Genomic DNA, 108,660 nt, shown 5'->3' with positions numbered 1-108,660 from the left:
TGTTCTGCTTTCCTGTGTTTATGACTTGATCGCGACTTCTTTTAAGGCAACGTGTTCAGCAGAGCCAGTCTGCCCTGGTTTCGGCTGGGAGACTCATGTTCGTGGGATTTTGGGCTGTGAGACTGGGCAAAAGGATCATGCCATGGTGTGGGGATAAAAATAATGAGGAGATAAATGTAGCATGTTATGGCTTTTGGTGTTCAGTATGCTTACCAAAGAAGGCTGCTTTGATGAAAAGACAGGTCACAAAAATACTGCTGTAAGAAAAAGTTACCTTTTTTTGGCAGGGCTTGCTCCTAAGGAAAGAGTGGATCTGGAAACCAAATGTTAGGAGGTCACAAAGTATTAAAACTCTGCAGAATTTAGAGAGGCTTGTGCTTCTAGATTCAAGAACAGTCTGTGACTGCTTTTTGAATAATATAATCACTGCTAGAGTCCCTCTGAAGTATAAATCTGAAAATTAATTAGTAAGATTTGGCACTCCTGTGAAAGCAATCCTGGCTTTAATAACAGCCAGCGACTCTCGCAGTGAGGGTGTTTTCTTCTCTTCCTATTCAGGCAGACCCAGATGGCCGTGCTTTCTGCATCACCTCCCTCTACAATTCAGTGCTTTGCACAAGTTTAGCTCAATTACGGGCATGCAACGGAAAGGCAACACAAGAGGAGCCCACAGAGCAAACATTTAAATGTTTTGCTGAATAATCTCAAACCATTACTTCACCCAGTGCTCTATGCCAGCCCTTGGAATGACAGGCTGGGAGTCATCATGAAATGCAGGTCTTCCATATGGCTGGCAAGGATCTAAGTGTTTCATTCCTGTTATGTCTGGATCCAAACAGTTCCTGGCGTGTGTTCATTAGAGGATATATTTTTCACTCAGTACATGAGATCTTCGTCATCTGTGAGAGCAGGTGCTTTATTCCAGCACCAAAGTGTTTAGTTCTTCTTCAAGTACTCTTTGTGCCCAGGCTTTGCTAAATGCTAAAAAGTAAGACCATTTCAGCCTTTTTCAGCTACCTGTTAAACAGAATTCCCAGTTAAGCCTCAGTAGCGGCAACTCCCATAAAAGGCTAGGCCATGCAACTTAGAACAGTAATAGAAAAGGTGTAACGTGCTGATCTGGCATTCAGTGGGTGTGCAAACCCAAAGGAATATTCTAAAGGCCAGGGGGCAGATGCTGAAAAGCAACAGAGGTAGAACATAAATCATACTGATACATCATTTACTGTGCAGCTTTTCCATTCACACATGCCTTTCCATTCTGGAGTTCATGCATTACCCACTTTCGTATGCCAGTGCCAAAACTCTGATATATCTTAATGCCCAAGCAGTAAAAGTTATGCTGATTTATCGCTACCTTTTAATTTTTCAGTTTCTTATCCAGCTATATCAACACTGAGTGTTATTATCTAGTGGTGCAGGGTTTGTGTATAAGATAGAAATCAACTGTTCATTATACAAGTGCAGTGTTTGTCACTCACATTGTCAAAAGGTAAATGTGATTTTATAATACCTTCTTACCTTCACCATCAGTTCTATGACAACCTGGAGCTTATTGCATACTAAAAGTAACCCAGAAAAACCTGAGTGGTTACATGTGCTGAAGCATTCAGGAATTCTGGACATATAATAAATGAAAATATGAGACTAATAAGTAGAATAGAAAACTACAGAGAAGAAACGGAATTCTTCAAGATACTCAGTATAATGTGCAACTTTTAAAATGTAATAAGGAATTCTATCAAATTTCTTTTCAAAGAAAGTCTGTGTTACTTGAGCAAGTAATACAGGTTTTAACGTTAAACAAAAGCTAAACATTAACTTACTGCAATGATGCTTAGACTTGCATCTTACACAGTTATTTGAAGCAGCTGCACCCACATACTCATTTAACTTGGATGCTGTTATAAGAGAATCCATGGGAAATCCTCAGGCTTCACACACTCTCCTCACCATCATATTATATGCAGGGAGCCTCTGGCTAATGTTAATAAGCGCAAGACTTCTAATGTCAACAATCACAAGACTTTTCTTTCTCACAACTTCCACTCTGCCTAGCATGGCTTCCTGGATTAGCGCTCTTATTCTTTGGATACGTTTAAGAGACATTCTGTGATCCTGGACAGGACCGCTATTTTAAAGTATTACAGCACCAGTAGGAATGTAATTCCTTAGTATTTGTCTTGGTTTGTAATTACCTCTAAAAAATGTATCTACACTATATACAACACGACAATGACTTAAAATAAGCCCACCTGCACTTCCTAGAATAAAGTCTACAAAAATTTAGAGGTTTCTCTTCATATTACCCAGCTATCAATTGTGGTTGCTCAAAGATCTGTCTGGGAGTCTGATTTTACACAGACTCTACTTCCTTAGGCCTGCCTTTGTGGAAGAGAATGAAGATCTGGGGATGCATCCAACCTTTAGACCTAAACTTTCCCTGATGTTCCCTTCAGAATGAGATTCTACTTCCTTCTCCTCCTGCAAATTCCTGTGAACTCTGACTTAATCAGTGTGTTAATTTTAATTTTATCATAATAAATTATTTCCTATCACATTCAAATTCTTACAAATGCTAATGCTTCCAGTGCATTAATAGGTGGAGCCATCTCTTACCCAGAAAGCAGACAAAGCCTGTTAACAATTTCCTCAAGACTTAATTTGTTATGAACAAATCATTAATATATTCAAGGAAACAGACTCTTCCAGCCTGCAGGTTTCATTTCTAAGGCTATATTCACATGGTCACTTTAATCTTGCATAAATCCACCCTGCTGCAGAAGCAGATGGAGTCACCTTCTTCTCTTACTCTTGCTGTTGGTGCCTACCTTCTCCCTTCAGTTAGCACAACCATTTCTGTTGTGTAAAGATCTAGATCAATGATCTGAAGTAAAAACTAATTTTAATTCTTTCTTCCTCTGAGTTAGGTTAGAGGCAGTCCAGTTCCTTTCATCAGTGGCTTGGATTTATGTCAAAGTGGCGTGGCTGTTTGTAACCACTGAAACTTTTATCTTACTTGAACATATCTATCTCAAAAATCATGTTTTAATACAGTCAGATAAATTACATAAATGCATGTGACTCATTTGTAGCTCTTGACTGAAATGAGACCCAACTATTATTAAACATTCAGAGATGCTGATTAATTTGAGGTGCAAGTCTTTGCTTTGAGACACACAACATCTACTGTTTTTTCTGGTATATTGTTTACAATTCAAAATGTACTAGAAAACATTACAGCTAATAAGTCTTAATAACATAACATGTTTAGAGTAAATAGATCTTCATAAATTCAGAATAGGAAACTTTATATATTACATTCCTTTATATATTAAAGGACTGAGGAAACTCCAGAAATACTCTGCTCAGAGGAAAAAATTTGAAGGTAGACATTACCTCATTAATGGTCAATTGTAAGCAAACACTAAACAGCAGTTTGCATTTCTGCTCTCATTGTTTCAAAGTCTACAAAGACAACACAGTTCAGATTCAATCAAGCAATAAAATTGTTTCCTCTGGAGGTATTTGTCCTTTCAAGTCTATTACCTCTAATAACTGCTGGAGTTTTAAAGTTCAAGAATTTTACTCAAGATTATTTGAGGTTATATGTTAAAATGCATGGTCAGAGTACATTTGTTAGCATTACTCTATTTCTGGTTTGGAAATAATTTCATCATTTTCAGACAACTTATTTTTGCATAATGATTTTTAAAATGTACGCAGCTTTCAGCATGGTTATTTTGCTTAATTATTGAGGCTGCTTCCTTCTTTGAATTAGTGGCTAAATAAAGTTATAATCTATTATGAACTTGAAGTAAAATACTTGTATGTTCTGTCTATCTTATGCTCATAGTGGTCATCTGTTAATAAACCCATTTTAATAATTGGAATGTTAGAGTCTTCATTCCTATTTGTGGACTTTCCTATAAAGATAAATAGTCTAGCTGGCATTTTCTTAATGCCCTACTGCCATTTCCCAAAACTTCTTACCCTGAATTAGCACTTCCGTCTTCCTCCTTACTTTATAAGGTAGCTCAGAGAGCTAGGAAACATCCAAGTTCTAGACCACACTCTTTCCAAAATGCTACTTAGGTTCTAAACACTGGATTCCAGTACTGAAATTAGTACATGATGACATAAGGTCAATGGTGAGAAGATGTCAGCAGAAATCAATTCAGAAAGGAGATGTTAATTTTTAACCTCTAAGGAAGTTTAGTATCAGAACAAATTACCTAGCAGGGTAGTACATTTTTCAACACGTGGTGTTCTTAATTAAGAGCTCTGACTTAAGTGCAATGAAGAAAACAGCTGCAATGGTTTAATACACTGCTACCCCCAGCTGCCCTGCCATCCCCTCTGCCGGAGGACATTTCCACAACAGAACTGTTTCAGTTCACAGTCCAGCATATTTGCTTTAATTGCCTGTGAAAATCAGTTCACACTAAAATGCTAGACTGTGAGCCTCAGCTAGTGAGGGACAGATATGCCCTGCCTTCTGCCGGCTATGGTACAGAAGGGAAAAATGGGCAGAAGAGCAACTACTGATAACAGACCTGCTATGTGAAACCCTTTCCTCTTGTCCTCTATTACTTACACCTACTCCCATGCTGTTCTCTCACTCCTGCCATACAACTGTTTTTCTAGCTGAATGGTGAACTGTTTGACAAATCCAAATTAAAAATAACCCAGAAAAATAAAAAAGCCACACCAGTTCTCTGGTTTGATTCCACATGCCACTGTGGACTGTCATATTCAGAAATACAGGAATAGCTTGGCATTTGGAAGAAGCAGCAGAAACAGGAACTGCTTAAAATGGGATAAGAAGAAAAGCTCTTCAAATCTGCCCTTCAACTGATGTCTTCTTAAAATACATACTCCAGCCCAGTGATTTGTTGGGCAGCGTGAATGAATCATTGTGTTATGTAGGAATTTGAACTGAACTAGTCATTCGTTCAGGCTTTAAATCATACATAAGTAAATCGGCTTCAGTTTGCAGGCTTTAATGAAGCTGAGAATTTGGCCCTGTATGCAAGAATTAGTACAATGTACGGGCATGCCTTACCAAACAGTCTTAGTGACACTGGCAAAAATTACTCAGAACGTAACACTTTGCCTTACTTCTTTTGCTATATTCATAACATCTGTATGTGAAATACAGAAATTTTGTGCTGAATTGTTAGGGGATTCTGACAGCACCCTGGAAAAGCACTAACAGTTAGCAGAAAATTTTAGGAAATAAATATTTCCTTTTAGGAAAAAAAAAATACATACATATATATACACTTGCAAGGATTATAAATTTGTTAAGTCTAGATTTTTTTGCTTGGTATTATTTTATTAAAGTTGGTAATTCTGAGGTAATTTGTAATACATGAACTTCCTTACAAAACTTCTCACCCTTTATGAAGGAAGCAGCAATTCGTTGCTTAAATTCCAAGCTGTTAACTAGCTATATGTACAGTTGATCAACCTAAGTATTCACCATTGTTTTTTCTAGATAAAACAGTTTTCACTTCCCTTTAAATAAACAACAAAACAAAGAGCCAGACAGTCAACTATATTCCTGGCAGAGAGTAGATGCCTTTTTTGATCCCTAGAGTAGGCAGTGTATTGATTGTATATTAATTAATTCCTGTAGCCTACTTTCTGTAAAGTTCTGTGGGATTGTTCATAGAAAACATCCCGGTAGGCAAAAGGTATTAATTGGATTATTTTAAATTTGTCAACATCTAAATTTCTACAGTACTTAGCAGCTATTCCTATTGTTAACATAATTACCAGAATAAAATAAAACCATTTTATACTTAGAATGTTTTCTTTTAGAAGCAAAAATGCTGTTGTAAAGGAAGTATGGAACTTCAATTCACATACCAGTTTTCTTACATCATTAAAAATACTCAAACAAAATAAATTCAGTAATCTAAAATGTATTCTTTGAGTTCTTTGCTATGTAGTAGTACACATTTCTGAAGAACAGATGTTTTTGACCTATCTATACAAAATAATAAATAAATGACAACAGAGTAACTACTAAGTTACAGCATTTCTAAAGGTGTTTTTTTTCTCTAATAGAACGCCAAAAGGCAAGCTGGAGCAGTAACAGTTTAAAATTCTTTAAGTAAATGAGCAAGCTTATGCTAATATAGTATACAGTATTACATATATCTATATGCTTCATTTAACTTTGGGGAGGTATCACTGCAGTCATAGACTGACTGTATCATATCAATATATTCTAAAAGTATCTTGTCAAATTAGGCTTATGCACAGTTCCTGCAAGGCTCCGCAAGCCTGGCTCTGCGCAGCACCGCAGTTCTCACTGACCAGTTCTGCCACATGCTTTTTTAGCAACACCAAAATTCACAACAGAAATAATTTTTCCCCTGTCCTCTCCCAGCTTATTTTATTTCTGCCACAGTCATCCCTGTTCCCACCCCCGACCCCCAATCTGGATAAAACTGGTTTGAGACAGTCTTATAACCTAGACCATCAATATTATTTTATTATTTTTAATCAGAGATTATTTTTTAGCCCAGTTTCTGTGATGGTATTTGCAGCACAGCTTTTGCCTTCATTAAGGATGTGTGGAGAGCACCTGAGGAGGTTGTGGTGGGAACTTCGTAAAGCAGCCCAACTGCTAAAGAGAATGCATTGTGGAATTGCAACTGAAGTAATTTTGTTATTTGAAGGTACAGTATCTGTAAGAACACAGGCCTCAAAGATGTATTTTAAGATTGCTCTGTATGAATCGACATCAGAAATCATGCTATTTGATTCCTTGCCTCAGGTTTAAAAGAAACAAAGGCTGCATTTTATACACAATTAATTCTATTAAAATAGCTATAATTTCTCTGAGTGTACAAAGAATAAACTATTGCAGTTAATTAAAGCATTTATTAGCTCAAAAGAAACACATTGAAAATATATCCTTTGTGATAAACCAAATATATTCAGTGCTGTTACGATGAACGTGCATGCCCTGAGTTCTCATTGTATGTAGGTTCAGAGCCCTCTCTCCAAACAGAGCATTCAAATGACAACAGCATCACACCCAGACAGAAGCTGTAGCAGATAAAGCATTTTTTTTGACCGAGCAGGTCATCAGATCCTTTCTAGATCTTTTATATTACAAAGTAGCTGCACAAGAGGAGATTTAATCCACAAACCTGCATTTTCAACCCACAAAACCAATCTAAGCTTGGGATTTGGGAGTATACCTGCAAAAAAAATTAGTAGTGGGTGAAGTAAACTGAACAGTTCTCTAATTATGTAGAGTCTTTGTTAGACTCTTACACCTCTAATAAGGGTTAACTGGTAGCTGGTCAATGCAGTCGTATTTGACAGAGGTAGTACGATTTCTCTAAAAATATTTCAGATGACTAGAGATAGTTATTTTCTATTTTGTCTAGATATGTATTAAATAACTTCTTATAGTTTAGGTCAGCTTTGATGTGAGATTTGCAGAGTTTTCAATCAACTTATTTTACGACTGCCTCTATATACACCAACAAACAGACTTACTGTGTGCTGACATACAAGCCGACCTCCTTTTACCTATGTTTTATCCCAGCTTCTTCTTCAGATCCTGCAACTAACTGTCCATATTAAAACCCTTCTGCACAGTATTGTTTGAACCTGGACTCATTTACACAACTGAGGAAATAGATTTATGTCTAGTTTTACTTCAAGTCAAACTCTAACCACAACTATTATTCCCTATCAGAAACTGAGTTACAATTTATTTTAAATAAAAATGAGAACAAAGTGGAAACCATACAACTTTTCCATCTCTTTTTTTTTTCCGTCCCTCTTCCCAGCCATCATGTCTAATTCAAAGTGCATTCTAAATGGAAGAAAACAACATATTCAGCCAGTGATTAATTCCTACAGTTTGCTGTTTCTGATTAAAAATGTTTTTAAATAAGACCTGGATTTACAGGTCTAGCAAGTAAGAATGCCCTTTTTGCCACAGGCTATCCACTGGTAATTAAATCACACCAGTAATCTGATACAACATTATATATTTACTAGCATGATAGCACTGTCACAGACATTTTACATCCTAAAACCTGCAGTAAATTAAAAAGTCCTTGGAGGCCATCACTACTTGGCCTCTTGGTCTGCTGAATTCCAGGCAGGGCAAAAGAAAATCAGTTCTACTTTTAGGAATCACCTGCATGCTAGCACAGTGTCTTGTTAATGCTTGCCTGCATTTTCTCCTGTGCTTGGAAAGTACAGCTCTAGAATCATTCCTACCTGAGAAATTTGAGAGAGTTGGTAAAGGTCCTGGGAGAGGCAAACTGGCAAAACACTGTTGTAATTTGAAGGAGTATTAAACTGTAGCAACCTGACTTCTTAATTAGATAATCCTCACACATACTTAGTACACTTCCCCTTTCGTGCCTTGTCTTCATAAGTTTGTCTTAGTTTTTTGGGGTGTTTTCATATAGGCAAGCCCCTTGAATGTGGTCTTTCTCATCCTGAAATTGTCTTCATATCTGCTTATGGCAGGTCTGGGTATTCCCCTTTGCATTCCTTATGGGCAGGAGGACGGACTTTGATTTGCTGTAACGGAGCACAGCAGAGCCACCAGGACCCCTGTACGGCCACCAGTGCTGCCTGGGTTCCGAAAGCATGTGGTCCTCAATTCCAGCCAGGCTGAAGGCATCACATAATGCTTTTTAGTTATCAGTGAATTCACAGGGCCAGCATGTTTACTTGTCAGTCCTGCTTGGCAAACTTCTGTTTTCCTGACCCAAGAAGCAGCTCATACGTTACATAAGCAGAAATTTGAGTTGTCGCTTTGTAAGCTGCCCATGACCATGGAACATGCATTTGGTCATCTGAAAGAGAGATGGCAGTCCATGGGATCAAACTGAAGGTCAGTTTATGTTTCCCTGTTGGCTTGTTGTAGACGTTTTGTTCTATAACTGAATGCAGATAAGCAACGCTGTATGAGAACAGAATCTGGGCTTTCAGGCTGAGATAACATGGCATCAGTGTGGAAAGATCAAAGTACATGTTGGACAAGAGCTAGTACATTTGGATTAGCCAAAACAATGATACTTAGGTTGCTCCTTTTACTTAAGCACATCAAAGTTAACTGTAGTAGTATCACTATTTCATAAGCAATGGAAAAATGAAGTTGATGGCTTGGCTAGTGCATTGGCCTGGGACCACTTACAATTCTTTCCACGCAGCTCTCTTGGACTGGCAGCAGCTACAGAGAGGGCTACTGCCTTACGTCCAGCCCCTGCACCTGAATTTACAAGACTGCAAACGGCTCTAAATGTTAGCAGGATCCTGTCATGCTGCACTGTCCCAAAGTATTTTGTCTCCATCATCATCAGATAAAGAGATGCTATTAGGAAAAATAAAAGAAAATAAGAGGAGCAAGGGACTTTCCATCTGAGTGGGACTTGGCAGGCCTGCTGAAAGCTTGTGAGAAGGCCCATACTGCATTCCAGGTGGTGGGAGAGCAGAAGGAATGCTGTACTAATTCTCCCTCTGGCTAGACTGATGTCCAGAACAGATTTTTCACTGCGGATGAAATGGCAATATTCTGCCATGTAACTGTGTCCTGAGGGGCTGTTAAACATTTTTTTAATTCAGTTTAGAGTTAAGGGGTAAGTCTGGCCTGTACTGCTACAAAATTTAACCACACAAGAGCTGGAAATTCTGCTCTAGCAGGCATTTTTACAGTCCACAAAGGAGCATAGATGCTGACAGACAAAACCTTGCCATAAAACTATGATCCACAGTCTTCATGAAGCTATGATACAACCCATCACGATGTAAAATATTTGAGACTGAAGTTAGTTTTGCAAATTTGCAGAACATAGCTAAAGTGTATGACTAAAATGCTTGCTTAGGCTTTAACTCTGAAATGCTGACTATGTGTTTTAGCTTTAGTCACAAGAGCTTCAGAAACTGTTTTCAGATCTGTGCTTGGAGAGTAGGGGAAGGAATGCATCACACCGGTGCATGACTGAATTCCCAGGGAGTTTGGGAACCGGAATCTCTTTCTGATCCAGGCAATTAACCAAAATTTCAAGTCTTGGCAGCTGTGTGTTTTCTGAAAGAAGGTGATTATATGACCATGGCAGCAGAATGACAGTGCACAGAGAGTAGTAAACCTCTCTTAAATTCCAACTCTGAGTAACGAGCTCATATTTTTATGCACTGGTCTCACAAGAAAAAGCCAGGAAGAAAGATTACTCAGGACTATGCTTGCATACCTTCACAAAATTTGCGCTAGCTAGAATAGTAATAAGCTGCAGTTCTCTCGCAGCTATTTTCTGGAGCTAAAATAATGCCACATATGCTCGTAAGTCTTCAGCACAGAAGAGACAGTATTACCAGTAAGAGCACAGTAACTCATACATAAGCACCCTCAGCAAGGCCAAACCTAGTCAAGCACTTATTTTTTTCTCCTTTGGTCCTCACTCACTGTCTTTTGGCACAAAAAAATGTTAGTGTAACTAAGATGCAAGACATAGTCTCTCACAACAACAGCCCTTCTCATTCTTTTGCTAGCATGCTCAAAGATGTTGTAAATAATGTAGAAACACTGTGTCTCAAGCTCTATTTCAGTCCTTGAGTATCTGATATTATTACAAGTTTCATTTTTTCCACTGTTACACATACGTGAACTGAGGGATTGCTTCTTGTTCAGCCACTTCCAGCAAACAGAGATTTCAGCCATCGTGGGGTATGAAATACGAACTACACATTAGGAATAACTAAGGTCTTCTCTTAGAATTATGTGAACATTTAATAGCTTATAAGTGCTTTGAATTGTGAACTATAGAGCACGTGAACTATCTATCCACCTACCAAAGACCACTCAGGCATACAAAATCCTGACTTATGTTTTACAAGTAATTTCAGAAAGGTTACACATCTGGAATAAATTTCTAAGTGAATCAAGTATTAAGGACTTCTTAAGCTGCAGCTTGACATTTTTTCAAGCATCTGAAATCTCTGTTACTAGATGCAGAGCTCATAGTTGGGTTTGTTAAGGCTTTGGTGTTTTGAGTAACAGTGTCAGGATTTAAAGAACAGATTGCTAAATGTTACTTTTTAGAAGGTAAACAACCTTCTAATGGTTTTCAAGTTTAAATGTGGCTTAGTTCAAAGGCTAATAAAGATTGCGATACAAACAGACCATATACTTACCCACACAGTAATTGCTGTTTAATGCATGTGTTGCAGAAGTGCTTTAGAAACTTACATTCAAAAACAGGACTGCAATACTCTCACAATATTCTATCTTCAAAAGTTATGAGCAGTAGGTTGATAAATATTAAGGAGATAAGAATGAAGAAATAATTGCTTAGAATTAGTGGGGCAAATATGTTGGTTTTCTATACATTTAATTTAACAGGAAAAAATAGTATTTGACTGGCTAAACTGGGTCAACCAATGATCGTGACAGTGAACACTGGAAATAAAGATATATTTACAGTTCAAGATAGCAAGCAAGAGCTGGACATTTGCAAGAAGATGATGGAGTACAGGGCAGGTTTTTTCAGGATTCCCTGATCCCTGAGAAGATAAAGAAGATGGGAAAGGCAATGGTGAAGACCAATATCAGGGTACTTTACAGCCAGTAATACTATTTTCCTCTGTATTGTTAATATATTATTATTGATATTGAGGATGAAAAATTATTAGCAGTCTTGTCTATCTGGAAAAATATTCAAAGATGTCTATTTTAAAATGTTTTCAGTGCTATTTTTATAACTTTGGTATAAAGATAGAATAATTACTGTGTTTTATGATAACAATTGTTAGCTAGTTGTAAGGCAATTAATATAAAATTCTTTATAATATTGCTTGCCTGCTTTTAGATTTTGAAATTGAGGATTGTTTTCTGAGGTGAGCCATAATAAATGCAGCATATGAGCATTGTCACACTATTTATTATGTTTATGTAAAAATAGATGTACCATACTTATCTTGATTTAAGATAGAAAGATCCCAGGTGAGCTTCCTCACTGTTCCCATGTTTTAACAATGCAGAGAAAATGGCCTGGGATCTAATTTTCGCTCCTTACTGAATTGTGGTCATGACAACCATCTGTACAAGGATAAGCTTTACAGTATTGTCTTGTTCAAGGGTATCATTTTGACATTATGTTCTGTGATACAATAAGGTAATGGAAAATAATACTGTGCAGCAGTTGGTGCTTTCATCTACATACACTGCTGACGTACACTTTTGGAGTTTGTACATTTTGGTTTCCTTGTTTAACATTTATGTGACCACTGTGGCCAGGAAAGTATATAAAAATAACACCAGCCTTTAAAAAAATATGTTAACATTTGAGAGAAGGGCCACCAGTTGAGGGAAATACCACTGTTTCTGACTCTTCAAATTTACCCATCTCTGCTGGGTACCAGTGAATTTACATTTTGGATATGAAATTTAATTTTTCTCTGCTGTGTGAGCAAGGGAAGATAAAATTTTTAAAAGCCAAGACACTGATTTTGCATGTCTTTATGGCAAGAGCTTGCCTACCAGTATGTGGACAAATATAAACAGAGGTGAAGACAGTGCCAGGTTGTTATTATTCAGGTCCTTCCTGAAATACAGCTATTTATGAGATGACATGGAATAAAGTTAAACATACCTATTATTAAGTAGAATCTGATAGATAATCAAAGACTATTTTTTTCCTGAAACTTCTACAGAAGAAAGCACTTACTGACATTGGACAGAAAGTAATTTAATTTGGCTTTGGACACTCTGTACCTCAAAGTACACACACAATATGTCTGGAATTGAAACACAACAGGAGAGATTGCTTAAACTGTTTGTTCAAATACTTTTGAGGTGTTAGTGGAAGACAAAAAAGAAAGTAAGGCAGGGAAGTTCATTCTAAAATCATACAGTCTTGCCATACGTTAACAGAAGAAATAACTGATTGTTTTACTACTAGCACTGAATAGAAAGCAAAGATTCTAGCTTGCTCCTAATCAGATTAATCATATGTGGTTCACAGTATAGTAATGGGAATTGTGGAGAATTTTTGAACTAGGTTTTTTACTATTGCTGTTGATTTCTTTGCCCTGCATATACCAGTAATTAACAAGGATCCTCCTGCTGCTGCAAATACTGGTTTTCTGATTTGAGTGTTTGAACTTGAAAATCGTTTGTAAAGGGTCATTTGCACATTTCCAGTAAGATCCCCAACTCTGTAATAATCTGGTCAGGTTGGGTAAAGGAACAATGAAGATGACTCTTCCAGTGCAAATTTCTGAAGTCCTGTGTGTCTACGTATACCTCAGCCATTTACTTGTAATACTTGTAAATACTCAGTGTTTACTCGGTCTAGCAGAGGGATCGGATGGGTAGGAGCAACACTGTCACTGCTCTAGAAAGGGGCTTCCTGTCACATGGAGATTCAGTGACCTGTTAAACTGATTAAAAAAGGATGTTACAGTATGAGCTACTAAATTAAGGTGGTGGGGAGTGAGGCGTGAGTGTAGGAAGCATATGGCTTGGAATTTTTCTAGCTATCAGTAATAGCTGGCCTTAAAGGATAGAGTTTTAAATCGTTTTATTTAGTGTTTGGCTATAAGCTTACATCGTGCTCCTTGGATATGACTCGAGAAAGATATTATGTGGAATCTAGGTTGTGGGAAAGTACTGATACAGTCTGCTGTTTGTAGTAATAAAGCTAACGGCAACAAGCTTTGAGGGGTACATTCTGGCCTAAATAGGGCAACCCCTGTAACAGAAAAATAATTTATCAAATCCCAATTCTTCTTATATAACATAGCAAATCCTAGTTTCTTTTTCTGCTGCCCTCAGATAATGCTATTCCAGCAGTAACTCATAGCTTTGTGACAAGTGGTGCTTTATAGATAGGACAAGGCCATGCAGCTCTGCAATTCTGCAGTGGGGTTATGCGAGCTGCTCTTGGGAACAATGTTGTAAGGACAAGGAGGGTAGAGCTAGCATGTGTCTTGCTGGTCAGGAGCTTGTACGTTGGGTTTGTGGGGTTTTTACGGTGCTGGTGGTGAAACAATTTACATTATAGGGGAGTGATTCTAATTTGACAAGTCTTAAGTTATTGCAAAGATACAGCAGGACAAGGCTGGTAAGAACCTCCAAGTCTGACATTAAAAAAATTTGTGAGGGAGCCAATTATTGATGTTTAATCATGTTTACTCAGTTGCTGAGTAGGAAGTTTGCTATTTAACTTAGCTACACACCGGTTCTCACACCACTGTTGTGAATAAAACCCAAAAACTTGTATGCACATATATCTCCTATTGAGTGCAATTGTTTTCTCCTGCTGGTGACCCCTTTGCCTTTAGCACTAGTGGTACCTGACTGCTGTTTGCAGTACGTGAAAACCCGCAAAGAGCGGATGGGGGTCTTTGCGTCGTGGAAGTCTGTTTTTAGCAGCAGGCCATCATGATTACTGAACAGTGTCTAGTCAGCGCATCCAGGGGAGAACTTTCCCCGAAAACTTGTATATAAAACAACTGCGCATAAGATATTTCAGTCATAAATACTGCTTTATTCGGATGTAACTAGGAGCTGGCCAGACTAAGCCATACTTGGGTGCTCTGCCCAGGCCTCCCTCCCTGTGCCCCCTCCTGGGATGGCAAACCCATCCAGTGTCTTACTTTCAGCAGCTTATCCTAGGAGGGAAGGCGGCTGTGAGAGCTGGGGCAGCATGAGCAGGACCGAGCCCAGAATGGGACATTCACCCTCCAGTCCGTTACGCTAGTTGGTGAGATCCGATCCCCTATTTGTATTCCCATCTGGCGCAAAGGCCTGAGCCGTGCTGCCCAGCTGCCCTTACGGAGCCAGGCCGAGCTCTGTAACCAGCGCCACCGCTGTACGGGGCAGCTGCATCCCGGGGACTACGGGGACTGGTCCAATACTACAGTCTAAGAAACCATCGGCAGAAGCAGGCTTGCTCTCTTCTCCGTGATGGAAAGCGAAAAGCCTATCTCACTTGGGTTTTGGCGGTAGCTGTACCAGCAGAACCCGGGGTTCAGCCCGCCTCCTAAAATGGCAGCAACCCCAGGCCTGCCGCCGCAGAGGGGCGCCCCGCCGCCCGCCCAGCCCGCACCCCGCGCCCTCGGCACCAGCTAAGCGACCGCAGCAGCTGCCGGTACCCGGGCCGGGCCGGCCGGGCTCCACTCCCACCTGCCCTGGATCATTCTAGATGCCATGGCCGCCCCTTCCCCGCGGGGAACCGCGCCGCGGCCCCGAGCCCGGGCTAGGGACCCCCGGAGCGGTGGGCGCGGCCGGCCGGGCGGCGCTTGCCGAGCCCGGGCCGCCTCCCCGCAGGTGCGGCGGGGAACAATAGGCAGCGGCTGGCGCGGCGGCGAGCACCCCTCAGCACTGCCGCAACGAGTCCCGGGCGGCGGGCAGGGATCTCTGCTTTGGCAAGCACGCCTAAAGTAGTCCCTCTTTGTTCACCAGCGGCAAAGGTTCGGATTCACCTGTGTCCTTCCGCCGCGGCGCTCGTCCTCCCCGCCCCCGGCCCAGGAGCTGCCTGTCGGCGCAGGCGGGGCCCGCCGGGGCGGGGCCGAGGCCCTTTGTGCTCCCAGAATGCACCAGCTTCTCCTCCGCGGGAAACAAAAATGGCGAGGGGCTACGGTGGAGCCGGGCTGTCTGTGAAGCGGGTCTGACCCCTCCCCCGCCGCCTTTCCGCCGTTGCGCCGCGGGGTCTGTGCCCGGGGGGTCCCGCCGCGCACCGAGGGCCCGGCCGCACCGGGGCGCCGCGGGGAGGCTCCCGTGCTCGCTGATTTCCCTGTATGAGGCGGTTGGCACCACTGGAGAGACCGAATGAGGTGAGGGGTGGGGGGGCGGGCCGCGGCGGGGGGGATGGAGGGAGGGGCGGCCGGGCCCCGCGCGGGGGTGGGTGGGGGGTGGGCGGGCGCGCCCCGCGGCTTGGGCCGCCGGTGCCGCATCCCGCTCCCCCCGCGGCGGCCGCGCCACCCGTCGGGGAGGGCGCGCGGGGGGCCCCGCTGTGGCGCGGGGGACCCCGGAGGCCTTCGGGGGCGGGCGAGGAAGCTCCCTCCGCGGCGGACGCCGGCGGGCGGTGCGGGGTCAGCGGTGCTGCGGGGTGACCACAACAAAGGGACGCAGGCTGCGGGCCCCGCGCGGGGCCGGGGCGGTGTGGCGCGGAAGGTACCGCGGGGCTCTGTTCTCCTTCCCGTGTAGGGGTATTGCCCGAGACGGCAGCGTTCACTCGGGTGCGGGAAGAGCCGCACAAAAGGGGGTGGTGGTGTTCGCTGGTAACTTTATTTTTCGTTTCTTTTTTTGTTCGCAACGCCTCGCCTCTTAGTCGTTGTGAAGCCAGACAGCTCGAATGTGCTTAAAGCTTACCTTTTTAGTCCGCTAAAACATGGGGAACTGTTGCTGGCTGAAAGGATGTGCGATAACGTGTTTTCTTTTCTATGGTGTTTAATTTCTGTAGGAAGAGTGGGTTGATACTTTTGTTAGTCAAAGAGAACAATATGGTATGGTGTTGGATGCTCCGGGCACGGATACTAGTGTTGAATTACTAGGGATTACCGTCCGTTCGCCAAGTATCTGGGCGCTATTTAAAGGAGAGGGCCTCCATAACTAAGTGAAAGGGCCTGCCAGTGTAGCATTATGCTTGTTTCTTGAATTTCTGATGGTTAGGCCCCGCTCGTGACTTCAGAAGGTCAAACATATAATAGATAATAGCATGATTTTCTCCTGAATTAGTGTAAGGGAAAGGGATCGATGTTTTATACCTAAACTGTCAAAAGCATGGGATAATAAGAGAACAGTTTCCCTGTTGTTTGTTCTTTTGGTCTGTAATCAGGTTGGTAAAAGTTAACAAGTTAATGTTTGTTGCTTTTTTGAGAGCTCAGATTACAATTAATTTGAAAGCAGGAAAGAGGAAAAAAAGCTTAGTTCCTATAGTATTAGAGTACAGGTTAATAGGTTCATTGCTGTTTGGTGGAAGGAGGATGAGGGTAGGCAAAAGTGAAAGAATGTGTGTAATGAAGTAGTGAGAGTGAAAAGGGTCTTTGCAAGGAGCTACATACAAGTGGGTGACATGTGGATCTGTACTGAGAATATAATGTAGTAATGTTTTCCACAGTTAACTCCTATTTTGTCAAACATAGGTGTGTGGCTTCTCAACAGCTTGTCTTTTCTGCTGGGGAGGAATTTTAAATCGGGTATAGATGCTTCTCAAAAGTTGGATTAATATGGCTAGTCACCAGTTGTTGAGGTATATATTTTTTTTAATAGGTGAAAGAGTGGTAGTTAGTATAAAGACTGGCCACCAATACAGTTATGTTTGTCCTTCCCTGCATCAGGAGATCAGGTACAGTTTATGAGGAGAGCAGCTGTAACAAGTAAGTTGCAGTTCATTTCCTGGTAGAGAGTGGACTTACATATTTAGATGTAGATAAATGTGAATGAATGTAGTACTAGAAGCATCTAGAATTGCTTTAAAGCATATTTTGTGCTCCTCATACTAGTTGAGGAGAAAGCTTGGAGGCAAGAAATGCATGTGACTAGAAGCCAATATGAATCTTCTCTTTGTGAGTTGGCAGGACTTTTTATGTGACTGACCTCTGACCTTGCTGCAGAGTTGGTTTCACCTTCTTTACAGGCCTTCCTTGCAGGAAATGGAGGGGAAGTGTGTCTTTGAGTAAAACACACTGGGAGAAAAATTATAAAACCACAGGTATTGCTGGAGGGTCCTTGGCCAGGGTAATACCTGTTAGTGAAAGCACTGAAACTAGTTGAATTTACCCTTTGAACAATCTAGATTTCAAGCTGATGGTCTCTTCCTAAAAGGTATAATCTCTATGGAGGAGTGAAATCAAGAGGTTTAATTTTCTTTGAGAGGAAGAGAGCTAATGATGAGAGCATTCCTGATGAGTCTGGAGGTATTTATCTGCTAAATATCTTGGAGGATAATAAAAATGTATTTATGATTGATTTATTTTTAATTTCTTTCAGTGGAGTGCTTATGAAGGTTGCTGTTCTTGTGGACTAAACTTAAAGAAGGAAATCTAAAGGGTTTTGATCACCTGAAATCCTTTTTTTCTTCCCCACAGTGCAAGTCAGCTTGTTGTCTGTTATCTCTTTCACTGCTTGGGTGCATGCTCATACTGCCTTAGGTATGTTGCCTTGGAATCCTGTATTTGGGTACTGTAGAAACTGAAAGGGCAGTTGCTGTGTTCAAGGAGATGCTAAGTATACAATTAAGGGGAAGTTCTGATCTGTGAAGGTGCGTTGTGACCTGATAGCATTGTTCTCTCCCTGATACCACCTTCAGCTGCTTCTCTTTGTGTACAAACACATTATCAAAACCAAACAAACAGCTGTTACAGGACTGCCCTACCCTATTTCTCTACATATGAAATATACAGGGAAATATGTTGTTCTGTAATGATATTTAAAACTAATAATTTCATTTTGCTTATCAAATAGAATTAAACCACTTAAAGTTATTTCTTGAGGGAGAGTGTGAGCAAGTAAAACCAGAATTGCAAATGATTGTAGTATTGCGGACATGAGAATGCATTTACTTTGGTGGCTACTCTTTTTTAATAGTATGAATCAACCTTATTAAGGAAAGTCATACTTCAAAGGGGCAAAAGATGGCTTAAGTTAGAAGGTACCTTGGGAATTCTCTAGCTGTGCTCAGTGTCTGAGGCCAGATGAGGTGGCTTTAGCAAGTCAGACCTTGAAAGCCTCCAGTGATGGGAGGCCATACGACCACCCTGGGCCCCTGTTCCACTGCTGAACTCTCCTTGTTGTGTGTGTGGGGGAAGCATTCCACCCACCTACACCCATCAGAATCTCTCCTATTTTAACATATGTGTGTTATCTCTTGTCCCTCCTGCCATGCACCACTTGAAGAGACTAATTGCATCTCACTAATCTTCTCATAGGAGCTGGAAGACTGCTGTTAGGCCTCCCTGCAGCCTTTTGTTCTACAGACTGAATAAGCCTGGTTCCCTCAGCCTCCTCTCACAGGGCAAGTGCTCCAGTCCCTGACTGTCTTGCTGGCCCCTCCACCAAAGCTGCGTAGTTTGATATCTTTCTGGCTCTGGGAGAACCAAAACACGGTTTTCTAGATGTTGTCTAAAATGTTCTGGGTAGATGGAAATAACCATTTCCCCTCAATCTTTTGGCCAAACTTTTCTAACGTGCAACAGATCCATAGGTCTAGCTGCTAATCATCTGAAAGGGCTACAGAGACTCTGTTCTTACTACCACTTCTTCTAATAGAAACAAGACTTATACTTTTTTCAGGTATTGTGATGGATATACTTTTGAAAGCATAGAGCTACTTAAACACGCCCCCCCCACACCCCCCCTACTGAAAAGATATGCGATTACTAGAGTTCTTTAAAGTGTCTAACCAGACTAAAGAATTTAGAGTAAAAATCATAGCCAAAATGCAAGGCACTTCAAAGGATATATAAAAAAAAAAACCAAAACCAAACCAACGCCACCCTATTGGGATAGTAATGTGTTGCATGAAAATCATGTATGATCATGATGGGTAGTATGGTTGACTGGGAAGAGCTGGGTAGAGTAAACAAGTTACAACTTCTCATCTTGCTGACAAGGAACAGCTTATATAGAGTGGTTGTCCTGAAGTCATTGATAGAACAAAGGTTTTCTGCCTTAAATGACCCTTTAACTTCTATCCATGATGGATTTGTTGAGCATTGCTTGCTTGAGTGTTCTGTGAATTGGCTTCCTATAACATGTTTAACTAAACATGTGAACCTGACACATGAAGGCCCATGGGACCAGACAGGCAGCTTTCAAGAGCACAAAGAGAACTGTGATGTTCTCATGGGGCTTTTCTTTAATGTCATAGGTTGTGGAGAGCAGGGGTAGTCTGAAACGGTCAGAGAATAGCAAATGTTACACCTGTCTTCAGAATGGGCCAGAAGCTCAGCCTAGGGAGCCACAGAGTGGTTAACTTCGCTTTGGTCCCTAGGGAAGTCATGGAGTAAGTCTTCCTGGAAGACCATTCTGGACACATGGAAAGGTGGTGATAAGGAACAGTCAGCATATATTTACCAAGGATAAGTCATGACCTGACCACAGTCTGTGTTAAAAATGGCAGGATTTGTGAAAGAGGAGGGGAGTGGACATGGGTTACCTCAACTTTGAGCAAGATAGCAGGGGGTGGCTGGCAGGAACATCACAAAATTCAGCAGACAAAAGTAAAGTCCTGCATCTAAAGGAAGAACTCCAGGCTAAGGTTGGCTGGGGGTCAGCTTTGCAAGATTGGCTGCCGGTCTGACAGACAGAAAGCAGAACACAAGCCAGCAGTGTGTCCTGTGAGCAAAGGCAAGTAGTATCTTTGGCTATATTAACACAAAGAGAACCAGAAGATTGAGGGGAAATGGTTATTTCCATCTACCCAGAACATTTTAGACAACATCTAGAAAACCGTGTTTTGGTTCTCCCAGAGCCAGAAAGATATCAAACTACGCAGCTTTGGTGGAGGGGCCAGCAAGACAGTCAGGGACTGGAGCACTTGCCCTGTGAGAGGAGGCTGAGGGAACCAGGCTTATTCAGTCTGTAGAACAAAAGGCTGCAGGGAGGCCTAACAGCAGTCTTCCAGCTCCTATGAGAAGATTAGTGAGATGCAATTAGTCTCTTCAAGTGGTGCATGGCAGGAGGGACAAGAGATAACACACATATGTTAAAATAGGAGAGATTCTGATGGGTGTAGGTGGGTGGAATGCTTCCCCCACACACACAACAAGGAGAGTTCAGCAGTGGAACAGGGGCCCAGGGTGGTCGTATGGCCTCCCATCACTGGAGGCTTTCAAGGTCTGACTTGCTAAAGCCACCTCATCTGGCCTCAGACACTGAGCACAGCTAGAGAATTCCCAAGGTACCTTCTGACCTGAATTATTGTTATCCTGAATAACTGTAGTAAAGGAATATAGTTTTGATAATGTATTTCTTAGCCCAAACCATTACTCGTTGCTTTTTTAGGCTGAGGGTTGTCTAGGTTAGAGTCTTATCCTTCTTCTGTACAGTTGGTGATGTAGTTTTGATTGTACCAGAATCCAAAATAGTGTAAATATAAGGAGGTTGAAGTATATCTTGTAGATGTTCTATGACACTGCACATTGGAAGTTCAGTATTCGGTTGGCTACATGAAGTATCATGAAACAATAGACTATAGTCTAGATTTGTACTATAACTGCTTGAAAGAAATTCATGGCAAGTTACTAATAGCCTGTTAATGTATAATTGGAACAGTGACCGTTGCAACAAAGTTGCCATTATGAATAGCAAAGTGAACTGTTTGGGTTTTGATTCAGACAGATTCTAAGCTTGGGGGTGGGTTGGAGCAGAGGAAATAGCCTGTTAAGTCTGCCTGTCTTCTTGGCTCAGCAGAATCTTTTTATTTGGTGGAGGGGGTATGGTTGACACAGTGACCAGATAATGTTTGGCATGAGATCTTATAAATGGCAGAGGAGCTGCAAGGAAGATGGGAAGAAACGTGGCAGGGATCCAGCATCTCTCCAGCTGCTACCAGAGGTACTAGGTCCCAGTCACAGGCTAGCAGCTGCTTGGAAGCATTGGTTGGTTATGTGTGGTGCTGGGTAAACCAGCTATGGTTGTGGCTCTCAAAACTAATTTCCCTTTTATGCTGCCTTCTGGCTGTGAGAGCTTGCTGCTTACCTGCCTTGAGTAGTCACCAGACCTTTCTGTGAGGTGCTTCAATTTGTTTAAAAAATTAGAGAATTAATAGATATTAAGGGAAGGAAAACTGAACAGAAAGCTTATGAGAAGTCAGTTGGCTGTTCCATAGCTAGTGGGAGGGGAGCAAGCTGCTGTATTGGAAAGCCATATGTGAAACTCCGCCCGCCCCCCCCCCCCCCCCATCCCTGTGAGATGTTAACTGTCCTGCTTTAGGGAGAGCAGAACAGACTGCTGGTATTTTACAACCCTTTTTTTCATAGTTCAGTTTTCCCTGAAGTTTAATAGAAGCATAGTTTGTAACTTTAGACACAATTGCGATTAATCACCAATTTCACACTTTCACTGCTTAAACTGATTATCTGTAGTTATCATAAGTTCTTTCACTACACCTTCCTCTCCTGTGCTCCTGTGTGATACCATATTTTCCAGTTTTGACAGAGATCCTAAACCTGTGTGAGTTGTCTTAGTAGGATACTCTGCTGGTCTGAATTCCCTTCTGCTAAATCTGCTGGGCTCTCTAAACTCTTGTTCCCTTCAGGGTGACTTGTATTTACTGTGAATAAATGATTATCTGTAGGTCCCACTTTTATGAGTTGTCTCAGCGGATTAAAATTTTCTCTTAATGTTCTTTGGGCATTTAGTGGTTAAATTTTGATATCTTTAACTTGGCTTCCAAAACCTGTCTGTACTCATAGGGTAGTTATAGTCTGTTACTGTTGCAGTATTTGTGAATCACACAGGTCGTCTGGAAGAAATTTACTGAAATTGCATGGATTGTTAATGAAACTGTCTATAGTCCAATCGTGCAGTCTGGCAGTGCCTGTTGAGGGAGTTGGTGTCCCAAGTTGCTTGTTTGCATTTGTTCTGCTGTGCTGACAAACCATTCTGTGAAACAAATCAGTGAACTGAGATGGCTGAAAAAGTAATGCTGTCAAGGGAGTTTTTCTTAACAGAAGTTGTTCCACAGCAGTGGTTAGAACTGAAGGAGTGCAGGAGTATGAATGACCTTAATCTGGCAGTGCTGCTGAGGAAAAAGGCACTTGGAAAGAATAGGGAGAGTGCTCAGTCATTTTATCCTCCAGCCTCTTCACATGTTTTTTCCCTGACTTTTCCACTTCTTCCTTCTGTAGCATTGCTATGGCAATACAGGAGTCAGAGAAACTAAATGAACATTGAAATTTTCGTATCTCTAATGAAGAAGTTAGAAAGTGTTACAAACAAGTCAAAAGTTAACAAAAATCTAATCTTGATTTTTTTGATAAATACAGTGCTATGCATAGTTAGTTGTCATGGTTCGCAACTCAGTCTGATTTAGGTAGCTTAGCTTCAGAGGGAGGTTGCCATTCGTGTTGACAGAGAATGACAGCTATTTCTGCTGCTGAAGCATATTAAAAACTAATTCATTAAGCAGATTAATGGAAGGTCTTCTGCCTGTCTTTCTTGGAAGGATCTATGGTTATGATCTAGACCTCAAGGTGAAAAAAATCAATGAGCACTTTCAGTACTTTGTGAGATCAGCTTCTCAAGAAATGGTGGAAGTACACTTCTATTTTGAAGTGTTACAACATGCAGACACATTTTACTTACTTCCCCCACAAACTTCTGAGAGATTCTATGGGTGTGCAAGTACTGGATGTGCATTTTAAGTGCTTGAGTAAGAATACAGCCACAACATATTCAGTGTTGGGCAAAGGCTGTAAAGTCAAGGTACATTGGACGTGCCATATGACATGCAGTGTAGGTTAGTTGTGCAAGTTAAATGAGATAAAGTAGATTTATATATCGGATAAGTTTTTCTGAAAACCAAAACATCTGCTGGATATTTTGCAATGAGAAGTTCTTGGAGAGAAGTTTTTAAAATGGTGGTGAAATAGTTACTTAAAGGTTACTTATTTTGTTGGTAACTAAATGGTACAGTAGGAAGGCACTATGGAGCTAACCTTAGGGAAGACTTGAAAGCAGGTTTCTGGAAAATGTAGAACCTTTAAACTTAACTTCAAAATTGGCAAGCAAGAAGTTAATCTCAGTTGGCATTTTAACTTCCAACAGAAATTTTATTTTAATGGTAGGTGTGACATTTTGTACTCCACTACAGCGGAGAGAGCTGTGGTATGACTGACAAGAACTATCAACGCTTCAGGCATGTAGTTTTTACCTTGTCTGCACTGAATTTCTTGTCATTTCCTGTGTGGTGCTTCCAGAAGGCACTTCAGAGATCCCTACTTTAAGTAACTTATGGCTTGCTAATTAAAGTAAACTTGTTGAAACAGTAGCTCTTCCCACTTCCATGGTTTTGATGGAGATAGTTTCCCTGAAGAGGAGTTTTTTTAGCCATGTGGAAAGCAACAATTAAGCTAGCGTGAGCCTACTATGGTAACTAACCCTATTTTCAGTCTGTTAGATAAACCATAAACTGCCACAGTAGGAGCTACTGCATGAGCTGTTTAGTCATCACTTCAGCTGTACTATCTCCCATAAAGAGAGTAATGTGGACAGTGGAGAAGTGTCTACTTCTCTGGCTCAGACGTTTACTGTGTCAAGATCCCAAGATCCGTGGATGTCTGAAGTTGCTATTGTGAATTTAGGCTGTTCTGTAAGTCAATGTATAGACTCATTTGACTGCTTTGTGCCAGAAAATGATGCACAACACATTTTTGTTGCAGTTTGAATGGAGCTATGGGACAAACTTCTGTACTCAAAAGAATGACATGTGCTTTTGAAGGCTTTTTAAAATATAAACCTAATAATTTTTTTTTATTTTTAAATGGAACTTGTAATAGATTATGTATAATAAATGAGTTGATTGTGTATTTTTGCTTATTCTGTGTAAGATCTTTCCCACCTTTTTTCAAGTACTGGAAAAGAATAGCAAATATTCCTGCCTTTTAGCTGCTTTCTCTAGTCTTTTTAAGTCAAACCAGATAAAAAGCTGGAAAGAAAATCTTTGAACCTCTAGAGGAGAGTAGTCCCATCAAAACACAAGACTGTATCAAGGTGCATTAGTGAATTTGCTGTAAGTGCTTTGAACTACACGCAGCAACTTATAGACTTGTTTGATTAGCTAAAATCAGGTTTGTGGATGTAATTTGAAGTATTTAAATAATACTTTGTAATGATGAGTCCTTTCCAAGAAAAGAATTATTGGCTGAGCCCAGATTATAGTTTCACAACCACTTCTACGGTGTTTTGATCAAGCCTTGCCTAGCCTTTGAACATAGCTTGCTTTGTGCTAAGTTGGACACGTGAGTAGTCAGAAAGATTTGTGGAACTGATGAAGAAAAAACCTTTTTTTTCCCATCTCTTGACCAGCTGACTTCAGACACGTTTTTCTGAGCCTGTTTGGTACTTAGGTGTGTAAATATCTGTAGAGGTACAAAGGAAAGAGTAGAATGTGGTTGCAACAAGTGTTAAAGGCTGGGGCCCTGCTTCAGGGGCTCTTGCAAAAATTTAAGCGACTGTACAAGATAAGGGGCAAAATCTTGCAGTGATGCACAAAGGATAGTAAGTTTAAATAATGAAATATTCTAAGGGTATGAGGTTATTCAGAATAATATAGAAAGTATAGCAGGACTTCAAGCTACGGAGTGACTGGATAATGAAGTGGCAAATGAAATCTGGTGCACACAGAAGTAATACACATTGGGAAGAGAAACAATGGTCTGGGAGGAGTTAAAATGAGAAATTGCAGTTTCTAATCATTCTTGGAAATTTCCAACTGAATGCCTGATTTTTTTTGGGGGGGGGGAGGGGTGAAGGCTACAAATGTTATTAGTTGGAAAGGAGCAAAGAATAAAAAATGGCTACCCTGTAACCATAAACTTAGTTTGAATGCTGTATGCATCCTGTCCCATTTATCAGAGGTTATAATTGGAACTGGGGAAAAGCAGTGGTAATTTTAGATGGCTTTCATGTGAGAAGCAGCAGAATTAGTAGGATTCTTTAACTGGTAAATATGGCTGAGTGGGTCTAAACACTGGTACTTGGACATGAAGGGAGAAAATGGAAAATGATGGTTTTGTTTTCAGATGCAATGATGAAGGGTGTCAAATGAAGTGACAAGGTGCCAGCTGTGAAACAAGCCCAAAGTGCTGCTTTACAGGTTCAACAAAACATGTAGGAAAACTTGCAGAAGATAACTCCATTAAGGGTTAAAAGAAATGAAAACATTACTGCTTGATCTTTGGATCCATAGCCTGTAAGAGACCCATAAAATATTTGGGAGAGGAGTGTTCTTCTAAGTGGGTGTGCTTTTTGGTTTGGTCCATGTTGTCCCTGTCCCCCCACCTCATTCCTTTGGTCTTCCGTAGTCGCCTGTCTGAATTTTGTATGTGGGTTCATGTGGGACTTTAAACTGGTGAACCAGTTATGCATAAGGATGCCAGAGTTATTAGGCTGGCTGGTTATGACTACTCTTACTGTTTAGACTTACACTGATTATAAGTATGCTTAAAATGGCTGGCTAATTTTAATTTGTCTAACCTTGGTTTAAACTGTTGGGTACAAAAATTTTTTTTGATTGCTTTCTAGAATATTAACTCTTGCTTTTTTGCATAGTTCTCATGTTTTAAGCCATTATAATTCCAGTTTTACTTTCATGTTGAATATAAATAATAAACTAGGGAGAAGGGATATCCTTCTCTTTGAAACCTGAGTGAAGTCTAATATCTGAATAGTAATTTTAATCAAACTATATTACTGGTTTTGTTGGTGCTTTGTGATTATTTCATATGTTTCTGGTGCTGGTAATGCACCTAAGCTATCTTAAGTGAGGTGAAACTTCGGTCTTTCCATTGACCCTATCCTATGTAACTTCCTGATCTCTCCTTGTGCTTGTCATAGTTCTATGTATGTTTAGTTTCTAAAGAGAAAATACATTTGGATATAGGAATAGTAACTTTTATAGTCTCAAATTTTGCCTTTAACTTAGAAAATTCTTCTTTGTGCATTATCTGGTTCTATCTTATTTTCTATATTTTATTTCTTTACTTGGAGTGTAGTACTTGGTAGTTAGTCTGACAAACAGCATATTCACACTTACATATACTTAGGCTATATATTATGGAATTGAATCGATAACCATTTTTTCCTCATACAAGTAACTAATTTTGAGTTTGTGTGAAGAAAGGTTGTATGATCTTTTAGTTTTTCTTTCTTGTTCTTTTCCGATCTGATTCTAACAAAGAAGAAAACTTAGTTTACGTTAGAACTTTAACATGTAGAAAGTCTTCTTGTGCTGGAAACCTCTATAGCTATGCTTGGTGGCAAAACATGATGCAGTGTTGGAGGTACCTGAGTTAATACAGACCTTGAGTTAGCATAGTGCTCAACCTGGGTTCTTTCTCCTGCCCCGCCGCCCCCCCCCCCCCCCCCTTTTTTTTTTTCTTTGAGTAGCTCACTGCTAAGTACAATGTTAATTGTCAAGTACTACTCTCCCCACTGAGGTAGACTTCATGCTTCTGATGACTTTATGAAGAGCCCTTGAGCCAGAAGGTCTGTGTCTTGCCATCCTCACTTAAATTACTTGATTTCCTAGAAGATTTTTCTTTATATAAATGCCTCTTTCAGATTTTGTAGAATGTTACAGTAGCAGAGGCACCACTATTAAAGGTGTGTAAAGTCTGAAAACATGACCAGGTTTTTAGTCACCTCAGGTTCTGGAGTTAGCTAAGTGAGTTTTAGCTGTGAATCCTATTACTTTTCAAAATACATGGTTTCTTACTTTAAACTAATTCTGACAACCTTTTCTGTTGCTTCCCTTCCTTTAGAGACTCTACAGCGGTGGGTAATTCACTGGTCCATAAGCGGTCTCCTTTACGTCGAAGCCATAAGACCTCAGCATCTCTGACCAAACTGTCGTTACGTGATGGACAGAAAGCCAAAAAACCACTGTGTAAATTTGAAGAAGGTCAGGATGTCCTAGCTAGATGGTCAGATGGCTTGTTTTATCTTGGAACTATCAAAAAGGTAAATGATTTTTTAACTTCACTGGAGTCTTAGAGTATCATATCTCAGTTATGATAACATTTCAGTATTATTGTCTCACTTAAATTAAGGACATTCTTCTGTTTGGTCCTTTACTCATGGCTTCCACTGTATTGTTTTTCAGATAAACAAACTGAAACAGAACTGCTTTATTATATTTGAAGATAGTTCCAAATCCTGGGTTCTCTGGAAGGACATACAAACAGGCAAGAACTTCAGTGAAGTAGTCATTGTTTGGTATTTTATTTGCTAAGATTACTATATCTGTTAAATTATTCTATTATAATGTATCCTGAAGAAGAGTGATATAGTTTAATGTGACCCAACATCATGAAGTGGGGGGGGGGGGGGGGCAGGGGGAAGCCAACAACCCCCCTCCATCCCCCAAAACCCATTATTTTCAAAAAAACCTCCTGAACGTTACAATCACTTTTTTGTTTTGTGTTGGGTTTTTTGTTTTGACATAACTATATGTGGCGAGGGGAGGTGTCTAAAAATACTCACAGTTGCGTGTATTTGGATGGGAATAGAGTATAATACTTTGTCTTAACAGAAAATTCCAAGTCCTAATTTATGCCAAGTTTGTCCTACTAGTTTCAGTTGAAACAACATGACGTGGAAAGAAACCAAAGACTGCAAAATCCTGGGTTTGAATGATGTTTTCACATTTAAAAGTAATACCATAACTGTTTCACATAAGAAACCATTACAGATTCTGGAGTATTCATGTAATAAAAAGAAACGTGCAGTTATAAAGTGAGGCACCTATTCTATATTAGCTTTGATATTTTTTTTTTTCAGATACTTGTGGAGTAGCTAGTATTTTGATAATCTAATGCTAATGAACCATGGATAACAATTTCTTCTGAAAATCAGTTACAATTTCCTCGTGTAAAGGCAATGGAAATCTGATTCGGCTCTCACTGATTCTTGATGTTTAAACTAAACACTTCATCTGTGAACAGGAGATGCTTTGTATTCATAACGGCAAAAAATCAGCTGCTTTATTTCTGAGAAACTCTTCTGCTGTTCTTCTTCTGTATAGTGCTAGTTCATGATATTAGATTAATTTTTCGTAACTACCAAACTTTAGTGCCTGTTAACATGTAGATTAAGAAACTCATATTTTAATCCAGGTTTTTATATTGATACAAAGTATAATTGGAGCAAGATGTAACTTTTGTTTCCAGTTTGCAAGCTAATAATTTTTTTCTTACCTCTGCCATTACTATTTGCTTTTATATGCTTGCAGATAGGTGTAAAAAGTAACAGTTTGTTTCCTAAGAGTGTTGGAGTTTAATACTAAGGCACCCTGGGCAGATCTGTCAAAAAGATACACATAACTTGGTGCATATGTTTGCATAAAAAGGAGCACAAACTACTATAAATACAAAACATCAGTTTTCCAGATAAGATTTGTTTATACATACTTTTTTGGCCTGCATTTAGATTCTTTATTCAGTTACTTTCACTGTTGATACTAAGGAACCATGGACTGCATGGTAAATAGGCAGTATATAGCTTATAAATATCTGATAGCCTAGATAGGTGGTATAAATATTTGTAACATACAGTTTGTACAAAATGTCTGAATTTTTGTTAGGAAATTAGGCTCTGTGACAACACGTTTCTACAATGCATGGATCTGTAACTGAAATCATGAAAAAAGCCATATGCATGGTAATTGTTCCAGCTGCAGATACAATCTGGAAAAAAAAATCACATTTTCGTCTTTGTCTAGGAGCCACTGAAAGTGGGGAAATGGTCTGTACAATATGTCAGGAAGAGTATTCAGAAGCACCGAATGAAATGGTTATATGTGATAAATGTGGGCAAGGTAACTAGATCTTTTTCTACTTACTGCATTTTAAAAGATGTTTTGATCTGTTTTATGAAGGAGGATATTTGCCTGGCTATGACTGACTGCTCAGCTGATCTTAAATTTTATAGTCCTTTTGGCTATTAACAAACAGCTCAATGAATAATGATAAGCCATGCTAAAGTGACTAACACCTGTTCTGTAAGTAAAGTTTATTTTTTCTACTAAGAAAATGTGAAAGACCATTTTGAACATTACCAATGTTTTTGATAAGATTTTTGGCACTTAACGATGGATAATGCCTTTTATAGTTGCATTAAAACTATATATAGCTAATTCTGTGTAAGCTTTTTTTGGCAATTTAATAACACTTCAATTGATCATTTTTTATACAGGTTATCATCAGCTGTGTCACACACCAAATATTGATTCCAGTGTGATTGATTCAGATGATAAATGGCTCTGTCGACAGTGCGTTTTTGCAACAACAACAAAGGTGTGTTTCTAGAAAAATATTTCTTCATGCATGCAATATGGGATGTATTTTTTTGAAGTTGAAAGTTGAAGTAGGATTTTTTTTCCAGTGACTTCTTCTTTGTTAACTTCGATCTGAATGGAAGTTTTATATTTTGGGAATCGATATTTATTCTAGAAAACAGATGACATTTGACGTTCAATTTATTTTTAAACAAATATTGCTAGTATTAAAACACAAATACAAGTGAAAGTGTTTTACTTGATTATAGACAAATTTTCATAACTTGCAAATTAAAGGATTTGAAGTTTCAGAAATATAGTACGGTTTTGTAAACTAATGTATTGGTTTTTTCCCAGAGGGGTGGTGCGCTTAAGAAAGGACCAAATGCCAAAGCACTGCAAGTCATGAAACAAACATTACCATATAATGCAACAGATCTTGAGTGGGATGCAGGTCATAAAACCAATGTTCAGCAGTGTTACTGCTATTGTGGAGGACCTGGAGAGTAAGTAAATAGACGAAAAGAACTTTTCTTCCTAATGCAGCTGAAAACATTGGCCCTGATCCTATAGACTTGTGAACATTTTAGTTTGTATCTATAGTGTGTATGTACTAAACTTGACGGAAAGTGGAATTTTGATTTACACATATTTTTTTAAATGTCTCATGGGAAATACATTATTAATGGCTTTCCTTCTGCTTTCAGATCTTCTGATATGTTTTAATTTTGTCATGTGACCATCACATAATGCCACAATCTATTCCACAACAAGCAAGAATATGGTGTTTTGCATTGCTGCTGTTAACGTGTTCAGATTGAATGGCGTTTTGTTATCTTCTTGCGAGCAGTTCTAGGCAGTGTTTTTCTGACACTAACTCAGCTCTGTCATTAGTCAAAAACACAAATATATCTAGAGATTAGTTTATTAAATGTTATTGGAATAGACAGCTGTCTGATTCTACCATAACATCATACCCTGGATTGCAGTTACTGGTAGGGGAAAATAGTTGTTTCCCTCTTATGACATTACAGAGTCCTCTGCTGGTTCTTTCTGGCAAGAAGGGGGCTTCTTAAGCAGGTAGAGATCAATACTCTGGCGTCTGCAGGCGATGAGTGAATGAATAAAATAGTATTGAAGATTTGAAGTCAATGGAAGTCAAGAGTCCCCCAAAGAATCAAAGCTTTTGAGTTTATACTCACAGGACAGAGCTCTGGTTAGAGAATTTTGCAGTCTTAGACAAATAACGCTTTCAATTTTGAATGGTTCCTTTTCTCAATGGAGAAGTTTAAAAAGGAAAAGAAAAAAGTAAACTATGAGGTTTATTTTGAGGATTCAAGTAGCTGAATCCTCAGAACAAATGTTTGACTTTGTGGCTGTGTCCTGCTTTAGAAAATAACAAGGGAGCTAATCTGATAGTGAGAAACAGCTTATATGGAGCTACTGATTTATTATAGTCAAGAATTAAAAGGATGTTGTAGGGGAAATTGATTTTTATTTTCTTTATTTAATAACTTAATTCATCCTTTTACTAGACATATCTTTTATTACTCTCTAGTCACTCTTCTTTGATAATGATTTATTATGGAACTAAGTGTTCCTGAAAATCCCCACAGATAACTGTTTTATAAACTGGGTAAATAGTTTTGGGTCAGAAGATCCCTTGCTATTTAATTTAAATGTAATGAAAACCATTTTCAGTCATTTTTTTAACACATCTTGTTTTTCTTTCTGTTGGTGAAGCTGGTATCTAAAGATGTTGCAGTGCTGCAAATGTAAGCAGTGGTTTCATGAGGCTTGCGTGCAGTGCCTCCAAAAGCCAATGCTTTTTGGTGACAGGTAAGAAGATTTAAGCTGTACTTCATGGTTGTCTTTATTTAAAATGTTGAGGAAATCTCTCATATAAGTTTTCATTAAGGCATCCATAATATAACAGTATTTTCCAAAAACGGGGTGAGTTTGCATGGAAGATTACATGAAATACAGTATGTGTTCAGGTGCCACGGAAATGCAGTTCTTCATCTCTGTTTAATGAAGAAGGGTGGGGTGGTGGGTGGTGCAGAGGTAACCAGAGGATAACTGAATTGAAACTGTTACTGACTTCACTTAGTGTGGAAGTCTGTTATACTACAGGTGCTGGCTACTAGGAAATTAGAAGCTTTAAAGCAGACCACTTTAGTTGGCCTGTAAGTTAGATAAAAGCTTTCAAGTTCGCACGCAACAGGCACCGTACTTCAAAGCAGGCTGTCGGTGTGTGCGCAGTAGCAGTTCCCTGTACTAATAACAGTATAGGGAACTGGAGAAAACTGAAAGGATGGTTACGCTGGGGGTAACTTTGTATGCCTCTGTTCATGTGTGATAAGTAGGCAAAGGGAAGTGGAAAAGAGCACTGCTCTGTGCTTTTATTTTAAGAGTAATTTGCAGCAGATGAGAGAGAAATCTGGACAAGGGAACCAAGGAGTATGTAATTTGTTACCTGTTATGCTTAGCTGTTGGTTGTGCTGGGATGCTTTTATGAAGGAAATGAGTTAGAACCCAGGAATGCATGGATCCTTTAAATCCATGCTTACACTGGTGCATTTGAGAGAATGGAGTGGGAACATGAAAGAGCATCTTAAGTGATAGAGTTACAGGTTGAGGGACTTTCTCAGGAAGTATGAAACAGTGGTACCAGGGTACAGCTGAGGAAGTAACTTGTATCTGGCCCAATAGGTACCAGCTCAGATTGTGGAAGTTGATAAAGGAAGGTGGAGGATGAATGGACTCTCAAATATCATGTGGCTGGTTTCTAGCCTGCTTAACTTCCTTTTTTTTTTTATTTTTTTTTCTGTAACTAAGGTGTTAAAAACATTAAGACAGTGTGTGTGTACAGACACCCACCACCTAGACACATGTACATATACATATGTGTATATTTTTAGGTTTTATACGTTCATTTGCTCAGTTTGCAGTTCTGGACCAGAATACCTCAAACGTTTACCCTTGAGATGGTAAGTATGAATTTGAAAAAAAAAAAGATGGCGAGTTGAATACATGCTCTGCTTTTCTTTTTGGTATATTGATTCTCCTAGAAAAAAAAGAAATGCACTTGCTGTCTTGAGTTGTTTCCTGAGTTCTTACAGCTTCTACAAACAGGGACAGCTTTTCCTTCAGAAATGATCCTTAAATATAGAGATACATTGCAGTAGCATGTCTTTGAGATTTATTCTGGGATTTTTCAGTAAAGTAGCAAGTAACTACCCACTTGTTGTATATGTGAAGATTGAGATACCTGAACAAAGTCTTTTTTGCCTGTATAGAGTCCTGCCATTGGGTAAGACAAATACTGTGAGTACCAGAGTACACATCTTGACAGATTTTATAGTATTTCCCTTGATGAGACTTAATGATTAGTTGTAGTTTGAAATCTTTGAATTAACCCACATCAGAAATTGTATCCAACTTAGTGGATATATGTGCTAAACTATACATGGTTATACGTGGAAATTACCTTGTTAAATGTTAATTCACCAAAATACTTGCATGAATTCAGAATTGATACATTGAAGTATGCATTTGGAGTTACTTAAATATTCCATAGTTTAGAATAATTTTGGAGTTGAAAAGAACATCCTGACAATGAGATAAGGCAGAAATGAAAATAAGAATCTAAGCAGAAGGAATCACAGGAGGCTTTGATAATGTTGTTTCCTGGATTGAGGGATTTAAATTGTGCTTTGTGTTCCTCTAACTGTATTGTGCTAATATCTTCTAAATTATTTCAAAGAAAAGCAACTGGAAGAAAAAAGACTTTTTAATCTTCCCCCCCCCCCCCCCCCCCCCCCAATATTTTTGAACTCTAGGGTAGATATAGCACATCTATGCCTTTACAACCTAAGTGTTATTCATAAGAAGAAATACTTTGATTCAGAGCTTGAACTCATGGCCTACATTAATGAAAACTGGGATAGATTGCATCCTGGTGAGGTAAGGAATTGGAATGCTCTTGTTTTTACTCACACTGCATATGTATATCCTGCAAGTTAACAGCCTATCAACTGTTTTATTCTGGATTTTAAATCCTTTATTATCTTAAAACCTGGTAATCTTAAATAACGAATAGATCACCTTTAATTTCCTTGGAAGAAGTAGAATGGTTCTTAAGTGGTGTGTGTTTTTCTGAGCTGTGAGATTTCTCAAGTGAACAATGTAACTATTGTTTTATTACTTGCATGGCACCTTTATTTTATACTCAGCTGTTTGTTCTGTTGTTTACATATATCTTCCTTAAATTTTATAATTGTGTCATACTACTTTGGTATTTTCATGTGCACAGACCAGAAAATCTAGATTTAGAACTGTAGAACAGTGTATTACATATGAAAACGTTTTCACAGTCTCCAAGGTGTAACACATAACAAATTATGGGACACATGCTGCTTCTTTCTTCCCTCTTCCAAACGTGGGGGTGGTGAGTTCATGTCCAGGTCTAAAGATTATTTTGATACTGTTCCAGTCTGATTCTGCTACTTGTCAAAATATCTTCTTTTCAATTTACTGCTGTACTAGTTATTTTCCCTGCTATTTGATTTACTGGGCAGTTATCTTGGCATTAAAGGAAACCCATTTCCCCAAGCAGATTGACTTCATATTTAACTAAGAGGAGCAGTGTAGATACTTGTTTCTACATGTAAAGGTGGATGCAGAATTTATATTTAAGTTCAAATTGGCATAGTGCTAGTAGAGTATGCATGGAAAAAAAAGGTAGAGTATGCATGAAAATTGTTTAGAGTTTTGAGTGTTTTAATACAGGTTATTTAATATAACTGGTTTGAAATACTTTTGTCATGAGTACATCCTACTTATATATGTCTTTTCAATGTATTCATACATCTGTAATGCATTCCTACTAGCAGCCACAATTTGAGAATCAAATGTCTGTTCTTGGTTGGTTTAAATTACTAACTGCTTTCCATAAATAATGCAAAATAGTTTAAAATACATGTTTAGTCTAAGAGTGTCAATAGTGTCTTAGAAAGACAAGCAAACACTTAAGCATTACTAAAAAAAACCCCAGTGTTAGGAAAAATGTCTGGTTTACTTAGGGATATATGGTATCTCTTAGCTAAGTCATAACAAGTCAATAATTCTGTCACATCAAGCCTCAGGTTTTAATTAAAATCTGCAGTGTAATTCTCACACCATCTTTTCAATAGAATGAAATATTCTGGCTGTCTTGATGTGCAGTTTAAAAAATAAATCACTGCTTTAATTTTGACTTTTGTTTCTTGTAGTATTGAGAGAAATAATGTTTATTTCATATAAATTTTTTTGATTTAACATAATTGCATGTCAAAATGGCCATCCAGAGCAGCTGTGATGAGGATGAGGGGAGTAGAGCTATCTAGCTACCATTGACCTGGAACACACATGCTATTTTGAAGAATTTGGAAGGCTACAGTTCTCATTTTGTGCTGCTCTTGCCCCATTCTGCTTTCTAGCCATCCATGCTCAATCTGTGGAAAAACACATAACTAAGGGGGAGGAAGGAGGGGGGAGATCCAAAATAAGGAAACTCACCTCTTTGGTACTTTCACTTAATATTTCTGCACCTTGAAGGAAACTATTATAAGTCTGAAGACTACGTTTTTGAAGCACTAGATTCTGAAGAAATCCAGAAAATCTGTGTTGAGGAAATCTTCAAGAACTTACTCTGAAAATATTCTAAATATTTCTCACTAAGTTGAGAAAAAATGTGTCGTAAAATTTGAGGCAAATGTGGTTTACTACTTTGGTTAATCTGGCTGCTTTATTAAATGCAACCTTGTCACAGGCAAAATTAACATCTACAATATAATGGTTTTAGGGGTTTTGTAATATTCTTAGACTGCCATGATGCTTCGGTTTCTTTCTCTAGCTGCTTGTAATTGAATAAGAGGAAAAGTGTTTAGGAGTAAACAGTGGAATTACCAGACCTACTAAGCCAGTAATTTAAAGCATGTTATTACTTAGAATGCTATAAATATATGGCAGTTTACTATAGTTCTGTGGCTGCAAGGCCTCTTGATAGCAACACATTGTACTGAATACGTATAGTTAAGATGTGTAAAAACAGCTGTCACTTTGGCTAAAATTGGTTGAATATCTCCATTAACTTTGGTAGTTAGGCTGACTGAATCTTGCCCAAAATTGTGTGAAAAGATTGATTTTTATGAGTGTATTTACTCATTTATTCGTCTGTTAGCACATGTAATCCTTCAAGCATATCTGTCTATTCTGTTTGGTCAGAACTGTATTATTTAGGAAGTATTCAAAGCTTTTTTTTTTTTTTGAGCTGCAAATGTTGTACCATCTGCTCTGTAGTACTCATAGTAATAGTGAAAACTATAAACTGTTGGTCACCTCTATAATTAAAGATATCCAATTGGCTGTGCAGTAGATAAATAAGTAAAACATTTTAGCATGGCAATTGGAAATATGGTAGCTTCACTGGAATTCAAAAATAGTTGCATCAATATAAAACAAATCAATTTTATTTTAAATTATGTTACATATATGTTGTGTCCACTTCTTTATTGTCCATCACCATATGTGTTCTGCTTTGTCTCTAATTCATAAGTATGCAGTTTTTCAGAGAGAAGAATCCATATTTTGGTAGCTTGATGGGGACTAACTGCTTCAGGCTTTGGTGCAAGAAGGGAGGTTACACTGGGTCTCAGTAAAAAGGGCATGAAAATGAATTCCCCGCCCCCAAGCACTTTTCTGGGCCTCTTGCATATTTTTGTTTTGGTATCATTAGCAGTACTGTTGGCAAACATGGGAATTAGGTCCTGTGGCAGGATTTTGATTAAAACGATCACAAATACAGTAACTAAGTTGTTGTGCCAATATATTTATATTCTGCTTGCCATCAATTTGGGAGTAAATAATGTCACAGAGAAATTCTTTTAAACAGTCTTGAGAGGGAAAGCTAGTATTAAGTTCTTTGAGTATATTAGAATTCTTTGTGAGATTTTTCTTTAACTTCTTACAAGTGAAATTCCAATTCTTTGATTTGAGGGCTTGATCCTGGCATGAATTCAGTGGATGCAAATCACAGAATATATGCAATAATGATTAATATCCTTTGGGGTTAGGCAATTTCCACAGCTAATACTTCATTAATGTACTTCATATACAAATTTGTAGTTACAGTGACTCAAAGTAACTAGAATATTTCTGTTACTAAAGAATTTGACAGGTTAAATGATTTCTTAATACTTCACAGCTGGCAGATACACCAAAATCTGAAAGATATGAGCATGTACTGGAGGCATTAAATGATTACAAGACCATGTAAGTTGTTGGTACTTTTTGCTTTAAATGTTGTTTGCCTATTTGATGTCATATAGGTTACAGTCTTCAGTCTCCTTTGCTCAGTTTATCTGATAATCACTTTGGCTGCAGATAACACTTGAATTTTAAATACTGTTTCAATTTTAAACAATAACATTGCATAACTATTTGAGTGGAACCTAAATCATGAGAAAAAATTTGTTTTAACTTCTGTGCTCTTCCACTTCCCCTTCTGTATTTGAGAGTGAGGATTGTGTTAAGGGAAAGAGGGGAATAAAATAGCATTAGAAAGAATATTCTAATTTGCATAGCTTTGTTTTGCATGTACACTGTTAATTTAAAAGTTGCTTTACCTGTGGTCAGAATTCTAACAATTAATTTAAAATTATCTAGGTTTATGTCTGGAAAAGAAATAAAGAAAAAGAAGCATTTGTTTGGCTTGAGAATTCGTGTTCCTCCTGTGCCACCAAATGCTGCTTTAAAGGCCGAGAAGGAACCAGAAGGAACTTCTCATGAGTTCAAGATTAAAGGCAGAAAATCATCTAAACCAATCCCTGATGTGAGGTAAAATAACCCAGTCATTCTAGCAATGTTATGGTAAATTTGGGCTACTTTTGGGTACATTGAAAAGGCCTTTTCATTACAGAATGTATTTCTTTAAGTGTAAAGGTGACTATTTGTGAGAACAAGCTCTTTGAACAAATTTAATTAGTTTTCTATTAGGATCCTTCTAAAAAAACCCAGACATACCCAAGATGAAATTTAGCAGTAAGAACAATAGAAAATATCTCAACTTTGCTGCCATTTGGGAAACAAAATCTGTCTTTCTGTAGCTCTGATACAGTAATCCAACTAGAATTCTAAATAGGAAATCTGATGTGAACTTGTGACTTGTATTAGTAAATGTGCCATCATATGAATAAACAACATTTAACACTTTTTATTCCTCTTCAGTATTACAGAATCAGTAATGTTGCTAGAAAGATCTTGTATCTGTTAATGTTACTGTAGAGGCAAAAATGTGTTGCTTTGTACCTGACCATTTTGACTTAACTGAGTAACCTAACCTAATTTAATGCAGTGTTTTAGGAGTAGAAATCTAATCATGTATTCATTGCCGAAGGAAAATATGTATTGAATGAAAAGTACCTTCAATAATACAGAACAAAATATAAATTTTCTTCTAGGGAGATAAGTAATGGTATAGAAAGAAAGGGGAAAAAAAAATCAGTAGGTCGTCCACCGGGTCCCTATACAAGAAAAATGATTCACAGAACTCCAGAGTCGTCTCCTCTGGTAAGGTTTTGGATATATTTTCTTTTTCCCTCTACTGGATTATCGTTTTTGAAGAAAAACATAATCAGTTAATCTGAATCATGATATTCCCCCATACACCCTCAAACAAAATTGATATAGCAATTAAAACTGAATTTGAAGTACTACTGTTTTTCTTTTTTTCCTTAGGATAATGAACCAGTTCCAGTGATAGAGAACCCAGCCTTGGAATTACCCTGCGCTGTTGGGTAAATTAAAAAAAAAAAATTTAAATAAATAAAAACCCCAACCAAAACCACGAATAACACTACCACCCCCTAAAATATTGTAATACAATGTAATTTATCTGTTTGCTTTTGAAATATCAGCTCAGCTTTCAATATAAGATTCTTTTCATTACATGGCAACCCTGTTATCTTGCATATCAGGAAATCTGATGGAACTGCACATTCATCCAATACCTCAGATGTGGAATCCACAGGTGCTGCCAGTATGAAAGAAACTACCTCATCTAGCATTTCCAGACATTATAGGTAATTATTCTATTACTTTATCTGCTAGAAAGTTTAATATTTGCAATATATTCATTTTAATAAAATATCCTGAAAGGGGGGAGAAGAAACGATTCAGCAATACTTCACCCTTAATAAACAGAACTTGCAGGGATCCTACAAGAGAAGTCTTGCCAGAGCATGATGTGTAATGTTTGAGGTCTGGTTTCTTAAAAGCTGAGGTTTTGTTTTACTTACAGTCAGTTCTGAACATTTTGGCTACTTCTGTGAAATCTAATCTAGGCAGTTCCAATGAAATTACAGTCTACAATGTTAGATTCATGAAGATAGGCACTTGGATGAGAGACTCAAACCAGCAACTCAACACTTAGAGAAAGGCAGACAATTTTTTAATCATCTATGGCCTAGTCATTGCCAGTCTTGTTTTGTTGCTTGGGTAGATATTTTTGTTGTGTGTGGTTTTTTTTTTTTGGTGGTTTGGTTTTGGTTTTGTTGACACTTTTGCAAAACAAAAGTGGAAGTTAAATTAGGAGGTTGACTTAAGTCATGAGGCAACCGTAGTAGATGTGAAGTGCAGGTAAGGTTATTGTGGAACTGGTGGGAGGAGAGAGAAGAATTGAGGCTACTGCAAAGGAATATGACATAGAGGTTGGGGTAATTCACTGGAATTTGAAGTAATGAGCAACTGAGACTCAGAGTAGAGCTGTAAATTGCATGGGGAAATGTAAAGGAACAGGACAAAAGAAAACTAGTCTTTATTGGTGCTGCTTACAACACACTGTGAGGGGTTTTGTGCTCGCTAATTACTGTTCTTTGTTGATGTAAAATATGTAGTTAAGTTACATTTACTGAAAAGAATTAAACTCCATAAACGCTTCCTGAGCTTAGTTTTTTAATAAAGGCAACAAAAGAGCTGATGCGTACCCTGAATTAGTTTTAGCAGCTTCTGGTTTTGTAGGTTTGTGTATTCATGTTAAAGAATACCAAGTATGCTGTGATTTTCTACAGTCAGTGGAGCATGAAAATTTTTTGGCACAGTCTTCATAAATAAATTATTAACTATAATTGACTTTTCTACAAACATTGTTACTTGAACTTTTCCCTCAAGTTCAGCGAACATAAATTTCTCTTTTATTGAGGTACGTGGATCCTCAATCTACTTATTTTGTCTCCTCTTTCTGGTTCATGCTGTCAGCTGCTTTCATGAGTCATTTTTGTGTGCATTACTGCTACAAATGGTCAGTCCTCAAAAACTCGTTTAAATTCCAAGACTTCTGAAAATGTTACTGAAGGACTGCAGTCACTGTTTTGTTTCTGCCCTTTATTCCATTTTTTTATGTTAAAAAGATGTGCTGTTTTCCTTGTTGTGTTACATAGGAGCCTGGAGCATCGAAGTTCATGTACCATTTAATGTAGGAGTCATCAAACATGTTTTAGTATGTGCAAATTAGATGCAGGTTTTTACATAAGGATTTGTATCTTGGACGCAAAATTGGATAATACTAGTTTATTCTTAGTGTCAGAAGTTTTCTTTTTTCATTACCAGACATAAATCTGTGCATTTTGGTTATACTTATTTTTCTGGCCACATGTAATAAATCTTTAGAAAGTGATGTGTACTATAGAAAGTTGTGATGTAGAATAATTTTGCAATATTTTCTTTCATATTTCAGATTAACATTGAGATAAATGCAACTTGGAGAAAAAATTGTGCATACATTCATTTTTTTATTTACAGTCTTAACTAATACAAAATGTCAAACTTTTATACTATAACTACTGTAATTGAGGCCTACCTGTGTCATAAAGGTGTATTTTTAATTTGCAAATTTAACTCATTTGATGCAGACTTCTGTGAAGACTGGTTTGGTTTTTTTAATTTGCTTAAGAATGGGATCAAGCTGTATCAAAATAGGACTCTAAAGACATCTAGGCATGTTATATAATTTAGCTAATCTTTGACATCATCTGATATTGGCATAATTTTCATTATGTAAATCTTTATTTTGCAAGTGCTGTATTTATAGTTGCCTCTGTTAGGCAACAGATGTTTTTATCAGTGATAAATAAAACAAAGAAGTTACGGTTGCATGGAAATAACTGATAATAAAGCATATGTTTTGAAAAAGTTCCTTGGAGTTAAAGCTGTTATGTTTGGTTTTCTTAATAGTTTATCTGATTCGAGAAAAAGGACTCGTACAGGAAGAACTTGGCCTGCTGCAATACCACATTTGAGAAGAAGAGGTCGCTTTCCGCGAAAAGCTCTCCAGACTCAAAATTCAGAAATTGTAAAAGATGATGAGAGCAAGGAAGATTACCAGTATGATGAACTCAATACAGAGATACTTAACAACTTAGCAGATCAGGAGTTACAGCTCAATCACCTGAAGAACTCAATTACTAGTTATTTTGGTGCAGCAGGTAGAATAGCTTGTGGGGAAAAATACCGTGTGTTGGCTCGTCGGGTGACACTTGATGGAAAGGTGCAGTATCTTGTGGAGTGGGAAGGAGCAACTGCATCCTGACTGTAGGACTGAACATTATGTTCACTGCACTGTCATCTGTAAGTACAGTTCATAATGCAGAGCCACAAGAGAAATGTGTCTTTAAATGTGTTTCTAAAAACAAAACAAAACCAGTTTAGCCTTAACATGTAACTGTTATCATTACAGCTCTTATGATAAAGACTTATCTTTTTAAAATCTGATCTGAAACTTAAATTTTTTAATCTGAACGTTGTTAGATTGTTTTAGGTTGGGATATTTTGGGTTACAATTACTTAAAAATGTGCATGGTGTTAAAAAAAAAGACATTTTCTAGAGAACATTCCATGAATACAGTTATTGTGATTTAGAGAAAATACTATGTAGATAGCACAAATCTTTGAAAAATTTTGGTTTGTTTTCTTACCCAAATGTTTGCAGAAATGTATTTCTATTTCAATACTTTCTAGATTTCATAAGTGCAGTGTATATAATGCCTACTGAAGACTGTAAAATACTAAAGTTTTCTTTCAAACAAAGTGTAAAAAAAAAAAAAAATATATTGAGCCTGTAAATTGCTCTGTGACCAGACTTCATTGTTGTCTTAATATATTCTTTGTGTGTGTGCGTGTGTGCGTGTGTGTATATACATATGTATATATGCACACACATACTTGTGCGTGTATATATATGTGTGATTGTGACCTATGCAATACAAATTATGGGATCAGGCAGCTTCTGAGATTACATCCCATAATTCTTTTTTCAGGAATAGTTGCCAGTATTTACACAGCAGCATTTCTTCTCAGGCTTATTGGGTGCTGTTGCTTCCTATGTACTAAGGAAAAGTGTCAAACAGTGCAGCATGTTCTGGCAATAGGTGGAGTCATTGATGTTCATATGCTGTAGGTAATATATTCCATTATTTCCCATGTGAATTAACTGTTAAAAAAAAATGCAGAATCTGAACATTCTGGAATTAACTCTACTAGTAATAACAATTGGAAAGTTATTGTGGCACTCTGTAAATTTTGTGTCCTAGTTATAAACTAAGCTGACAGGAGTCGCACAGGATTCCTACATATCTGTAGAAACAGTCATATTGATAAATGTAGTATGAACAAAGTGTATTATTGCACAGGGTCAACAAACAGTTTGTTGCCATTTGAAGTAACATTACTGATTTTATTACAACATTACCTCTTTTGTTTTTATAAAATGTACTGAGTTTTAAATTGGTAAGTTTATTTTACTTGTTCGTTTCTTTTTTTTTTTTAAAAAAGGTCAAAAAAGTCTCTTGCCAGTATTAGATGGTTTTACTTTGTCTGCTACTTTTTGAGGGGGTTTTAGCCAAAGAGTAAACAGAAGAATATTTTTACTTTGGTGGTTATTCCCTGTACTGCATAAGGTTAGTTTTTTTCATGCTTACAGTTTACCACCAAAATAAAATTATGTAATAGTTACAAATGACAGAGTGGTTTAAAGTGTACTGCCTGGGTTAGTACTTATTTATTCCATTACTTGATTATTTAACTTTTTCTGCTCATCTTGAACATCGTGAAAGGGTGATAAGTTTTTTTTTATTTTTTTTTTTTTTATGTCACCTTATAGCCAAAGGAAGCAGAGAAAGCGTTTTATCCTGTGCTTGGTTTAGGCTGGCTGGGTAATATTAGCTTTATAAAAATGCTAATTAAAAACTGCCACTTCTGTTTACCTTCACTAAAATGTGTGAGTGTTTTTCTCACACCCTCGGCTATTAATTTAATGTTGCCTTGCCTATAGCTGCAATATTTTGATAACACAGCAACTTCATGGTAATTTTTGAATGTTTATATCTTGGGATAATGCAAAATGTAAAGCCTTTGTAACCGTACTCACACCATCTGTATCTGTCTTTATTGTTTCACTTTATCCAAGTCCTTTAATTCTAACTGAACACCAGCAGTATTTTTCGTAAAGTTTCACTTAAAGATAAATATTGGAATGGAATGTACTTGGGGACTAGGGTGGGGTGGGAGAAAGTATTTGTCAATCTTAAGCTCTCCATAGACTTAACTATTGTGAATGTTGTTTCATTTTTTTTATGGTGGTTGACTTGACTCTGATGTTCAGTTTGTATTTTTGGAATTGCTTTTTTCTTAGAATTAAAAGACCAACATGAAATGTGTGTATTTTTTGAGAGAGAAGAATGAGTTTTGATTCTGTATTCTTGTGAAGTACATACTTGGTGGCATCTTCCCATCTGCTGTTTTTCAATCTCTAGCTTTCCTGTTACTGTCCTGGAGACACTTGCCCTGCACATAGACACTAGTGTTGGAGCTATGGTTGAGGGATGCTTTTGTTTGTTACAAGGTGTCATGTACTGGAAAATGCTGCAATAGTGCTGCTGAAGATACAGCTAGAGTAGTAATTAAAGCACACCTACAAATGCCTTTCTCTCATTCTATGTGAATTTCATTGTATGTAGTAATGGAGTATATAAAGGAAAAAGACAATGTTGCTGTATGTAATGATTTCATTTTGGTATGACTTGATCATTGTATGTATGCATGTGTGTAAATATATGTAATTCAACTTTGTGGTGGTCACTGATTTAGAACCATTTCTATGTGTATTAGAGCTAATATTTTTCCATTATATTTTATTTGTATTACAGTAGTATTGGTGTAGTTGAAGTTTCTCTTGAGGCCATTCTAAAAATGTAGGCATCACATGAACAAGACAGCAAAGAAATTGGCACATTACTGGTCAGAATTGTAAAATAATCATCATGGCAAACTACTTCTCAAATCATTGTTCTCAACAAAAACTTCCAGAGGAATTTTGAATAAAACCTATGCTTTTCTATGCATAACAGGTATTCTGAGTGAGATTACAAAGGAATTTTCAAAAATCTGTCAGTGCACTATGTGAAATGAAGGTCATTATTTTCATTTAAAATGAAGATGTAAATATATGAAAAAAGGCCTTGAAGGTGAAGATAGCTTGTCCTGGGGGTGGAGGGAAGGGAGTGGAGGGGACGTAAGTGGATAAACTTAAAAAGAAAAATTAAATAATCTGTCTCTTTAAAAACACCCTACTAAAGTGATATAGTGTTACATTTCAAAAGGAAATTGGTGAATGGAGATGGAACATGCCAAGGCTGGAGACAGAGCAATAATTGGAACACAGTGATGAGGATGAACTGGACAGAAGCATCAGTTCTGTGCACAGAGAGAAGACGACGAATCTTGCAAGAGCTATGCAGGTAATGTTTTCAGGCTTCAAATTGTGTCACTTCTAGTTCCCCCACATCTGACTGAGCCAAAGTAACACTGCAGTTAGGGGTGTGATGGCAGAAAACTATACTTTCTAGAAATGGAGAAAAGGGTTTGGAATGATGAGTTGTATCTGGTTGATGAACTTCAGCTGGTGGCTAAACACCCATGTGGAAGTGTTGGGTCTATTGAGATCCTGGGTTGGTCAGAAAAAAAGTAATGCATGAGGGGGAAAAAAAAGTTCCAAGTCGTTAACCTAAAGTTTGTACAAAAGGCTTTTTAAAATGTGGGTGTTGTGGGGGTGTGTGTGGTGTTTTTGTGGGTTTTTTTTGGTTTTTTTTTTTTTTTTTTGTAAATTGGATCATCTGTAGGTAAGGTATAAGGAAGAAAAAAGTGGGGAAAAAAAACTACTTTGGAGTCCCTAAAGAAAGTTGAAAGGGGATCCATTGTCTTCTAGTAAAGATAATGCAGGAAAATAAAAAGAAAAGCAAAAGACGAGTATGAATAGAAGCTGTGGGCAGTCTGAGAAAGAGCTTGGAATTAAGATGCTTTTGCTAGTTTTTCAGTTTTATCATTCAGTAACAAAGAAGCAGAAGATTGTATTTTGTCATGATGTGTTTCTGTTTTGCATTTTTGAATCCCTTAATGTTCCTCTGAGCTAGCTCATCTCTGCTATTTTTTAATCAGATGTTTTTCATATTCTAGCACTGAGGTCCGTATACCATAACATCAGCAGTTGTTCTGGTTTCATTGATACCAAAATACTTGTGCCTTGCAGATACTAGTTTTTCAAATACAGCTGTAGCTTGTTTGCTCATGTCCACTTCCTCCTAATCTGTTTGCTGATACTATTTCACCAGTGTGTATTTCTCTTTTATTTGTGCTAATTTATGTTTCCAGCTTCTGAATTTGACAGTGTTCTTTTCCTGTTATTAGCTATTTTGTGTTTGGCGTTGATTAGGAATCCAAAGCCCCAGGGAAGTCAGTCTTCTGTACAATGTCCAGTGTGGTAGCATTAACCTGCCATCTTCACATCTGCAGTCTTACTCTAATAAGCTTGTTCACTTCAAAACCTGCTTTATAGCAAGAAGCTAATTTTTAGTTATATCGTGCTCTAAATAAATTTGTTCTGTGAGCACCATTTCAAAGCACTTTGTTTGTGCTCTGCCATTCCCTAATGAATATTCACAAAACAGTTGCTGTTACTGCATTCACTCGTGTAATCATCCAACATGATAGTTACTGCTTTGCTATATATGTGTTTCTCGTATTAATGAACGTTACTAAGGTTTCCTACTGTGTTTTCCACCTGCTTGCTCTGACCTAGTGTTGGCAACTTCGCCAATTGGTTGCATGATAGCAGAGACTGGAAAGCTCTGGGATAGTAAAATTCTGGAGATTATCAGCAACAGTTAGAAATTCAGCAAGAGGAAAATAATGAGTAATTGGAAAGGTTTTCAGGCTGTAGGCTGTTAAAATATATTTGTAGTGGCAGCAGGTGGAAAAGGTGAGCCTAAGAAGGGGAAGAATATAAGGCAGAACTAATAATTGATTGAGATAACAATGCAGAGTTCCTAAGTTAGGTGAAGTGATGACAGACTTAGAACTGTCCTTTCTGATAAACTGAGTAGGGCGACTAGCTGGTTTGTTGCAGGAAAGTACGTGTACATATAGGAATATGGACTATGTATACTTATGTGTAGAGATGCACAAATCTGAGAAATACAGTGAGGAACAACTTGAATGTATTAAAGACTTCCTTCATATTGTAACTTACGTGGGCTGTGAAATGCTTATTAAAAAGACAGCCTTTGGTGGACCGTAACAAAAAAAAAACCACACCACCACACCAAAAAAACCCACCCTCCAACACCAACAAAACCCAAACCCAAATGACCAAAACCTAATTTAATTCAGTCTTTGTTGTCTTTCATCATGTTTTTCTTCTCTGCTTGTGTAATGGTCCCAGGTACTGTAGGTGTTCACTTGCCCCACAGTTACTCAGAGGTAAGTGCTGAAGCTTTAGAATGGGAACTCCTGTTTGTCTGGCCGCATGGTGCTTGAGCCTGCTTCCTTCTTCCTAGTCTTGTGGTGTCATCCTGTGGGAAAGAAGTGACTGGCAAGAATGATTTCAGGAGAAGGCAGCATAAGTGAATAATGGCTGAAGCTTGCTCAGGGCTTCGCAGGTGGGGTGTGGGGTCTGTTTTTGCTCTCTTCCTTTGTCCACAGAATGAAAGGTCTTCTCATTAACTGTTTGGAACTGGGATTGATTCAACTGTCAGACACTTCTTGTATGGATAGTTATTGGGTATCTGACTTTAATTGATCTATTTTTTTTTAACCATTTCCTAATCCTCCATCATAATGGAAAAATTACCTTAATTAGATGGTTCACGTCAGGTCCTTTAACATAATGTTGAAATGAAGATACAGATTATAGATAATGTGCTTTTAGAACTTCTCTGTTGGCAACCTTCTATGCTTTCCTTACACACCTGTATTCCAATTTGGCAGGCAGCAGATGGAGAATGAAGAAGGATACCTTGTTTCCAGAAGCTTGGTACACACAAAGGGAAGAAAGGGATTTCTGAGCTATATGGGTTCCAAGTCTGTAAAAGGCCTCAGCAATAGCAATTGATAGCATGAAAGAAGATGATGTAATTCAGATGCTTCTGGTGGAATTTCCGCAGCGTAGGTGTGCTTCCTACTAAATTGTTTCTTACTTTGATTATTTTATTACTATTTTATCTTCACCTGTGACAAAAATCATTATATTTAAGTAAACTGTTAGTTTTGAAAACAAAATCGTACAATAAGGCAGATAGCTTTTCATCTGCTCTTCAATAATTTATGAATATGGTGCTTACTTGTTGCTGTGCTAGCGTTCCCCCTGTGTGAATAGTGAGTTTCTGCAGCAGGGTACTAATGAAGTAGGGGGAAAGCACGGAAAAGGAAGGTCTTAATGTAAGCCATTTCCCAACAGTAACTAAGGGTTGTACATCTCCTGTCTGGACCAAAAGTTGCTAAGTTTTAAAATGCAACAGTCTGAAAGAGAATTGTTCTTTGAAACTGGGGAAGGCACAGGAACTACTGGTTTTTAAAGACATCAGGTATAGCTCAATCTGCTTAGTTCCAGGCTGCCTTAATTAACTGTTGAAGGATAATGAGTCTTTAGGAGAGATTGCCATGTAAATATTTATTTTAAAAATAGGAAAGGAAAAAATACAATTGCTGTGGCTGGTTGAATGGAATGTTAACAAGATCGTTTTACCACCATGCCACATGGTCTTGGACTCCAAGGATAGTGCTGCAACCTGACAAATGGAGTTAAACAAGTGCTGCACTGCTGAGTGTGTGAGATGCAACGGACTTGTGCCAGTGTGAGGTAGTTTTGTGTTGTACATAGAAGTTAAAGCAGAAGGTGTCATAGCTCCCAGTGTGTGCTTTGAGACCAGGAAAAGGAGCTTTAGCATGCATTTCTGATGTCTGTCCAAAATAGCTTTTGAGGTTTTTAACTGCGCATGTACCTTTTCAAGGCAAACCACTGTTCTACCATCAGTTAGTTGTATAATCTGGCAGCATCAAGTACCTTCTAGTGTTTCACGGTATCTACTTCATTGATCCAAAGCACAGTACAAAAAGGAAGTTCCTGTTTCTTTATTTGAACAATGTGGTTAGCAGGCTTCCGGACAAGCCCTGGTTTCTCATGAGTCTTGCAAAACAGTAAACAAGCCCGTGTTTGTCATGTGTATTACTTGAATAAGCAGAAAAACCCACTCTAAAACTTTGAGCTTTTAATCTCAGAATCCTGCTTATTCTCATGTGAATAATATGAAATTATTACTTATTAATAACTAGTAATACATTACACTGTGGGATTCTTAATTGCTACAGTTTGATATTCTGTGTTACTGCTTTACTATTTTCCTTCTATTTTACTGTAGGTGTTTATTTTCTAATCAGAAATGAAAATAGATTGCAAAATACATTGTTTCTTTAAAGGAGACTATAGGAATTAATGCAAGCACTCAGCAGGTCATCAGATGATGTCAGTTGATGTTTGTTGCTGAAAAGCACATTGATTTTTTTAATTCTTTTTATAGATTCATGTGACTTACGTGCATGTTTGTGCGTTTCCAATTAACAATAGTAAGTTAGAACAACATATCAAAACCTAGCAAGTATCTCCTGTAAAATCCTTTCTAAAAACGGTTTGTGAGCAGTACAGCACTTTTTTGAGTTCAGCTGTCAATTTGCTGCTTTCTGTGGTATCATGAGCTTTAAAATTCCCATAATCTCTTCCTTGGGATATTTCCTCTCGCTTTTTTTTTTTTAGGTGAGAAACTTGGGACTTGATTTAGTTACTAAAAAGTAACATTCAACTAGACAAAAAAGTCACAGGTACCGATTTAATACCAAGCTATTTTGACTTAGGCTGGCCTGAGGGTCTGTCTCTTGCTTTGAACACAGAACTTTACTAGGCTCCACAGTATCCCTGACCTATACTATAATATTGCACAAGATGGTCCTGACATGCATCTGATAACTTAAACTTGATTTATTTTCTGTTACAAAGATCAAAAGATCAGAAGTTGGTGTTGCTCTGATCTGACACCTTATGTAACTCTTACTTGCACTGATAAAATTGATTTTGGGTTACAGTGATTAAGAACAGAATTTTGAACACTGCATGAGGAAGAAATTAAAAAGCTGCATTATTAGTAGCCAAGCATCCTTGCTCTTTTGCAGCATTCATAGGCAAAGCATTCTTTAATTATAAAATTAAGAATACAAACACAGGTTTAAACATTTATTGAAAAACTCAAGAGTTTTGCATAATTTTATTCAACATCTGTGAGTCTTAAAACATTTAATTTTGAATTAAAAAGTCCATCAAGAAAAAAATTAATTTATATTCTTCTTTGTAAATTTTACACAATCAAAAGCAATCTACTCTGTGAAATCCAAATGAAATTTTATTGTGGCAGATTTAAATGCCAAAACCTTCACATGTGATAAACATGTTCCAGCTGCCAAAGTCAAAGCGTGCAGTTACCTTTTATAGTTATTCTTTGTTTCATTTTCTATAATGAACCTTGAATGGGGAGAAAATACAGTCAGAGCTCTTAGTTGCAAAATAGTAATTTTTTCCAGATGAACTCTGCTGGCAATTGTTGCCTTACTGTAGACCAGAGGCTGCTATTTGCAATCAGAGAAACTGCTGCAGTTAAGTCTTTTGTCTTTGATCCGAGAAGTCTGTGTTCATTAGCAGCTTAAGATAATACACCATACTGTTTCACCACTGGATGTATAACCACTGTCAGAGAGGCACAGCAGAGCAGCTGGGGAACCTAATCCCTTGAGGTGCACCTGGAAAACTTGGCAAAGCTCATCTTCTGGTGGTCTAGGCCGAAATCTAGACTAGTAGCTTTGTTATAAGAGGTAGATGTCTTGGTCACAGCTTCACAGAGCTGGTTCAGCACTTTGCAGATGGTCTGTAGCATCATGCTCATGGTGAGGCAAGTGAAGATCGATCTCCTCTGCTAGCAAAAGGGGCAGAGCTCTACGAATCTTGATTTGCCTGTCTTGAAGGGACCTGACCAAAACATTTGAAGTTGACTTCAGTGAGCTCTGGCTTGTGCCCTTATGTAGAGATGTGGTATTTTGGTACTGGGAGATGGTACAGGGAAATGGCAGAAAAACATATTTACTACTCTAGCAGAAAGAATCAATTTTTCCTAGACTGTCCTGATTATAAATTTTCTGGAATTAATTTTTATAATAGAAAGCATCACGTGGGAAAAGATATGTAGAACCCTAAAGGGAAATAATTTTATTTTGGATAAAGCTTTGCAGAAAGAAAAAGTAGCTCGACAGGCTTTGGAGCCCTCTATAACAAGTTCTGTAAGGAATAATAGTTTTGCTTATAAAAACTGCTTAGAAATATTATTGCTAGGTCCCATTGTCTGAAGTTGAAGCTGAAGTGCTATTTGTATGTACTGTAGCCCTTGCTAGTATCTGCTTCATTTGAACAAAGTGTTTCTTCATGCATCTATTGACCCTGCTTTATCTCCATAAAGTAATTTTTAATCACAGAAAATCTCAAAGTTGCAATTCTGCTGTCCATACCCAAATGATCAAACAACAGGCAGAATACTAATCCATACACATTTTTTAAATACTTTCTAAAAACCCCGGGGGTTTAAAGAGTTTTTTAAAAAAAAACTTTAGTGACAATGTAGTTTGAACCATTTACAGGAAATTTCAGTGACTTGGCACATTGTTGGTTGTTTTTTTTTTTTTTACAAAGCCAAAACCAAACTAACTTTGAATTAAAATTCTCACACACCAGGGGTTTCAGTAAAAATTCTCCATATCCTCATTACACTGTTAAAAGCCACTTAATCTAGAAATTACAAATTACTGAAGTAAGGCTAGCTTTGCCTTAGTTAAGAGATGTTACGTATTCAGTTGACCCTAAAATTTGAAGCCTCTGCTTACTGCTCATTTAATTCATGCCTTACTCATAAATAGCTAGATACAGGAATGCTGCTCACAGGAATTATGTACTTAGACAGCTAAAAGACTTGTGAGGGTGAAAAAAGGGAAAATTTAGATCAACAGCTTTGGTTTTCATGCCTGTGTAAGTCACCCTATTAACTACTACATTAGACATAGATGTAGTAGACAAATTAATAAAAAGCAAATTGGCAAATACAAGGGATTTTGAGTATAAAAACTAAGATAATGTCTTCACATCTGTAACACAACCCCTTTATTAAAGGGAAAGAATAATGTAAGAAATGACTTTTTGAAAATTATCTAGTACATGAGTTTACAGTAACTAAAGAGGTTGCAAACCATGCTTTGTGTGTGTTAAGTGACTATATGGTAAACAAATTATCTCTTGACTCTCATGAAACAGCCAAAAAACCCAGGGTTGTACAGGACAAAGATTTGTGAACAGGAATTGCACTTACTTTCACCAATTTTTTTCAACACTGACTCAATTTCACATTGATGGTATTTTTTTAAAGTGCTGATGCTAATCATATGTATATAGAGAGTTCTCATTTTGTTCTCACAATGTTAGCCCAGTGTTTCTTCATGATGCTTTACAGCACGAGCTGTGTTTTTTTTTTAAGTACATGTAACTTTGAAGATAAATGACAGTAACTACAGACTACCCCTGTGGGCCCCAATCCTGTAAACACTTAGGCACATATATAAATTCACTCAATTTTTAACAGCAAATAAATCTGTGTCTAATTTTACCATTTAAAGTTTTATATGAACATGAAAAAAATTACAGTATTAACATTACTTTGCATGTGCACTATGCACAAGTTAGTCTAACAATCATTAACAAATGCTACAAGTACAAAAAAAAATTGTTAGTAGCACTTGCAAAAATAGAAGTTTGGGGCAAGGCCTTCTGTTCATGTTAGGAAAAAAAAAAAACCAAACCCAAACATAAAACCCAACAAACTAACAAGACCATCACCACCACCAAAACACAACCTAAAAGCCCAACGTGAACTGAAAACCTTGTGTCTACCACCTGTTCAAAACAATCTGAAAGGTCATGTTTTAATTTTTTTCCTTTAATATAGTAGTTTATTGCTCCCCTCTTTCCCCATACCTGTTATATTGTTATGATCATACTGAATATTAAGTTCTACTTTTCCTTTTGTCTTCAAAGAGACTTTTCAACATGTAAACCTGAACAGCTGAGACCACCACCATTACTCCCAAGTTGACCATGGACCAGAAATTAACTCTGTCAAAGTTGCTTTCTTGTATATTTCGGTCACGAGCCTCAAATGCTCTGAGCAGGGTTTGAATCTGGACGCTTTTGCTTAATCTGGCTTTGACACTGTTGATGGATTCCTGGTAAGTAAAAAAAAAAAAAAAATTAGAAGAAAAAAGGACACCTGAATTAAATGTATCACTTGCAACACATACAAAATACTAGTACTGTATTACCACCTATAATCTGATTTCATGTCAAGTAGTTAACTTCATTTTAAAATAATACATCTCATCAGTTTTCATTAATTTGTCTAGCCCATTTATTGTATATTACCTAGAAAGGCTTAATTAACTTAAATAACATAGAACATAAGGTTCTACAGTAATTTGGGTTTTTTTGCCTTTACAGGCTAGGGAGGTGGGAAAGACATCAAACCAAAAATCAGGTTTTTAGTATTCCAGGTATCTTGGCAAAGTGTGATTCCAGGTATTCAGACAAGTAAAAGCAGGGATCTCTAGGGAATAAGTCTCAAAACAAGTTACATAGTACAAGACAAATGTAAGGGGTTTTTTTCCTGGATAAGCAAAACAAGACACTTCTGATGCAAACTACCATCAGGACTATAGCTTTAGCAAAAGAAAAGTAACACAGTAATGTTATATTCCTATCTTTTTAAGGCCTTCACTGTAGTAGCTATAAACTGCTGCTTCAGCTTTGAAAGGAAAGCAAAATTTTGACTATAAGTTGTGAATAGGACAAATGGAGGTCCTACAAAGGATACACAGTGTGCCTCAGGGAACAAGAGGAAGTACATGAACACTGGCTATTAACAACAGCAGCGCAAGATCCACTCCTTATTCTGTATTTACAAAGTAAACATCTGGTCCTATGATCTGTTAAAGTTTCATCCACAATGCAGTAGACAGTCACAGCCTAAAAGCTGGTCTCATGAAGTGGTAATTTGTTCTTGATATAATCATGGGACTGTGAAATAACTTTTAGTGTTAAGAGTAATGTCTGTAGGAACAGGAAACTAGAAATCACAAAAAAAAAAAGGTTAAAGCCAGCAGTTACATTTTCTCCAGGGGACACTTTCTCTGTTGCATATTTAATGGATTTCAAAAGAGCTATTTTTGGAAGTCAAGTAATTTTATGGTACTAAAGTTCATACATTACACAATAAGGAACATAACCACCATAAAAAAGCTTTAAAAATAAGGCATAATTCCCCATTTTTCTCAGATGTTGTTTATCTTTAAAAAGTTAAACTAGTGTTTATCTAAGCCCTCGCAGAACTTGGAAGTAAAATGGTAACTTGACTAAGTAAACAGTGGCATCAAATAGTAATGATGACTTTAAAAAAAATACCTACTTTATAAAATCTGCAAGGGTCTTAAATAAAGACAAGTTCTGCATTTATTTTTCTGTTGGAAGAGATAGCACTGTGTACACAAGTGGTTATCAAATCCATATAAGTACTGCTTGTGATTAGCAGGACAGGGATTTTCTTCTGTTTCCCCTATAAACTTTGGGTTTTGTAATTGTCTTTATTGCCAATTTTAAAGATTGGGCCAGCTTTTCACATTCCATGTTTGGTTTTAACTGTTTGGAAGTGTATTGCACATCTGTAAAAGATCTTAAATCTTGTTTGTTTAAAAATATGCATTTTGTTTGTTGCAATGAATACAAACAATGTCATTCTCTGCACCAATGTATCCAGTGAGTGCTTGTGGATGTTAGTTTGGATTTTTGGTTAAGACACCTGTTGTCTGTAGCTGTAAGCAAACAAACAATGGCTTGCATAATCCTACCAAGCCCTAAGAACAGTGGTACAGGAACACCAAATGATCCTCTGCTTCTAAAGTACTCTCAACATGTAATTAGCATGAAAGTGAGTATAAGCTTAGCATTGGCTCAGCTGTAGTCATCATCCTAAATCAAGCAGGGGTCAGCATGCAGTTTAAGCAAACATTACCATTCCCCGAATGTCTGCAAAGGTGACCCTGCAGTGTAGTACAGATTAACTGCTGTCCATTTTATTAGTTTGAAAAGATGGAATAAACTTCAGAGAGAAACTACTTAAGTAATATATAAATTATTGAAGATAGAAATATTAATATATACACTGGTTGGGGCACTTCTGCAAAGATGGGAAGAAGAGGCTGACAGTACTCTACTTTCAAATATTGATAAAAATCTGTGGAGTGATTCCAACTACATCATGGGGATTAAGCAATACTTTAGTAGTGTAAATATTAATTTTGTTGCTGCTAGGGTAAAATGTGCTCTTTTAGCAGTAGGAAGAAAAGAAGCTGAATTGGAAACAGTGCTTTTGAGAGCTAGGCAATTTCCTCTCTCTGATCAAGGGTCTATTCTGAAAATTTTCTCACACATCTGTGTACTAGACTTCACATATCAGTAGAAGTAATATATGGAACTGGAGTAGTTTCCAAGATAATGCACCAGAACAAAGGAGAATGCCTGAAGAACACTGAGGTTTTTTTCTGAATGCTCTTACATTGAAGATTAAAAAAATCAAACACTAACCAGAATGTCTTCCAATTTCATATCTAGGAGATCTGTGCCTGTTATGTATTTTTTCCAATCTTCCTGATCTTGTCCATCTTCTCCCATATTGTCCAGGATCAGTTCAAAGAAAATCACCTTTTCAGAAATGGTACTGAATGTGTTGTCAAAGCAGAACATGTAATCCCCATCTTCTGTTTCCACCCTGTGTATATAAGCAAAATGTCATTAACTGCACTTTGTGCTTGTTTGCAAGAAGTGTTTTTGTAAGCAACCATGGAAATAACTGAATATGCTTTTTACATAAAAATAAAGACACATTACAGTCACAGCAAAACACTCTGTACAATCACACTGATCCTAAAGGCTTAAAATGAAGACAGCTGCTTACTTCAATTTTCCTTTATTGAAACTTTGAATTATTGTTAATCATTACAAAAGAAGCTATGATAACAGCAGAATTCTTATCAAAACGTGGTAATTTTACTATAGAGTATAAAAGGACTGGAGAAGTAGGGGATTTCTCAGCTTCCTATTTGTTTGACTGACAAGATCTTTTGATATTAGTTGTGAAGACCTTTTTCAACTCCACAGTAATTATTTGTTCACTGACTACAACAGCCCTCATCACAACAAAAATACCTTTCACTACATGGCAGGATCCATGTGAAAAGCACTTGTTGTTTATAAGAAGGTAACTTGTATTCTCAGACTGCCCTAATAGAAAGTCCTTTGTAATACGAAGGAGTAACAGGTACTCAATTTTTGTTTAATTTGTTAAAGAAATCAGAAAAGTACCTTATGTAACACTTTGAACTTACGTGTGAACTCCATCTGATTTTCTTTCATCAAAAACCAGAGTTTCACCTTTCGGAGACAGTAGATGAAAATCAACATCTAATCCTGCTCCATCTAGAACCTGTGAAATAAAAAAACAAAACAACCCTTCTAGCCAGTGGAATCCTGTTTGCATTGCTAATGGCAACGTTTTTAGGTAAGAACTGACACAGAAGGAATCTGAAAGCTGAATTGGTCTGTATGAGTTCTTACCAAGTTAACTGGAAACAGACTAAAAACTGGTTCAACCCAAAAATATTTTGGCTATTGTAAATCTTAAACTAAATACGATCTAATCATGCCAGGCTGGGCCTATAGTGACCCTTTATCAATGGACAGGGTTAGAGAACCTTTAATACCTACATCTAAATGCTAAATATTATATTTCTATGGCAGACATCACGAATAGGTAAGTACCAGTGCTAGTTCAGTCATAGACATTTTGTAACAGGGGTCTGCCACTTACATGTATACACATACATATTTGTACAAATCCACAAGTTCTGCAGTGTCATCCCTAAGATCTTTGTTGGGTGAACTCAACAGTATAGAAGACAGGACTAGACTACTTCTGCCAGTCAAAGCTCTACTACTGACCTGCTCGCCATTTAATGCAGATTTAAAGGTCTGAATTCTCCCAGGGCATTTTCATTTCCCAAAGGCTGAGGGAATTGAAGGCATTTAGCTTCCTACGTTCATAGTAAGCGTATACAGCATTACAAAGCCGTATTGCTTTAACTGTGTAACATGGCTACACTTGTATCACCACATCTGTTACATCATATAAGTTCTATAGGGAAGGTAGTAAGTGGCTGCATGAGGGGGCAGAGGGGGATCACTTTTGTGACATTACGACTTAGGTCTGTACTAGGGCATTTTTATTTGCTTGTTTTCCAGTGAGCTATTTTAGCTCAACAGTCTGCTCTTGCTGAAATGGAGGGCAAAGTTTACACTAACTTAAAATGACACTAGAGACTTACCAAAACAGTTGATAAAATTAAAAACCTAACATAGTGATATACCTCCAGGGCTATGATGCAATCTAAACACCTGGAACAAGACTCTGTATCAGGATAGGGTTTATTGCATTATGTTTTTGGAGAATGACTTGCATCCTAAGTTAAATATTCCAATGCTTTGGCCACTAACAATTCACCATAATTATGTACAAAATAAATCTGTTTCTGCTGACATAGAGACCTGCTTTTCTATGCATTAACAGAGAAAGATGAAATCATTTCTGGTAGCAGTAGTACTGAGAAATTTATGCTGGAGTAGAAAGAAATTCACTATTATACATATTTGTTCTCTCTAAAATAAAATCCTACTTTGTCAGTGCAAAATAAATTTGTTTTGCTAAGGGCTCTGTACGAAGCCTGAGAACCTCAATCTTTCATTCTTATTCATTTCTGCATGTAACTAATTAGAAAATAATCAGGAATTTCAGCTTCATATTTTTAGTTGGGAAGCTGAGGAAAAAACGGTGGGGGGACAGATCCTGGCCAATGCTGAGGCACAGTAGCAGGCTGGAAAAATACTCCCTGCAGCCTCCCTCACTGTGCTTGTTCTACTGAAAAAAATCTTTAAGGGGGGGAAAAAATAAAGGCAGGATCTTTCCTAGAGATATCTGAGGAACTCAGCTCTTCCCAAGAAGGACATCAAGACCTTAACGTTAGCCTAGATAAATAAGGCTGGTTTTGAAAAACGTTCAGCACTGAGATAGATAGTGTTTGATAGCAACACGAAGATGGTTAAGGACGGGGCTTGTGCACCAGCAACGGTGTCTATGCTTCAGAGCTGCTGCGCAAGGTCACAGCCGTTACCTTGCCACGGTTTTGCCGTTTTAAAAGATAACAGCCTCGCGTCTTGTTAAAAAACACCTGAATAATTTTTAAAAGGTATTCCTTTTGTAAAATTTTTAAAAACAGAAGTATGCTTTTCCTCCCGAGCGCAGAGCTTTCGATGCGGTGTGCCGCCGCCGGCGGGGCGGGCGCTGCCCAGGGCCGGGCGTGCGGACGGCGGGGCCACTGCCCGGGGGATGGGCACCGGGATGCCCCTGACAGCCCGCCCGCCCGCTGGCGGGGGCCGGCGGCGGGGAATCCCCGGGGGTGCGGGCGAGCGCCCGGCCGCTGGAGCCTCCGCGAAGGGGTACTGACGGCCGCCCGGCCCAGCGCCGCCGACGGCCCGGGGGGCGGCAGCAGGCGGGACCGCCGGGCTCGCCGCGGGGCTGCGTTGCAGGGCTGCCCTACGGGGACCCCCCCCCCCACCTCCCGGGGCGAGCCCGCCGGCGCCGTGGCTGCCCTGCCCCGCCCAACCTGGTACTCGAGCTCCAGCGAGGCCTCCTTGCGCATGGGCTGGTAGAAGCACTCCTTGCGGCCGGCGGGGAGCGTGAAGGTGAAGTCGCTGTCCAGAGAGGGGCTGAACTCGGCGGCGCCGGGCGGCGGCGGCAGCAGCAGCAGCAGCAGCAGCAGCGCGAAGCTCCCGAGCGGCAGCAGCACGCGGGGCCACGGCAGCCGCCCCATCTCGGCGGCGCGCGGAGCCCACCCGCCGTCGGGGAGGAGGAGAGGGGGGGGAGAGAGTTAAGGGTGGCCCCGCCCCTCAGCGCCGTTCCCCCAATGGCAGCCCCCGCAGCGAGGCTGGCCGCCCGCCCACAATGCACCGCGGCAGGGGCGGCACGGGGCGGTGTCGCCGCTGCCCGCTGCCGGGTGCGGCGGCAGCGGGGCCCGCATGCGCCGTGAGGGCGACGCGAGAGGGAGCGGCGGTGCGCGTGCGCCGTGAGGGCGGAGCGAAGGGAGGAGGGGAGGGGCGGAGCGGAGCGAAGGGAGGAGGGGAGGGGCGAGCGGGCGGATCTCGACGGCGGCGGCCCGCGCGGTTTGAAGCGGGTAAGGACCGGGCTTAGGGTGGCGGCGGAGCGGGCAGTGGGGGCTTAGGGAGCGGCCGAGCCGGTGCTGTTGTCGAGGCGCATCTCCTCAGACCCGGGGGTAGGCTCTTCCTATCTCTTCTTTACTCTCTGTTCCACTCCTGGCGGGCGGCCGCTTGGCGGCCTCGGGTCTTCGGTTGGAGAGCGCTGAAGCGGGCGAGTGCCCCGTGCCCCGGCTAGCCTAGGCCCTCCGCGGCGCGGCCTCTTCGCTGCCGGACGCTCCACAGGTGCGACGATTGCGAGCGCGGGCCCCGCCGCCCAGTGCTCCCAGTCGGCCCGGGACAGCTGCGGCTGGGGCGAGCGGAGCGGCGGGATCCTGAGGCGGGATCGCGGCCGGCCGGTTACCGGTCCCCTTCGGCCTACGGAGCCGGGCGGCGGGAGGACCCCCGCGCCACTGAGGCGGGCGGCGGCGGCGCCTCGCCGGGGAGCGCTGGTTTCTCTGAATCGTCCGTCCGTTTCCCGGCGACATTTCTCAAGCTCGGTCTGCGAAGTCTCCTTCACCGAGGTGAGGGCCGGCTCCGCGTCCTCTGCGCCGCCAGGCCCTCGCTGCGCCGGTTTGCTTGGTGTCGTGGGCCGCTGGGCAGCGAGGCCAGCGCTGTGTGTTCGGGGGGTGGTCCTGTTACCGTTTCGGGTGCCTTGCCGGTTGCACGACCCTTCTGATGTAACTGAGACAGGTTATAGAAAGAGACTTCTGGCAACTGATGTATATAGCAGGTTTTTCCAGTTTTCATAAATCACAAGTTATGAAGCTTCTCGTATTTCATAATGCATACAAGCAGAACTCTTTCTCAAAAAAGACAACTTGTACAGAGTAACTCTTACATAGTGAATGTGGGAAAAGATAGTGTGCAAAATGTATGTGTACGTTTGGAGACTCGGTATTTCCTTTTCTGTATTTTTCTCCCCCCCTTCATTTTTTTCTGTTTGTCTTAATTCAGTATCTTTAAAAGTGTCTTTGCAAATAGTATTCACATACATTTAACAGTTTTTTAATATTAAATATTTTAGCGGTATGTGTGGTACCAATGGAATGTAGTATGTGGACTTGCTCTACAAGTGCTGCTGATGAAGACCTGCTTGCAAATTTACAGTCATTACATAGTCAGCTGAAGAGAACTGAAAAAAGCCTACAAATTGTAGAGGAAGAGCTTTCCAGGTATGTGCATTTGGGAATGAGAACAGCCTGTCTCTTGTAGTCTATATTGCCTTGTTCAGTATAATGGATTATTGTAAGTAGCAATTGTTGTGCTTTACTTCTGAATACTCTTTGTAAGCAATTTAAAAATAACAAAGGAAAAACAGCGTAGCAACTTTTTACTCCCTCTTCTAGCACTGGTACAAGTGAACATTATGGTCGCTGCTTCCATGAGGCTGCAGACTTCACTTTGGAGGACCTTGTTCAGCCTAATTGCAGCTGTCAACGCTTTTCCAACTGTGAGAAGAATGCTATTAAAACATCTTGCCAGGATTTTCAAAGAAAATCTGAAGTAAATATTATACTTTAACTTATTTATATTACTTTGGTTTTCTATTTCTTGCTATGTTTAAGAATATTTTTTGCTTTTAGTGCTTGGAGTTGATAACCTGTTGCTTTGGGCAACTGTATCAACTGAGCGCTCTTAAACATATGATTTAAATACAGTTGTTCTGTAGAGCTTCCATTGATGTGTATATTGCTTACACATATATAAACGTCTGTATGTTTAAATATATATAACCCTCCCCCCCTTTTTTTTTGTCTAGTCTTACTCAGTATCCACAACTTCTGATAAAAGTGCAGAAGAAAATGAACATCTCAAGGAGAAGCTGAATGTCCTTCATGAGCAAAATGCATCCTTGGTTTCTCAGAACCACTGTCTAAAGAACAGGGTGGAAACAATGAACTTCGAACTGATGCAGTCAAAAACAAAAGTATGTGTCTTTAGTGTATTCTTCAAAAAGAACAAACCTCAAACCTCCCAAAAATGCCCCAGTGACCTTGACTTCTGAGTCTGTAATTCCAAGCAGAACATGCTATTTTTTGTCTTGTCTGAATCTATTTAAATTTAATATTTAAACTTTAAAATTTTATATTTTATTTTTTCTTGGTATTCAGCTTTAATCTTGGAACAGAATAGTTTGGAATCTGTATCTCCACGAGCAAAACAATTCTCATGTTCCGAAGTTTAATCTAAATCTAATTCTGTAATTAAGTCACAGAATGCAGAATACATTATGTAAGAAAATAATTCACTAATGTATTTAGTACTGTAGATTCACATGTCTGAACTACATGAAGATTAATGTGAATAACAATGGCACAGCAGTCATTTGTCTAGGAAATGCATGATGTTGGCCTTTCAGGTTGGATTAATACTGCTATTTTGAAAAAGTGAAGGTGAGTTGGAAGGAAATATTGTATCTAGTAAATCATTACTGATTTAATTTACAGTTGTATGTACAGTCCTTTTCAGGACAACTGTCTTCTTGTATTTAGTTTGTATTTAACATTAAAAAAATAGCTATGCTTAATGCTTTTTGTTTGAGGAATGTTATCTCCAAGACAGTACAAATAAACAGATCAGATGTTTGACTGTCTGGCATGGAAAGAACAGGTAGTAGTATATAAACTTTTGGGGAAAGGTGAGAGAAAAGATGAACACGTAAAGAAATAACTGCTAGAGAAGCATATCACACTGGAATGGTGCTAGGGAACTGGAAGGATGCTAAATGAGCAGAAAATTGGAGGTCAGTTTGTGTAGATTAACAAGCATATTCTACAGTAAGGTTAAGAGCACTATGTCGTTCAGTAAGTAGACTGTTCTTGTGTCTCTCGTGAAGGTGTATATACAAGTGTTAATGAAATCCCAAATATGTTTGTATTTCAGATTTCATATCTTGAATCGACTTTAGGTACACATTTAGTCAGCATTCCGAAGTGGAAAGAACAGATCGCAAACTTGGAAGCAGAAGTTTCAGCTCAAGATAAAATTCTGAGGTAATAACCATACTTTTAAATCAACATGTTATTGTGGTCTGCTTGCTAGTCAAGTATCTTTCAGGATGACATAATTGCTGGTACTGTGTGAGTTATGTAATCTGGGCCTTGAAACTTTCATTTTGGAGCCATTTATAGGAGGGAGGTACAGGGATTTTTTGGTATTGCATGTACTTCAGGAAATGGAGAAAAAGTAAAGGCTGGTAAAAGAAAGCAGTTTATAATGTATGCTAAACATGAATGTGCCCTCATAACTGACTAGAGTGATTGTATGTTACATGACTGCTTACCTTCTGTAGTAAAGTGTACGTGTTTTCATACATGACTGTGCAGCGTGTAGCATAAAAGAGTCGTTCTTCATTAATATATTAATCATGGCAAATGCTGAAGTAAAGCTAATGTAAACAGTGCTCAGGCTGTCAGGAAGGCATAACTGGCTGTCAGTTTATCTTACAACCTCATGCTATATAATACTCAATTAATATCTCAATAGTTTGTCTTCACAAAAGAAGTGAAAGTACTTATATTTAATTTAAGTGGTTTTTTTCCCCACGAGTGTATCCTGACCAGTCATATATTGCCAGAAAAATGGTGATTTCTATGTTCAGATCTCAGGACCTGAAGTCACAATACCTATTGATGAGTTTGGATGCGACGGCAGACGTAATCCTGGGTAATCTGGAGACTATGGGTGTTGCAAACCCAGTGTTGAGAGTTGCAGCGTGTTTGACTAGAATTTCTCAAAACATCATGTGCAGAAAAGAACAACAAAAATGTAATTTCCTTACAAAAAAGTTCCTGTTTTTTAATTATGCTTTATTTATTTGCTAGAGATGCAGAAAATAAACTAGATCAAAGCCAGAAAACAGCAATGGAAAGAGAAGACATGTTGCAAAGATATAAAAAGGACTATAAAAATCTGAAAATGGAGTTAATTGAACAAAACAAGCAAGGAAAGAGGTAGCTAAATAACTTTAATAAATTGAATACAGAATAATAGTGCATAAGTGTTTATTTCTATTAGCAGATGTTTACTTTGTGGAATCAAATTATTTCTGTGTTAAGGATTTTTTTTTTAAAAGGGGAAATACTGTGTAAAGATTATTATTTAAATAGGTACTTTTTAAATCTTGACATTTGCTGGTAGTTGCAGACTGATACTGTACACTAGCTTTATCACTGCTTTTTTCCCTTCAGAATAGCTGTACAGTGGAGAGCTGAAATGTATTCAGAACATATTTTTCCTGAACTATTTTTGACTTTGTCTTGCAAGAACCGGCAGTATATGCTCAGCACTTGGTATTCAGCAGTACTGAGTGCTGTATTATTGGGATTGGTGTGAGGAAAGTGACAGAAGCAGAACTTAATTGAGAGAACATTTTTACGTTATCCTTAATCTTACCTGTCTATATGGTACTTTTCAAATGGGTGCTGTAATTCCATCCCAATCCCCATTTCCCTTTCCTAGTGTCTCCTTTAGCCTAGTGGTTGTGTGGCTTCTGGGAGGGTTTGGTAATTTCTTTTGACTGTTGGAAGTTGCTGTATACAATCCTATGACCTCCAAAATGTAATTTTAAAGAAATGATAGGAATAAATAAAAAGATTCCTACCTGCCCATTTAATTTAACTGTATTATCTGGGGCAAAAAATAACTGGATTAATGACTTAGGAAAGCATTTCATGAGACTTCTGAATGCAAAACTCTTGTTTGGCTTGTCTGTCTACCCATAAAATTGCCTCTAACCTTCCTGTAGCTAGACAAATGGAAATGCTGTGGGGCTTGCGCTACTGGTGAGGAATTGTGTTGATTTATGTTCACTGTTCATTCAGAGCGTGTAGGGTTGGAACTAGCTCTAATTAGTTACTAGTTGCAAATGTAAATATTTTAGTGCTTTAGAAAAATGAAACTTCTGCCAGGTGTTAAAGGCAACATATGGCCTTATGGTTAGTATTAACAATTATTACAGTTTGCTTCTTATCAGTAATTATGACCACTTGCTGTTCTTTGGCCAACAAACTGAAATGCTTTAAACTAACACAGTTTTGTTTGTTATTCTAAAATTCCTTTGTCCTCTTCTCTGAATACTTTTGTCATCTCCAAATGGGCAGTGGTCCTCGGACTGAGAAATGCCAGTCTGAGGGTAGGCCGTACTCAGATGAGGCACTTGCCCTGTCTCCACAGTTCCCTTAGTGGAAGAGAAACAAATGTTACTGAGCAGTGGTAATTTTTGTGTGCTTGTGTTGGGTGTCCTGAACAGGCTGCACACTGAGCTGTCCTGAGACTAACTGTTCCAACTTCTTCCCTAGTGACTAACAATAAGGGAAAGTAAGAAAGGGTCAGGCACATGGAGTAATAAAGCAAGATAGTAGGTGGTCGGGGTTGCTGCTTTCAACAGTTGCTCGCATAATATCATCCCAGTCTCAGCTTCTTTTGTTATTATTGTTTTACCATCTCTTCAGTATCCTCCAAATAATTTATCCTTTGAGTTCATCATGAGAGCTTCTTCCAGTATCAAAATCTTTTCTAGTTCACCTTAAGCAGTTTGAATTTTAAGGAGCATTGCTATCTTCTACTTCCTTATCATACTTGCTACCCCATTCCCTAAAACAGGCTTTTACTGGTAGAGACAGGAGGAGGAGGCTTTGAATCAAACCCCTTTTGACCGGGAATCAAACCCGTTGATTTTTACATTCTTAGTCTTATTGGAATTTTGTTTATATTAATATGCAAAAATGATATTTAAAATTGATTTATGCCTTGTGAAACTTTTTATCTAGGGCTTGCAAAGTTGGAAGAAAGGAAGTCACCTGGAACAATGAATTTAGTAGTTGCTTTTAGTAACTGGAGGAAATAGTTACACAATGACAGAAATTTATTATTTTTAAAATTTATATACTTTGCAGAGCAGAGCAGCAAAGAAATGAAGCTTTGTTGAATGCGGAGGAGCTGATAAGGGCTTTTAAAAGGTATAAAGGGAAAATAACTGAAAAACTAGAAAAGGTGAGCATTTTTTGTTCACTTGTTTTTGCCGTGCTATTAGGACTTTGCTTCTTCCAATAAGCTAGGCAGCTAACAGCAACGGGTTCACCAGTGGGTCAGTTGTTTCTGCTTGTTTGTGGCAAAGTTCTAGGAGAGGTGGAACAGGGTAAGCAACTGTTTGTGGTGACAACTTCTGTTACTGAGTTTTAAACTGCTCACAGTCTGGACAGCCTGCATCTGAGGTATTCGAATACTACTGCTGTTTATTCTGTCTCTTGCTTGCTAGCTGGGAATTTTACATTTCAGAAGTATATGGTCCTTTTAAAAGAACTCTTGACTCCATCTGTATAATCTGTTCAATGAAACACAACCTAGAGAAGAGCTAAGATGAAAATGAATTCACCTCCTAAGTTTCCAGTGGTCAAAATTGTTAATGCTCCCTGCCTTGTGGGAGAAGAAAATACAGGCCTGAGACAGTTAGCTCTTACAGAGGATTTTTATTTGATTAGACTTCTTGTGGAAGGAGATTGCCCTAAAATATTAAACCAAAATATTTCTTTTTTCCCAAATGATAGAAAAAAAGCAAACTTCTTTGCTCTTCTGCTTTTCTTCACAACAGTGAGCAGTAGAATTATCTACAGGCTTACCAGAAAGAAAAAAAGAAACAGCGTAGTCTTTATAGTGTTCTTTCAAAAAAAACCCCACGGTTGGCCATGTAATCTTAGATAATTGTTTGTCATGGTTTAACCCCAGCTAGCAACTAAGTACCACACAGCTGCTCGCTTACTACCTTTCCCCACCAGAGACATGGGGAGGAGAACTGGGGAAAAGGGTAAAACTTGAGGGTTGAGTTAAGAACAGTTTAATATTTGAAATAAAATAAAACAATAACAGTTGTAATGAAACAGGGAGAGAAGAATGAAGTCCAAAGGGAAGGGAGGGGAAAAAACCAACCAAGTGATGCACAATACAATTACCATCCGCTGATCTGACAGCCAACCAGTCTCTGAGCAGTGATCGGCTGCCCCGGCCAGCTCTTCCCAATACTGAGCATGACATTCTATGGTATGGAATATCCCTTTGGCTAGTTTGGGTCAGCTGTCCCAGCTGTGTCCCCTCTCAGCTTCTTGTGCCCCTCCAGCCTTCTCTCTGACATGGCCTGAGAAACTTGAAAAGTCCTTGACTTAAACATTACCTAGCAACAACTGAACATATCAGCCTGTTATCAACACTATTCTCACGCTAAATCCAAACCACAGCACCACCAGCTACTAGGAAGAAAAATCAACTCTATTCCAGCTGAAACCAAGACATTATTGTCCAGTAACGAAAAAAAATTCCTTTTTAAGGTTAAAGCTGAAGAAGCAGTCTTGGGAAAACGTTTAATTAATTGTGAAAAAGAAAAAGAGAAGTTGAATGAAAAATGTGTCAGCTACAGAAAGGATCTCGACATCCTAGAAGAGCAATTAAGGTAACACAAAGGCTTTTAAACATACAGTTATTTAAGAAGAAATTGCACATTACAACTGTCACTGTGAATGTGCTGCTCAATTCACGTAGTTCACATCAGGATCAGCGTCACTGAACACTTAAGGTCAGTGTCAGCAATATAACAGACAAACTACAATACTATACAGCTAAAAAATGTTAGCATACACTTACAAATTTTAAAATTTCTTTGTATAACTAATCCCTAAAAATTCTAATCCCACATGCTGTCACATATTCACCATAACAAGCAGCACATCATCAAGTCCTCTGGGAGCACAGCTTCCTTTGGTTGCACGCTGTTGCTGTGGGAGATGTGGGTTCTCTGGTTTTATGTGTACGTGTTCTGCCTGCTAATGTAAATGCCAGTGAGAAAGCACCCTGTGAGTTCCCTTACGCTTCCAGGTGTGGGTCCCTACTTGTTGCATACCGTATTGTCAGTCCCTAACTAGAATGAAGGATACTGTTGGCATCAGATGGGGAAGCTGCACTCAGGCCTGAACAGGGGTTGTGATGCTGGCTGCATTTTATGGAATTATCAAACCAGGTTTTGACTGCTCTTCTGTTCCCACTCCAAGGTCCTTTCCCACTGTTAAAAATTAAGTTCCTTGTATGTTTCTTTCCAAGCTGAACTCCCCTTTGTTTCAGAATTCTTTTGTTAATTCCCTCATTACTTTAATGAGGGAAGACAACCATCAGCTGGTTGTCTTTAGCTGGTTTGGACAAACACCTTCTCCGATCGTCCATTCACACACGCTGTCCACACTCACATTCCTGTCTTAACAGTTGTTCTTTGTTCTTCTCTAACAGTTTTGGCAGGGATGAGCAGCGCGTGAGCACCCTTACACTAGCCTGAGCCTGTTTAATAGCGCTCTGCTGCTGCTGAGAGTGTGTCTTTCCTGCAGACTGCCCTTTTTCTCTGCTAACTTGCACTGGGTTTGGCACTCATCAGGACCTTTGCTGAGCTAATTCAGTTTGCTAAACCAACAGGTACCTTAAAAAGTAACTGATGTGTGATGGGCTAAAAATACAATTGGCTCATGGTACAGTCAGGTATGAGGGGAGAGAAGAAATGGGACCCCTCCTGCTCTTGTTAGTGGCAGAATGCTGAACTAGCTCAGTCTTAGTATATTATTTTCATATATTGTGATTTTAGGTATTGTTATATATTTATTTTATTATGTTCTTAAGTTTCGTTGGCTTCAGCACAATTAAAGCCACCTTGATCTGTTTCCTAGCAGTGACTCTTGTGATATTGCTTAAAACTTTATTAAGTTGCTTAAGAATGAGAACTAGTTTATTCTCTCCTTTTGTTTGCTTACGGCAGTTTGGTCCTTAGGAACAGTGAAAGCTTAGTAAAGCAGTGAAAACTTTTCTGTCCTTTGTAAAGAGGTAATCTTAGGTTTTGAGAGGGAGGATGCTAGTAAAAGAGTATAGTTATGGTGTGTTCTTCCAGTACTTCTAAAAATTAAAATATGTTGAGCTATACCTTTAAAATGTTATACTTTTTTAGACAACTAAAGGAAGAGAATCATGACAAAAACCAAGAAATTAAGACTCTAGAGGCAAAGAACACTGAAATGGTATCAATGCTGACTCAGTCTGACCAGAAGATCATTGAGCTTGAGAGTGAACTTCGTGAAAAAGAAACAGTACTCAAAGAGAAAAATGCTCTAGTAAGTGAAAATGCAGAGCTGAGAGCGCTTACAGCACAGCAACATAACCACTTGAAGTTATGCTGTCAAGAAGTTGAAGATTCAAAGGAAGAGCTCAACATACTAGAAACCATCATTTCCCAGCTGTCTTTAAGTACACCTGAAGAGGTACAGTGATTGATAAATCCTTAAAAATTGTATTATGCGTCTTAAACAATTCTAATAGGCATTGTGTGGAAATCCTGTGACATTCTTGAGAAATAATCTGAGTAAAATGTCTTTGGTTTCCAAGTTGCATGGATGACGTGTTTACTTAATTTAAATATTTTACTTTTGTCTTCTCATTAAAGAACAAGGAATTGGTGCTTTGGAATTGATTGATCAGCAAGCATTTAACATTCCGTTCCTCTGTTCTATGTATTGATTCTTCGTATTATGTCTGTTCTCTAAAATGTGATGATTTCCCGTTATATGATGCAGAAGTGGTTCCCAGTAGAACAGTATGACATTTCCTGTATGGCAGACACATTGTGTCACACAGGCAGAGTTGATGTATCCACCTCAGCACTAGAAAAACTAGAGCAGGAGAGATGTTTGTAGGAACTTGTTTTTGCTGGGAAAGAGAGGGCACACCTTCCCTGGCTGCAAATGAACTTCTGTTTTCCTAGGGTAAACCCTGGCTTAAGAGCCTGAAGATTGTACTAGTGAAGTTTATCACTAAACTGACTGCAATGGCGGAAGAACCATATAAAAAACCCAAAGTTGTGAACTGATTGGGGTTATGGGAGGAAGTGTTGGGAAGGGCTGGAGATATCTCAGGTCAGGAGTACAGATTGCATTCAATACCACTTTTTCCTCACGTTAGAGGGCTTCTGAGTATTTCATTACATTACTAGAATAATTCCAAATTCTCCCAGAAAATGTAAATGCATTTTCCAAAAAGGGCCCTAGAACAATTTTAAGGCCCTTCCAAATAAATGTCTATGGTCACAACAGCACAAAACATAACTTTTATACAGAATTACTACATTCTCTTCAGCTGAGGTCACTTTGGCAATTCCAAAAGCATACAGAAAGCATACTTTTGATTTTTTTTCATTACAGCTACTCACATTTATACTTCAAAAACCAAGATATCTGATGCAATCATGAAAATCTGAAAGGAAGCATGATATGAGAAGTTCAAAACATGGAATTACTGATAGTATCTTCATTTATTTAATTTTTCACAGCAAAACCATTCATGCTTTCAGTACCAGTACAAAGATACCGAAAGGAATGGTGTCTGTTTCAGAGGGCCTTTTAATACCTATAATTTCTACTTATGATGTGAGACAAACCTGCAGTGCTCTGCAAGCACGCGCTTAGGAGAATAATGATCAAGTGATCTAAACTTTTAACATCCTGGTGTGTGTATCTTAAAATTTATATGCTAGTATAATAACACATGAATTAATCACACTGTGAAGCAATTTGGTTTTGCATTGATCTTTGTTTTCCTTTAACTTCTAGTTTAAATGGCAGCACTTGAAACACCAGCTTTCCAGTTCCTTAAGAGAAGAAGGTGTCTCTGAATCTTCTTGTGAATTGAATAAACCTTTGATTGCAGACCTAAGGTATAACTTTCTGGTTGCTGAATTACAGCAAGAATAGGCAGATGATAAGGTGGTATTAGAATCAGCATGTAGAAAGAATGTTAAATAATTGTTTCCTCCTTTATAATAGCATTAAACTGGCTATGAAAGAAGCAGAAATTCAAAAACCTTGTGCAAACTTTGTCTGTACTGGAGCTGAGCATCTTTCTAATGGTAAAGAAGTACAAGAAAATAGCGGGTTATGTGGCCTGGAAACAGAGCCTGTCAAATTGATCAGAAGTCAAGGAGGTAAGCTTACCACAACAGCTGTGCAGTTCTGATTAATCCACAGAATAGGAATTTTTGGTGGAGTTTAAATCATTTTTTTAGTGTTTTTGAAATTTATCTCTGTGAGCTAACGCATACAGTTTGATTGAACAGGCAGCATTTGCCACCATGGAATTCTGGATATTGTCTTGTTCTCCAGACACATTATTATTCTTCCTTTTGCTATTTATGTTTCTTGTTCAGCAATAGCCAAGCTATGAGTTGTTGTGTTGAAATAGAACCATGCATTTTTCTTTATGGATGTTATGCATGCTGTTGCAGAATTTCTGCAGGTATTCGTTCAATTACTGTTAGAATTGCTCCATGAAATTACTTCAGGGCATCTATACAGTGATGCTTTCTTCAATTATTTTGTTTGTTTGTCAGGGTTTTTTGTTTGTTTGTTTGTGGGGGTATTTGTTTCCATGAGTCACAGCTTTGTTATGTTAGGGGGGGAAATAAACAGTCTTGTTACTGAACTAATGCATACAAGATTTAGAATGCTGTCAAATTGTATTTCTCTTCTCTTTGGTTTGTATGATTGTTTGCTTGAGTGCAGGTTTTTATGTTCTTTTATAAATTAATCTTAAATTTATTTTTTTTACTTGGAGAGAGCAGAAAATGTCAACAGTTGGAACTTATCAGCAAACAATTTGAAAAGGAGAGGCAAAGATTCCAGAAGGAGATAGAAAAGTTACGTACTAAAGTGACAAAAGCAGATGATGAGAATTCTTCTTTGAAGATCAGCATGGATCAGAGAGCCAGTCAGTTTAAAATCATACAGGAAGACCTACTGAAGAAGGCTTCAAAAACTAGTAGCTTAGAGAAAGAAGTAAGTACTGAAAAAATGTCACTTTTTGTTTAGTTCAGTAATCAAAGATAGTTATGGAAAAACTGCAATTGCCATATTAACTTTTAAAACCTGGCTTAGTTAAGAAAAACTGGAAATGAAATCTTTCTGCTTGCTCAAAAGCTTAAGATAGCAGCCTTACTTTGTTAGACGCCAGAAATCTCATTTTAAAGCTGATGTCGTTAGTGGGCTTTAGTACTACTATTTTGTGCATATTCTCCACATAAATCGATCTTGTTGCTTTGGTATGGTTGAATTAATGTGTAATCTTAAGAAAAAGATGTTGAAGAAACAGTTGTATTTTTCCGCATTAAGAGTTAGTACAGTTGCCAGAGATTACGATCATTACCAGAGAGTCACAAAAAGACATTAAGCTTCAGCTATTTCTTCTCTGGTTGTGTAAGTTAAAATGCTAATGTTTCCATTCTGGTGCTAATGTGTTTATACAATTCCAGCGTAATGGGAATTGCAATACTTCCTACTAGTGACTATAAATAAGTATGTAATAGCTAATCCATTCATATGGCACTGATAGTTATCTTTAATTGGATAAATTTGAGGTAAAATGTCCTGAATTCTTCTCTGTACGTAATAAGGTTTAATAGATGATACAAAACCAACCAAACAAATAATTAAGAATATTAGGAAATAGTAGTAGCTAAAATGGAGTTGCTGGTAAGAAAGTATATACAAGTACTTGAATGAACTTGAAACTGTTGTCTTTGTGCTGTTTTGTGCCATATTTTATTCCAGATAACAAAGAAATCTTCTCAACTTTCTGCACTTGAGAGACAATTGGAAATAAAGAATATTGCTTATTCTGCTGCTGCCGCAAAAAATACAGAGTTGGAACAGGAACTCATGGTAAAGTGTTCTTAGTGAGAAACTATATTTATGTAGAAAGACATAAATGGAGATTAAAGTTCAAGTTGCACCAGTATTAATTCCACGTGTTCAAAATGGATAGACTTTCAGATCTGCTAACAGTCTGTGCAGTCTTTAAAAACCTAATCTTGCTTCAGGTAAGCCACACTTTTTTCCTGCTTTGGAACATGGTAAGTTACTAATGGATGTTACTTTTTCCTTGTGATGATATGTGCAATGAAAATCTGGTCCTATTGAAATCAGTTGTAGCATTGCCATTTGTTTCAGTGAGATACGTGTAGACCTGTGAATATCTTCTAAATGGTAATAAGTGAAAAGGATGATCTAATGCTTGGAGCACTGTAAATTCTGCTCTGGATATTGTTACGCAATATTTGTTAGTTTTGGGAAAGGTCTAAGGTTGCTAGAAAACGAAATTATTTATGTGGTCCCTTTCAAATGGAAAACTGTATTCTAAAGATTCCATCTATCCATGTGAACACAGAATTAATTTTTTTCTTTGTCAGAGGTTCCTTGCTCTGGTTGCTGTAATCTGTGCCAGCAGTCCACCTGGGCAGACACCTTGTCTCTCTGTAGTGGCTGCATTTAGTGACACTCTATATAATTTGTAGGTGTGAAATCCTTTGCTATGAAACATGCTGTAACTGGAGTATTTTCTGAGTTGTTCTTTTGTGAAATCTAGGAACCTTATAATCAATTAAAACACCTCTTAATATCACAGCCCAAATTAAGTAGTTTTTGTTGTTGCTCTTTCCTAGGGAAAAAACAGACGCATTCATGAGTTGGAAACAGCTATCAGCAAAGAACATGAGCAGATAACTTCTGCTTTTGAAAAGGAAAAGTTGGCTCACCTTGAGCAGCACAAAGAGATGGAGAAACTGATTGAACTAGTAAGGCTTTCCTTGTGTGCTACTATGTATAAATGATATACTTAGTAACGTTTTTCCTCTGTTAAATTCTTTGTCTTGGTATTTGAGGCAGATGTCCAGTTAAACAGTTATCTCTTCTCCCTACATTCCCTGATTTTAGTTAATTTTCCAACACTACAACCTCATGATTTCCTTCAGAGATACTCGTATCCACTTTTCTTCTGAACTGAAGAGAAATAGGGATTTATGAAGAATACTGTTGTTCTTTGCTCCAAATATTTAGGGGGGGGAGGGAGGGGCAGTATAGCTTTTTTGCTTACTGTGGTTAAACCATGACAGCTTCTAACAATATTGTCTTGTTTGCTGAACTTCTGGCAGCCTGAGCCTTATGAGCATCTGTGTTCAGGGGGAGCTGTAGGTAGGTTTTTCATCTTTAGAGAATAATTCTGTTGCTTTGTGTGGTTAGAAGTATAACCTTGGCTATTTCTAGCTGTTCAGAAAGCTTGTCATCTTTCACTGAAGAAGGTATGCATGTCTTGCTGTCTTGGCTGATGACAGACAATTACATTCTGCCTGCCCTCATTCTCTTGATTCTCCTGTTGTTTTACAATATTAAGTGTTTGGGATTTCTTGATATTTTTAGGGCTGTGAATACTGCTGATGGCAGGAATGTATTTACTTTTCTTTCTTAAAGTGATGGGTGAATAGAACAGAATGAAATGTTCATATGCACAAATTCTCTGAAAAAGCTTATTAAAATAACCATGAATTACTTATGAACAGCTTCAGACACAGCTGGAGAAGAAACATCAACAATTCATTGAACAAGAGAAAATAATATCTGTTTTGCAACAAGATGTTATACGTAAACAGCATCACATTGATTCATTGGATGGGTTGCTGACAGAAAGCAGAAAGGTAAGTTTGACTCTTTAAATGCAAGTCAAACAGGTGACTAATGAAAAACATATCCATAAACACATGAAAAAATTGTAGAAAATAAGATACTTAGTGTTTTGCTTCTTAATTCTTGTTTGACTAATTGACTGAATCTAGTGCCGTTCCACCTGCTGCTGCTACTAATATATTGTACAAACTTCAGGACCTTTCACTATTTTCTATCTCAGCATTCTATTTATGCCTCTGGCTTGCTCTTTGGGCTTCTTGCTCTAATCAAAGGAAAGAGATCTGGAAAAAGAACAACTGCATCTATTCTGCTCTAGGTGGAAAATCAAGAATATTCAATTATGGCTGTGTTTTATTTCTATTTATATTCTGCAGCAGCAGAAATTAAGGGACACCTATCAGGAACAAATTCACTTCAGAGAATGATGTACATAAATACAGCATACAAGAAATTGTGTTTTAAATACACTGATCTACACACATGCAGCCCCCACACCACACCTCTGACTTCTTAGCATGAGTTTGAGGTTTTATTAGTTAAATTACTGTTACTATATTTACCTTTTTTTCTCTTGAATAAAAATACATGTATAAACAGGAAATGGAAAATCAAAATGTCAAGAAAAATCAAGGACTGAAGATGCTGAAAAGTCAGTTAGAAGAAGAAACAATCAAAGTTAGTAAGCTCTTTGTAATTTTCAATGAATAGTTTTAAAGTTTGCAGTAATGATGTATTTCCTTTTATACTCTATAGAAAAACTATTTTACGGCTGCTTTATAGAAATTCGTCTCATGTAAATATTTCATAAGTCATTAACCTGAAGTCTTTCCTTTTTTTAATTAAAAGAAGTATGGCAAAACCTGCTGTAAGAGATTGTGCAATGTGTAATTTCTTTATAAAATTACTGTACTTACAAATAGGGCAGATCTGTGCTTGTTGTACTCTTGAAGTAAAACATTGTCTAATAAAGATAATGTTATATAGGTTTCTGATCTAGATACAGCATATATTTTAGGCATGTGTGATGTTATGAATCATGTTTTTAGCCATCTATACCTCTTGCTAGTGTTTGCTTGATAAATGTTTTCCATGCAGCGCTTGCAACACTATTTTAATAAACCACTGCTGTGTGGCGATTTACCACGGGCAAACAATGTGAAATTTTCAGGACATCATTAGGAGAAGATACTGGGGACTTAGCTGGTAGTGTGCTCATTCTGAACTTGTGTTGGACCAGTTTTCTGTCCAAGTGGCTTTGTAGTATTTGGGATGTTTTCCAGAGATTTAAAATTAAGACCCATTATCACTTTTCAAAAAGCTCTTGAATTCAGGAAGGGAGAGAGGTATACAGTCCAATATGTTTTAGAGAAATGGTGGTACTGATGAGCTAATCTGCAGCTACATTCAGTACAAATCTGGCTGATGAGAAAAGTCGTCTTAGCATTGAAATCAAACAGTTAAAAAAAGTTTAATTGCTATGGCCTAAGATCTCTGGGTTTGTTCATTATAATTGTTATATGGATAATTGTTCATTATAATTTTTATCTATTTAAGGTTATAATACATTTATTAGAGATTACACCGATCTGAATCAGTATAAAAGGGTATAATAGATTAACAGTGTTGACATTACTAAAAGCTTTTCCTTTCCCTTTTGGTAAAACTGAGGTACTGTCTCTCAGTGCAGAAATGAAAAAAAAAATATATTGCTGTTAAGTAGCTTTCTGAGAGGAACTGTATTAAGGTCTGAATATTATTTTGAAAAAGACTTGTCATAACCTACATATGATCATTCCAAATTTATTTGTACAATTTTGTATGTAATAAAATGTGGTGGATTGATTTGGTATTGAGCATATGTTTGCTTTTAAGTTCTAGCTACTGACAAATAGTGGAATATTTTCTCATAACTGATAGTCTCATCTGATTTAAACAGTCTAAAGTATTGTAATTTAATTTCACAATTAATTTTAATTTCTGAATACTATTTCAGTTTTAAAGTTTAGTATGATCTTCCATGTCTGTTTTAATACTTCACATAAAAATCTAGCTTTTGAGACCTTTTACTTGCAGATGTTTTCTAACACTTTTTTTAGACTACTTAATAAAAACCATGCCATGCAATTTTAAGTAATCTGTTATATTCAACTAGGTGAGACAACTTGAGTTGGCACTAAACATATGTAAGGAAGAAGTTGCACTGTACTTGAATCAGTCACAAGAAAATAAGGAGATATTTGAAAATCAGCTCAAAAACAAGTCTGAAGAGGTAACAGCTTGTTTTAACAACTCTTCTGTATTGCAGAGAACACTTGTTATGAGTGATTTAATCTGAAGGTTTATGAAATAAAATACAAAACATTTGCAGCAGGAATTGAATAGGAAGGAAGCTGAGAAAAGACTTTACAGTTTGTAAGAGTAAAGGGGAAAATCATAACCAAGAAACACGGGATAAGCTTAGGGAAAAGAAGTACCAAGATAAATGAATTGTTAAAAGAAATAACAAAATCAGAATTAAGTGAAAGAAAGTATGATCTTGGGAAGGAATAGAGAGCACTATTGCAAATGCAGGTGCACACAGTTGATTTGTGTTTCACTATCTAGTGGGTAAGAAGATCTGGGCATAAGAAAATTTTACTTCAGGCCCCTGGGTTTTATTGTGCTTTCCACTACTACATGAAAGCAAGAAAGAATTAAGTTTAAATATTATTAATATAATTAATTTTTATTTGTGGAAATGCCTAACCACAAGAGGTAATTATCATAGTAGGCTGTTCATGTCAGTACTGCCCTACCTGCTGAGAGAGAGGCTTTAGTCAGCGGAGGTTACTAGACCCTGCACAGGAGGAACTGGCTAGAGATCTGTGCTTTGTGTTGCACATATGCTTGTGATACTTATTGCTGATTTCTAAGCCCTAAAAACTGTTGGTTTTATACTGTATATGAAACTCAAGGGTAGCAAGTGAGGTTTTGTAATTTTGACCAGCGTTTTCATAAGTGACAGAGTCACTACTTCCATTTTGGGATGAGCAGTTAATGACATTTATTTATTTATCTGTTTACCACCCCACCACTCCACCCCCCTCAGATTCTTGGCACTCAACACTGAGAAATCAGACCATTCAACATGTGACAAGTTAGGCACTCAGAATTCCTGTTTTTTATTGTCATAGAGGCAGGAAGAAATAAAGGGGAGGACTAAGAACAAAATCTCAAGGGGAAAAAAAGGACTTTTTGAGAAGTAAAGAAGAGTGACAGAGAGAAATGTAGTTCAGTGATTTAGAAATGGTAAACCTTTGTTTATGTATGTTTTTTGAAATACTAACCTGTTAAGGTATATTTAGAAAGCAAGAAGTCAAAAACTGGGCCTGGTAAGTTACTACTTTCCTCACTTTATTAAGCACCACTCAGTGACCAATTATGAGGTGTGTTCTGTACTGTTGAAACTGTAATACAACTAAATTCAGAGCCAGAAGTTTTATTGAATCATAGGTGTGCTTCTGTGCTTATTAAAAAAAAAAAAAATAAGAGTAGCTGATGCAAGTGCGAGTAAAAACGTTTTGTTGTAATGGAAAAAAAATGTGTTTTCAGGTTTATTATTTACAGAAAGAAATAAAACTAAAAGATCAGAATATTCAGGACACAAGTGAACAAAATATTCTCCTACAACAAACTTTGCATCATCAGCAGCAAATGTTACAGCAAGAAACAATTAGAAATGGCGAACTGGAAGATAGTCAAACTAAACTTGAAAAACAGGTACAGTATGGTGAGAAATATCTACATAAAGATCAGTAATTAAATACTTTTATATATGTTTCTGCAATACCTTTAAAAGCTGAATGTTTCTTTGATAACTGAGTTGATTGTTACTATTTTAGATCTGTCTAAGATAAAGAGTTTAGCGATTTGTTTTTTTTTTTTTTTTGAAGGCAGGTTTTGTGCTATCAGAAACTCTAGCGTTAGTGGCAAAGTATTTGGAAAATCAAACCCTAGACTGCAATTAAGGGGAGGCGTATTCAAATTCAGATGGTTGAATCTTGTTATATTTACTAGAAACTATTTGTCTTTCAAATGTGACTGCAAAGATCTAGTCTTAAATTACATGCAATTTTAGACAATAAAGAAATCCACTCTTAAAACATTCACTATCTGAGTTGCAAGGCAAGGATGTATATTTCTTTGGTATGTAACTTAAAAGTACCAACACTTTTAAAATACCATTTTAAATAGGTATCCAATTTGGAACAAGAGCTTCAGAAGCAGAAAGCATATGCAGAAGATGAGTTGAGAAAGGTAGAAGAGAAACTTCACCTGGCTGCTGAGGAAGCATATTTAAACAGACAGAAGGTGGATGAACTTAATAATACAATCGGGTAGGTTTAGAATAACTGAGAGGTGTATCCTGCAGACAGGGACATCAGTAAGGAAGATTGCTGCCTGAAATGATATTCCGCTCTGTAGTTCTAAAATTTGGTATGAGCATGGACTGGAAATGAAGGGAAGTTTCTGACTAGCAGAGGGATGAATTTCTGGAACAGTCTTCCAATGGAATTAAATGTGTGTCCCGGCAACTATTTAGCCTGAAGATGACACTTCATAATGCAATTCAATTCATAAATGTATCAAGTTGCTTGCAATTCTAGATAATATAATCTACCAAGCTCTCCTAGTCTTGAATATGGTTTTGATTGCAAGAAAAGCCTACTTAACATGCCTTTTTTTATTCCTATTTTATTCACAAATCTTGGAGCATGTAAGGACACACACGTATTGCTTTTGTTATTACAAGGTTCATTTTGTTTTTGTTGCTTCTGTTTAGACAAATTAAATTGGAGATGGAGCAGTGCAAGAATGAACTTAGTGGTATGGAAGAAGAAGTAGTGCAATTAAAACAAGAGGGTGAAAACAAAACAATGCAGATAAATCAGTTGAATATTACTTTGGACGAAACAAGATCAGAGCTTGATGAAAAGGCAAATGAGGGTAATGTCACTATTTTCTTTCTCAAGCTTCCTTTTATCATGCTATTTCTCTATATGTATTGGATTAAACATTTTTCCTTTTTCTCCCCATTTCATGGTCAATTACAGGAAAGTAATGTTTTTTTTTTTTAATGTATTGGTAATTCCATAGTTTAAAAAAAGAAAAAAAAAAAAAAACCACCTCCAAACAACCCGCCCCTTCGCAAACCCAGAAAACCCTCAAACTTCTTTTAATATACTTTTGAAATTTCTTATTTTTGTGGGATGTATCTTTATCCTAGGTGAAATGAATAAATAGTTTTCCCTGTAAATTGGTAATGCAGGATTTTAATGTGGTAATCAAATAATACACACAGATTTAATAAAGACTTATGCTATTCACAGAAATTCAGCTCTTTAAAACAAACAGAAAAGCCCACAAGAGGGTCTATAGTAATAAAAAACTTTCGGACCCCACCTCCTCCATTTAACTTAATTTTACCATTCCTTTAAACTGGAGGCAGACTAGCAAGTCTGTTTGCATTTTTCATAGCACTACATATTCCTTTAGTATGTTGTCTCTGTACTTTCTCCTTGGCCAAATGCTTTTAGATACATCCTCATATTTCAAGTCAGTTGCAGATTATGAGCTGAATAGAAATAGAAAGACTTAAGTGCCATGAAAAGCTTGTTGCATAACCTCAGAAGTAACTGTTTTTCTAGATTTTCCTAAAAACAGATACTAAAAATGAGTTATGACCACAACTCCTAGCAGGCAGTGGTGTTGCATAAAGACCCTAACTTACTGATGATCAAACATTTTGTGTTTTGTGTGTGTAAAATAGTGAAAGATTTAGAAGATAAGCTGCTTCAAAGTGAGACTTGCCACAGGGAAGCCTTACAGAAAATAGTAGAACTAGAATCTGCGTTACAGAACGCCCATGGAGAATTAAAAATCACTTCAGCAGGGCTTCAGGAATTAGAAGATGCGTTACAGAATGCACAGTCCTCTCTGGAGGAGAAGCATGTTGCTATTATGGATCTAACAACTGAGCTCAGGTAAGGTGGTATCTTTTTCATCATGAAAATCTTAGTTGTGTTAGTTTTTCCTTAGGAGTAACGACTAGTTTGGATAGTCTTTTTTTATATTCTTAGCAGCTCTCTGATTTTTAAGTGGTTTGTGGCTGTAAGGTAACTTGATACAGAAGCTCCTCAGCTCACTTAAATTTTGAAAAGTGATGCTGAATTCTTTTTTTTGGAATTCTGTTTTAATATATGCTAAAATATAATTTCTGAATTGATTTCCCAAAGCTGTGAAATAATCATAAGATTAATTACTTTCTTTTATAATGAAATTGTTCAGTTTCATTCCTGACCATAAATTAACAATATTTTCTTCTGTACTATTCTTTTTTTAAGAACATGTTGTCCTGATAACCAATTAAATAACTTGAATAATGAGGTTATTGGGAAATCTCCATCTGGAATATAGTTAACAGAATTATTCTATTTGGGTTCCTTTCTTTGCAATCAATTGGTTGATCAACGTTTTGGAGTAATTTGGCTTTAAGTAAGTAATAGTTCTCATGATTTTCAAACTGGATACTTGAAGCTAAGCAACTGAATGTGCATTAAGCAATTAAACATGAGAATTTCAGGTACTGCAAGGGAGAAATTGAAGACAAAACCCAACAACTCTTTGACATGGACCAAGCGTTGAAAGAAAGGAACTGGGAACTGAAACAGAGAGCAGCTCAGGTCAGATCACTTTTGAGTATGTTACTGATAGTTATTCCTGTTGTGTAGTAGATAACTTATAAAGAGCCTGCTAGGTTTAATCGCCTTTGCCTATCGTTCCAAACTACTGTTAATACAGCCAAAGTGTCAACCTCAAAACCAGCTGTATGTTACTGAAGCCTTATGGTACAACGAAGATAGGGTTGTGCTCCCCTAAGGGATCACAGATTACTATTGTGATAGAACAGAAGCCTCATGCAAACCTGTCCCATAATTATTCTTTAGTGGTAAAGTTACAGGACAACTATTGTCAAAGCTGATAAAATGAAGGAGCTGTACTGAAGTGTGCTTGGAGATGATAGATGCCTTTTCTTGTTTGCACTGGAACATATTTCGTTAGCTCTATAGCAGCCTCTAAATATGAAACAGTATCTTTGTTGTGAATAAATTTCTGTAGCTCACCTGAAATATTTGCAGTCTTTTGGTCTGGCTTCAGGATTTGATACCCATCATGTAAAAACTATTCTTCTGTCACTTATAATTAGCCTTTTAATAGCTATTTCCTGCAAGAGTTAGCAGTCTTTGTATCTGCTGCTCCTGGAATTCTTGGAAACAATAGGATTTTTTTTTTTTCTTCAGCAAAATTTGGCACTTCCGAACAAGATGGATAATGAGCTACTCATTCCATTCCATTTAAAATGAGAACTAGGTTTGTGTTCTGTGTATCTGAGTACAAAATGTGTTCAGTTACAGACTACTTCCCCATTTTCCCCCTCTCTTTCTTTTAAATGTGATAGCTAGGGTGCATTTTTATATTGACTACTTGAGAGAATATTCTTGAGACTACAAAGGATTAGTTTCATTCCTTTTGCTGTCATATTTTTTAATATTACTATTTTAAACCAGCATACCGGTTCAAAATAAAGTATTTCCTTTTTTTCCTTTTCTACATCTAGATTACACAGTTGGATATGACAGTTCGTGAACATAGGGGAGAGATGGAACAACAAATAATTCGATTAGAGTGCAATTTAGAGAAGTCAGAGTTAGAAATTAAGGAATGCAATAAACAGGTAATTCTTGCTTAAATTAAAAACCCAGTTTCACTAACAAAGAGCAGCTAATTCTAAGACAAAGTCTGGTCCTGGGACACAATAGCTGGCCAGGTTTAGTCTAGAAGAGTAAAAGTGGTTCCTTATTGTAGGGAGAGGGAAAGAAGTACCTTAATAATGTACCAGCAAAAATATTTTATGTTTGTCAGTTAAAACTAAAAATTTTGCAGGGATGTAACAGTATAAAAATTAAAATCTTATTTGTTTACTTGATATGATACAGCTCCCAAACCGCTCTTTTGACAAAGGAAAATGTTGATAAAATAAAAATACAATAAAAAATTGGCAAGGGAATCCAAAGTCAGAGGTAATACTGACAGTATTTATGAGTTTTGTTCGGGGTTTGTAAGTGGTTTTGGTTTTATAAATAGTCCTGATTTCAGTAAAGTATCTGTTCTGATTTAATTGCGTTTTCTGTTCAGATGGAGAGCTTAGAGAAGAAACTCCAGCATTCTAAAGATGAGCTTCGTGAAAAAGAGTTTGAATTGCTCCAGAGAGATCAAGAAATAAATCAGCTGAAGAAAAAAGTTGTAAGAAAACAACAGAGCCTAGAAGCTCTTGAAAAGGTAAGATGTTCCTTAGACACACAACAAATTATCAGTTTATAATGCCATTACTGTGACTGCTTAGAAGGAACAATATGGTGTCTCTTCAGAATAAGCATCATTACTTCTCCCCAAGTAATTGTATGTTATGTCCTGGTGTTTGCTGAATCTTAATCCTCTAAAGTTAAACCAGTTTAGTGATATAAAAATCAGAAATGTAATTGCTTTGTGGATAAATTTTAATAGATTATCTTCTGTAACCCAATGTTCTGGCTATGAACATGGTCGTCTTTAGAAAGAAATGAAACAATATGCTGTGTGATGGGAGCTTCCTATGACTTGAGTATCTATCTTGTGAAAATAATTGCATCAAAAGAGCACTGAGATCTAGCATGCTTATAGGAATGCAAAGAGAGGTTTTTTGTGTAGTGAATGGGAGCGTATGGATGGAATAGATAGCCAATATTACTTTATAAATGATACATATCTTTAGTTTGGGGCATGAATCAATCACTAGAAGTACAAATGCAATCTGAAATAAACAGGAATAAGTTCAGTCAAAGGTGCTCACCAGCTAGAGGTAAAAAAACTGAAATGGCTCCTGCCATTCTGATTATGCTAAGGAATATCAATTAGGGGGAGGCCCAAGAATGATAGAAGAAAGGCTTTGAAAACAGACCTCCTTCAGTCCTGTTCCTTTAGAGACTTGGGGTGAAGGAAATGACGTTTCAAGTTTATTTTCATTGTAGTGAAGTAGCTAAAACACTGGATTTCAGAAGCATTCTGCATAAAATATGAGATAGATTGCAGAGGGGTTCTGACTCCACTTAGAATATGATATGGTTGCTTCTTTGTTTAAAACTTGTATATATTAACATGACGTTAGAAAAGACTTTCTCCATTAGTAACATGTTGCTAACTGACCAATCTTCCACTTAAACTTTCTGTCCTAGTTCCAAAAATGCAGTTACCTAATCTATCTGGAGAAAAGGGTGCTTGTGTGTGTGTGTGTGTGTCTGTGTGTCTGTGTTGCCTGGGGATATAGTCTGTCTCGTTCTTTTTCCCCTTAATACACCACCTTCCTTACTTATTACAGGAAGTGTATCAGTTCAGGGAAGTAACTGTTAAATAGGTTTGCTTTCTGTCCTGAACCGCTCTGCCTTTTTGGTACTCAGGAAACAACCAGGTCACAGATTCTTCAGTTGAATCATTCTTTGTTCTTACTCTGCTTTAATCTGTACTGAAGATCTTGCAGTAATACAACACTCTGCTACCCTTAGAATATGTAAGTATTCCAAGTAAAGGAATACCTTACTGAACATGCAGAATAGCTTTTTCATTTTTCTGGGAAACTGAAGTAATTCCCTTTATTAAAAAAAAAAGGGGGGGGGGGGGCAGATTTTACTTACAGCAAATTAATCTTTTGTGACCACAGTTCCTTACTGAAATGAAAAATACAATTGTATAAAAAATGGTAAGTGAAGTAAGAAAAAATCAGTGATTATAAAGATTGATTTTATTTTTTAAAAAGTAATTTTTACAATGCTTTTGTAGAAGTATACATAGTACAAAAATAATTAGGAGTTATTGTAATAATCTTTCATTAGCTGTAAGCTTATTATGTGCTACTTATAGGTCTGTGTACTCTATTTATAGCATTCCTCATAAAGTATCTAGCTAAACATGAATAGATACAACATAATCGCTTCTTACTTATCATTAACAGGAGCTGTAGTATAATGTGATGGTACGAAATATTAGTAGCTGATATGGCCTCTGTTGTGCCACAGTACTGGCTAATGTAAACATAGCTGCTGTGTATCATATACTAGATAGGCCATGTTGTTGATCACCTAATACTACTGGTTTTTTTCTATGAATGAACTGTCAAATAATTGTCCAGCATGTAAGTCTGTGTTTTAAAGCGGGAAAAACAAGCTAAACCCCTAGAAATTAACCAAAAAATCCTTCAACCCCAAGCATACTGTTTGGCTGCATTTATTTCTGTGTACTGTAGAGAAACTGTTAACGTTGATAAGATTTTCCTCACTTCATATTGTTGGAGTTCATAGGCTTTCTTCCACTTGATGCTGTTAAAAGGGTATTTATGAACACTTCATGAGGAGTTAGGAACATAACTTTTTAGGAACTTAAACACAATAATGCAGTTTGACATGAAGCCTTAAGCCTAGAGGAGTCATTTCAAAAGACAGCGCTCCTTTAAGCTGTACAAAATATTTACAGGGATTTGCGTATGAAGATTTCTTCTCAAAATATTCTGCATAATATTTTCCTACTTAAATGCTGGAACTTAATATGTGTTGAAAAGTTTGTAAATTTTGCTCATTTTGAAAGCAAATAAATTTCCAACTACAAGAACAGTGACCAAAAATGCATTAATAACTTTGGTCTAGGGGGCAGAATGTGAAAAAGAAGCCATGGACTTGAGACCTGCAGCCTAGTTTTCTTGAATTTGTGAGATAAATCTTATTAATGAAGAGTAACGTCTTAGTACAAATGGCTTTAGATATGGTAAATTGAGTGAAGAAGTTTAAAGGAAGGTTCTGATCGTAGATATTTTGTTTCAGGGGCACGAATTGTGAAGAAATGTTGCCTGTTGGACAAGCAGCAACCCAGGAATGTGCTGTTACTGGCTACATTATCATGCAGTCAAAGAGGAATTTTTAACATTGTATTTGTAAATAATTAATGTGGTTATTTGTATTAAAGTAAATGACAACCCCTTTATTTTTCCAACTGTTTTTGAGATTGCCTTGATATAATAACACCTTAATTTGTTCTTGAGAAATAAATTTTATATTTTAAGTATCTTGAGTTACTGGAATTTATTTCAGCTGTCATTTTTTCCCGAAGGATTTTAAACAGTGTAAAAATGTGGTTTACATCTGACTTCTAATTAGGAGCACAATGGTATTACCTTATTAACAATTTTGGGGGGGGAATTTTTTTTTTTTACACCTGCAATGTTGTAGACACAGTATCTTATTAAAATTGACCTGCTTGTTAGATGTTTTAGGACATTGATTTGATCATACATACTAGCAAAACCTGTTTCCTTTACTCCAAGCAGTACCTTTCAGTTGCAAAGGGGTGTGGAACAGGGCCATAAAGCTTGAATTCCACACACACACCCAAATCCATGCAAAAATTACTGTTGAGTAAAACGGCATCATAACTATGTACTCTAAAACTTAATTATTTCCAGTTTTCCAAAAGTTCTACACAATTTAATTAGTACAAATGGCCAGTGGCTCAGTTTCTAATACTTTTATGTTTACGTAAGCATCAGAAATTATACATATAGTCATAAGGCTGAAACCTGAGTCTGATGTACACGTGACCTATGTGCATTAAGACATGTGATCCCTACTTCAGAAAATAAGTTAAAGTTATTTGACATAAAGCAGAGGAACAGAATTGAATGTATTGCAATTTAAAGATTAGGCCTGAGTTAAGTGTTTTGTAGATTGAAAGTATATCTCAGCCAACAAACCTGTCTATTGTATTTCAGCAGCTCTGCAGGTGGAAGTGCGCTAAGCTCCTTGGGTAGCAGGTAGGTCTTTCTCTGTTTATGCAAATGGTGCACAAATGGCAACTGTTCTACTATAAGTGGTTATATAAAACCAGGCATATATTTTGCTACTATTGTCAAGGTCATCTGAAGTATCTCTGCAGTTTCACATTATTTTGCTATTATGAAAATTATGATGTAGCAAAAAAATACTATTTACTTATGGAAATAAATATAGTGTGTGTTTTAAATCAAGCTATTTGTTTCTTTATATAATAGTAAATGTAAAATAGTAGAATTAGGTTGATCAGTGTAATAATTGAAAAATATTAAACTACTTTACTTTTTTTCTTCTCTTTAGCCAGATCAGTTTGCCTTCAGGCTAAAAATCTATGCATCAAATTTTAGACAGCTTTTTTTAAAGCAAAGGAACATGTAAGCCTTTCAAACCAGGATTTCAAGTGGAAAATGTAACCAATCTGTAATTACAGTTGCATCACACCACTAGTGGCATTCCACTACCGTAGTGTTGTATAAAGCTTTGCTTGCTCCTCCTACATGCACTAAATATAAATGTGCATGAGCAGCAAAAGCAATTTGCCTAATATCTGAATCGGCTAAATGGCATTTGCATGAAAATTGTGTATCTGCATACTCACTTCTCTGGTAAAACTGTGGGTCAAACTTGATAAATAAGTAGAATCATAACTACGTTTTCTCTTTAACTTTGGATGCTGTCTTGCTATTTTGTTGCTTGCCTGGAAAGTTACTGATTCTGCTTGTTACAATGTTCAAGTGAAGTTATTTGTTTTGGAAAGGAGGGACTTTCCCCCACCCCAACTTGGTAACTTCAGTTAATGTTTCTGTAGAGTCCTATTTCTTGAGTTACTAACCAATTTACATCTGTACAAATAAGTTCATTCTTCTGAACTGTATTGCATTAACATGGGATTATTGAATCTTGGAAAACACTTTTCTATATATAATGGCATTGCAATGAGAGAAGGTTAATTGCTTATTACGGTGATTCTTTTTCTGTCACCCAGGATGGGTTATAAATTTCAGAGGACTTTTTTTTTCTTTGTTTTTTTTCTTTCTGAATGTAGTGTGCCTACTCTGGTAAACGTAAATTGCACCAAATTGCCAGTCCAAATGTCCCTCTGTTTAATTCAGAGCTTACATGCAAAGTTGGTGACATATGTTCTCCAAAACTAAAATGGAGTCAGACATCATGCTAGTTCTTTTTTTTCTTTTTAAAATTTTTTGTGCCCCCAACTTGTCAATTGGAGAACAGAAGCTGTTTAAAAGGATTTCCATGTAGTGAAGCTGGTATGTTCAACATCTTCCTGGCTGTTCTCTGCTGCCAGCATACCTGCTTACTTTCTCTATTCTTGGCTAGGAACAGTGCCAAAAAGAGATGTGAGGAATCTGTCTAAACAACTTGTCTCATTCCAAATCTACATCCTGTATTTGTATTTACTTTTTCTGTAAAGCCTGTTAGGAATCTTACAATAGTAAGGCATCAGGAAAGAAATCTATTTGTCAATCTGTTGCAAAAGAATGAGGCAGGTGCTCTAAGTGTAGGAAGCCTGAACACCTTCGGGGGGGGGGGATCCCATTTTGGGTGCAGTTTACTTTGTATAGACATGAGTGGAAGACCTGACACTACAGACTGTAATTGTAGCAAGGCTTTTTCTGCCCAGTAGGTCATTCCACTACAGAAAAAAAAAAAAAAATCCACATAGCTTACAAATGTTTCATTTTAAAGGTTAATCAAATTTTGTATTAAGTATAGTCCATGTTGATAATGCAGATTATAACCTCATGCAGGAGCATCTGCTTCTGTTTTTGTCGAGCTGGAGATTATCCCTTAATCATGCAGGGTCCAGGTATGCATTTTCAGATTTGTTGACTCAGGAAAGCTGAGGACAGCATTAAAGGCCAATGACGCTATACTGTGTAGCTACACTCAGGTTGTTGCTCCTCTGAACAAGAACTCTTGCTTGGACCACTCACTGAAAAGAATGGCAAGAAGAAATGTTCTCATTACAGGTTGCTCCTCAGGAATTGGACTGGCATTAGCTGTAAAAATGGCAAAAGATGAACAGAAAAGATTTAAAGGTAATAATGTATCTGTTAGTTATCTGTATAGAAATATATTCTTCAGTGCAGTAGTACTATTTTTTTTTCTGTGAATATGTGATTGTATTCACTTTGACTTGCTTCTTGTTAGTTTTCCCTCCTCTCACTGTCAAGAAATTACAGCACAGTGAAAATATACCACTTCCTGTAAGCAGCTATTACTGTACCTGTGTTGAAGCTGAACAACTACTTGAACTGAATAGTTTGCAGCAGAAAGAAAAAGATGGTCGTATGAAGCAAATAGCTGAAAATGTCTGTAGTATGCTACCTTGGATTGACATTCACATTTGTAGGTAGCTTTGCTTCTGGCTACTGAAATCTTTGTTGAATGAAATATACATGCCTATTTGAGGACCAAAGAAATGAAAACAGTTCTTAAATTTGCCATTTTTACCTTAAAGCACATTTAATTATTCCAACCCTGTGTAGGCATAAGAGGGTGAACAAAGGGGCTGGGATTTGTCTTTCTGCTGCAAAATGGGATTTTTTGAAATGGCATTGAAATGGTTGAAAATGGATGGCAGGGTGAGTACAGTAACCTCTGGTAATTGAGTTTCTTATGGTAACCCTCACAGTATTTTACTGCTGACTGGATGCAGATTCATAGTTTTCTGGGTAACTGGGACAATAATGATAAAACTAATTTATATTTTGAGAAGTAGCTTGCAAAAATAGACATTTCTGCAACCTAAGGAAGCATCTATCTTCCTCTTTTTAATAAAATTATGGTTCTGCCAAGTATGTTGACTGATTTGGGGGAAAAAAAAAAAAGCTGGAATCCAAAATTAGGTTTTAGGTACCTAAAAACGATTCAGCAGTATAACTTGATACCCAGTATTTAAAGTTTTGGTGATAATATTATCTTCATAGATGCATGTTCTTCATTGTGTATAATGGTTTAATTCTTCTTTTGAATTTCTTGAAGATTTCAGAACCAGACTCTGGGAGATCAGTGATAATTTATGGTGAAAATGGATTGTTTCTACTTCAAGTTTTTATCTGGGTTTTATCGCTGATATTTAAGATACAGATGTAAAAGTGATGTTCTTCAATACTTCTCAGTAAGACCACCACAGAAGAGGTTTTATTTCTAATAACTGTTGTTTCTGGTGTGTTGCAGTGTATGCCACAATGCGGAATCTGGCCAAGAAAGAGCCGCTCGAGGAAGCTGCAGGTCACAGGCTGGGCAAAACCCTTGAAATAAAACAACTGGATGTCTGTGATGAACAGTCTATTAAAACTTGTGTGAATAGTATCCCTGACAGAAGGATCGATGTCCTAGGCAAGTACAGGATGTGTATGTTATAAACAGATACCTGTTCTCTATTTAACATCATTTGAATACCCTCGAAGTTTCATTAGTGTATTTTTTAAATTATCAAAGTAATAATAGTTACATAGGGTATCCTGTTCAAAATTCTTAAGGCTTCACAAAGACATTAGTGGATTAAATCTCACCATGCTACTATGAAATAGGGAAGCTTGTTTTCCCTGTTTACAAAGGAGGAACATGATCAGAGAAGTGTCTTGGATAAGATGATGCATTTTTAGTAAATATGAGAAGACAACTTTTGCTGAAATTGGCATTTTCATGCACAGGACTTTCTGCTCTATTGGCTAAGCGTAGCCATATTTACAGTGAAGGCAACAGCTCTCTCTACTAAGAAAGCAGCAGCATTTGGAAATTATCAAGTTAAAGAACAAATGCAAAGAAAGTAAGGGTATTTTCAATTTGTATTGAGAATTGTAGTTGTACCTCACAAATTCAACAAGAAGTGTTTTCATGCTGTTTTGCTAAAAGTAAATATTAATATCTTAGTAAGATGGAAATTGCTTACACCATCCACTATTAAATCTTCTCTAATAGAAAATTATTGGCCTGTCTTTATTTTGATTAATTATTAAAGCACTGCTTAATAAGCTTCTTCGGCAAAGTGCATTATACTCTAATTTGGCATACTAGTTCTAGTGCAGAATGCCAGTTCTAGCCATCATTCCCCACTTACAAGCATTCAGGAGGCAAATAAAAATCAATGGAAGTGTGTGTTGTGGTTTTGGGTTTTTTTCTTGAAGATGTGAACCAAAGAAAAAGCAAAATATGGCTTGGTCTGTGAACTTTTGGAATAAATTGAAGACTTGTGTTCATTCCTATGGGTATTGACTTTAGCTTCTAATTCTTAATGCTGAATTATAAACAAATACAGATAATTCTTGGCTCATTTTCATGTAACCATTTAGAATTTAAAGGAAAAGGAATAATCAGAAATTTTAAAAAATGCAAAATGAGATAAACTGGATTAAAAGCATAATTCAAAATAAAAAGGTCAAGTGTATTTGCAAAGCTTTAGTGACAGAATAACATTTTTTTAATCCTTTTTTTAAGGATCAATTAATTGTTAATCTTCATTTTAATTTCAAATGCTTTCCAGTAAAGACTACAAGTTAATGTTTATAGAGGTTATCGCTCACCGTTGTCTTCCATTTTGTGCAGTTAGCAATGCTGGAATGGGGCTCATTGGACCTATTGAATGTCAGACCATAGATGAAATGAAAACCGTGATGGATACCAACTTCTTTGGACTGGTTCGACTCCTGAAGGAGATTTTGCCTGACATGAAGAGGAGAAAGAGCGGGCATATAGTTATAATAAGCAGTGTTATGGGAATACAAGGCAAAGTTCATTTGTTTGTTTGTTTCAGCTAGGAGTTCAGTACTCAAAATCTAAAGCTTATCTCTTCTTATCTGAAAAAAAAATAAAAAATTAAGAGCTAGTATATTGTGCTTTCTAATGCTGAAGTTCCAACTATAAAAAGCTTAGCACTTAAGACCTGGTGTTTTTATGCTATCTAGGCAGAACGTTTCTACACAACTACTCAAGATATTTTAACAACAAACCTGCAGAGTGAATTTTAAATTTTTTTTAGTTTTAACTCAAACTCTAATTATTTTTTTTTTAAATTATTTTAATTTATATTATCCAGAAAACACGCTTGGTGTTACTTTTCTTTTTCCTTTTGGAAAAGATTATGGGGACAGGCAAACATGCTTACTACACTCTGCACAATAATAATGGAATAAAATCCAATCATGTCCTGGACAATTGTACCACTTTTTTGTAAAGTTTCTCCTCTCATAAAACTCCACGGAGTCTAATTTTAGCAACAGATAATGATGCTCCTACTCTTGTGTTCCATCTGGTCTAGCTGTATTTGTTTCTGTTGTTACCATGGCATTGATCTTAACCTGGATTATTCTGGTGAGCAAGGGTCCTAAGTCAAACTGCAAGAGTTGTTACTGTTTAATGCAGTACTTGCCTCCCACCTAAATGGATTGGTGCAGTGCTTTTTCTAAATCACTCGGATGCAAGCTGGATCTCTTGCATAATCACATCTTTGGTATTGCACTCAGCTTCTGTGTTCATCTGTAGCCTATTAAAGTCTGGCTGATAAATAATGCAGATGGTGTTGTATGTACAGACGCTTTAATATCTTAGACTACAAAATATTTAATATCATCCAAGGAGATCACAGCATCAGCTAGGAGGAAGAAAAGCATTAGTGAAGCATCCTTTCCTAGAATGAGCAATTTAGAGAACATAGGCAGAACAATCAGTATTGTATTTCGATTCAGCGTACACAAGGATTTTTCTAATTTTTCCCAGCCAGACTGTAGAGATTTTAGGAAAATAGAAGAATTTTTAAAACTAAACTACTGGTATGTTGAATTTAATCACATTCTCAGGATGTTTTGTTTGTGCCATCAGGTATCTTATTTAATGATGTTTATGCTGCATCTAAGTTTGCTGTGGAAGGATTCTGTGAAAGTTTAGCTATACAAGCACTCAAGTTCAAACTGCAGTAAGTATTGATGCATGGGTGTAAATTGTATTTTAGACAGTTTTAAATATATCCAGAGCTAGCAAACATTTTTGAAGCTGCTGTCTAGGAGAAACAGATTGAAGAACCCATGGACATTGTATATTACAAAAGGCATAGAAATGTCTGCGTTATTCACATTATGTAAGCAAATAAAAAGATCTAGATGCTATAAAATAAATGTGTTCTCTTCAACAGCTAAACTATGTTTTATCCAAAACTAAACAACCTTTATGTAACTGAAAACAGATTCTTGCATACAATATCATAGGAATAAATTTATAATATCAACCTGTAATATTTTCCTTTAGAAAGGATAACATACTACTTAGGCAAGTCACAAACAAAAGAGTTCAAGGGCTTATCAGAGAGAGAGAACACAGGACACGATACCTAAAATGACAAGATGTGGGAGTGAGAAGTGAGAATAATGTAGTGGACTATTTCTTAATGTTGAAGACAGTATTTAAGAAAATGGTCCTGTTCATTGTCTGTGAGACTTTGGGGTTTGACTTGTCACATGTATATTCACATTCATGTAATTCTGCTACTACTTTTTGTGTGAAGTCCAACAATTTTTAAATATCTCTGTGTGCCTAAGCATTTAGTCCTGGTGCTGTGGGGGAACAGACAGCTGCTCTCTTGGGATTTCAGAGACAAAGCAGCATCCAAACTGTGATATTTGATTACCACTCTGAAAAATTCGGAGGGATTTAAAATAAATAAATTGTAGTGATACACAGGATATGCCAGAATTCATAATAAGATTTCAAGAGTATAAGACACAGCAAAAAGGAGGTTAAAAAAAGAAAGAATGGCAAAAGTTCAAGGTCCAGTGTGAAAAGTGACGCAAGAGAAAAGGCTTCAGTTCCAGCAGCAGCTGGAATTCTGCTGTCAAGGTCAATAGCTTGATCAGAACTTAAGTCTAGGAAGACATCCTGTCCCAGAGAGTGTTTTGGTAACTGTAGTGGCTGGGGGTAATTACTGCCTGAGAAAAGAACTGACCAGTAACTGTATTTCTATAATAAATACAATACTGAACAAAATAAAATTTTCCAGATATGGCAGCAGCCAAAATCTGTCCACCCACAGCAAAATTCTCCATGTTGATTTTTATTATAATATTTTGTGGAGGGTTCTTTAATTGTTTAACAGTTCTTTAATTATTTAACTGACAAAGAAAATCCACGTTTGGGCAATTCCCCCATCTTTGGCAGCTACTTCCAGTATTATTCTGAGAAAGGTATAAGAAAGACACAGATATATATATGTATAGGATTTTGTCCAGAAAGTAGTGAATTTGTCATAATCTTTTGATTATTTTTCTTAATATTTGATAAGCTCCTGGGGATAAATTGTCTATTATATTCTACAGCTGTGAGATAGCAGTTAACAACTGCGCTGACTTCTGCTGTGAATTAAGTTACAGCACTTTGCTGAAATTTAAGCTGCACAGATTTCTACTGCCACATGTGGATGGGGAGGAGCATGAAACAAGTGATGTGGTATGAATTGCCTTTACAGAACATACTGTTTGGTATTGCTTGCTAAAATGTACTCACAGTGCAATTCTTCTTTTGAGAAGGATTGAGGGGTATGTTTTCCACAGAGAGCAGTCAATAACCAGTATATCTTTGCTTTTTAAATAGGTTAAGTTTGATTGAACCAGGCCCGGTGGTTACAGAGTTTGAAAGAAAAGTGTTTGAAGATGGAATGAAAATGGATCTTTCAGCTGCAGATGGAGAAACAGCTGAGATGTTTACTAATATTTACCTTAAAAATTACAAACAGATTTTCCAGAGCCTGGGACAAAGTGCTGAAGATGTTGCAGAGGTAACTCATCGACAAGCCGCTATCTTCTTTCTCAAAAAAAAAAATTCCCCCACCTTTGTCATTTATGAATGCACTGATTGGTTGGTGGTTTTTTTTGGTAGAGGCATTAGATCTAATCAAATGTAACCTACACAATTTAAAATTATTTTTAAAAACTCGAGAATCTTGAGTTTTAAACAAAATCCTTTAGAATATTTAATATTTATTTTGAAGTATTGAAAACAACTAGGAATTGTAATTTCAATGCCACTGAGGTCTTAGATGCACTTATACATCATCTACTGAAGTCTGAACATTCTGTAGTGGTACCATACATCTACACAGGGTTCCCACCATTGGTTAAAGCTGCTCTCCCCTCCATCTCACTAGTAATCCCACTGCTAATGGGAAGTTCACTCAGCTACCCCAGACCACCAAGGCACGAGAGAAGATACACGGATGTAGTTTCGGGTGCCTGGGGCTTCCTGCAGGAAGACAAGTTTAGGCAAGCTGTAGGAGGCGGCAATGATTTCAGGTGCTTGCTGTTAAGGGGCAGCATCAGTGTCAGCTGAAGTTTCTCTCATCTTGCCACAGAGTGCACTGTTCTGTCCTTTCCCAGTGAACTGTAAAAGGAAGGATCTACCTATTGTGGGCATATAGGCATAATTTTTAAGGACTATTCAGGATACTTAGGTGTAAGGTGCTATCACCATGGTATAGATAAACAGAAATAGGAATAAGAATAAATAAGTAGTACTTCTTAGGGCCTTAAAAATATTTTAAGAAAAACTTCTAATGAAGTTCTAATAAAACTACATACAGGGTTTTACTTAATTCTAGCGCTTTATTCTTCAGCTTTTCCTCTGGTTAACTGAAAACTTGGTTATTATTATTTTGGTAAGGGTTCTTTAACAATTCTATTTCTCATTCTTGACAGCATACAGTAAAGGTAATTCTTGCAGAAAATCCACCTTTTCGCCATCAGACCAACACCTTGTATACTCCAATGACAACTCTGAAATACGCAGATCCAAATGGAGATCTACCCATTGATACATTCTACAAAATGGTTTTTCATCATGACAAAATCTTCAGTGCAAGTCTTAACTTTATCAAATTGCTAAGGTGGAGAAGTAGAAAGAGCTTTGACTTGGGAAAACCCTCACAATAAGTATGAGATAATATAGTGAAAATTGGAATTACTTTTTGTAGCTACTGATAATGCTGTATGTTGTTATTCAAATGCCTTTGCTCTGTAGTTGTGAAAAGGCTTTCAAGGTGTTTATTTGAGCATAGCTAAGATGTTCAGCCTAGGGTGTTTATCTCTAACTTTACGGTTGCAGAACCTTGAAATTAAAATCCTTCAGCTATAGGTTTATTCTGTTTAGTGTTTGCTTTTTAGAGAGCTGTTTTCATGGGAACATGGCCATTGACTGATACTTGTATGTTCAGTATTAATTTGATCCCCTTCACTTATTAGAACATAATACATGCAGAGATGTGTACTGTAGGCAAATAGATTCTTAATATCAAAAAATATTTTCTCATTTTACTTAATAGAACAGTAATCCCTCTATCACTATAGCATTCTCATTTTCAGAAATCAGATCTATTTACCAGTAACGTTAAGACAAAGTCTCATCAATCTTAAAATGTCACAAATATAATATTTATTATTCATATATATTTGAATGCTTCCTTTGTAGGCAACAGTTACTGGCCTATTCTACATAGTGGACAGCAACATCTTCAAATAAAGTATCTTCCTACAGTCTGGGTACTGTTTTTTGCAAAAATAACAAAATATTATGAATAAGAAATAATTTAAATCCATCAATTGCCTAATTGTTGTGAGTGGCTGAAGCTAAGCCACATGCTTTCCTTTTCCAAGCTATGTATATATTAAACCCAAATTCCAGCATGAGGAGAAGGTCTTTTTCCCTTTCTTCCTCACCCTAGTCCACCAACTCAGCTGAGGCTAAGCGGGGGGCATGGGTTTAAGTGCTGTTCCAGCAAGGGGTTCTTGTTCTCTGACCACCAGCATTCCCTCGGTGCTGCCTCGTGGTTTCTTGGTGCAGTCCTTGTTCTACTGGGAGAGCTCAGCTGCAGCTCACAGGGGATATGGGATCTGGCTTTCTCCTTCCCTCAGTACTTTCTCACCAAGCCTAGATCCAGCTCCGTGCTGGGACTTGCAGTGGCCCGGCCCTGCATCTGCCCAAAGGCTAGCTCAGCGGAGCCAGGCAGTAGCCCCTGCACTGTCAGCTTCTGCGGATACCAAGCACTTCAGGTGACACTGGGCTCGCTTTGCAGTCGTGACCGTTTAGCAAGCCCTGAGGTGTGGGGTATGGAGAGACCTCCCTAGGACCGCAGGCAGGAGGGCACTTGGAGAACAGCACCCTGGAGCCCTCCCCTGCGTTCCACTGGGAATTCACACCTCCCTTAAACACTGGGCAGCTGCCTGCACCCCAACATCAGTGCGCGGGTGGGGGCAGAGGTAGGAACAGCAGCTGGGAAGGCAGGAAATCAGTGACAGTGGGGTGCTGCTGGAGCTGAAGGGCACACGGCCCACTCTGCGCCCTGCTGTGCAGCTGGAGCCGGGGGGCCAGGGCAGCCACCGAGCAGGGCCTGCTGGTGGCGGGGGTAATGCCCGTTACAGCCCCGGTGCGTTGTCTCTGGCCCGCAGCCCGGGGCTGGGCAGCTCTACCGTGTGCCTCCCTGGCGTCACAACGACGCCAGGTGCCACCGGGACCGCAGGATTTAACGGGCCTCCCCCAGGCACCGGCATGGCTCGGTTGGGTTTGTTTCGTACAGCCCTTATGCTGCTGCCCGTGAGGGGATGAGGGCAGCAACGGGGCCCCGCGGATGTAGGCCGAGCACGTTTGGCGATGGCTGCGGATGAAGGGCCGAGCACCAGGCGCCTGTCCCGCTTCGGCGGCGAGGCTGCCGGGGCCAGCAATTCCCGCCGCGCTGCCGGGATGGGGAGGGGGGGCCGAGGGGGGCGGCGGGCCCGGGCAGGCCGCGGAGCCGCGCCCGGCGTGGGGGTGGGGGGCGGCGGGGCCCTCGCCGCTGCCACCGCCCGCACGTGGTGCCGCCCGCGCTTCCGGCGCTCCCCGGGCGGGAGGGGCCAGCCGGCGGAAGCGCGCTCCGACTTCCGGCGGAAGCGACGTCCCTGGCAGGTCGAGCCCGTAGTCGGAACGTTTCCGCCTCGCGGCCGCTCTCACCGCCGGGCCAGCCGCTGCCGCCGCCGGGGAAGGGGGGCGCGGGGCCCGCCCGGGGAGCGCCGCGCCGCGCGGGTGGTCTGGCGGCCGGCCTTCCCTCGGGCCGTTCATAAGGCGGCGGCGCCGGTGCCCAGAGGATGTGGCGGAGGCGGCAGTGGCAGGCGCCGCGGCCGAGGCAGCCCTGAGCCCGAGCGGCGCTTCCCGGCCCCGCGCATCGGCGGCCGCCGGCCCGGCCCGCTCGCCCCGCGGCGGCGCTCCCCGCTCCTCCGCAGCGCCGCGTCCCGCGGCCCCGCCCGCCCCTGGCCGGCTCCCGGCGCTGGAGCCCCGGCGGGAGCGGAGGGGGAGCCCGTGAGCGCGGGAGCGGAGCGCCGCCCGGGGGGCGCGCGGCAGCCAGCATGGCCTCGTCGTCGGGCAACGATGACGACCTGACCATCCCCCGGGCTGCCATCAACAAGATGATTAAGGAGACGCTCCCCAACGTGCGCGTGGCGAACGACGCCCGGGAGCTGGTGGTGAACTGCTGCACGGAATTCATCCACCTCATCTCCTCCGAGGCCAACGAGATCTGCAACAAGTCGGAGAAGAAAACCATCTCCCCCGAGCACGTCATACAGGGTGAGCGGGCGCCGGCTGCCCGCCGCGGCGGGGCCCGGGGCTGCCCCCGCGGTCTGTGGGGCCGTGAGGAGGCAGAAGGCGGGGGGGGGGGTGTCCCCGGGGCCCGGGGAAGGTGCGCGCTGCCCGGCCCGGCCCGCCGCAGGGGTCGCGCCTTTGTGCGCTCGGCGCGGCTGCCGGGGTGCCCGGGCCCCGCTCCCGCTTTGCGTGCGGGCAGGGCTGTGTCCCCCCGGCGGGGGCACCGAACCCCTTCGTCGCTCTCGTACCTGTGAGGCGAGGTCTGCTTTTGCGAATGGCCATACGGAATTCTTTGACAGCCTGTTTTAAAAGCCTGAGTTTTTTTTAAATGTCTTCCGAACTGCTGACTGACAAAAGGCGTACGATGGAGTATGTGAGGGCCAGGCTTTAATCCAGAGTCGCCCTGTCTGGGCTCTCTGAGGAGTAAAATACCGCTAAAATACCCCTCTAGCGCTGTCCTGGGGGCCTGGCAGTTTAACGTGAAGCATTGTAGTTGTTGTAAAAAGCATTTAAACGTAACTTACGCCCTTGCATCTCTTTTTGCTGTTGATTTCCTTTGCTTGAATTGGAGTTCTCTGTCTTCTTTGCTTTTCTTTCAATTCTGCTACAAACAGGGAGTTTCCTTCACTCGTCTTAAAGTCTGCAACAGGCATCTTTTGTCAGGAATCATTCGCTTTGCTGCTGAAGCAGAGGTGGTTGATACCAGTGTCTGCTCCAAATAAATTTGTAGCAGTAACAGTGAAAGAGCACTTTGCTCTGCTGCTTGGTAGAGATACTAACAGTATTATTTGCAGTAGAGCAATTTTCAGGACTATGATGGTACGAACTTAGTTTTAAAAAAAAAAAAGGTGGAGCTTTTTTGGTAATGATTCTCTGTTTGGAACAAAAGAAAAAAATCCAGTACTGTTGGATTATATCAGTTTGCATACCAGAAGAGTTTAAAGTACTTGACTGAATTATGAACAGCAAAAGAAAATACATGGCATGTATGAGCTTTAATATTAAGTAAAATATATGTGGACCTGAAAGTTTAGCAAAGCAATTCTGTCACAGAAGCTCAGGATGTAAAGAGTAAAACTTGTGCTTGCTCATGGAAGCATACTTTGGTCATGATGCTTCTTAATACAGAAAGTTTCTTCAAGTGACACCCAAAACACTTGAGCTTAGTTCTTAACACGGGAATAGACATGATTGTCAAGGTTGAGGACAATAAAGAATTCACAGATGAAAGTATTTTTTGCCCAGTATTGGTGGTACTTAGGAAAGATTTCATCTGTTGCTGCCCTAGGGTTAGTCTGGGTTTTTTTGAAAACAAATTGAAACTAATATGTGTGTGCGTGCATACGCACAACGTGCATGTGCCCATCATCATCAGGTGGTCCCAAACAGGTATTTTTCTGGCTTTTGTGTTACCAGATTGGAGAATTAGGAGAAATTTTCAAATTGGATTTGTACTTCTTAGTCAAATATTGCTAAGGTGAACTTTGGAGATCTATCCATTTCTGTAATGCTTTGGAGATGCTAGGAGTTGTTCTTGGATTTTCTGCTGCTTATATCTCTAGGGAGGTGTATTGCTATTAGCTTCTTCCAGATGCTGGTCAGTTGGCAGATGATCCCTCTGTGAGGTGTGAGGGTTTAGATCGCTGATTTTGGGAACTGTGGTTATGTGTGTATAGTCGTGGTATTTCAGCATTTTCATCCATATTCATACATTCTACACACTTACTATTTTGACTGCCCCTTAATGTAGCTCCACGACAATAATGCTAACAAAGTAATTGAAATATATTTCTTGTAGTCATCCAGATACCTTGTCTTTTGAATACTTGAACCAGTTCATTTAGAAGTACAATGAGGCTAATGGTCATCACATCATACCTGGACCACCCTCAACGCAGGGTGCTGCCAAGAGGAATCTTTTTGTATCCTCCCTAGAGCTGGATCTAGCAATTGCTGATGTAACTGATCCTGTGGCTTTTTGAGAATCTGGGAGGGAGCAGTTTTCTGTCAGGTGAGTTTGCTGATCTGACTATTCCTGTAAACAAGAAGTGACTAGATTGGAAGCAAGGAGTAGGAAGGGTGTTTCACTGGGAAGGAGGAAGGGGAGAGAGGCGCTCTGCAGTTGGTGACACCTTGCCATTGGACTGTATTAGAGGTAATGTGAAACTGCACTTTGTTGTGTACTTACCTGTTTGGCAGCAGTGGTGCTTAAGACACACCTTCCTTTGCACTATTGAAACTATTGTGGCCACGTGCTGAGCTAGAACTCTTTCCCCCTACCACTGGGTTATGCTTCAGATAGACTAAGTCCCCGCGGTATTTCATTGTGCAGTAGCGCAAACATTTGACTGGCACGGTGCTGTCAGCAGCATAGGGAAAGGAAAGCAGAGGCTTCTTGTGTCCCGCGAGAGGTCCGATTTGATAGATGTACTCAGGCTATGCCAAGCACTCACTACTAGCGATAAAACACAAAGCAGCTTCCCTGGAGAGTACCCAAAAGGCATCAAGGCTATGCAGTGGTCATAAGTGGAGGTAGTCTCCATGTTTATTGCTGAATCCTGCTATCAGGAACCCAGCTGTGAGTCTGAGACTCTAATAAGCAAATGAATATCCTTCCGTCATGGAACAGAAAATAGCCTCATTTGATAGTTACGTGAGTAGTGATGGAGAAGGCTTTTTATGAGAAATTAAACTTTCATTGAATTCTAAAAATGGTGAGATGTTGAATCACTATTTTTGTGAAGTTGATTACTTGATCTACGTAGAACTGTTGTGCAGTAAAGTAGGCTGTGGATTGATGGCAAATCCTGTAGCTTCTTTTCATGGGCTGTTAGGATATTGACAATGTTTACGTTGGTATTTAAGATTCAAAAAACTCAAACAACTGTTAATGTTAGGGATTTTACTTTGGAAGCTATTTTTCTTTGAAAGGAGCATAAAAAGTTAAAAATCTCAGCTATGAATGACCTGATTGTATAAAAACCAAATCTAGAGCTAATTATGCTTACCTGATTAATCAGAAATCTGCACCTTCTTGCAGTCATTAAGGGTGGGGGGAAACTGGGAAAAAGGTAGTTGTGATTTGGTGTTTGTAAACGTGAGAAGTCTGCCCTGCACACCCACCACCACAATTCCCTCCCCCTGCACTTCCCCCCCCCCCCCCCCCCCCCCCCCAAAAAAAGACCACACCAAAAAATACCCCCCAAACAGGCTTTTTTTGGGATTCCGTTGTTTAAATTTGGTCTGGACATTCTAACCTCAGTAAGATACCAGATTTACAGCCATCTGGGTATACTTGTAGGTTTCAGACTCAAGAAATAAAGACTGAGTTTTGGTGGAACAGTAGCTCTGTTTAAGTAGTGATTGCTTGTCCCACATTTCAGCACTGTGCTAGTATAAAGGGATTCGTGTTCCTTCCGTGCATTTGTTTGGTAAAGCCTTGGTGTGTTTCAAGATGACAGTAAATTTCTTGAGTCGTTTCACAGCCAGCAGAATTTTTATGCACTAGACCTATGATGCATGTATGGTTCTTTATAGCTTTATCATGTTGAACAATTGTACAAATCTGTCTTGGTTATATCACTTGTTTCGTTTTGCGTATTTTTAGTGTGCTGTATTCAATATGTAACTAAATTCTTTCCATTGATTTATTTTCTTTTAAGGGCCATTTAAAATTTCTGTGGAAACACATGTTGCTCTTGACTTCAGATTGGGCAGTTGGTCGTATTCTGATGCAGCAGATTGCCAACCCTGATCACTGTGAATTTTCTTTTGATGAACACCTATGGTTTTGCTATGATGTTTTGTCTTCGTGATGTTAGACTTCTAGAGTTCTTAAAAAATTTTACACTTCGTTTAAAAAAAAATATGCCTTTAGCTAGTTTACTGGATTTACTGTTTACATTTTAAAATGGAATGAGTTCTTAAATATTCATAGACAGATTAGATAACCAGTTCTGGACCATGAGACATGGATTTGCCTCCTATCTGCTGAGGTTGGATTAAACAAGTTTCTGAAGGTTTTTGGTAGTTCTTGCAGAAACTGTGGGCCAGTTGAAAAAAGTGTTTCTGTTGTCCGTGTGTGTGATCTGAGACTGAACTGGCATACTGTCTCTGAAGTGAACCAATTACCTTTAAATTGGTTTGTCTTTTAACTTTGTTTTTCTTAAGAAATAGGTATTATGTAAATTCATTTGCCAAATGTTATCTGTTAAAGGAATGGTGGTCCTGCATGACTGGGCAGCTGCACTGCGCTGCCCTGTTGAAGACTGCGTTAATTGTCTCCTTGTCCATAGTACAGGTTGGAAGCTGAAAACTTACAGAATGCCTTTGGGTTATTGTTGAGGTGCATGATACAATGGCATCCTGCCGTAATTGTGGGTAGGAAAATGTTGCTTACAAAATTGATGTTAAAATGTAGTGTGAGTTAGCATGACCAAGAGCTTGTTCATAACAAGTTGTTGATTGCTGTTACGCAGTTTATATTAGTGCTATTTCTTGAATAGCTTGTGACATAAGGTTAAAATAAAGTAAGATAAAGGTTAAAAAATGTCATTCTGTAAAGAAAGCTCTGACTTGTGTAAATACAGGAAATGAACCAGCTGTTTTATTAAACAGAGTATAATTGGTGTTTATGTAATATTTCTAGCTTATTCTGTAATAGGTTCCACTTTGGGGTGTGTGTATATGTGGAGATATATTGTAGTAAATGGTGAACTGGAAAACAGTGTGCATTTTGTCACATGTTCTACCTGGGTTTTTATAGTCTTTCCTGTTAGTTTATATTAGTTAAAAACACTTGTTGCAGGATATAGCTGCATTTCAGGGTTTTTTTGGGGCAGATAAAAGTACAAGATCTTAATTTCTGAATACATTTTCATGTGGAGTTAAATAGGAGGGTTTCTGTTGAAAACTAAAACAATAAAAAGTTTATACATAATTTTATCTAACTTTGAATTATGCATTTCAAGCTTTTTGGCACGTGAAATATGAATTTAGATACTAAAAGACAAGCTAAAAGTCATAGGTCTGAGATAATATTAATTATTTCTTCCTTAATGAAAGATTTGCGATCATTTCAGATGCATCACTTTTGCTCTGTTATAGGCTGCTAATTTGCCTTCCACTGAAGGCTTGCAACAAAACTGGAAAGAGAGAATCCCCAAGAGATTAAAGGTTAATGGTTCAAATAGAAAGAACTTCTTAGTTGTGTAAACTTTGCTTAATTTGGATATTTAGAAGATGGGAGAAAGATGTCCTTTGAAGAATAATGCCTGCCTCTAGTAAAATATATCTGTAAGCCCTGAATCCTCTGCAAGTGTGGACTTTGGTTGTACTTGACTACCTTTAACTTTCCTAGCCTGAAAACATGCACTCTTAAATGGTGTAGGAGAGGAGACGGGGGAAATAGCTGTCAGATCTTATAAATGCAGATTTTTTTTGTCACCAGATGATAGAAAAGTGATGAAACTTCTACTGCTTTTTTAAAATTGTTTAAATAAATCGATATATGTTCTCAGAAGCTTTGTAAAAGATAAACAATGTGTGTTCTTTCCTTCTAGCACTAGAAAGTTTGGGGTTTGGCTCCTACATCAGTGAAGTAAAAGAAGTCTTACAAGAATGCAAAACAGTAGCACTAAAGAGAAGAAAGGCCAGTTCACGCTTGGAGAACCTCGGCATTCCGGAAGAAGAGCTTCTAAGGCAGCAACAGGAATTATTTGCAAAAGTAAGTGAAGCAGTACTTGTAATGATGAGGTTGGAATAATTAATGCTGCAGATCTAGTGCCACAAAAACATGTGCACACCTCACAAAGTATCCCCTTACTTGTGAATTGCTGCGGCGTCTAAGGTGCCATTGACCTTGGCCTGTTTGATTTGGGGAAAGTAAAGTAAACGAATAAGATGCTGCTACTTGTTACATCTGTGATCTGACATACAGGGCTTTGTATACAGACTAATTTTATATTCCAGGTTTAAAACCCGTGGTTTTTTGCTGCTACTTAAGTATTTCCATTCTACTGTAGAGAATGCATTAAGAATTAGTTGATTGAGGAAATAAAAGAATGACAGCTGGTGTTCTAGGAAATTACCAGTTTTGATCATTAAAGTGAATCTTTTCTGTTTCTGGCCATCAGTCCATAAATGTTATTGCTTAGGCTTTGAAAGAAACATTTAATTGTTCAAAATTTCTAATTTGTCCCTTCTCATCTTCCTTTACTCTTGGCAAGACTTTAATTGAGCGAATTCCTGCATAAAAAATTAAAAAGGCAGTTCAGGCATAGAAAGAGCATTTCCTTGCAAATACTGTATGTGGGCACGCACACACACATTCTCCATCACCCCAGCCTTCTCCCCTCCCAGCTTTCCTGGATCATTTAGAGAATGGTGGTCTTGTTAAACTAAGAGAACAGTAGAAAGAAAAATAGTGTAGAAAGATAAATAAATTGGCTTTTAATCATTTAACACTGGAGATGTTCACAAACTTAAGTGATGGTTTTTTCCCTCTTACCCAAAGCATGAGTCTTATTTTCTCAATTTTCTTACTTTAATTTCCTCTGGTGAAAATGCTTACTCAGTTATGCATTATCGTGTCTGATTACTGTGACCTTCTCTCCACTATACTTGTATGTTACTGAAACAATAACTGTTGTTTTTCATATTACAGCATGCCAATTATTTTAATCTTAATTGCATGATTAATTTTACGGCATTTAAAATTTCAGCATACCTCATAGCTATTGTTGACATGCAGTGAACTAGTTACGATGAATTCATGTGTGCCTAACTTTTTTTGACTGTACTAACATTAGAAAGACTAATATGGTTGCTTCTGGATTAAGGGTAAGATTTACAAATAACAGTCAGTTTGATACCTGTTTTTTACTTACTGTTTGGTTCAAATAACTTAGAATGATATATACAGTAAAAAAGCAGCAAAAATAAGGTGTGTTAAGGGAGTACTAGCTCCTGAGTAACATTTTAAAAAATAAAAATGCTGAAACCGTGGCCACCTTATGTAAGCCCCACTTTATCTAAGGAATGACCCCGTGAGGTATGTTCTTTGAAAGTTCTGTAATACTGTGTCTTAATGTCTCAGTTAAGGCAATGCATGCAAGTTTGACGAGATTGTATGAATGATTTTTCAAAATAGTTTTTGGTAACATGGAGAACTTCTGCTTAGATTCAAAGTTGGCAGTCTCATATTTGAAAGAATCTAGTTGTGATATGCTGTTGGAGGTACTGTAATTATTTGAAAGAATATTTATACAAGTGCATGTTTATGCTAATTTTATTAATAATCTAAAGCATAACACTAATGCTGACTTCTTGCTCTAGTTTTAAAATACTTGCCTGTTAATGTTACGAATGTTTGATGCCCATAGTTTGAATGATTGTAAATATTTGAAATCAGGAGAATGGCTTATCCTGATGTTTGTGCGTGTATGTAAGTTTCTGTGCAAGACAAGGGCTGTAACAGATTAGGCCTTTTTTTGAGGCTTTCTCCTGAAGTTCATCTGTGCAATAAATGAGTTAAGTTTACTAGATACTTACAAAGCTGCTTAGTCAATAAAACTCAATGGAATTTTTTTTTTCCATTTTTGAAGTGGCTAAGTGATATCGTTATAAATATGTCAGTAAGGGTAGGCACTGACAAAATGATCCGTCCAGTGTGAAGTGCTGAGCTTCTTGTTACCCAGTGCATGCATGTGTATGACCTCGTTAAGTGTACAGTAAACTTAATTGTAGCAGAGTCAGTAGGAGCCCTGTTGTTACACTGTGTGTGATAAATGTTTGTCTCTCTTAGGTGTACAGATGCTGCTGTCTTCCTTTGTTTAAAACTTTACAATGTCATAGTTTTCCAACCCTTGTAACTTCACTACCACTTGAAGTTTGAAATACTGAAACGTCTTCATTGAGAAGAGATTTCTACCTCTATAAAAGTGTGTTCTTTTAACACTAGCACAGACTGAGGAAATGTGACACTTGTTATAATAAGGGGAGACTCCCTTTTCTCACTTTGCTAAGTAGATAAACTGGTTTTGCTTGCTTTCCAAAGCATCATCTTTTGGCATTTTGAAGTTTGCAGAAGTAAAATTTGTTGATGGTTTGGAAATAAATAGCAAAGTTCAGTGAGTGTAATGTAATGGGATTTGGAAGAAAAATTATTACAGTCTTAGTGATGACTTGTAAAAGTAGATAAGTAAAGAAGGCTGAAGAATTTTAATTTTAAGAACTTTTTCCTAATGTTCATTCAGAATGGAAATTGAAGTTTTAACACAATTGATTGGTATACTGTTGAAATCAGTAGTTGCTGCAAAACGAGTGAAAACCTTGGATAGAAAAATGAGAGGTCAGCAGCTGAACTACTTGAAATGTTGTGTTAGTACATTTTGTACCGTTAAGTGGAGGCCTGTACCTTTCTGTAGCAAAGCCATCCTCGGTCTGCATTTCTGAATTTGAGAAGACCTTACCGTTTTCCAAAGATTGCTTAGCAAAATAAGATAATGGCTTTCATTATGTTTTTGTGGTAATGTGTGCCTTTGTGGTACATTTGGATGATTTTGTAATTGCAAATTACAGTATTTGTAATCAACAAAGTAGGGCAGTTCGCATCTCTGAACTGTGATTGAGTATTAAGGTCCCTTGAAATTGAAGCCTAAAATTTCTGTTGCTTTACCTCAGCTTTTCCACTAGGAAGTGGTTCAACACGATCCTTACAATGGAACTTAAGTACACTAGCTCCTGCCTCTTCTTTTTGTAGCTGCAAAGCCTCCAAATGGTGGCCTCTTCAGAGGAAGAGACAATGTAGCTAATCATCTTGGTACAAATAATCAAGGTACTTCCAGATGTGGTTTTGTATGCACAATAAATAAAAAAAATATACAAAAGGGACCTGCAGGTGCAGATAAAACTGCTTTTAAAGATAAGGTGCTCTAGAGATCCTTCACCAAGCTATGTATGGCCTTAACAATTAAATTCGTGTCTTTAGGCTAGACAACAGCAAGCAGAACTGGCGCAGCAGGAATGGCTACAGATGCAACAAGCAGCTCAACAGGCACAGCTTGCTGCTGCCTCAGCCAGTGCATCCAATCAGGCAGGATCCTCTCAGGATGAAGACGACGAAGATGATATCTGAAATTCACCAGCTGAGTCTGTCTTTACTAAGAAGTATTTTTCCTGCACAATGAAAACAGTGAAATGAATGCTTACCTGTAAGTTTGTATGCATCATGGACTGGCAATTGGTATTCTAGGGGTGTCTGCTGTTGTGTGCTGTACATGTATAAACTGTCTTTTTTTGAACTCTTGGAAATTTAAGGTTCAGTATCATATCAACTTTGGATTTTTAATGGTGTATATGGAAATTTTAGATAGCAGTGCGTCATTTATTTGATCAATAAACAGTGTTACAATAAACGAGTTTATAAAATATAGTGAGATTTATACAAAAAGCTCTAAATCCACATTTGCATTTCTTCCCTTTTAACTAAACTATAAAATCTTACTTAGAATTTTTAATTGTTTTTTGGGGGAATGGTGCAGTAGACGTAATCTGTTAACGGGGAAAAAAGCAAGAGTTCAGCATAGTAGAGTCTGAATTCCTAGTTCTTTTTAAAATGAGGATGTATATGGCAATAAATATTATATATGCTCAAATACCACACTTGTTAAAATTTGAAAATGATACGTTTTCACCAAGCTAGGAAAAGGTATGTTTAATAGGAGTTGTACAAATTCAGTCTTTTTTTTTTTGTATAGGGGTGAAAAAAAAATAAACCCATGTTTTTATTATGACATCCTTTGACAGTCCTAACTGACTATTTCACTTCAAAGACTGCCTGGTTTGAAGAACTAACTCTTCTATTACTTCACTCCAGTTTAATGTTAACTGTTGTTGATGGTATTTTGTAGTCCAGATCTATTCATATTGTTGAAATACAAAGCTGGAACTTGATGAAACAAAATTGTTTCAGTTCCACTGACATAACTAGGAATGATTCAAGCCTAAGAAGGCAAAAGCTGAAGCTAAGAGCATGCTTACCATAAAAGAGGGAATTTATTTAACCTTTGTTAGTCATTGTGTCATCATAATGCTAACATTCTCCAGACTAGATTGCCACTGGGTTACTAAGATACCTTGTTGAAAGATAACATTTTCTTCATTCAGATTGGTTCATAGGTAAGTCCAGGTTTTTGATAAACTATTCCCCAAGAGTGATCAGCAATACATGGAACAGAAGTTATGTAGTAGTCCTTTTGGTAGTTGATTTGAAAATTCTGTTGATTAATGGATGAGCAGCTGTTCTTTGTGTTGAAATAAAGCACAGTAGTGTCCATTGCTGAGTTTTAATGTGTTACTTGAAGTAATACTGGCATATCTTCTGGTACACTAATCTGAGCAGACTAGAAAAGCCACTTGCATGCTGCTGTAGATGATCCCATAGCTCTCTTAACAGTGTAGATTGTTTTATTGACTTAACGACCTCAGCAAGTTGCCCGAGCTAGAATTCTTGAGGAGGGATGCAGCAGTCTGTTTACATAAGGATGCAAACAGAAAATGGTGTGCCCGTTTTTACATAAAGATCTGAACAGGGTACAATTGGCATATGTTCAGATCTCAGTCACATAGTGACTTCTCATTTAAATTTGAGGTGTATTAAGTTGCATATTGAATAAATATGAACTCTTCCTTAAACACATTAATGCAGTGAAAACTCAGAAGTATTTGTTTGAATGTTTAAGTTTAAAAAAGAAACAAAACCCCTTTTGTGGATACTATATGAAATATGTTAGGCAAGGTTTGACTGAGGAAGTGGTTTTCTGTAAAGGTTTAAGTACCAAAGGTAGAAAAACCTAGTCTAGTGATACAATGTTAATGTGCAGTGTTGGCTTTTCTAATTTGTACTGTAACACCTTCACACTTTATATTTTAAATGAGTCTTTTCCTTTTAAATAATATTAGGTATATTTTCACACCTTTCTTTTCTGATGCAGAATTCAGGTTAACATTTTACTGCATCTAGTATGTATGGTGTAATATGTTTGGATCCTTGTGACCTTTCTTTTGGACATTCTTGTGCTTTTTCATATGCTGTATTCTTCAAGCAATAAAATTCTGATGTGTTTTTATAAAATTGCTTTTATATTTACTGAATAGTCTGTCTTCATTGCATTTATAAGGAAAATTAAGGCTACCTAACCTCCGCTGTTGTTTTGACCCACTGAACGTTTCCTGTGACCAAAGTCTTTACAACCTGAGTGCTGTTGGAAGGCATTGCTGTTCACTGGGGGTTGTTAATGCTTGCAAACAGTATTTCTGACCTGCTCTCTTTCCTCTTGAGAATTGCATTTTGTACATATGCGTTTTTATAACCTCACCTTCTTAATTTGAAAAGTTGGACAAGAAACCCCTGTAGGTCAGGTATAACCTACTGAAATACTTCCAGTTTAATGAAGTGAAAGACCACAGGCAGAGGCTGGGGAAGTAAGAATGTATGTTAGTCTCCTGTTGAATTCATTTCATTTAGTCTTGTTTAGACACTACTTTACTTATACAGCCATTCCACCTCAGGTTTGAAAAGAAAACTCAGCAGTTGCAGGAGAGACTCTTTTAAGAAATTTTTTTTATCACTTCCCTATGGTGCTTCCATGTGCTAGCTGTTCAGACAGGAGACTCCCGAGTTTGTGGTACCCCTGATTTTTTTGGTACGC

At 38.2% G+C, this 108,660-nt stretch overlaps 5 protein-coding genes across 12 annotated transcripts; 4 read left to right on the top strand and 1 right to left on the bottom strand.

The window, feature by feature from the left end:
- The first annotated feature begins 15,583 nt into the window (after positions 1-15,583).
- MTF2 (metal response element binding transcription factor 2) lies at positions 15,584-42,850 on the top strand. Of its 3 annotated transcripts, XM_055814868.1 has the most exons (16): positions 15,584-15,825; positions 18,082-18,144; positions 27,481-27,679; positions 27,822-27,903; positions 29,439-29,534; positions 29,912-30,012; positions 30,351-30,499; positions 31,737-31,832; positions 32,915-32,983; positions 33,836-33,959; positions 37,240-37,307; positions 37,701-37,871; positions 38,495-38,603; positions 38,772-38,830; positions 39,011-39,115; positions 41,265-42,850. In XM_055814868.1, the coding sequence occupies exons 1-16, from the start codon at positions 15,821-15,823 to the stop codon at positions 41,617-41,619; spliced, it is 1,851 nt and encodes a 616-aa protein (XP_055670843.1). In that variant the 5' UTR covers positions 15,584-15,820; the 3' UTR covers positions 41,620-42,850. The 3 variants fall into 3 exon arrangements, with proteins under 3 accessions (XP_055670843.1, XP_055670844.1, XP_027642283.1); XM_055814869.1 differs by lacking the exon at positions 18,082-18,144; XM_027786482.2 differs by lacking the exons at positions 15,584-15,825; positions 18,082-18,144; positions 27,481-27,679 and having other exon boundaries at positions 27,825-27,934.
- A 6,781-nt stretch (positions 42,851-49,631) lies between these two features.
- Positions 49,632-58,518, bottom strand: TMED5 (transmembrane p24 trafficking protein 5). Its single transcript, XM_055814875.1, has 5 exons — positions 58,266-58,518; positions 55,935-56,032; positions 55,135-55,318; positions 52,477-52,724; positions 49,632-50,430 (listed from the first exon to the last, which is right to left on the bottom strand). The coding sequence occupies exons 1-4, from the start codon at positions 58,470-58,472 to the stop codon at positions 52,506-52,508; spliced, it is 708 nt and encodes a 235-aa protein (XP_055670850.1). The 5' UTR covers positions 58,473-58,518; the 3' UTR covers positions 49,632-50,430; positions 52,477-52,505.
- A 266-nt stretch (positions 58,519-58,784) lies between these two features.
- On the top strand, positions 58,785-84,569 carry CCDC18 (coiled-coil domain containing 18). 5 transcript variants are annotated; one of them, XM_055814865.1, is made up of 26 exons: positions 58,785-58,832; positions 59,879-60,026; positions 60,201-60,357; positions 60,614-60,781; positions 61,738-61,847; positions 62,679-62,807; positions 64,752-64,848; positions 66,177-66,298; positions 67,829-68,138; positions 69,483-69,586; positions 69,696-69,853; positions 70,483-70,703; positions 71,475-71,585; positions 72,365-72,496; positions 73,259-73,393; positions 73,980-74,057; positions 75,535-75,651; positions 76,974-77,141; positions 77,616-77,758; positions 78,205-78,368; positions 79,192-79,405; positions 80,005-80,104; positions 81,040-81,156; positions 81,618-81,761; positions 82,916-83,025; positions 84,329-84,569. In XM_055814865.1, the coding sequence occupies exons 2-25, from the start codon at positions 59,896-59,898 to the stop codon at positions 82,982-82,984; spliced, it is 3,399 nt and encodes a 1,132-aa protein (XP_055670840.1). In that variant the 5' UTR covers positions 58,785-58,832; positions 59,879-59,895; the 3' UTR covers positions 82,985-83,025; positions 84,329-84,569. The 5 variants fall into 5 exon arrangements, 4 of the variants coding, with proteins under 4 accessions (XP_055670840.1, XP_013154493.1, XP_027642331.1 ...); XM_013299039.3 differs by lacking the exon at positions 58,785-58,832 and adding an exon at positions 59,055-59,375; XM_027786530.2 differs by lacking the exons at positions 58,785-58,832; positions 81,040-81,156 and adding an exon at positions 59,252-59,375.
- A 139-nt stretch (positions 84,570-84,708) lies between these two features.
- LOC101924514 (retinol dehydrogenase 8-like) lies at positions 84,709-94,479 on the top strand. Of its 2 annotated transcripts, XM_055814873.1 has the most exons (7): positions 84,709-85,314; positions 87,325-87,393; positions 88,535-88,700; positions 89,910-90,085; positions 91,178-91,271; positions 92,939-93,122; positions 94,039-94,479. In XM_055814873.1, the coding sequence occupies exons 2-7, from the start codon at positions 87,363-87,365 to the stop codon at positions 94,270-94,272; spliced, it is 885 nt and encodes a 294-aa protein (XP_055670848.1). In that variant the 5' UTR covers positions 84,709-85,314; positions 87,325-87,362; the 3' UTR covers positions 94,273-94,479. The 2 variants fall into 2 exon arrangements, with proteins under 2 accessions (XP_055670848.1, XP_055670847.1); XM_055814872.1 differs by lacking the exon at positions 84,709-85,314 and having other exon boundaries at positions 86,367-87,393.
- A 1,784-nt stretch (positions 94,480-96,263) lies between these two features.
- Positions 96,264-108,098, top strand: DR1 (down-regulator of transcription 1). The gene is made up of 3 exons (XM_055815503.1): positions 96,264-96,934; positions 102,511-102,674; positions 105,939-108,098. The coding sequence occupies exons 1-3, from the start codon at positions 96,715-96,717 to the stop codon at positions 106,083-106,085; spliced, it is 531 nt and encodes a 176-aa protein (XP_055671478.1). The 5' UTR covers positions 96,264-96,714; the 3' UTR covers positions 106,086-108,098.
- Positions 108,099-108,660: the final 562 nt, after the last annotated feature.

The sequence above is a fragment of the Falco peregrinus genome, chromosome 10 (assembly GCF_023634155.1).
Source record: "Falco peregrinus isolate bFalPer1 chromosome 10, bFalPer1.pri, whole genome shotgun sequence".
NCBI classification, from domain to species: domain Eukaryota; kingdom Metazoa; phylum Chordata; class Aves; order Falconiformes; family Falconidae; genus Falco; species Falco peregrinus.
The sequence above is the reverse complement of the archived record's forward strand: the minus strand, read 5'-3'. Positions and strand labels throughout refer to the sequence as shown.

Excerpts from the sequence above, each read along its gene's own strand:
- LOC101924514 (XM_055814872.1), top strand. The coding sequence starts at position 87,297 with ATGGCAAGAAGAAATGTTCTCATTACAGGTTGCTCCTCAGGAATTGGA. Across the intron at positions 90,086-91,177 it reads CAGTGTTATGGGAATACAAG|GTATCTTATTTAATGATGTT; the intron begins GCAAAGTTCATT and ends TTGTGCCATCAG. Across the intron at positions 91,272-92,938 it reads GCACTCAAGTTCAAACTGCA|GTTAAGTTTGATTGAACCAG; the intron begins GTAAGTATTGAT and ends CTTTTTAAATAG.
- CCDC18 (XM_055814865.1), top strand. The coding sequence starts at position 59,896 with ATGGAATGTAGTATGTGGACTTGCTCTACAAGTGCTGCTGATGAAGAC. Across the intron at positions 69,587-69,695 it reads CCTTTGATTGCAGACCTAAG|CATTAAACTGGCTATGAAAG; the intron begins GTATAACTTTCT and ends CCTTTATAATAG. Across the intron at positions 78,369-79,191 it reads TGATGAAAAGGCAAATGAGG|TGAAAGATTTAGAAGATAAG; the intron begins GTAATGTCACTA and ends TGTGTAAAATAG.
- TMED5 (XM_055814875.1), bottom strand. The coding sequence starts at position 58,472 with ATGGGGCGGCTGCCGTGGCCCCGCGTGCTGCTGCCGCTCGGGAGCTTC. Across the intron at positions 55,319-55,934 it reads AAATCAGATGGAGTTCACAC|GGTGGAAACAGAAGATGGGG; the intron begins GTAAGTTCAAAG and ends TTATATACACAG. Across the intron at positions 52,725-55,134 it reads TGAAATTGGAAGACATTCTG|GAATCCATCAACAGTGTCAA; the intron begins GTTAGTGTTTGA and ends TTTACTTACCAG.
- DR1 (XM_055815503.1), top strand. The coding sequence starts at position 96,715 with ATGGCCTCGTCGTCGGGCAACGATGACGACCTGACCATCCCCCGGGCT. Across the intron at positions 96,935-102,510 it reads CCCCGAGCACGTCATACAGG|CACTAGAAAGTTTGGGGTTT; the intron begins GTGAGCGGGCGC and ends CTTTCCTTCTAG. Across the intron at positions 102,675-105,938 it reads AACAGGAATTATTTGCAAAA|GCTAGACAACAGCAAGCAGA; the intron begins GTAAGTGAAGCA and ends TCGTGTCTTTAG.
- MTF2 (XM_055814868.1), top strand. Across the intron at positions 32,984-33,835 it reads AAACGTTTACCCTTGAGATG|GGTAGATATAGCACATCTAT; the intron begins GTAAGTATGAAT and ends TTTGAACTCTAG. Across the intron at positions 38,604-38,771 it reads CTCCAGAGTCGTCTCCTCTG|GATAATGAACCAGTTCCAGT; the intron begins GTAAGGTTTTGG and ends TTTTTTCCTTAG.